Source organism: Myotis daubentonii, chromosome 4 (assembly GCF_963259705.1).
Source record: "Myotis daubentonii chromosome 4, mMyoDau2.1, whole genome shotgun sequence".
Taxonomy (NCBI): Eukaryota; Metazoa; Chordata; class Mammalia; order Chiroptera; family Vespertilionidae; genus Myotis; species Myotis daubentonii.
In genome coordinates, this window is record NC_081843.1 from 79,020,199 (window position 1) to 79,164,377 (window position 144,179).

Here is a 144,179-nt window from a genome sequence, read left to right on the forward strand (position 1 = left end):
TCTAATTATGTTCAATGACCACTACACATTTATTTCGTAATCAGGAAATAAATATGACTTAAGTCAAAGCCAAGATCATCAAGGACAGTGCTGTGTATGTAAATGCAGTTGCTTAACTACATCTTGAACAGGCTGCCTCGTCAGTGCAGGCTCCTTCTGCAGCCCAGACAACGATCCACCCACAGGGAGGCTCACGCCAAGCCCACCCTCTCCTCTGGGTCTCGTCCCCCCAACTCTGCCTCCTTTTCATCCCCCCACAACCCCCCAGTTAATGAGCTGCACGCCAGGCTGGTGATAACTGATCTCCCAGTGAAGATTCTGACTCACCAGATTAAAATGAAATGAAATGCGTTTTAATATGTAATCTAGCATGATGAGTAAATTGATATTTTCCCCTTGTGAGTGGCATTACCTGTCATTCTAAAAATTAATCTCATTTAAGAGACGCTTAAAATATGGAGCAATAGCACAGTTCTTCAGCCCAAGCCGTTAATGGGTAATTTTTATGTGTGAGTGATGATTCTCAATACTATCAATGCTAGTTTCCTTTCAAGCTATTAGTTACTCTCTCTCTTTTTTTTTCTCAGCTTCTACAGTGGAAACAAATGCTATTGGCCTAGTTAAACTTCATATAAACAACAAAAAGTTCTTTAGGTTCAGTAAACGATCAAGGTCAGGATAACATGGTTGAGGGATCTCCCTCAGGTGTGGCAGGTGCATATAAACAAAGTGACTCCCACTCCCTTCAGGCAGCACCTCCATCTTCCGGTAATTCCCCAAAATGCCCAACACAAAGGGAGAGAGGAGCGGCACCTGCTGTGTGTTGTCTAGGCCTCTTAGAAAACATGGAGTTGTTCCTCCGGCCACATAGATACCAGTCTGTGGTAGACGTCAAGGGAGTGGGCGCTGTTCAAACAGGAATGCCCCACAAGTATGACCATGGCAGAGCTGGAGGAGTCCACAATGTCACCCAGCATGCAGTGGGCATTGTTGTAAACAAACAAGTTAAGGGCAACATTCTTGCCAGGAGAATGAATGTACGTAGTGAACGTATTACACATTCTAAGAGCTGAGATCGCTTTCTGAAACGTGTGAGGGAAAATGATCAGAAAAAGAAGGAAGCCAAAGAGAAAGGTACCTGGGCTCAACTGAAGCGCTCGCTAGCTTGCTCCACCCAGAGGAGCTCACTTTGGGAGAACCAATGGGAAGGAGCCTGAGCTGCTGGAACCCATTCCCTGTGAACTCATGGCATCATACCTGTAAAAAAGATGAAAGACCTCTGTACTGTTTTTTGTTTTTAAGTGACTCCTATTCGCTTTGGAAGAAAAATGAGTTGGTGTGGCAATCGCTGTAGCACTGCTAGCGGCACTAGTTTCAACTTCATGTTAAAAATCCACATGTTCCCTGAAAGATAATTAGACAAAGAATTGTGGCATGAGGTGAGAGACGGAGCGGGGAGACCCATTCGTCACAGATTTTATTATGTGTTTCAAACCTTCTTTGTATGTCTTTCAGGCGCTACAGAAATATGCAGCTGAGCTCAGCGTCTGAATGTCGGTGGCCTTAATAGTCCTCTGCAGTTTGTTCTGTGCCTTGGAGAGATCTGTAGACTCTCTGTAGAGGAACACTTTGTTCAGCCTCAGGCCTTGTCCCGTGTTTGCACTTGCACCTGACACTGGATTGCCCCATCCAAGGCCTGGGAGCCTATGACATAAGGAAGGCAAAGCTTTTGCTAGACCTAGCATACCAGTAACTCAGCTGTCCTGTGCTTAGAAATGGAAGAGATGCACGTCGTGGGAGTAGCCCTGTGGTTTACGGGACTCCACCAGACTTCACCAGCACTTATTGATTCTGTGTAAGATAAACACCAAATTTGGATGGTTTGCCTTCTTTTCTGCAGAGAGTTTGACCTCTGAGCCACTATAGGTAACTCAGACCTCTACTTTCTCATTTTGGGAATGGTGTGTGCTCCCACTTCCCCTGCTATAACACAAACCAACTGTACCGTATCGGCCTGTCAGCAGCCCAGGGACCATGTCTGTCTTGTGTGTTGTTGTCACCCAGAGCCCAGTGCGGAGTCTGGCACATGAAAATGCTCAACAAATATTTGTTGAATAAACGGATGGGGGAATTAATAACAGATGAATGCTGTCACATCCCTCTGCAAGTCCCAACGGATGTTCTCTCCGACCTTCCCTCCAGATCGCCAGCAGCCCTGAGTGCACACAGGACTCGCTGAGGAGGAGGCTGCATGCCGACTGCCCACGAGCTCCTCAGCGCTATGGGCTTGGCCCTGCATTTGCAAAAAGCCCTGATCTTGTCATTCCTGCCCAGGCCTCGGGAACTTGGCGCTGCAGTTCCTGATGAATCTAAACCACAAGCCAGGACTTCATAATCGTGTAAGCAATATGCTAACAGACTAATGACTCAAAACGTCCTGGGCGTGTCCCCCAGCACTGTCATCTAAGCCCTTAGGATTGTTCCTTTTCATTTCCACAGGTGGCTGCGTGAAGAAGGGGCGGTCCCTTGGCTGGCATGAGGTAGAGCCACCCAAGAAGCTTCAGATCCTTCTCCTGGTTATTTGTCCCTGGCCACTGCTGGACTCGATGTGTTCCTGGATTTTCATTGCACCCTGGACAGTGGGGTCTCTCCTCTGGTGTTCACTTTGCAGAGTGGTCAGAGCTGCTCTTCTCCAGGAGAAATCAGCCCTAGGCTCCAGGTGTGCAGAACAGAAGAAAGCCAAGTTCTACCACTGGGCCTACTAGCAACTACAGAGCCAACCAGTACACCCCCAACCGAACAGCGAGAGCGGAGCATCCGCCGAGGCCTCCCTGGCAGCAGCATTTCCAGACAACCCAAAACCAAGCCCTTGAGGAAACCTCATATTGCAGATGCCCCGGGTGAGACACCTGCAGAATTTCAAGTATTCCTGCACAGAGGTTGATTCCTTCCACTGATGCCACCATTGCTATCATGAAACCATAAATATATAAAAGTCCAACTGCTTTTATACTGGACTTTTATATTCAGCAGTTCACTTAGCCAACTTGATAGACTTGCCAAGTCTCATAACCTGTGCCTTCATTCTGGGCACACCCCATGCTCTCCCTGTAAGTCAGCCTTTCAGTTAGTTGACCCATAGCTTATATTCTCCTATATTGCTTTTTTAAGGAGATGCTTCTGCTATATTTACCTGTATAAGATACTCTCAGCCGACCTGGGCTATCCTTACTGACCTACCATAAAAATAAAGTCACACTCCAGGTCCTTCCTTCTGACCCTATCTGATAAAGCGTTTGCTGCTGCACCTGGAGGGACCTGGAGAGTGTTATGCTGAGTGAAATAAACCAGTCAGAGAAAGACAAGTATCACACTCATATGTGGAATCTAAAAAACAAAATACACTGATAAACAAAATAGATCCAGAGACACAGAAGCATAGAACAGACTGATGAATCTCAGAGGGAAGGTGTGGGAGGGTGGGCTGTTGGAAAGTAATCAACCAAAGAACTTGTGTGCATATATGCATAACACATGGACCCAGACCAGCCGTGGGCAAACTACGGCCTGCGGGCCGGATCCGGCCTGTTTGAAATGAATAAAACTAAAAAAAAAAAAAAAAAAGACCATACCCTTTTATGTAATGATGTTTACTTTGAATTTATATTAGTTCACACAAACACTCCATCCATGCTTTTGTTCCGGCCCTCCAGTCCAGAACCCATTGTGGCCCACGAGTCAAAAAATTTGCCCAACCCTGACCCAGACAATAGGGTGGTGAAGGCCTGGGGCTGTGGATGGGGAGTGGGGGGTTAGAAGGGGACAATGGGGGCGGGGGGAAATAGGGGACATATGTAATACTTTCAACAATAAAGTTTTTTAAAAAGATTAAAAAAAAGATTTTGCTGCTGCAAATGAAGTGAGGCACATTGGCCAATGTTCTGAGTGCCTTGTGTATGTCAACAGCTGAGGACGGGGACTGTCTGGAGCGTTTAGAAAAGGAGCCATTACTCCAGCACTGCCTACTTATCTCAGCTTATAGAAATAAATATTTACCCAATAATATGGCAGGTTTATGAGCCGCATTTAATGCTGTAATGAAAAAGTCTATCATCGTGTGAGAAAGAGAGAAAGGAGAAGAGTTAAGGTTGCCATGGGAGCCTTTGGCACCCCTGCACCTTTATGATTATGAACAATAATTGGATGTGATGCTTTATGGTCGTGAAGCACCTCGTGGGCTCCTGATAATTGTAAAGTGTTTGGCAATTAACTCAGCCTCCTTGAGACGCAGGTTGGTGCAATTAACCCCATGAGGATAATGGGAGTCACATGGGAAGAGCCACTGGGCTTTGCGATGGCAGTCCTTGCCTCCAACCATCTCGTCACAAATCTCTGCCACAGACCTCCTTCTTGTCCCCAGGCACTCTGCTCAGAGGGCTGGGCTGGGTCGTGAGGGGCCTGCACTGCGGAGAGGTGGGTGGGACCCAAGCCCAGGCATCAGCCCTCCGTGTTTCATTTCATCTGACGTGGACATGCAGCCCTGCACAGCTGTGACAGAGGGACGCAGAAAGCCACCTGGGGAAGGGATAGTTGGGGATATGCTGCTCAGCTGAAAGCAGCCAGACCTTCATGAAATCAATACTTGTGTCCTCTATTCCCAAGCACCTGGGATCTGGGGTTGGCCCTTAGTATGCCAGCTACTCTTAAGCACTTACAGAAAACTGGGGAGTCTTAATGCAAAGTGCTATTGACTATACAGATATGATAATAGACATATATGTTATCATATTATGTTATTATGAATTAATTTAAATTATATATTTAAGTAAATTATTATATTATATTACAAAAACATATATTATATATAAATGTGTATACATTATACAAAACTAGAGGCCTGATGCACGAAATTTGTGCAAGAGTAGGTCTTCCTAAACAGATCCAGAGACAGAGAAGCATCGATCAGACTGTCAAACCTCAGAGGGAAGGTAGGGGAGGGTGGGGGTAAGGGGGAGAGATCAACCAAAGGACTTATATGCAAGCATATATGCCTAACCAATGGAAACAGACAAAAGGGGGGTGAGGGTATGAGTGTGGGGGAGTAGGGGGTAATGTGGGGATAAGGACACATATGTAATAACTTAATCAATAAAATATATATATATATTTTTTAAAAGAGTAGGTCTTCCTTTCCCTGGCTGCCGGCACTGGCTTCCCTCTGGCCCCGGGACCCGGGCTTCCTTCACAGCCCTGGCTTCGTCCAGAAGGTCGTCTGGAAGGATGTCTGGTCTAATTAGCTTTTATTATTATAGATATGTATATATTTGCAAGTAAATTCCTGAAACAAGTGGGTCATATACTTTGGCTCTGTCATAAACTAGATTCCATTTTCTCCAAAGAAAACAAAGTACAACTCATGAAAATTTCAGCCAACATCCATTTTGTTTCAAAGTAAATTTCCATGGACTCATTAAAACATTTTATTTTTTTGGTTGAAGGCTATTGTATTCTGCTGCTGACAGATTCTGATGAGGGAATGTGTTGGATACTGCCATTGACAAACCTCATTTCTCATACCCCTGTCCAATACCCACACAGCTCTGATAGGGTTTGGGAATGGATTACAGCATCAACTCAAGGTATGCAGGTGAGAGGTCCCTATGGTTGGCATGGAGGACCATCTTTGTTAGTGCTGTGCTGAACAAGAAGACACATGAGTCTCACTCATACCTGCCCAGCAGGAACAATACCTGATCCCATTAGTGGGTACAGCTGCGCTGCCAGCTGAGTCAGGGATGGAGGGGACACGTTAGATAAGCCATATCTTTTGCTTGACTCCAGGGAAGAATCCGCAGCATGAAGACGCTAGTGTATTTTGAAAGAATATTCTGTACCATAAAAGCTGATTTGCTGTGATTAGTTCCGTTACATTTGTGAGACTGTCAGTCTACATTTCTTTGGGAGGCACATTAGAGTCCATTTAGGTGAGTGGTTCTCAACCTTCTGGCCCTTTAAATACAGTTCCTCATGTTGTGACTCAACCATAAAATTATTTTCGTTGCTACTTCATAACTGTAATGTTGCTACTGTTATGAATCATAATGTAAATATCTGATAGGCAGGATGGTCTTGGGCGACCCTTGTGAAAGGGTCGTTCAACCGCTAAAGGGGTCGCGACCCACAGGTTGAGAACCACTAATTTAGGTGATTTTCCTCTGGGCACCGAAGGACTCTCCAAAACTTCTAACAACCACAGGAAGCCCCACCAAAATGCAACCATGAGTAATAGTTCCTAGGGGCTTCACAGGAAGGTCAGGAGAGAAGGAGACCCGATGACTAAACACAGAGATGTAAGACAGGAAAAGCAAGATGCTAATAGAGGTTTCCCCTTCTCTCTGTCATGAAATTCTGAGTACTATGCAACACAGACCCTCTCTGGCCAACTATAAACCATTAGTGAAGTCTATGTTTCTCACTAATGCCTGGTGGAGTGAGTTTTCTTTTCAGGAGCTATAAGAAAATGTTCAATCCTGCTTGGGGGTGGCATGAGGGGAAAGGAGGGAACAGCCACACACGTACTCATTTGATTCCTACAGTCCTAATGATGGTCGGAGGGATTGATCTGGGGAAAGGATGGAAGTTTGGAGCACTGACCCCACATTCCTTTACACCCACTTAGCCGTCTGCCCTCTGTCCACATCCTGCAGCGCCCCCCACCCCCTCTCTACCTCTCCTACTCCAAGGGAAGCCCACCACGTGGTCACGCTCAGGGCAGGGCCCTGGGCTGGGGGGCAACACCAGTGAGCCCAGGCTGCCATGGATCCAGGTGAGGGTGGTCCCATCTGGCCTGCTCTCACACACTTCCGAGAGAGCCAGCTAGGCCTGTGCTCTCCGCTTCTGCACAAACTCGTTAGGCCTGTGCTCAGGTGGGAGCAGGAAGTAGGAGAGCTGGTCCAAGTGCGAGCAGCAGTCCTTCAGGCCTTCTGGAGCTGGGACAGACGACAGGATGCTCTGAAACTCCCTCTCGGGGTGTGTAGAGCCAGGTGTTCAAGGAGGCGGCACCTCCTGCATATGCTTAACACGTCTTTGCAAGACTCCAGACCTTCACATCCACCTGCGGTGCTGATCGAAAGAGCTTTTTTGAGAGCTTAGAAAGAAAAAGCCAGGCGTTCACGCATGCAGTCTTCCTAATTAACACTGCAGGCCCAGAGAGAGACAGCACATCCGATTTTTTTTTTGAAGCAGCTGTTCTCCCAACAACAGTCCTTTCTCAGGGAAGCGGCAAGCTAATGCTCTCTGATTCTGTGAATTCAAAGAGGCCTCTGACTGCTTCAAATGGAGGGCAGGCTGGTGTCTGGGGCAAAGTAATCGTCCCCAACACCAGCCTCATGGGCAGCTGGAATCACAGAACCTGGAATTCAGATGGGCCGTGCTTAACACAAAACCTGTAAGGATTGCTTTCTGCGCTAGGCCCTGTGCTAAATTCATTGCCTACGTTCTCTCAGTTCATCCTCCCGACAACTGGTATTAGCCCCCCCCCCCCCCCGCCCCCATGCCAATGAGGGAATGTCACTCCCCGAGGTCACCCAGCGAGGAGGCGATGAGACAAAGTTCAAAGGTAGGTTTGTCTGAACAAAGCCCACCCATCACGCATTCCACAGTGTGCTAGGCTCCCACCTCCTCCTAGCTGCCCCTTCTCTGGATGGTGGTTTGGAGCACTGACCCCACATTCCTTTACACCCACTTCGCCGTCTGCCCTCTGTCCACATCCTGCAGGTTTGGTGGACTACTTCCAGTGCCTGGCCTATCTGGGACTGGATTCAAGCTTGGTAATTCTAAAAATGGCACTTTTTTAATGGGCTCTCCCTCATGAAGCCACCCCTAAGCCCAGGTCCCTCCTCAGTGCTCACAGCACACCCACGACTGACCTAGCGTGGCTCACATTGCCTTTGCTTGCAACTCCTTACCAATCTGTCTTTCCTGAGACACTGTGAGCAACTGGTGGGGGAGGGGAGCACCAAGCACAGTGTCTGATTCATAGCAGATGCCTGCAGAACGAGTGAAGGACGTAAAACATTTCCTGAATACATTATACAGCAGAATAACAATGGGTAAGCTTTATTCAACGGAGAGAGCACCGGATGTGGATTCAGAAATCCTGCCCTCAAGTCTAGCTCCCTCACTTACTAGCCGTTTGCCTTTGAACGCATCATTTAGCCTTCCTGGGTTTCTGTTGCCTTTTTTCACAGGTGGAAGCTGGTGGACTTGAGCTCCTCAAGGTCATATCCAACACTGACATCCTAGGAGTTCAGGCGGAGCAGAGTCCATGCAGCTCCTTCATGGAGCTACCTGCTCGAGTAAGATGCTCCACGCCCAGCAGGAAGAAATGACCTTCCTCAGACCAGACTTCACGGACCTACTTGCTGGGCTGGGCAGCCCACAGCTCCGCTCTCCCTCATCTCTCCTGGTCCCTTTGCGACTTCCCTACCCAGGGACCTACTTGTCTACCAAATCCCTTTGGCTTGATCCTCACACAAGGGTCTTCCCAATTAATTCATCCTCCTCCCTAAGTGCTCACTCGTCTCCTCCTATAGACCTGGCCCTCCAGGTAATACCACTCCCGTGTGCCCTCCCGCTGTGGGCAGGGCCCACTTGGGAGCTTCAACACCTCTAATTAGAATCTCAGTCTCCATTTAAAAATACTTCTCTAGACTTGGAGCTGATAACCTTTATGAAGGGCTCATTTTCAATTTGCCATGTGAGGTGTTATTAATGAATTTGAGCAAACAGATTGGAGGACATGCTGCAATATAGATATTACCAATTAACACCATTCTAGCATGCACACTATTAATTGGGCACTTCCGATTCTTGAATGCTCCCCCTCCACCATGTGGCTGAGAAGTCCCTGCCCAGTCCCTGCCCAGTGCACACAGGCAGGCAGCTGGAAGGGCAGCTATGAAGTGCTTCAGACACAAAAACACCCTTTCCACTTACTTCCATTGCAGGTGAGCCTCCCTGGCCAGAGCATTTTGCAGTGAAATGAAGGCAGAAATGTAGCAACTGAGTCAGCAATAATGTGGGACTTCTAATTTCCAAACCTGATATACTTGGGAGGAAATTGTTTAAATTTGTTTTTATAAAGTCACCCTGAGGCTTATTTGCAAAGGCCTTTATATTGCAAGAATAAGAGTAAGCCATAGGAACTGAGGATGCATAACCTGGAGAAAAAGCGCCGAGGTGGGATGTCAGGCCCGCGCATAGGTGAGGTGTGGTGAAAGCACCAGGATTCGGTGCCCCCTGGAGGGCAGAGCAGTGGAAGGTGGAAGATTTCAGCTCCATGCGAGGGAGCATTCGGGAATGATTCCAGCTTCCTGCCCTGGTAAGTGTTGAAATGGAGTCTGAATGGCCACCTGGCAGGATTGTCACATGGGCTTCAATCACATGACAGCTCGAATCAGGTGAACTTCAAGCTCTGACCCTGACCCTGACATCTAACCAGATTTGCTCAGCCTCTTAATTGTGAGAAGGCAGTGTTGAGCTAACAGGCGGCTGGGGCATGTGAGTCCTTCTTGGGCCTAGAAGTCTTTGTTTTTAAAATTCTTTCCACCTCTTTACTGTCCGTGGCAGATGTCCTGGTTCCGACCCTCTTCTCCCGTGCTGTCTTCCCTCATGGAGGCTGTAAGAGGCAAGCCCTTGCTTCCCCAGCCACCCTTACAGCTGGAAGTGACCCTGTGACCCCGATTTGACCAGGAACATAAATGAAGTCTCAGGGGAGGGAGAAAGCTCGTGAGGCCTGTGAGACCAGGTGCCATCAGGAAACGGAGGGCATACCCACATCACGCAGGTTGGAGGAGGATACCGAGCAGGGCAGGGGTAGGAGACCACAGGGTAGTAACGGCAGAGCTGTTCCCATCCCCAGACCAAAGGGCTGAGGGGAAGGGGCAGTGCCAGACCCAGGGGAAGGAGTTGTGTGGAGAGGTTGCCTGGAGAGCAGCTGCAGCCTTTGGTTGGGAAGCATAACCAGCCCCAGGCAACTCCATGACCTCGACAATAAGGAAGAGGACCTGCCAATCCTCTCCCTGGTCAGGTGGGATCAGTGACTGATAGAGCTCCATGGGGACTGGAAGGCAGAGGACCTGGCCCTGCTGATAGGAGAATCTCACGATGCACAGTCAATTGTTGTGTCTTTTTTTTTTTTAATTAAATCTTTATTATTCAGAGTATTACATTTGTTCCTCTTTTTCCCCCCCATAACTCCCCTCCTCCCAGTTCCCGCCCCACCCTCCGCCCTCACTCCCCACCCACTGTTCTCATCCATAGGTGCACGATTTTTGTCCAGTCTCTTCCCGAATCTCCCACACCCCTTTCCCCTCCAAGAATAGTCAGTCCATTCCCTTCCTATGTCCCTGATTCTATTATAATCACCAGTTCATTCTGCTCATCAGATTATTTATTCACTTGATTCTTAGATTCACTTGTTGATAGATGCATATTTTTTGTTCATAATTTGTATCTTTACCTTTTTCTTCCTCTTCCTCTTCTTAAAGGATACCTTTCAGCATTTCATATAATCCTGGTTTGGTGGTGATGAACTCCTTTAGCTTTTCCTTATCTGTGAAGCTCTTTATCTGACCTTCAATTCTGAATGATAGCTTTGCTGGATAAAGTAATCTTGGTTGTAGGTTCTTGGTATTCATCACTTTGAATATTTCTTGCCATTCCCTTCTGGCCTGCAAAGTTTCTGTTGAGAAATCAGCTGACAGTCGTATGGGTATTCCCTTGTAGGTAACTGGGTTTCTTTCTCTTGCTGCTTTTAAGATTCTCTCTTTGTCTTTTGCTCTTGGCATTTTAATTATGATGTGTCTTGGTGTGGTCCTCTTTGGATTCCTTTTGTTTGGGGTTCTCCGCGCTTCTTGGACCTGTAAGTCCATTTCTTTCACCAGGTAGGGGAAGTTTTCTGTCATTATTTCTTCAAATAGGTTTTCAATATCTTGCTCTCTCTCATCTTCTGGCACCCCTATAATTCTGATGTTGGTACGCTTGAAGCTGTCCCAGAGGCTCCTTACACTATCCTCACATTTTTGGATTCTTTTTTCATTTTGCTTTTCCGGTTGGGTGTTTTTTGCTTCCTCGCATTTCAAATCATTGACTTGATTCTTGTGCTCCTCTGGTCTGCTGTCGGGAGTCTGTATAATATTCATTATTTCAGTCCGTGTATGCTTAATTTCTAGTTGGTCCCCCAATATAACATCGAGGGTCTCATTAGTTTTCTTGTAGATCTCATTAAGTTTATCGGCGGCTTCTAAACAGTTCTTGAGAGACCTTAAAAGTGTGGTTCTGAACTCTATATCTTCCATTGACAATTTTGTCCTGTTTCTTTGTCTCCGCATTTTGTTATGCTTCCTTGGTGCACCCCCTAGTGGTCTTTGTTCGCAGTCTTATAGTTAAACCTTGATTGTTGTAGCTAATACCAGGGAGGGTTTGACCTCCAGGCCAAGTGGCTATGAGAATCAGCTGTGTCAGCAGTGAGAGAACTTCTGTCCTCTAGAGAGGTGCTAAACTAGCCTTTGCCTGAGGCTATCCGGCAAATGCCTCTGTGCAGGGCTTGGGTAGGGCAGGTCGCACAGGATCAACAGGGTGGGCCGGAGAGAGCAGTTATGGTGGCTCTCAGTCCTGTCCCCAGGGGCTCTGCTTCTCTGAGTCCCAGCACCTGCTGCAAAGCTCAGAGAGAAAGCTGCACTCGCTCTGACCGAAGCCAGACAGTCCCGCCTCTCCCGTTTGAGTCTGGGTCCCTAAAGACTCGCCTGTATCTGGAGCTCAGAGTCTGCGACTCCCTCCCGATTGAAAACAACAACCGCGCCCTCCGCCGCCAGCCCGCTCCGCGCCCTCCGGACCTCAGAATTTGACTTCAGCACTGCGCCTCCTCTGAGTGTCCGTATGCGTTTCTCTTTCCTCCTAGTTGTAGGACTTCCACTCAACCAGCGTTCCTGTGGTTCTGGGTGATGTCCCTTCTGTCTTTTAGTTTTACTTTTGAAGTAGTTGTTCAAAGCAGCAAACTCCGGCGTTAACCTATGCCGCCATCTTGGTTCTTGTTGTGTCTTTTACTCACAGAACGTGCACTTGTGTCCTTGATACCTTTCCACCAATCACTGGACAACTGCACAGTGTGCAGAAGACAGGCCTGGCCTCCACTGGCTTAAAATCCAGGGACATAAACCAGCTGCATGCAGGGAGGAGTCAGAGGGCATTCAGACATTAACCCTCATGGAAACAGCCACAAGTGCTATAGAAACTAAAGGTAAGTATTGGTCAGCAGGTGCAGGCAGACCAGAGTCAAAATTTCAGGCCCCCTGCATATTAACTGAGTGACCTTGGACAGTCACTTAATCTCATGGAGCCTCACTTTTTTCATCTGTAAAATGGGAATAATAGTACCCTTCTGGACTGTTTTAAGAGTTACAGATAATATATAGTGATAATATTCCTAGAGTACTTATTATATGCCAGGTACTGTTACATAAATTAACTCTATGAGGTAGATACTATTATCATTCCCAATATACTAATATAAAGCAGGAAGCTGAGTCACTAAAATGTTTGTAACTTGCTCAAAGTCACCAGAATTTGTACCCAGATGGACCGGCTAGAAGCAGTCTTACCCATGACCTCACACTGGCTGGCGCAGGAGGTGCTTGGTAATCTGCCACTGTTCTGCGAGGACCCCACCTCCACTAGGACCACTATCGCCACATCACTGGGGTGGGCTAGACTCTTTGGTAAAGTTTCCATCAAGAGTAGCATCGGGCCTAAAGGTCAGAGTACGTTTTGTTTAGGAATCACGATAGCTTGCTCTTCTTTGCATGAAGAGGGAGAGAACAAGCCAGATGAGGAGCAGCAGGAGCACAGGTGGGAGCAGCCCTGGTCCCATGAGCAACAGAGCAGACCGGCCTGCTCTCAGCATCGCATGGTGGGGAGCAACCGAATATGACCCACATCAGTGGGGCTGGGCCAGGCCTCGGAAGCTCCTGAAAGGCTTGCAGAGAGTGTGGGCTCGGTGATGGCCATGGGAGGCCAGGCCAGTGCTCGGACCGAGCAATGTGACATGCTGGAATTGAAGCCGTGTTTTAGAAAGTCAGCTAAACATCGGAGAGACCAGCCTTGACAGGAAGGCCGGCAAGGACACTGTTGGTAACAATGTCTGAAGTGATGAGACCATGAAGTTGGAGAAGGGCAGATGTGAGTGTCATTGTGAGGGTCCAACTTGGTGAAGCACTCAGGGGAGTGACGGAAAGGGAATAAGGGAGGAAACAGTAAAAGACGCCCCCTGTTTTGCGAGGTATAACCCTTCAAAGAACTCTGGGAGCATCCTCAACTGTCACTCCCTGGTGTGGTCTCACTAAGGCTTGGCCCACCCGATGCAGGAAGCATTTATGAGCAGCACAATACGCTAGCCCTGCACGTGGTGGGCACCTGGGCATGTGCACTGCGTGGAGGACCCTCTCCTCCTCCTGGAGAGCAGACTAAGGAGCGTCCTGTGCCTATGACTCGGAAGCCCTCCCAAGAGATGGGTTGCGTCTCTGGTGACAGAGGAAACACACTCTCTGAACAGCTTTTGTTAACAATCCTTTTGTTTAGAAATCACGATAGCTTGCTCTTTTGATATGACCTCCACGCCCACACATTTTTTAAAGGAAAGATGAGGGAAAGCTTGTCCATTCGCATCCAAGTAAGATACAAGGTGACAGAGAGTTGATGTCATTGCTGCTCTTCATTTCTGCTCTTGGTGGGACAAGAAATGGGCCAGAACATTGCCTACCCTCAGAACCTGACTGCAGGGTCAGTTGTTGCAAACTCAAAGCTCATCTGCAGATCATTTGTTGCAAACCCCTTAACAGTCTGTCCCTGTCACCAAGCATGACACCAGTGGGGGTTTTGAGACTATTGGGAGGGGAATGATCCTACCTTTAGGCAGAGGGCTCAAGCAATGTGGACAATGCCTGGCATTAAAAAAAAGGGGGAATGAAGATCAAGTGAGAACTTTGTTCAGACCCAGCTTCTTGGTATCTTCTAGTCTCATTTTCTCTGTGCTCACTTCCCCCTCCGGCAGGACTTCCCTCCTGGGGATGAGAGAAGCTGGAGAAGCTCCTGCCAACCTGGCCAAAGATGACAGGGAACGTCCTCCAGTGGGGAGACCCTGCCGGGCCCAGCAGAAACCCCCACCCAGCAGTCTGTTCCCTCTCAACAGCCCGGCCCTGCTCCCAGGCAAGGAGAAATTAGATTAGTCTGACAAGATTTGTGCTGTCAGAAAGCAAGCTTTATTTTTACCCTCGAGCCTGTGATCTCCTAAGTGTCTGTAAATCGGGGAATTATTTTTACCCAGATGTAGAAGTTAAGTTATTCCACTTTGCCTTCCTGCCCGCACTTCCCACGTGGCTTTGGCTCTGGTGACTGGAGCTGGCTGACCTCCAGAGAGTCTGAGCTGAGCTGGGATCTTGCCTGTGCCACTTCCAATGTTAATCTGGGTGAGATGGGTTTTGCTTGTTTGTTTGTTTGTTCTTTGTTTTTAACCCTCTCTGCGTCTAGGTCTCCTTTTCTGTAAAACTCACATGGTTGGACTACATGGCCTCTATGCTGTGAAAGATAAGGACAAAGGTGTCAAAAACTACATCTATCTGAATGCAATCTGTTTTGTCCTCTCTCCTGCCCATTTATAAAAAGGGTGACATCTCATTTCTGCAGATCTGAGAACATGTGCCAACATCTTGGAATTTTATTATCCTTACCAAATGGAGGAAGTGAGTAATAGAGGAAAAAACCAAATACATTGAAGAGTACAAGAAATGAAATGGTCTGATTTGCAGAGCCTGAAAGATCCAGGCTTTAGCTTCCAAGGCCGCGCTTTGCACCCCCACCTGGCACTCTCATTTACACCTGGCCAGTATGCCTCTTGGCCATCAGCCTCTGTGGGAAGCACCATCAGCACCATCTGAAGCCCCTCCCCCAGGCTCTGCCTCTCCAGTGACTTGGCATCTTCGGGGCATGAGATGGTCTTCCTGGGCCTTCTGGGGGAAACAACGCAGGACAAGATTTCTGCCCTTCCGACCAGCACACATGGAGCAATAGCATGACCAAGGGGCGTCATCAGGCACTGGCTTTGAGGGACAGTCACCAGCGGCCCAGAGGCTGGCAGTCAGGAGAGCTGGGATAGATGTGACACAGGGAGCACCAGCCAAGGCCCCAGGGCCAAGAAAGAAAGAGCACGTTACCTCCAGCAACCAAGCCCGTGGCCCCGTAGCTCATCCAGCCTCTCTTCCCTTAAGACTCATTGAGACCTACTATGGCCCAGAGAGCAGGATAAGGAGATGAATAGAGCAGGACTCTGCCTCCCAGACACTCCTTCTGGTGAAAAGCTTGCAATTTACTGCATGACTAAAGTTCAAGTCCTTCACTTGAGGGAAAGGACCCCTCACTCAACACCTTAACTACTCTTTTTAAAAAGTATGTATTTTATTGATTTTTTACAGAGAGGAAGGGAGAGGGATAGAGAGTTGAAACATTGATGAGAGAGAAACATCAATCAGCTGCCTCCTGCACACCCCCGCCTGGGGATGTGCCCGCAACCAAGGCACATGCCCTTGACTGGAATTGAACCTGGGACCCTTTGGTCCGCAGGCCGACGCTCTATCCACTGAGCCAAACCGGTCAGGGCCTTAACTACTCTTTTTAAAAATTAATTGTATTGACATATAATTTACATACCATAAACTCCACCCATTTTAAGCATATAATTCAATGATTTTTAGTAAGCTTACAGAAATGTGTAGCCATCACTACAATCCATTTTTAGAACATTTCCATACTCAACAAAATCCCTTGTGCCCATTTATAGTCAATCCCTGTTTCCATCCCCAGCCAATCATTTGTCCCCATATTTGCATTTTCTGGACATTTCATATAAATGGAATCATATGCCCTAGCTGGTTTGGCTCAATGGATAGAGCGTCAGCATGCAGACTAAAGGGTCCCAGGTTCAATTCCGGCTAAGGGCACATGCCTGGGTTGCAGGCTCAATCCCCAGAAGGGGGCATGTAAGGCAGCCAATCAATGATTTTCTCTCATCATTGATGTTTCTATCTCTCTCTCCCTCTCCCGTCCTCTCTAAAATCAATAAAATATATTTTTAAAAAATAAAAGGAATCATATTATGTGTAGTCTTTTGTGTCTGGCTTCTTTCATTTGGCATAATTGTGAGGTCCATTCATGTTGTAGCATATATCAGTACTTCTTTCTTTTTTATAGCTGAGTAATATTCTATTGTATGGATAAATTTTATTTATCTATTCAACAATTGATAGACATTTGGATTTTTTCCCACTTTTTAGCTGCCATGAATGATGCTGCTTTGAGCATTTCTATATTAAGTCTTTGTATGGACATATGTTTTTATTTCTCTTGGGTAGAAATCTAGGAGTACAATTGCTGGGCTGTATGGTAAAGTTATGTATAATTTTAAAGAAATTGTCAGACCGTGGCTGATCATTTGTATATCTTCTTTGGTGTAATGTCTATCCAGGTCCTTTGCTCATTTTTTTTTTTAAATTAGGCCACTTATCTTATTATTAGTGAGTTGCAGAAATTCTTTGTATATTCTCAATACAAATCCTTTATTTTGGCTTTAATCTATTAATTTTAACAAAGTTTTTCATTTTTTAAATATTTTCTTTTTTTCCCTTCAGAACAACACAAAATTATTATCTTGCAGTTCTGGAGGTCAGAAGTCCAGAATCACTCTCACTGGGCTAAAACTGAGGTGTCAGCAGAGCTGTTCTCCTTCTGGAAGGTCTAGAGGGGGGATCCCTCCTGAACTTTTCCAGCTTCTAGAAGCCACCGGCATTCCTTGGCTCATGGCTCCGTCCAGCAATTGCATCACTCTGACCTCCCCTCCATCTTCACATCTCCTTCTGTCTCTGACCTTCCTACTTCCCTCTTATAAGAATCCTTGTGACTATATTAGGTCCACCAGGATAATTCAGGATAATCTTCCCACCTCAAGGTCCTTAATGTAATCACTTCTGCAAAGTCCTGATAGACACAGGTTCTGGAGTTCCAGGTGTGAATATCTTTAGACAGGAGTTTACTCCATGGGGTTCCCAGCATAAGAGCTTTCTTTTCACTTTCTTAATGATTATCTTTTGAAGCACAAAAGTTTTAAATTCTGATAAAACCCAATTTATAAATATTTTTCTTTTTGATGTATTCATCCATTTGGGCTGCTGTAACAAAATTTCACAGATTGGTAGCTTATAAATAACAGAAATATATTTCTCACAGTTCTGGAGGCTGAGAAATCCAAGATCAAGGTGCCAGCATTGTCACGCTCTAGTGAGGGCTCTCTTCCTGTTCAAGCTGGCACCTTTGCGATGTGTCCTGGGAAGGGCGAGGGAGCTCAGTGGGGTCTCTTTTATAACAGCACTAATCCCCTTCATGAGGGCTTCACCCTCATGACCTCATCACCTCCCAAAGGGCCCACCCACTAATAGTACACCAACTTTGAAGATCAGGCTTCTCAGCATATGAACTTTAGGGGGACACAAACATTGAGATCATAGCCATAAATCATGCTTTTGGTGTCATAGGCATGCCTAACTCAAAGTCTCAAAGATTTTCTCCTGACGTTTCTTCTAAGATTTTTATAGTTTTAGCTCTTACATTTAGGTCTATGTCCCATTTTGAGATCATTTTTGTATACTGTGAGAAATAATGGTCTAACTTCATCTTTTTACATATGGCTATCATAGCATCATTTGTTGAAAAGACTACTCTTCATTGAATTCTCTTGAACTTTTGTTGAAATCAATTGTCTGTAAGGTTTTCTTTCTGGACTCTGAATTCTGTTCCATTGATCTACATGCCTATCCTTATATCAGTGCTACACTGTCTAGATAATTTCATTTTATAGTGTTTTGAAATTGGAAAGTGAAAATCTTCCAATTTTGTTCTTTTTTTTTCTTTGACAAATTATTTTGATTATTCTAGGTTTTTGCTTTTCCATACAAAGTCTAGGAATAGACTATAACTTTCTGCCAAAAAGGGGGGTGGTGCTGGAATTTTTAGGGAAATTATAGATTAATTTAGGAAGAACTGTCATCTTAACACTATTGAGTCTTCCAAACCATGAACGTGAAATGTCTCTCCACTTATTTTGCTCTTCAATCTCCCTCAGCAGTGTTTGTAGTTTTCAGTGTACCATCTTGCACTCCTTTTGTTAAATTTATATATATTCTATTCTTTTTAATAATATAGTGAGTGGAATTTTCTTTACTTTTCAGTTGATCATGTATAGAAATACAATTGATTTTTTTATCCAGTATTAGTAAGCCCTGCTCTTGGGGTGGGCTCCTGCACAGCTGATCCTCCAAGGTGATAAGAAGAAGGATGAGGAGAATAAGGATAATAAATATGAATAATAAAATGACAATAAATACATATCTATCAACAATTGCACCTGAAAACAATAACCCTAGCCAGTTTGGCTCAGTGAATAGAGTGTCAGCCCAAGGACTGAAGGGTGCCTGGTTCAATTCTGGTCAAGGGCATGTACTTCGGTTGCAGGCATCATCCTTATAGGTGAGATGCCCGGCCCTGGTCATGTGGGAGGCAATGAGTCGATGTGTCACTCTCATGGTGATGTTTCTCTCTCTCTCTCTCCCCCTCCCTTCCACTCTCTCTAAAAAAAAATCAATGGAAAAATATCCTCAGGTGAAGATTGACAACAACAACAACAAAAAGAATTTTAAAAACAAAGTAAATGAACAAACAGAACAGATACAGACTCATACAGAGGCATTTTGGTGGTTTCCAGATGGGAGGGGGGCTGGAGGGATGGGTGAAAAAGGTGAAGGGATTTAGAAGTACAAAATAGTAGTTATAGTCAATCATGGGGATGTAAAGTAAAGCACAGGGAATATAGCCAATACTATTCTAATGACCATTTACGGTGTCAGATAGGTTCAAGATTTATTGGGGTGACCACTTAGTAAGTTATACAATGTCTAATCACTGGAGTGTACGCCTGAAACTAATATAATCCTGCATGTCCACTATAACTGAAAAATAAAAATGATTTAGAAAACCGCACAAGAACTCCAGCTGCTCGGTAGTCTGGAACATTCAGGGTAGGAGTGAGCAGCACGGAACATCTCAAAAGACACTGACCTCACCGGGGTATTAGCAGCCCATGGTCATTAGCCTCCCCCCAAAAGAATTACATTAGATTCAATCACTACAATTCAAGAAAAATAAAGTCATGTGTGTGTCTCTCCGCCTAAATGGTAATATTTCTAAAGTTTAGCATTTGCTAGAGAATTGTTCTCATCCAGAAGGTTCACTCAGAGATGCTCTCTAAGGTACTGCTGTCTTCTCTTTGCCCTGATCCAGCATCACCCTGGTTGCCACCAGGGCCATCAGGCATCTCCCAGTGGTTCCTGGGGCCCCCTGCGTCTTGGAACCTTCCCGAGTTAATTTGCCCTGGAAAAGCACTGCCGTCATGGAGGAGTTGGCTAAGCCCCAGTGGAGGTGCTGCCTGTCTGTGTTCTCAGGACAATAGCCTGTGAGCCGGGCCCAGGGAGAAAATTATGCAAAGGAAATGAGTACTGTGGAATGGCCTCCTAACTGAGGGGAGACAAGGAAGCCAGGCTGGAGCCACTGAAGTGAGTTAAGTGCTCAAACACAGCATTTCCCCAGCCTCTGGGGCAGGCTCTCTCTGCCTGCCGGCCTAGAATCAGCTGGGATGGAGCAGATGGGCAGGGCCCGAGGGACAAGGAGGCCCAGGGTGTGCAAGAAGGAAATGCAAGCTGGTCCTCTGCAGAGCTCCTAAGAGACTGCCCAGGAAGCATCACCTGGGGTGGGGATGGAGAGGAGGCCAGCTGTTCCACATGGTCCAGGGCACTTCAGCTGTGCACCTCAGAGGGGCAAGTGGTAGTCAAAGGAATCCCTCCTGTTTCTATGTGTGACGTTCAGGGCATGAATAAGGTGCTGCTCTCTATCCCTGTGGACTGTAGTCCTCAGGGAGGGGAGAGAGAGAGAGAGAGAGAGAGAGAGAGAGAGCGAGAGAGAGAGAGAGAGAGAGAGAACACGAACGGGATTAACAAAGATGCCATGTCATCGCTGTTCCTCCACGCAGGACTCTGACCTCCTGCTGGCCCCGAGGTCCTGGGAAGATGCTCAGGCCTCCTCCCACCTCCTAGGCAAGCCTGACCCCTGTCTCCCCAGGCTCATTCATACTCTAAATTCCACTTCTGCCTCCAGAAAATTTGCCCTCCCCAAACACATGGCCTGTCCTCCAGGATCAGGAGCGGGCAGGAGGGGGTGCTGGTGGCCAGGAGAGAAATCAAGGACATCATTACCAGACACAGAGATCGTCTAGGTTCCCACCAGAAGGCCATAGAGAAAACAGAAGTTAAAAACAGCGAGGCCTGCAAAAATAAGAAACCGAGCTGACAGGTAGACAGGCTTCCTTAGTTGTGATGTTATAACCCCGGCCCTGGGTTTGGGGACCATAGAAGAACTGAATGGGGAAAGCACAGAATATTTGTTCTCACATGTTTGGGAATGACTGGTTAATGGGGACCTGAGGCAGGGCAACCAGGCCTGCTGGGGGCAGGGCAGGTGAAGACTGGCCTTGGGCATCTGCAGGAGAGCTAAAAATGGGGAGCTGGAACAGAAGCACAGCTTGTCCCTGCCAGGCACCAATCAGTTCTCCAAGCAGCAGCTGTTTCAGTGACAATGTGGGAACCTTTCCAGCTTCCAGCGTTGTAAAGGACCAAGTTGATCTACAGGAGTAGGATCACCCTGGGGTGGCAAAATCTTTTTATATTAATAACTTTAAACATTATCCTTCAAATCAACATCTGGGGCTCTTACCATTAAATAAAAGTAAAATAGTCACGAAGCCTGTGATTCCCCACAACTCGCTGATGTAACCAGTGAGCATGCACTGGGCTCCTATAATGTTCTGGACACCGGAAAAGGTGTAAAAACACCTCGGCAAGAGCTCTGCTCTCTCAGTCCTTATGGCTAGTAGGGAATATAAGCTGTGAACACAAACAACCATAAAATAACACAGAGCGCAGTACCCAGAAGAAGATTTCTTCTAGGATCGATCTGAACAAAATGCTATGAGCATATATGGGTAGTACCCCTGTCCTCTGAGACATCCTAATAGCCACAGGCATGCCCAGTGCCCAGATCTTGGTTTCTAAAGAACTTACTCCACTGAAAGGACCCAAGGTTGTTTAGAAAAATGGCTGATTCTAGGGTGGGGTGGGGGGGCAAAGGAGGTAGAATGGGGGGAGGCCAGAAGGCACAGGAGGCAACCTAAAAAAGCTCTCAATAGCCAAAGCTAGAACAACTTTTGAGCCACAAAATAAATAATGATAACATTGGATTATAACCGAAGAACAAAATAAATATCCATGAGTCCATTCCGATATAAAAGGATGAATAAACGAATGAATGAATGAATGAATGAGAAAGAAGGGACAAATCTTTCTTTTTTAATTTTATTTTTCAATTACAATTGACATTCAGTATTATTTTATATTAGTTTCCATTGTATAGCATAGTGGTTACATAATTACATAATTTATGAAGTGATCCCCTTCATAATTCAAATACCCACCTGGCACCATACATAGTTATTACAATATTGTTGACTGTATTCCCTATGCTGTACTTTACATCCCCGTGACTATTTTGTGACTTCTTAATCCCTTCACCTTTTTCACTCACCCCCCTTACCCCCTTCTATCTGTCAACCATGTTCTCTGTATCTATGAGTCTGTTTCTGTTTTATTTGATCATTTATTTTGTTCTTTATATACCATATATAAGGGAAATTATATGGTATTTGTCTGTTCTTGTCTGACTTAGGAACAAATCTTTCTTATAGAAGAGTCCCAATGAATACATGCCAAAGGAATGAGCAAAATAGAAGAGCCACCATTAGAACATCACAGTAATAATGCTGCAGGGAGGGTCCATTGATAAATGCTAAAATTAGTTGGTGAAATTTTAAGGGGACACTTGGACTCAAGGTATTGCTTCCAATTTACTAATTATCATGGTGTTTTTAACATATAATCACAAGTTCTTTGATACCCTGCCCTCCAGACAGTGATGTTTGATTCCCCTCCCCTTGGATATGAGCTGGAAATAGAGACTCACTTCTAACAAATTATTTGTGGAAAGAGAAATATAGTAACATTACAGTGGAGAAATCAGGCAACTATCACTTTAACAAAGTGGTCAAGGTTAGCATCACAATGATAAATCATATGCCCACTAATATCAAGGGATGAGAAGAGTACTTCTCCTCTGTAATGTTTCTGAAAATCCATAATCTCAGCCTGTTAAGGAGAATACACCAAATAAACCCAAATTGAGGGGCATTCAATAAAACATCTGACCACTACACTTTCAAAGAGGCAAGGTCATGATGCAGGTCAAAGCAAGACAGGAACTGTCATGGTTGGAGGGAGGCTAAGACGACATAACAAGTAAATGTAATGTTGTCCCTTTGGATTAGATCCTGAAACAGAAATAAAAGACATTAATGGGAAAACTAGGGAAATTTGAATAAAGTCCCTACTTTAGTTAATAGTATTATATCAATGTTAATTTCTTAGTTTTAATTAATGTACCATGGTTATGTAAGATGTTAGCATACTAGTAGATGGAAGCTAGGTAAGGGTATACATTTCTATTTATGAGCTGATACAAACCCTCAGATCATGACCAAGTGTGCATATGTGGAGCATACCCCAAGAAGCAAAAACTTTGGGAACTAAACCATATAAATCACTGCTCAAGTCCCAGGCTACCCACTGAGTGGCATATGCAAGGGGCAGCCCCCAAAAGCGTAGCAAAGGCTTTAAAAACTGTCTGGGCACTGAAAGCACCATTCTCAGGGGAGACAGCACTTGCAGTCTAAATCCAATGGGTTTCATTGCCTGCTAAACCAAAAAACTCCTCCATCTCAAGAGAATTAACAGGACCCACAGTCTCACAGCTTAATATACAAACTGGCCTGGATATCATCCAAAGTTACCCAATATATCAAGAACCAGCTGACCAATTCTCAAAGATAAGGGATCATGAACAGATGCCAACCTCAAGATAACCAAGATGTTGGAATTATCAGATAAAGACCTCAAAGTGTCTATTATAATCATTTTTTATGAACTAAAAGTGCACACTTTGAAATGAATGAGAAGTTCTCTTCAGAGAAAGAGAAACCATGACAAGAGAACCAGGTAAAATTGTAGAATGAGAAAGATATTATCCACAATAAAAAATTCACTAGAGAGACTCAAATAGTTGAATTTTCAAAAAAGTACAGATGACAAAAAAAAAGTACAACTTGAGGACAAATAATCTGATCCAAAGAACAGACAGAAAATAGGTTGAAAAAGTGAACAGAGCCTCAGGACCTGAGGAACAATAGAAAAAGGTCTAATGTGCATGCGATTGGAGTCACTGGGAAGAGGAGAAAGATGTTGGTATAGAAAAAAAATAATTTTTGAAGGAATAATTACAGAAAATTTTCCAAATTCAATGAAAGACAAATTTATGGATTCAAGAAGTTCAGGGAACACCAAACAGAATGAATCCAAATGAATCCCATCATCATTAAACTGAAAACAAAAGGCAATGAAGAAATCTTGAAAGCAGACAGAGAAAAATGACACATTTCAAGTAAGAGAATAACAATTTGATTGGCTAACGATTTCGCCTGGTTAGAAATGCTCCTGGGAGTGTGGAACATGGGTCAAGGCAGCCAGGGAATGTCTGAGAGAGTTCTGCTCTGGGTTCAAATTCCAGAGCCAGCACTCATTAGATATGTCATCTTGGGCAAGGAGCAACCATGGAGGCCAGAAAGAAAAGAACTGTCAACTCGGAATTCTATATCCCATGAAAATATCCCTCAGGAATGAAGGTGAAATAAAGACACTCTCAGATGAAGGAAAACCAAGAGATTTCATTGCCAATAGACCTGCTCTAAAATAAATGTTAACGGAAGTTTTTCAGATACAAGGAACATGATCCCAGGGGGAAAATTAGAACTTCAGAAATGAAGGAAGAGCAACAGAAATGATAAACACCCAGGTAAATATAATAAAACTACTTTTCTCCTCTTAAGTTTAAAAACATGTATGACTATTGAAAGTCAAAATTATAACATTGTTGGAGGGTAGGGGGCTCTAATGTATATAATAGATGTAATATATATGATACATACATATCAAAGTAAAAGGGACAATGAACATATATGAGTATAAGGTTTCTACATTCTATTCGAAGTTGTCAAATATTACATTTAAGTATAAAGTAAAAATGTAGGTATGTACATTATAATCCCTACAGCAACTACCAGAAATAAAATAAGGAGCTATAGAAGAGCCATGTGCAGGGCCCGGCCCAGACACTCCCCCTAGAGGCAATGTTGAGTGGTTGTATCCTATGACTCACCCAAACCTTCCCTCTGGGGATCAATCACAGGCCCTCCCACTGTCACATTTTCTAATCCCCCCCTTAGCTATGGGGACAGAAGTGGCTCAAAGCTCAACCATATCCCAATGTCATAAGGCAGGAAGGGTGTGAGAAAATTTAGGCCATTTCGGTCCCATTCTCTGATCTTGCAGATGGGGAAACTAAGGCAGAGAAAGTTACTATTTGCTCAGGACCCCACAGCATAGCACTGTTATAACCAGGCCTGGAAAACTCTCTCCACACCACTCACAGTTGTGAGGATCCATACCCAGGTCCTCTGCCCTACCTGGGAGCAAGTCTTTGTGTCTGGCTGTCCTCCAAGTCTGGTAATAACTGGCACGTACATATACTTCTGTTGTGCCAGGCACTATTCTAGTTCCGTCCGTCTGTCTGTCTATCATATATCTACCCATCCTTCTATCTGACTACCTATCTTTCTTTATACCTATCTATCTTCAATTTATCTGTCTTTCTTCCTTCTCTCTACCTTCTCTCTAACTTCTATCTTCTGTCTATTACCTATCACCTACCTTCTATCACTTATCTATCTAGCCATCTACACTAAATCCTCACATTGCCTCAATTAAAGTAGGCACTATTATTCCTCCTGGTTTATAGATGGAGAAACTAAACCATCGAGAGGTTAGGAAACTTGCCCAAGATGACACATCTAATGAGTGTTGGCTCTGGGATTTGCACCCAGAGCAGAACTCTCTGAGACATTCCATGGCCCAGAGCAAAATGTACCCTGGCTGCCTTGACCCATATTCCACATTCCCTGGAGCATTTCTATCCAGGTGAAATTGGGTTAAAAAAGCATACGAAGGGCAGTTTTAAAGGGGAAAATGAGTAGGTAGGAGCTGACAAGAGGCCCCAGCGGCCTCAAAGGCCTAAGGAGAGAGGAGCAGGGCACCGTTGCTAGGCAACCTAGCTGAGGCCTCCCAGACAAGAATTTTCTGCTAGGCTCCTCTATTCTGATGACACCAGCTTCTTCCCTTCCAGCTTGCTACCCCCGAGTCACTGCCATCCCCGGCCGTGTGGTGAAGGCAGCTTGGCCCTGCTACAGCACCCCTGGGGGAGCCAGACAAGAGCCTTCAGCCATTCTGGAGTCCAGCCCCGCTCCCTGGGAAAAGCCAGTCTCCTGGGCCCCCGGGGAAGGACACTCCAGCCAAGAAGGGGGTTTAGCTGAGCATCAGCAAACCATTTTACAGCTCAAGTTCAGTCTGACCAGGGGGCAGTGAGTGGCAGCTGGCTGGTGGGATGAAGGAGGCGCTCAGAGTGCCTTCTCTGCCAACAAGCCCACGGGTTCAGTCTCCCACCAATGGCCTCCCTCGGCCCCGCCCTTCTCCCCATGACAAAATGGAGGGGCCACTTCCCCCCACCACTCTGCCCCATTCAGCTCACAAATCATTTAGCAGCACCACTTTCAGTAAACAGCCTCAATGGATGTCTCATCTCGTGTGGGCCTGATTCTTAACTTTTGTAACTTGCGTGTGTGATGGCTAGTAACATGCTAGAAATCCTGTCATTAGGAAACACACCAGCTTTTTGCACAGGAAGAGCTATCGGGGGGGGGGGGGGGCAGGAAAACAGCTCCCACATTAAGCACATCTTGGTGATAATACACAGGACAGCCCATAACAAAGAACCATCCAGCCCCAAATATCGACAATGCTGAAGTCTCACTTTGCAGACATACAGGTTTTAGCCTGAGTCTTCTTCCTAACCAGCCCTGCAAAGGCACCGAGAAGCCCACAGCTGCTTTCTGTTGAAGGTTAAAGGCATCTTTCAGCTACACTCTATCATTTTCTCCCAGGCCCGTGGTCGGCAAACTGCGGCTCACGAGCCACATGCGGCTCTTTGGCCCCTTGAGTGTGGCTCTTCCTAAGGCTCAGGAGTCTCCTAATTAAGTTAATAACAGTGTACCTACCTATATAGCTTAAGTTTAAAAAATGTGGCTCTCAAAAGAAATTTCAATCGTTGTACTGTTGATATTTGGCTCTGTTGACTAATGAGTTTGCCGACCACTGTCCCAGGCCATTTCCAAAAGTGGGGCTCCAATGCCATGGGATATTAGGGGGTATTAAGTCCACTTCCCACTGATTTCTTTTAACTCATCCTAGAGTGGAACCCAGAGCTCTCCTGCTGGTCTGCCAAGGAAGGGGAGACATGCAGATGGAGGAGGCAGAGGGCCTCCTGGACTGTAAATGTTTCCCTGCCACCTGATGCAGGAGGAGCTGTGTTTCTAACATATGGTCAAATTTCCAGAAACCAGCAAGTAACTGCCATTCCCCTAACCTGGGACCCCAAGAGAACTGGGGTCATTCTCCCCAGTCTATTGGTGGAGTTCCCTGGGGAAGGGAACAGAGAGCTTATCATTCTTATTTCATGCTTCTGGTAAAACACAAAAAGGGCTCGCCTGTCTTGGTGAATGGGTTCTCATTTTAAATTTCACAATAAGCCAGTAAAGCACGTATTAGCATTATTCCATTTTACAGATGAGAAGACTGAGGCTTAGAGAGAAATTCAGTCATTTATCAGCTTGAAATTGGCAGAGCTAGATTTGAATCCAGATCCGCTTGGACCAAATGTCACAGCTCACCACCACACACTACATCCCTCTTAGAACTGATGTACAGATGTAGTTTAAGATACATTAATGTGATACAATGGGAAGAGGATAGGACTTAGGAATAGGAGCCAAGATTTTAGCTCTAGCTCTGCTACTCCTAATCAGAGGTGCCACTTATTTTATGAAATGTCCTATGTGAAGCATTTTACATGCATTATCTCACATATTCCTTAAATTATGCTACAAAGGAGTGATAATATAATGACCATTTAACAAGGGAGAGATTCAAGGTGCCAAGAGGTAAAGTAACTTGTCCAGGTTGCCCAGATGTTAAAGAACTGAACTGGGCCCTAACTGGTTTGGCTCAGTGGATAGAGCGTCGGCCTGCGGACTCATGGGTCCCAGGTTCGATTCCGGTCAAGGGCATGTACCTGGGTTGCGGGCACATCTCCAGTAGGGGGTGTGCAGGAGGCAGCTGATCCATGTTTCTAACTCTCTATCTCTTTCCCTTTCTCTCTGTAAAAAATCAATAAAATATATTTTTTAAAAGAAAGAACTGAACTGGAATTTAAAACTAGCTTTGTCTTATTCCAAGGTTCTTAATCATATCAACCCCAGGCCAGAGTCCCTGGAAAAGCCCCTTCACTCGCTGAGCCTCAAACTCCTCACCTGTAAGAGGTGAAGGATGTGATTCCTAAGGCCCTTTCGGCTCCAGCAACTCCACTGGGTGGCTCAGGGCACTGGGCAGCAAGGGCTTCAGTGTTAAGTCCTCCTAAAGCCTGGTTTCTCTGCGTCAGCACCGTCGATATGTGGGACTGGACAGTTCTCTGTCAAGGGCTGCCCTGTACCTTAGAGCAGCAACCCTGGCCTCTCCCCATTAGACGCCAGTCACATCCTTTCCTCGAGCTGTGACAATAAAAATGTCCCCAGATATTGCCAAACATCCCCTGGGGAGCAATATCGCTTCACCCCTGCTCCTTTCCTGCATTGAGAACCCCTGCACTAAGGTAATACTACATTGGCCCAATTATACATCTTTACAGAGGTCCCGGTGGTCAGCATTTCCTTGCTCAGAAGTCCCTGTCCTTACTGGTAACATCACCAGATGGGAGGGTCAAGGAGAGATCTGATGGTATAAAAACCAGCCTTTTTTATTTTATTGGGCTAGTCCTTTGCCTTAGACACTCATCAATTCAGAAATTGGTGGCGCTGGGAAGCTAGCACGTGAGAATGTCAGACCAAAACACAGAAGACAGCCCTTTTCCCTCCTCCCTCCTCCCATCCTCTTTCCCTCTCTTCTGCTACCCCTGCCTCTGTGTCTGTCTCCTATCCCCCCCCCACCTCCACCCTCACCCCTTCATCTCTTTCTTATCAGACATTGGCAGAGCAGGGGCAATGCTGTCGCCAGGAAATTGTTTGCATTCTTGAGCACATTGCTTCCCAGCAGGCCTTCCCTGTGGAGAGCCAGTTACCAGTTCGCCAACACCAGGCAGCCCCACACCAAGGGTGCAAGCTAAAAATGGACTGTGCGAGGTAGGCATGGCCTTCAATAGGTACTTGAGCCTGTGTAGGGGCCCGACTCCTTTATACACACTCCTTATCCCACCCCCTCAGGCTCTGGTCACAGAGCACTCCTGCTGTGAATGCAGACCACCACGGGGGACACACCTGGAGCAATTCGCAGGGTAGCTCAGGACCTCTTCCCTCCAAGCACAGAGCACTGATGGGAGTGGGGAGGCCTCTGCCCTCTGCTTCTGGAGTCGTCCTGGGACATGACCGTAGGTCAGTGGTGTTGTGTTTAGAGCCTGGGCGTTTCCCCTTGGGCCCCACGTCTGCCCTTGTGAACATGAGACTAATTCTCCTTCTGCATGAGAGCCCATCAAACATCTGCTGCATTACCATGCCTCCCCACTCTTCGCTCCCAGAGGTTAAACACTGCAGTTCCTCAGAATATCAATCCTGCGATACGATTTACAAACACAGCACTAGCCTGGATGTGTTTCCTTGCCAGTGTCCCCATCAAAAGACATATATTCAGAATTAAATCCACACATTATTCATGTTTTACCATTCCTCCATTGCAACTGATGCCAGCAGCCTCTATAATAAATACCCTAGACGTCGTATATTTTTGCAAGCCTCAGCTCATTCTATGACATCACTGTCCTCACACAATTATTTCAGGTTTGTGTCGTGTTTGGGACATTTGGGATTTCTCTCCATGTCCTTAACCAGTGGGATTACTACTTCTCTTAACACTGAGTCTGTATTTTTACTAACACAGCTGATGATAACATTAGCCTCCTGGTAGCCATGTCACATTAACGATCCACAGTAACCTTGTAGTCAACAAAAGCTTTAGGTGACTTTCATGTTAACTCCCATTAATGTGGCAGTGGTCATCAGGGCCAGGTATTGTGCAGTTGATTTTTTATAACCTAAAGACTTAACATTTGTCTCTACTCAGTGTTACCTACTAACCTCTCTATGTTTTTGAATCTCAGTTTTACCTTCCAACATATTTGTTCTCATCCAAGGTCTACATAATCAGTGTATTTGAAAAATCCATCTTTCTGTGTCTTCATCCAAGGTGTTAATAAATATATTGACAAAGATGATAGTGGTTTTTGAATTGTCTACTGGAGAGATCTGCCCATACATAAAAGAGTAATCTTGGGCATAGCTGTCTGCTCAGCTCTGACTTTATCTAACCATAGTACCTGTGAGCATTGGTTTAAATGTTTGATATAGGATAACCTGAGGAACTGTGCTAAGAGCTGTTATATTGGAGCATGGAGTGCGGTCCAGAGAATTACGATGGTGAGAACTGAGCTGAGAAAGGTGGCTGAGACCTCAGGATGTGGACTGGATAGGGAGTGGCAGTTCTGTTTAAGAAGGCAAAGTCAGAACAGGGAACTGCAGTTAGAGAGACACAGACCTGAACACCCAGTACAAACCAAGGAAATGGGGCAGGCCTCAGTCCCTGGATCTGAAGCCAGATGGAGCCTTGTCACCATGGCAACTTGTTATATGGGATTCACAAGAAATGATGTGAGTTTGGATGGTGGAAAAGAGGGATGCGAAACAAGAGAAGCCACCCAGTTGAGTCCAGAGGCTGATCTAAATGATCAGGTTTCTAAACAGGCCTCTTTCAAAGGGTGGGGCCCTTTTTTCTTAAATGGCTTACTGGGCAGATGCTCAGGATGCAGAACCTGGTGCTGCAGACCTCTTTGTCTATAGCAGTGGTTCCCAATGTGGGGAAATTTGATTTTTAAAGGGGGGGGAGCAATTTGAGAATGAGTTATTAACAGTGAACTTTTTGCATTTCTTATGGTTCTAGGAGCCTCATATACAGTATCCTATATAATAAAAGGCTAATATGCAAATAGGCCAAACGGTGGAATGACCGGTCGCTATGACATGCACTGACCACCAGGAGGCAGATGCTCAATGCAGAAGCTGCCCCCTGGTGGTCAGTGCACTCCCACAGGGGAAATGCTGCTCAGCTAGAAGCCAGGCTCATGGATGGCAAGTGCAGCAGTGGTGGTGTGAGCCTCTCCCACCTTCGCGGCAGCACTAAGGATGTCCAACTGCTGGCTTAGGCCCACTCCCCGCAGGCACAGCCAGGCTGAGGGACACCCCCCCCCAAGTGCACGAATTTTGTGCACCGGGCCTCTAGTATAAATACATATTGTGACATATTTATGCATTTCAGTTCCCTATTACGTTTTGAAACTTTATTTGCTATCTTTTCATATCACTTCATATTATTATTTTTTAACGCTTTCTTAGTGATTTCTTCCTCAGAACTTCAATGTCCTTTCATTCTTTTATTTTTTTCTTTCATGGATGCCATGTTCTTCGGAAGCTTGTTTCAACCAAGTTAATGGCCTTTTAGGCTTCCTCCACATGAATAGGAGTTCACTTGTTGAATAACAAGAGTTATATGTCACAGGGGGTATCAGGATTTTAGAGATGCTTAGGTGGGGAATGACCAAAAAAGGTTGGGAACCACTGGTCTATAGTTTCCCTCAATGTATCTACAGAGCAACATTATAAAAACAAAAGACAAAGCAGAGACTTTGACACAGTGTTTTTCGGGAGGGTCTGTGCTGGCCTGTGGTCATCACCACTCTCTTTTCTAAGTTCGGCCAACTTATCTATTTGTGCATCTCTTTTAGGATTTTGTAGGGGATTAACATCTGTGGTTTCTAGAAACTTTTAAAAACTTAAAAACAGGCATTTGCTTGCTTCCAGTTATTTGACACCTCTTTCTCCACAGGCTAATCAATGACAGGTTTACAACACCAATGACAATTTCTGGTGCTCTGTGATAGAACTCATCTGGTCTTAGAAGTAACACTCACTTTGTGCCAATTCAGTCTTCTTTCTCATTCCCTCTATCTTTGGATGTTATTTTCTCTAAGCCATGTTTATGCTGCGAATTTTCAGTTCGGAGAAACTTCTCCCTGATGGACTAGGGGAGAAAAACAGGAAATGAGCAGTGATGCTTGCCCTGTCGTCTCTCCGTGTTACAGCACCTGCTCCTGGCCTTTAGTTCTTCATTGTTTTTGATCCCTGTGTGGCTTCTTGAAAGCCCTTGTTTTTGCCCTGAGCATTTTCCATGGGCCTCAGCTTGTTCTGTGACCTCACTCTTCTGGCATGATTCCTTCAGGTTTGGGTCTTTGTGTGTGCGTTTGACTATAGGTCCACTTATTTTTTCAACAGAATAATATTATATCACTAACATTTTATTTAGCAGCCTCTTCCATCCCTCCTGAGGCATCTTCCCTCTCAGAGCCTCTGAGATCTTACCTCTGTTTTTCTGGCTTTAGTCCTGATCCTACGTCAGCCCAGACCATACCCTGGCGGTGCAGGTCTAGAGGTGCAGAGAACCAGAGAGCATGGCTTATAAAATAAACCCCAGCCAAAACTGGTTGTGAGACTTAAAATCAATAACAAGCAAACAAACAAAAAACAAAAACGAAAATAAGAGCAATAAGGAAAATTAAGGCACTTACAAACTCAAGTTTTCCTGATCACCTGAATGTTTGTGGAAAATACAGATTTTTGGCCTCATCCCAGACCTCCTGAGTCTCTGAGGGGGAAGCCAAGGCATTCATTTTTGGACAATTTCATCAGATATTTCTTACGTATACCAAAGTTTGACAATCACTTCACTAGAGACCAGAGAAAGGAGAACTGAGTGAGCTTTGATAACTGGGATCAACTGGAAAACCAAAGCCCACACATTTCTTTGTACTACTACATCACAGTGAGTTGAACCCTCCTAATTTCAAAGGTTCTTTTAGCGTGGATCAGAAAGAAGTTGAACATTAGAAGAAATAAGACCCTAACTTTAGTATTAAGGGAGAAAGTTTTAGGACTCAATTATAGAACTAGAATTTCATGCTGATATTAGAATAGTCATTCTTGCATTGTCTTCTTAAATCATCCCCATGAGGTAAAACAAGAACTCGACATGCACACACTATGATAAATATTGGGTATTGAACAGTGGAACACAGGAGTCTTTGAGCCCGGTAGCTCTGCTTTGGAGTGCTGTGTCTTACACTTAATAGCCAGTGACCTCCTCCAAGTTGCTTAAGTATATATGCAAAGTGGGGATAAGAATACTAACCTTGATTTTTGAAAAAGAAAACAAACAATGAGTAAGCAATCCTATATAACAAAAGGCTAATATGCAAATTGACCAAATGGCGGAATGACCGGTCGCTATGATGCGCACTGACCACCAAGGGACAGACACTCAATGCAAGAGCTGCCCCCTGGTGGTCAGTGCACTCCCACAGGGGGAGCACTGCTCAGCCAGAAGCTGGGCTCATGCTGGTGCGTGCAGAGGCGATGGAGGGAACAGGCCTAAGCCATCAGTCAGACATCCCCCAAGGGCTCCCAGACTGCAAAAGGGCACAGGCTGGGCTGAAGGACACCCCCCCCCCCGCCCTGAGTGCATGAATTTTGTGCACCACACCTCTAGTCTATATATAAAGCACTTACTGCATATTAGTTGTTCAACCTACATTCCTTTCTAATCGAAGGAGGATGTATGCCCACACTAACCTTTTTTTCAGTCCATGGAGAGTTCTTGAGGAAAACTTCCCACCCAATTTAATGTAAATCAAAACTGAAAAAAGCCAAAAGTTCCAGGACAAGAAAGACTAAATCTGCTGTAAGTTGAGTTCTAATTAAGGTTTGACTTCAATTAATTATTTATTACCTGTTTACAGTTATTATTGATATGGTCATAATTTCAAAGTGCATTTTCCCAAAAAAGATCTGAAAATTAGAAACTTCTTTGTTTTGCAGCATATCATGAGAAAATGCTTTTGGAATATTAAGGCTATGAAATTTTGGAATTGTCCTTCGTACAAATTCCTTTCTGCCGGGAGCCGGTCCATCCTTGCTGTTTCAAGGGACCTGGCATATATGGCATACGGTTCTTAATATGTTTGCTCACCTTCTTGGCGCTGTGTTTTAACCAAGGTCACCTCTCTGAGAAAGGTTGAATCCCCAAGTAGGGATTTTCCCCTGAAGTTAGGGAGGGAATAAAACCCCTCAACTAAGTGCCAGGCGGGTAATTAATCACTTTAACTATGAACAATCATGCTTAAGCTACATAATCTTTACTCCCTGGAATGGAGATAAGAAATGCCCTAACCTTTGTAATAGAGATTGATAGGATTGAATCAACTGGTATAAATACAGATGTAACAAGACAGCAAGTCACAGGGCTTGGAAGACAGGACCAAGAGAGACAGAGCCTAGGCACAGAACCTACACAGAACGTTCTCTAGAGACAGAAGAACTTCGCTGGCGAGAGCATGCCGGAGGATCCTGGACAGGGACTGGCCTCGGAGCCTGGAGGCGGAGCCTGGCGAGAGAGCATGGCAGGGGATCCTGGACTGAACCTGACTGCAGAGATTGGCAGGAGAGCCTGACTAGAACCTGGTGACTGAACCTGACTGGAGAACCTGGACAGAACCTCTCTGGAGATCCTAAGCAGAACCTCTCTGGAGATCGAGACCAGAACTTGGCTGGAGATCCTGGCTAGGCTGCTGATCAACTGAACGCTGTCTCCGTGTCATTCCTTCTTCGCCGACTCCGTCTACGCCTTTGGGAACCCCTGGACCTGCTGGGGTTGGACCCCGGCACCTTTCTTTTGAGTAACATTTTAATCTTTGTAACTACAGTGTGGGCTATCCTGGGAAATTATTTCTTTGATTATGGTGTTTGTTTTTTAAACTAACAATGCTGACCCATTGGTACTTAAGGCTTTATTTATCCATTTACACATCTATTTATGAGCTACATAGCTCCTAATTTGACTTGATGAGTCACTGCCCCCAATTCCAATAACCCCTCCTGACAGATTGCCAAAATTTTTCTCAGATCCCTTATGGGGAGGCCTTCCTACCTTTAGGCTTTGAATTGGTGGTCACATCTTGTATTTACATAATGACTCCTTAGATCATAAGCCATTAGAAAGGGATCCAAAAATGTAACACTGTCAAGCCCTTCTATGTGATAAACAAGGCCAGGACTGTACCTTTTTCAGCCTCTGTCTCTGGTGGGATGGCTACTGAGATGACACATAGTTACGGAAGGTGCTGTCAGTCAGCCACTTTTATTAGCAGGTAAAGGAAGCAACCAGGCACACTGGAGAAAAGCAGACCTGTCTCTAAGCATTAATTAGTAAGATTCAGTACTTAAAGCAAGTACATGGAGAAAGGAAGGAAAGAAGAGACAGCAGAGGGAGGGAGGGAGGGAGGGAAGGAGGTTCTGGCACAGAGGGGCCTGGGGACAATAGCAACAGGGGACCCCAGAGAAGGATGCAGGTTGGATTGCTGCTGGAGCAGACTCTCTCCTCAGCCTCGTTCGTTAAGGTGACTGAGGTTCTGTGGCATGCAGGAACTGGAGATTTATGTGAACATCCACTGTATGTCCTTTAAAGTTCTTGCAACTAACTGTGTGTGCCAAATTGTATCTAGTTTCCATGACTGATTTCAGTCATTTTCAAATGTCTTTCTTCATTTTCATGAACACTTTTGAGTATGTTCAAATAGAGATACACGGCGAAGTGACTCCTACTTGTTACTGTTAAGGCTCTAATGTCAGGAATAGTAAAATCCATGCCCTAACCGGTTTGGCTCAGTGGATAGAGCATTGGCCTGCGGACTCAAGGGTCCCAGGTTCGATTCTGGTCAAGGGCATGTACCTGGGTTGCAGGCACATCCCCCGTGGGGAGTGTGCAGGAGGCAGCTGATAGATGTTTCTCTCTCATCGATGTTTCTAACTCTCTATCCCTCTCCCCTCCTCTCTGTAAAAAAAATCAATAAAAATATCTTTAAAAAAAAAAAAGAATAGTAAAATCCAGGCAATCTAAGCGTTCCCACACCCACCCTCAAAACTGTATTTTAAGGAGGCCTAATTCTCAAGATTCCTGGGTCATCCAAAATAAAAAAGCAGAAGTGCTCTATAAAACCAATAGGAGCTCCCCGATATTGATTTTGGTTAATTTGGTCCCTCAAGAACCTTTCTATCATAACACTTTTGTTTCATTCAAGAATTTTAAATAGGAAATGGGAAGCAAGAAAGGGGTATTAGTTAAGGAAGGAAGTGATCAAGATGGCACTAGGTATTCAGAAATAGCTGCTGTCACAAATAATACAGAAAGGTTCAAACACCATGGGAGTTTATTTACCTCAGTTCAAGGTAGTTGCTCCTTCTCAGTTGGAGGTTGACTTGCCTCCATCACCCAAGTGTCACTCAAGAACTCAGGCTAACGGGGCTCTGCCACCTTTATCATATAGTTTCCAAGGTCACTATAATCATCTCCATCCTAAGGGAAACAGCATGGAGGGATGTTTATGGGAGATTTCTATGGGCCAGGCCTATGAATTCGGTTCACATTAAATTGGCTAGAACTTAGTCACAAGGCATTACCCTACTACAAGGGGTACTGGGAAATATAGTCTTAATTATATGCCCAGGAATGTGAGAGACAGATTAATCAATAGTTAGCAGTCTATAACACAGAATATTTTATATCTATATTCCCCCAACCCTCCCAAAATGCAATACTAATGCTTCATGTCCCAGACCATTACAGAAAGTCAAAGATGGTTATATTTGCTATGATAAGAGTAAGGTTAAGAGCTACCATTTACTGAACACTTAAACACACACCTTATCTGATTTAATCCTCACGTCAACCCTGATGTTGCAGACAAGGAGACTGAGGCCGAGAGAGGAAGAGTCATCGTGCAAGGTCACAAACAATGACAGAGCTGGGGCTGGAGCCCAGGCTGTCTGACTGATGGCCACGCTCCTAACCACTTCATGGCATAACCGTCACCACATCCCAAGAGGACCAAAATATACATTGTAATCTTCTGCAGAGTAAAGACACAGGTTCTGCTTTTAACACCAGAAAAAAGAAGGAATGATCTTCAGATTTTGAATATCCTCACGTGAATAAACTTGAAATAGAAAATCAGGGAAGCCTTGGCCAAATTTAGAAAGCCCCGGGGCTCCTTGGACTCTGCCACTCAAACCTCACTGGAGCCTTTCTGGTTTATTTTTAGTTCTTACCAGGCACCATTTCCTGGATTGGAGAAGCAGGTTTAAACATCCTTACGAGGCTTTTGGACATAAGTGAGATTTTTAAACAGAGTGTGAAAGAAACATAGCTAAACCATGGGACAAGACTGTCTAAAATAAATGAGAGAACAGCACTTAGCGGTCAGAGGACATACCTGTCAAAGCCAGGTGGGCTTTGCTGTGGCTGGCCCTCCTGCAAGGTGAGGTCCTCCAGGAACCTTCCTTATTCCTGCAACTGCTGACCTCGGCCTGAGACTGAAGGGCCCTGTGACTTACGTTGCGTCTTTTATTAACACTGTCTGAAACCTTAACAAGAACAATTCAGGTTCCATGCGATTAAGTTTGTTTTATTAACTTTCTCTCTTTTTGGTTTGTGCTTTTTTTTATCACCTATAAGAAATTGTTGCCTAACCCAACTACATTTGTCCATCTTTTCATCTAGGGTTTTTATAATGTTAGATCTGAGTTTGCTGTATAGTCTTTCGAGTTAACTTTTTTATATGGTAAAGTTATGGGTCAAGATTCTTTTTGTTTTACAGTGGGTATACAATTTTTCCGGCATCATTTGTTAAAAAAGAACTGTACTGTATTGCCTTTGCAGTCCTGTTAAAAATTATATAATATATAATATATATAATTTGTGAAGATATGTGTATGCACATTTAGACTCTCTATTTGGTTCTACTGATCTATTCCATTACCACACATATCATCCTCATCCTCTCCCTCTCTCTCTCCCTCATACTCTCCCTCTCCCAGTCCACAGGCTGACACTCTATCCACTGAGCCAAACCAACTAGGGCTACACCAGTATAGATTTTTATTTATTTATTTATTTTTTAAATATATTTTATTGATTTTTTACAGAGAGAAAGGGAGAGAGATAGAGAGTTAGAAACATCGATGAGAGAGAAACATCGATCAGCTGCCTCCTGCACACCTCCTACCGGGGATGTGCCCGCAACCCAGGTACATGCCCTTGACCGGAATCGAACCTGGGACCTCTCAGTCCGCAGGCCGACGCTCTATCCACTGAGCCAAACCGGTTTCGGCCAGTATAGATTTTTAAATCTTACCTTATGCATCTATTTATGTTGTATGTTTAATGGATGACTAAAGGTAGCACAATACCTACTTGCTCTCAAGTTTAAAAAATACGTAACAATCATCATTTGAATTTAAATCCACACAATTAAACCCTCAATACTGTATTTTAGCGTTCATTAGTAATCATTAGATAGTAAGACTTTCATATGTAGATAACCTAGATCACTTTGGGAATAAAGCCTTTTTTTTTTTTTTTTTTCACCACTTATCAAATGCTACCTCCTGCTGTGGGTTAGCATAAAGTAGACATGCCATGTTTCCCCAACTAGATTAATAAATTACTATAGACAGGTGCCTCTATTTGTAATATTACCACAAACTTAGTAGCTTAAACAACACAGTTTCTGTGGGTCAGGAATTCAGGTGGGACTCTGCTTCAAGATCTCTCATGAGACTGTAATAATGTATCAATCAGAGCTGAGCTCTCATCTGAGAGCTTGGGGAAGGATCCACTACTAAACTCTTAGGTGCTTTTTTTCTCCTAAAGCACTAGGCACATGTACTAGTAATAGGTACTTGTTAAAAACAAATAGGGATTTGTGACTTCCGTATGTCGAAAAACATGGCTAGGTAGCTAAGAATGAGGGAAGCTAATATCCTGGGATTGACTACCTCTTTGGGGGAACAGATAGGGGCAGAGATACTAATTTTCCAATTTGGATGTACTGTAACCAGTTTGTGAAAATTCATCTGGATCGATCGCAGCTCTGGGCTAAAATGTGTAAATAACAATGACAATGCCCCCTATTCTTTGCACACTTAACATGTGCCAGACACTGTGATGAGCAGAGGCGTAGAGAGGTTCAGTACCTTGTCCAAGGGTCATGAAGCTAGTAAATGGCAGAGCTGGGAAATCTTATTCTACTAATGCCAAAGGGCACATTCCCTTCCACCATGCTTTCCTGCCTCTGATAGATGGCACTTTGGGTAGAGCCTAGAGCAGTTTAGCTCTGTGGGGAGGGAGGTATACTGCTGCCTTAATTGCAAGGTTCTTTTGTGCAAGGGAAGGGTTAAGAAGGGATAAAAACTCTCACAGCAAAGTATTGTTAAAATTGCTTTCCTGCCCAGCTGGGTGTGGCTCAGCGGTTGAGCGTCAACCTAGGAACCAACAGGTCACCGGTTCGATCCCCAGTCAGGGCATATGCCCAGGTTGCGGGCTTGATCCCCAGTGGGGGGCGTGCAGGAGGCAGCCGATCCATGATTCTCTCTCATCATGGATGTTTCTATCTCTCTCTCCCCCTCTTCCTTCCTTCCTCTCTGAAATCAGTAAAAATATAAAAATTAAAAATAAATAAATAATTGCTTTCCTTTTACATAGGCCCATTTGGGGGTGTGCAGGAGGCATCCAGACATTTCCTTTTTTTAAAAAAAAAAATGTTTTTATTGATTTCAGAGAGGAAGGAAGAAGGAGAGAGAGAAACATCAATGATGAGAGAGAATCATTGATTGGCTGCCTCCTGCATGCCCCTACTGGGGATCAACCCCACAACCTGGACATGTGCCCTGACCGGGAATTGAACCTTGATGTCTTGGTTCATAGGTTGATGCTCAACCACCATTGAGCCACACCAGCCGGGCTGCCAGATATTTTGAGCAAATAAACATCGTTTCAACCTAGAGTTGCCTTTTCTTTTTTTAACCAGTTGCCATTGACTGTAACTAAACTGCAAGAATGGTTGAGGTAGAATTTTGATAATGAATATTGATCAGATGAAAATGTGAGTTTAATAACCCATAGTTAGTGAGTCATAAACAAGATCATACTTATCCATGAATGGAAAATAATGGGAGAAGTGCAGAAACCTCGACTTGAGAAAGAAATCCTCACCTTCAGCTGACTGCCTCTTACACTTTCACTTCCAGCCTCCCTTGCTAGGGATCAGAGTTCAGAGGAAGGGGAGATGTCCTCTGGCTGAGAATCAGGAGCGGCTTTAGGACAGCATTTGAATTGGGCCTTGAAGGCTGAGGAGGACTGCACTGGAGAGAGTTTGGCAAGAGCATGCTCTGAATGTCGGAGGGAAGGTGGGGTGAGGGTGGGGAGGGGGGGAGAAGATTAACCAGGGAACTTATATGCATATATGCATAGCCAATGGACACAGACAATAGTGTGGAGAAGACCTGGAAAGGGTAGGTGCGGAGAGAAGGGAATCAATGGGGAAAAAGAGGGAGGGACATCTGTAATAATATCAACAATAAACATAATTTTTTTTAAAAAGAGCATGCTGGGAGGAGTCAACATCACTGACACCTACATGGCAGGAAGAAATTGCAGGATATGTTTGGAAAAGCAAGTGTTCTAGTTTGGCTAAAACATGTTTCATGGAGTAAAGAGTTAGGTCAGTGGTTCTCAACCTTCTGGCCCTTTAAATACAGTTCCTCATGTTGTGACCCAACCATAAAATTATTTTCATTGCTACTTCATAACTGTAATGTTGCTACTGTTATGAATCGTCATGTAAATATCTGATATGCAGGATGGTCTTAGGCGACCCCTGTGAAAGGGTCGTTTGACCGCCAAAGGGGTCGCGACCCACAGGTTGGGTCATGTTTTTGTATCCATTCAAATACCCTATGCCTTTTGATTGGAGCATTTTTTAGGATTGGATAGGAATGACTTGGAAGGATATATGCATGTATTTAAAATTTGCTGCTAATAACTAAGAATATGTCAAGGTCATTGTTAGAAATACAATATTGCTAGTTCCCAATATCTTTACATACCCAGGCAAACCAGAGCTCATGTCACAACTGTACATAATAGGGGTTAAGGACAAATGTAATGGTAAGCTCCTGATAAGAGGCAGCTCCTTTTTTAAAAAAACAAAATGTTAGATCTTCATTGCACATAATTACTAAACTAATGTATAAATTTTATGCCTGAAAAATTTGGAAGAAATATTATCACCCAGTTATTTGCAAACTAGTGAATTATACCATTGTCATACAGCAACTATTAGAGTCAACCATTTTCAATTATTACAAAGCCATTCTTTTCTAGAGTTATGATATTAGGGAAAATAACTTTTATAACAATTGATAGTTGGGGTGCTGCTGGGGCTAAGATTCATAGATAAACAGTCTGGTAGTTGTGATCATGTCACTTTTATTTTAGGACTCTTTGATTTCTTGTAATAGGAATTTACTTAAACTTGTTTAGTCCAAAGAGGAATTTATAGGTTCATGTAATCAGACAGAGAAAAGGCAAAAGTAGGGTTGTCTCTAGAGTAGATGGAACCAGGAAATCAAACACCATCAATGTTCTCGCTATTTTCTCTCTGGGTGTTCACTTCATTATTTTGGTTTAGTTTCTCCATGAGGACAGAAACTGTGTAGCCTGCAGATCTCAGTACACATTTACACAGCTTATTGAGCAGAAAGAAAATGCATTAACCTATAGCTCAAATTTGAAAAATTCAAGGGAAGGTACTCCGTAGGCTCAGTCTGAATCACGTGTCAATCCCAGATCCAATCACTGTGGAGACCATGAGAGGTCCCGAATGAGTCAAGTGCTCTTCTTATTCCGTTATAAAAGTCAAGAAGACAGGGTCAAGTAAGAGAATGGCTGCTTCCAGACAAATCACATGACTGCATTTTTGCTTTACGTGTAGGTGTGAGGGGAAGGTAGGGGAAAGAAAAAGGATTCCCCAGAGGAAGCGGTGAGTTATTAAGGGTATTTTCAAGGAGAAGTTCACTGGGAACCAAAAATCCACCTACTTAGGTCCAGCAAAAAGATTAATAAAATCAACATATATATAATCCAACTCAGAACCTTTCTTTCCAAGCTGTTCATCCACCCTATTTCTGTTAAGAGAACCCCATATTCTTGAAATCTAAGGGCTGACTTTTTCACAAGAAGGACATAATGTCACCTCCCTCTCCCTTTCCACATGATTTCCCTCCCCTACTGGCAGGTCTAAGCAGTCTTCTCCCTCTCACCCCACCGAGAGTGTTTCATAAAGTCTTAGTAGATTAGCATTTCAGAAGGGAAGCTCATTCTTACAGGTGAGAGAAGATCCCAGGTCCTTCTAATTCAACCAGTCACACTGGAGTTGCAACAGGTGGGTCATTCCAAAAAGAAAACGGGAAAAGAACAAGAGAAAGAACCATTCTTTTAAGGTTTTGTTTCTCCAATTGCTACCCATTCCCACTGAACCCTCTACCATCCATCTACCCTGTTGTTTGTCTTTGACCGTCAGTGAGAGACTCCATCTAGAAGGAGTACCTTAGGGGAGGGGGCATTGCACTGTTTATTTCTATTAGTTACACTGTGCTTTGAACACATGACAGTCCCTGTAGAGTGGGTGCAGTCCATGGTGAAGTCCAGGGGCAGGGAAAACTTCAGAGAAAAGCACAGCAAAATACTAGTGTTCTGGAAGAACTGCAATAATAAATTAGAGATTAGGATGAGATAATAAGTAGTCAATATACCCATCTCTCTCCCAATATTCTCTCCTGATGTTCTCACCATCTTTTAATGTAAATAAACATGTACACGTGGTTATGCTAGGGTGAGGTGAGAGTAGGATACAGGTGTGACAACTCATCCGAGAGGTTTTTGAGCCTGAATCTGAGATACAACTGTTAAATTGGCTTTGCAGAGAAGAGATCTAAGAGGATGAGGTCAGAGGAATGGGATGGAAAACATACACATGGTGCAACCTGCTCTCTGGAAAAGGACTATTAAGCCAAGACTTTCTTCAAGACCGAGGCTGACCAGCGATGCCTTTTAGTGCACAGGGAGTTATCCTGTTATTCTTTCAGAGTCTGAGAAGGCTTATCAGCAGCTAGGCACACATAACCCTATTCCCTGTCTCTTATCCCCAGTTTTCTCAGGGGGATATTTCAGAATATTAGAGACATGGAAAAAAATGACATATACTCCTTTTCTCTCTCCTCGTGTAGGGATTTCACAATTTAACTACAGGGGCCCTCTGGAATTCTTTCTCTCTCAGTGATCAACAAGAGGCAAATGTGAGTTCTTTGACCTCAACAAGTGGTCTTAGTTGAATCTACCAGAAAAAAAAAAGGTGATTGAAACCCTCTGCTTTAGGCCCTAAAGAAAAAGAGAGGAGAAGAGTGCAGATTGGTTTGGGAGGAAGAGGGCGAGCCAGAGGAGCCTTTGGGACCAGGAGGAGGAAAAGGCGAGTGAGAGAGAGAGAGAGAGCAGGCTTTTGGGGCAGGAGCGGGCTTTACCTTTTATTTTAAGAGAATTTAATTTAACTTTCAAACGACAAAAAAGTACGTTTCCCAGGAAATAATTTAGCTTTTGAACAGAAATTTTCAGCTGTAAGTCTAAGAAAGAGCCTTTTGTAATCAGACAGAAAATTAATTTTATCCCCCAAGCATTTTGGGCAAGGAGCTGATGCTTCATTATTTATGGGCATTATGTGGTTATATTTTATTACGTATGATAAAAAATATGAGATTAGACTGCCTTGAACACATAAGGTGGTTCACATCTGGAAGCGCAGTCCACAGGGTAGATTGTAGATGGTGGGAACCAGTAGATGAGGCCGACACTCAGAAATGTATAGCTAGGTCTCAGTAGAGAATGTGTCTTCCTATGAAGCATGAGGAACCTGGGGCATGTGCAATTTACATTTTTTTAAATGCTAAGGAAAATCAAATAATAAAAGCATAGATAAATATAATTTGAAAAGCAGCGTAGTAATATCTTCATTAATTTGTATCAAGAGAGTGTTTCAACAAAGATGTTCGTTCTATCCTTAAATGCCTGACAACGCCTCTCTGTTGTCCTCATACGTGAAACATCATCTAGGGAATGTAGGATTCTTTACCTCTAAGTTGAACATGTGGCTTGATGGCTTGCTGGCATAAATGTCATAAAGGAGAAAGAAGTAGGAAACAACAAATACTTTGAAAACAGACTTTTCCTGTGTCAACACTACTGATTTAGATGTAAGAAATTTAGAATCTAGGTGATTTTCAATGAATGCCTTGACTTTAAAAAAAATAGTTTTGTCATTTGTTGGATGAAATAATTGAGCTAAATGATTGCTCTGGCATACTTTAATGTCAAACTTTATCTATTATGAACATGTTTTAAATTACTCCAGAATGCATTGCACATAGTAGGTTTTAAGTAAATGTTTAATGAGTAACCTATGGATGTTTATCAGAAATTCCTCCTTAAAAAGACCTGCATTTTGCCATGCCCACTTGAATGTGTGGTAGATTTTGATCCTTTGAAATTTTAAAGAACATCAAACTGTAATATAAGAAATGCCTACTGATGTTTAAATATAGAACAATGTATTTCAATGTATGAGAAGACTTTTGGAAAATTCTTGTCAATATTCAGAACTTTAGATTTTAGTAAGGGGGGGGGGGGAGGAGAGGCTGAGGGGGAGGAGAGGCTGAGGGGGAGGAGAGGTTGGATTCCGGTCAAGGGCACATGCCTTTGGCTAAGCATATGCCTAAGTGGAGTTTGAGCCATGGAGCTACGGGGTCCACGCTGAGGAATGATGAGGTAAGAAACCCTCTAATTCTAAGCACTTAGCCTCGATTTGGGCAATGCAAAGTGTGATAACTTACCTCCCACAATCCTCTTCTAACTGTATTATGGAAATGATGGCAACTGCTTCAAAGTCCCTGGTGAGCCCTGTGGCTTTAGTGCCATTTATTGTCAATTCACCTCAGTCAACCAGCTGTCTCACGGACTTACCTTTTGTACCAAGCCTTTTATGAAACGGGCATTTGTGTCAATAAACTTTAAGCCCATCTTGCTGAGATAATTATCTGGGTCACTCAAATTTCAGCTACCTTAAATAATTACAGCCTTTTAGCCTCAAATATAAAGTGATTAAAGAAGAAGGAACCTGGGGTCTCCATGCCAAAGTCAATTAGATGGAAATGCTGGCCGGTCTGGGCTCAGGCCTCTGATTTGAATGCACAAGCCTCTGGGCTATGTCAGGGCCTCGCAGAGAGTAAGTCACTCATAAAATAACACATTTGTTTGGCTGAAGCATGATCTAATTTGCAAACACAACCATTTCATCATATCAGCTGGTAAGGGGAAAAGCTATCTCAGGAACACATCATAAAGACTGCTTTGTGGTGCAATGGCCCTCAGCATCAGCGACCGCAACCGGACAGTAAGTCCACCCTCCCTAGGGACAGAGATTATAGCAAAAGTCGCGGTACAGATTTCAAAGCTATGCACATGCAGAAGCTCCAGGCAAACGTTATAGTCTCACTAGATTTTTTCCCCCATGCCTTCAACGGATTGACTTTTGGTCCTTTCATATATTTGTCTCTATATTCTTAAGGTAACAAAACTCACTAATTACAAAAGACTCATGTTCTCATCTTGGTCAAAAGCTTGAAATGTTCAGGGGAAAAAAATATCTTTGGAAACCAGGAAATCGTGACACTTAAACCCCTTTCCTCCCATGGACTAGAACACAGTGATGGTGAACCTTTTGAGCTCGGCGTGTCAGCATTTTGAAAAACCCTAGCTTAACTCTGGTGCCGTGTCACATATAGAAATTTTTTGATATTTGCAACCATAGTAAAACAAAGATTTATATTTTTGATATTTATTTTACATATTTAAATGCCATTTAACAAAGAAAAATCAACCAAAAAAATGAGTTCACGTGTCACCTCTGACACGCGTGTCATAGGTTCGCCGTCACTGGAAAGACAAAGCCTTTTATTAAGCATCCCCACCCCCACGTCCATCTCCACCTGTCAGCGTTTAAAACTGGAGACTAATGGTAGGCAGGCTTCTCCTGCGGGTTGTAATTGCCTTTCCAACAGAGAAGCCATCTCCAAAGCAACCAAGATATAAGCTATGAATTCAAGCTGCGACTCTCTATGTAAATTGCTTGCAATGAAATTGCAATTTCCCGAAAGAAAGCTGCACTGGTTTGGTCTATTAAATGCACTCCTATCGCAGATGCAGGGATGTCTGCCAGTGATAGGAAACTGTCCATACTTCATACATTGTACACAGAGATAAGACCCAAATGCACTTTTTAACCTGATCTTAAATTTAAAAAGGCCTGTCATTATTGATCATGTGATTCGATAATTCTGATTCATTATTTAAAGCAGCCCCACTGTCCACAGCTGCCAACATTAGTCCCCAAATGAAATAATGGTGTTTTATACACCCTCATCTCACATTAGCGCTTTTTTTTTTTTTCCACATTAGCTTTGCCATGTTTTTGTGCGATAGATTTTTGGTCTTTGGCACGCCTTGACTATTCACTATTAAATGTTCCTGTTTTGTCTTATTTTGTTTCTTTAATATTTTTTGCCATAAACTCCTCTACCTCCAAAACAGGAGCCAGTGTCAGATAATGTTCTATTGTACTAAGCAACATTATTATTGTTCAATTAACAAACAATTTACCTGCACAACCCTGCCGAGGGTATGAGATATATGAACACAAGGGGGCACAAAATTTGTTGAGCACTTAGCACAGAATTCCCTGAGCTACTCACACTTCATTTGGCCCACATCTGCCTCCATCAGACCCTCCTCTGTTGGGTTCACCTTACTTCCCCCACCCTACACACTCGATACCTGAAGGCTCCCTCAAACTCTTTATGAAAATCAAAGAATAGAGGGGAAAAAAAACATAAGAAACCCACTCTGGGGCAGAGCACCCTCTAGTATTCATTTGCCCCATCTTTCATTACAGTTCAACCCCTGATTTTCAGCTGGGCACCTGGCTGCCTGGAATATAGTTAGGGATGACATATGACTATTTCCAGCCAACGGCATATAAATAGAATGTATTTTGAAAATGTTTGGAAAATTGCATTAAGATGTATCTGGCCTAGGCCCTTTGCCCCCTTTCTTCTTTGTCCTTTTCTGCATCCTGCTGTTGGATGGATATGACTAGAATTCTAGCCACCACTGTGGTCCAAGAAGTCGAGGGCCATACTCTAAGGCCGTGGTTCTCAACCTTGGCTGCACATTAGAATCACCTGGGAATCTTTAAAATCCTGATTTCTGGGCCTCATCCTCCGGAAATTCTGTTTCTTTGTTACTAACGTTGTGGCCCCACCCCATAACAAAGAAACAGAATTTCTGGAGGATGAGGCCCAGAAATCAGGATTTTATAAAGATTCCCAGGTGATTCTAATGTGCAGCCAAGGTTGAGAACCACTGCTCTCAGGAGTGGCAGAGAACTTGATGGAACAGAGCCACCAAACTACCCCTGAACTCTCTGTCTCCAGATCTGAATGTGAGAGAGAAACACAGGTAAGCCACAATTCCTTGGGGTGCCTGTTACTTGCAATGGGATTTGATGCTAACTATAGGCGCTCTGAATTTCATTAGCACCAGGATTTGATTTTTGTTGGTATCTGCATTCAGATCATGAATTTTTTAAGCACCTGGTAAGATCCCATGCTTGACAAATGTTTGACAAACTAATTGAAAGAGCAACCCCACTAGTAAAGAAAAATCTCACTTATTCATTCATTTAATGCCAGGAATATCAGAATTTTAACACACGAGAACAAACAAAAAAAGCATGTCTCATTCTTGGCAAGTGACTTGCTATGGAATATAGAATCAAGGTTCGGAAGTTTGCTCACCGACTGTTAGATTTCATTTTCTGGGACTCACTTTGCTCATCTGTGAAATGGGCCCCTTATCTCAGCAGGCTGGGAAGGGGGGAGGCAGCAGGGCAAGAGGAAAGCCCAGTGTGCCTCTAGCCCTGCAGCCCCTGCTTCATCCAAGCCGTTCTGCATTCAGAATCCCACATAAGATTTTGTGCTATAAAAGAGTTTCACTAAGGAAATGAGAATTTTAAAATTCACTGGGCCAGATAATCTGTACGATCCCTTCCAGTTGTAATATTTTATGATTAGAAAGACTCCCACAGGCCAGCATGGGGAAGACAGTCTCACTGCTATGTGCTGAGTCACACTGGGAGTGGCATTGCCTGGATGTGTGGTCAAGAGCAAAGCCTGGGTCACAGAAGGCAGAGTCCGGATGCGGAGGTGTCAGGCACAGCTGGAAGGCAACAGTTCAGAGTTATTTTTTCTGTTTGGTGCCAGTTTTACGTTAAACACAAGGACTAGGACTACCTGTTAGAGAATGGGCATTTGCTTAATAAATGCAGAGTAAAGGCTATGTACTAATGAATAGTTAGACATGCTACGACTGAACAGAGTAGATGCTGCCCAGAGGCATCTCATCTCATTTACTCAGAGACATTTGAGATATTTAATAGAAGAAATGAGTGGCAAGGTGTGCGTGGTGTAGACCCCCCACACGCAATGCTTGCTGGGGGTGAGCCTGGCTGGAGGTGTTCACGCTCCAGGGCAGGGACCTGGGAACAGTTCCGCCAGCTCCACCCCAGACATGAAATGGACACAGGCCCGGGAGCCAGGAGGCCCTGTTCTGGTCTCAGCTCCACTCCTGCATGCAGCCATTCTCTCTCCCCGTGTCTCAGTCCCTTCTGTGAGTGAGCAGGTCTGTCTAGGAAGGTCATCGTTAGAACATTTTAGCTCTGAGACGCCAGGGTTTAATGTGGAAATGTGTGAAGGGCCGGGGAAGGGAGTGCAGTGCCGCCTCCCCACCTGTGGCATGTCTCTGGACAGAGGAAACTGCCCACTGAGACACTTACGGACTCTTTGCCCCTCGGCTTACATCACATATGTGGAGGTGGGGCCTCTCTGGTCGGCAACTTCGGGGGGGGGGGGGGGGAATGCAGGGGCAAGTTCAACTCCAGCCTTCCTGCTTGGCACTGGGGGCAAGTGGTTGGCCTCCTCTGCTGCTCCAGGAACAGCCCCCCGTCTGTAGGGGGCGCCTGCCTGCACTCAGCAAAGCTGAGGACAAGGGAGGTGTCCAGCCCCAACAGCCCTCTTGACTACACTGCTAACAACACATCCTCGAACCTGGTCTAGGTGTGACTTCATAGCCTGAGGGGTGAGGTAGGCATCAGCCTTCAGCCCACATGTCAGCATCAAAGGGGGTCCCTACATATTGTTCAGTGTTTTATAAAACAACTTGTGAGGGAGGTATTATTATCCCATTTTATGGGTTAAAAACCTGAAACTCAGAGTTTCATTAACTCGTCCAAAGTCTCCCAGTTGGGTGATATTGTCTACCTCGTAGGATTCATGTCAGGATTGTCTGAGCTGTTTGTGCACGTGGTGTTTGAGGTTGTGTCTTCCAGGCCCTGCTGTGTGACATGCAGGGGGACCACAAGATGCCGCCTGTCTGGGGAGCAGCGCCCCATCTGCAGCCTGACAGATGAAGGGGGAGACCTGTCTTCAAAGTCCCATCTCCAAGGACCCTTCTTTTACTCCGCACTTACCCCCTGCTCCGCAGCAGCTAGCGGAGCAGAGGTGAGCCGGGGGCCATTGGTTCCCAAGGAAACCACTCGCTCAGCGGCTGCCTGATGCCCTGAGCAGAGGAGGCAGACAGTAATGAAGAGGTTCTGGGGTGTGTGTGTGGCGGGGGGAGGAGGCTTACAGTTGGCCATGTTTCTCAGGAGGCCAGCACACCTGGGGGCCACTCCTGAGGGTGGCCTCAGCCCTCCTGCCAGAAGAGAAAAACTTCCAGCCAGCAAAGCTGTCAGGGGCAGTTAGAATGAACCACCTTCAAACTGCAGCAGCCCCTCACTGAAATGTACCCCCTCCAGGGGTGTCTTCGCCTGTCTAGATCCACAGTTCTCAACCCTGGGGGCCGTAGAGAACCCTCTGGGAGGCTTTAAAGAACAGTGATGCCGGGGCTCATTCCTCTCCCCGGGGGCTCGGGAAGTCTGGAGGTGGCTGCAATGGCCAGGGCTGGGAACCTGTTTCAGACAAAGCTCAGCCCTCACCACCACCAGGCCCACGTCTCACGGTGATGCAGTTTAGCAAGCACCTCAGCCATCATTATGTGTACTTGGGCGGCTGCCTTATCTGCTAATGTGACCTCCATGACAGCAGGGAGTGTGAGGGGCCCTCCTCTCCAGCACCTAACACAGTTCCTCACATTCAGCAGCAATTCCAATAACATCTGGTGACTAACATCAAACAGTAATAACTTAAAATTAAAAAACAACAATGTAGGGAGCAGGTCTAGGGTCAAGCCTCAGAATGACCTGTGGCAGGGCCACAAACAAGTCCCAGCCTGGAGGGCAGAGCTCTCCCAGCTTAATTAAGCCTGACCCTGTAGCTCTCCCTAATTCCTTCCTAAGTAGCTAATGGGCTGTGGGAGGTGCAGCAAGTGCTGCCAAAACAAGAACATTTGTATACATGTTAATCGACCCTTGTTTTAACGAGACTATAAAATAAAGCATCGGCTTGCAGGCTGGATCTTTGTGTGTCCTCATCCAGGCATGGGAGATCCGCTAAGTCCCAGCTGTGTTCTCTATGTCTGTCTTCTTTAATCCCTCACCGCCCCTCCTCAGGTTCACCCTTGGCCGTGCTGGCGCAGCACACAACAACACCTCAAGATATTTACATTGAAAAACATCTCATTACAGAGTATGTTTACATATGAGTGTCTCAATGGTCTCTTGGTTGAAAAACACACAAACAGTTCATATAGTTCTTATGTTAAACCCTGTGAAGTAGATACTATCACCTAGATAGGAGACCTTAGGCAAGTTAATTAAATTCTGAGCCTCAGTTTCAGATGGGAATAGTGCATCCCTCACAAGGTTGTTGAGAGGATTACTGCCTGGCCATAGTGAGGATTCAAGAATGCTATTATTGCCCTAACCGGTTTGGCTCAGTGGATAGAGTGTCCGCCTGTGGACTGGAGGGTCCCGGGTTCGATTCCAGTCAAGGGCATGTGCCTTGGTTGCGGGCACATCCCCAGTGGGGGTCGGGGGGGTCGGGTAGGGGGCAGCTGATCGATGTTTCTCTCTCATCGATGTTTCTAACTCTCTATCCCTGTCCCTTCCTCTCTGTAAAAAAATCAATAAAATATATATATTTTTTTAAAAAAAGAATGCTATTACTGTTGGTAAGGTTATCATTCTCCTCATGTTAAATAGGGTAAACTGAGGCTCAGACAGATAATGTGACTTGCCCAAGATCCCACAGGGTTAGGCCTCAGATCAAGGCCTGCTGACTCCCAATCTTGTATTAGTTTATATACTACATTGAGAACATTTCCCCAGAAGGGAAAGCAGGCAATATCAACCTAGTTTTCCAGATGGGAACATTCATGACCAAGAGAGATGACTTGCCTAGAATCCATACCACAGATGGACCAGCGCCATGCGTGGCGAGAACACGGGGTCAGGAACCAGGGGCCCCTCCCTCCTCTCACATGGACCAGCCTGGTCCTTCAGGCCACATTCGCTCCCCATGCCTGGGTTTCTGCCCGTAGACTGGGGGACAAATGACCATTAGGCCTTCCATAGACCCGACAGTCCAGAACTGCACGTGAGCTGTGTCCAGGGCCCTCTCAGCACTGTGTGTGTGTGTGTGTGTGTGTGTGTGTGTGTGTGTGTGTCTGCTCCCAGCCTCCTGTCTCCCTCACATCCATGCTGAGCCCCGGCACCAGACACAGTTAATCAGCCTGCCTTCCCCAGAATGCCTGGCTCTCCAAGGAGCCCCGGAAAAGGGAAGGTGCCCCTGGGGCTCCTCCCCCTCCTGGCTGCCAGGGCTCATGATGCACATCCTGAGCTCAGGAGCTCGGGGGAGCCCGTTCCAGGAGATGATGACCTCAGGTTCTCCCCTGGAGCTTTCTGCAAGGCGGTAAATAGACGCTGAGGAGTCTGGCTTCTCCGGGAAGTGCCGCCGTGTCTCTCTCACTGGTTTTGCCAGTCACGAGCACCATTTTTCCAGGAAAAGAGGCTTTGACGTCCCTTTAAGCCTTGAAACAATAGGAAAGGAGGCAGAGAGCCTATTAAAAGCCCGTCAGAAAAACAGAAAACACCCTGAAACTACATCAAAATATTTTTATTAATTATTTCTGAGTGATTGTTTTTGTGTGTGTCATCCTATATTTTTAAACTGGTAAGTAGGCATTGTTTTTTTAAAGGAAAAAAGTGTATAATTTCTCTGTTTATCCAGGCAGGAGTTCGTGAAGGGGGGAACTGCTTCGGCGTCTTGCTCTCATCTGTGCTGCTGCCATGAGAATCTGCCTTTCCAGCATCACCTAGCAGTCTCCATCCCCATCCTGTGTCCGACGCTCTGACTATAGTAAAATAGATTGAAGTTTTGGTACCATGCAAATGCTCCACCCCAGGATATGCCTTTGTACTTGCTGGTTCCACTAGGTGGAAAGCCTTTCCTGACCCCCTTTATCCTTGAAGACTCAGTACAGGTGTAATCGTCTCTAGGAAGGTTTCCTCAGCCATCACTCCTGGAACAGGGATGGTCCTCTGCCCACCCATCCCCCCATACATTCCTTCTCACAGTGCCTGGCACACTGCTCTGTAATACCACATGCACTGTCTTCCCTTTTAGACATTAAGGCCCTTAAGGGCATGGACTGTCTTTTTCATCTTTGTACGTGCAGTCCCTTATCCTGCCATGAAACTTGGTATACAGAAGATGTTCAGTGGAAGGATGAGTGGACAGCTGGGTGGATAAAAATGATCGACACTCAGATGGAACTGGAGTTAAAGAAGTTATCTACTCACAACCATCTCTCAACTCCCCAGCCCCTAGGAATGGAAAGTAACCGTGAAAAAAAATGGTTCCAAAGTCCTGTGCTAAGCAAAAATTTTCAAAGTTTCCTGGGAAAAGCATATGGCACAGACAGAGAAAATAAACAGAATTTAATAATGTTTTAAACAGGGTATGTCTAGGTTGTCATGAAAAGAAATTCAGAAAATGTTGACTTTTATGTAAAGTCATGCCCATATATACATTTTTTAAAATATTCATTTGAGAACATGATTGGAGGGGGAGAAAGAGAGAGAGAGAGAGAGAGAGAGAGAGAGAGAGAGAGAGAGAGAAAGAAAGAGAGAGAGAGAGAAGACATTGAGTAGTTGCCTTCCGTAGGCTCCATGACTGGGAATCAAACCCACAACCCAGGTATGTGCCCTGACCAGAAATTGAACTGGCAACCTTTCACTGCACAGGATGACACTCAACCAACTGAGTCACACTGTCCAGGCTATCCATATGTACATTTTGTAGGAATGCAGGCGGCAGAGCCCTCATCCGACAAATAATCTAAATGTTTCATTGGGCACAACACACACCACTCTGCACCAAGCCTCAGGGGTCCTTGACAAAGAGGAATCTCCTAAAAATATCCTAGCACCCACTTTTACAAGAAAAACAAACCCACCATTAATTAATACATTGAGAAAAGAAAGATATTTCAAAATCAAAACTGAGATTTTGAAGTCAAGGCCTGAAAATTGATGAAACCAGCTGCTACCATAACGATATAGATAAGGATATCGAGTCCTCACTGGGTGTGGGACACTATGCTTCCCTCCCCCAGAGCTCAACACTGCACAGGACAGCCACCGCCACGCCTCCTCTTTCATCCGATTTTCACGGCAACCCTGGGAGGAAGGCAGGGCAGGGCCGGTATTTTTGTCGTGAGTAAACAGATAAGGAAAATGAATGGAAGGAAAGAAGAAGACTATGAGCCTGGAGAGAGCTGATGCCAAATCCCCTTCCTTAGCTCTAGTTTGGGGCCATTTGAATGGAAATCTGCCAGGGGACAACCACAAGAGAATACCTGATGGAAGCAGAAGCTACCCTGTCTGACCCAGATGCTCCCTCTCCCCAGTGTAAACGTGAGAGCTGCCTTCCTTCTCCCTTCTTTCTTTTCCTGCCCTTGTATTCCCTCTCTTTCTCACTCATGACACTCCAGTCACTCTGGAAAACTTTGCTTCTGATTACACATCAAAACGAATCTTTATCTCAAACTCTCTGCATCTGCTGTTCCCTATGCCTGGAACACCTTCCATGAGGAAGGCTTTCCAACCCTTCAGGGGTTCGAATATTCGCTCCCTAGAGATACACACTTGCTAATAAATAGCCAGACACCTCCCACCCCAACTCTCTTCCATCTCATTACCCTACTTTGTTTCTTCTTAGGCTTCCTGAAATTTTCATGTGAGCCCTACTCTCTTGGGTATTGTCTGCAACTGGGTGTATTCTCTTAGAGAGAATTTTGTGTTCTGGAAGTACTCGCCTCTGTATGTCCTAGAAAATGATGCTGATCTCTCTAATATGAGTCCTGACCATGCTGTCTTCCTTCTCTAGCCTTAAATAAGTAAATTCTGTTAGATTGATCAAGAATTGTCAGGCTGTGGTCTTTGCAGAAATGCAGTCCTATTGTTGACATGGTCAGCACAGTAGATGTGCAGTTTGACAGTGCTGAGAATTGTCCCTCAAATTCTGTTTTCTTCTTCCTTCATTAAAAAAAAAAAAAAATGTTTAACAGGATACCTGTCATTCAGTATAAAGACTACATTTCCCAGACTCCCTTGCTTCTAGGTGTGATGCTGTGACTAGGTATTGACCCATGGAATGTGAATTAAGTGACGAGTGTTTCACTTTCACATTAATGTTTCTCTCTTCCTCTCTCCCTCTCCCTCTTTCTGTCCTAGGTGATCCTTAAGGCAGTCTGACCTTCAACATCCTTAGAAGGAAGGAGAGTGTTCTCACTTCCTCTTTCCCCTGCCCACTTGCCTGAGTGTAACCTAGGGGAGGTAGTGAGCCATCTTCCACGCTGTTGATAACCACCTCTACTGATGGCAGATCATCACTTTATCCCTGGAACGGGGAACAGTCAGTGCCTGGTAGATAACATTAGACAATTAGTAACAATAAGTAAGTTATTGTAAAAATTTGCTACATGAATGAATAAGTGAAAGGAATCGCTTGCTTCCGATGGCTGAGTTTCTTTCTGGCCGGGCTTTTACACTCCCTTTCTGGCCCTCTTGTTTAGCTTGTCTGCCCCCGTTATAACAGACTTCTCAGTACAGAGGTACCCCCATCTCTTCCGACATACTCACCCTGCACTGATGTGGAGGAGGGAGCTTCCTGGCTCAGAGGTCTGAACTTTGCCCTAGTTCTTTGTTAACCCAAATACGTTTGGAAAGACCTTTTGACACAAGATCACACTTCAAAGGAAGTTGCCTAGTTATCAGCATCTGGTCCCTCCCTGGGTTACCCCCCATGGTGCCCAGTTTCTTCCCTTTCATGAGGAAATATCAAAACATGAAAAACAGGGGCTTAGCTACCATGCAATCTGTTGGGTTTTCTCTCACCTCCCAGGGGTCTTGGGGTGATTTGAGGGCTGTATTGGCGTGACCTGAGGTTGTGAGTCTGAAAACATGTCGGCTTTGATTTAGAACAATGTCATCCAGTAGATAATGCCGACCACAAACGCAAGCCATATGTATAATTTAATATTTTAGAATAGCCACATTACATTTGAAAAGTAAAAAGAAACTGTTGAAATTAATTTTAATTCTATATTTAAGGTAATATATTCAAAATTGTATCACTTCCATGTGTAATTAGCATAAACATTAACAAAATATTTTACATTTTTTGTACTAAATTTTTGTATTTTACTCTTACAGCTCATCTCAATGTAGTCTAACCACATTTCAAGTGCTTAACTGCCACATGTAGCTGGTGACCACCATATTGGATGGCATAAGCCTAGAGGAAAATTAGAATTAGACGACTGAATTAGACTGTGTCTGGGTTATGTCCTAGGTGTTCCCTAAGGCAATCTGACCTTCAATTTCCTCAAAATGGGGCCACTTATACACGTTTTACAATGTCTTGGGGCGGAATTGCAGAGTTCATATAAATAAAAGTGCTGATCAAGTGTAAGACAGTGTGTTTTCTTGTAAATAAAATAAAATAAAATAAAAGCAGGTTCTACTACTCCTCTCTATTAATATCAGAGTCATTCAGCAAAATAAGGCAGAAGAAGGACTCCCCATCTTAGTCAAATGGCTGAATCCTAGCACTCCCTCTACTATGGCCACAGTCCATCTCAGACTGAGGAGGAGTTCGGTGGGGACACTGTTAGTCAGGGGTCTCCAGAGAAACAGAACCAGTAGGATATACACAGAGAGATTTATTACCAGCTGAGGGCCTGAATAGGACAACAGGTAGACAAAGGACACATTTGCTCTCTGCCTGAGCAGAGACATCTATCTTCCCCTGCCCTTGGATATGGGTGGCCCCGGTTCTCAGGCCTTGGACTCAAACTGGGACTTATACCATCGGCTCGGACATCCACTCAAATCATCCTGGTTCCACCCACCACAGCACAGCAGTTCTCCTCAAATCCACCCTTACACATGGAAGACAAGACACTGTCCTAGAAGTAGAGGGATTTAGGAGGCTTTTTAAGACTCTGTTTCCAGCCCTGGCCGGTGTGGCTCAGTTGGGTTGGAGCATTGATCTATATACCTAAAGGTCACAGGTTTGATTCCCAGTCAGAGCATATACCCAGGTTGTAGATTCTCTGTGGGAGGCAACCGATCAATGTTTCACTTTCACATTGGTGTTTCTCTCCCTGGCAAGTCCTCCAGTGAGGACTAAGAACAACAACATTGTTCCCAGATGTCTCCCCAGTGGGCCTGAAACCCACCGTAATGATTCCTTCTAAAGGGGTTTCAGTGACTGTCCTCTCCCCACCCCAGCTCAATCTTTAAAAGGAAATACTTCACACACACACACACACACACACACACACACACACACACACACACACACAGCTGCTGAATGCAGTGTCCCCGCAGCACCTGGTCTGAACCAAGACCACCAGCCAGCCTGCCTCTTGGGCCCAAACCTTTCAAAAATGCTGGGCAGACCAAAACCCCCCTCCTCCTCCCACGGACAGAAACCGTTCAGAGGCAGGCAGCAAATTCCTGCCTGAGGATACATATCTCTGGGCTGATTAAATAAACCCAGCTTAATTAAATTAAAGTGAGATCAGAACCCGTCTGAACTCTGCTGGCAGCCCAGCAGAGTCCCTCATGAATCTTTCATTGTCATAAATGAATGATTATTTGCCTGCTTTGGGGTTTGCCCTGCAGGAAGAGGGGCCTCTGGGTAGAAAGGGCTCCCTCGCTCAGAGGAAAACAGGGCATTTTTATTTAGAGAACCAGGGAGGTGTGAAGCCTTTTTATTCTTTTGTTTGAAGGGTGAGGGTAAGCATCATGCCTGTTACTTGGCACAGAATGGGGGTGTGAGGCTGCTTTCCTAAAGAGCTCTGGACTATTCGACCAGATGTGTGGTGGAGAGAGACACAAAGAGAAGAACAGAGAGAGACAGAGACAGGGCACTGGTAAAGCTGCAGACTCACTGCCGATGAGGCTATTATGACTCTGCTTGGCAAAGTCAGAGGGACGGGCTTTGAATGGTGTTGGTTGCTGCCAGGAATGAGCAGGGAGGGGGAAAAGCACCTGTTCCAGAAATTTTTCTCAGAGGAGGAGCCGGAAGAGATAAAGAAAAGCAACTAAAACCTCACAGGACAGATTGCATTCCTCCATCAGCAGGGCAGAGCCCATCGCCGCCTTCAGAGGCGGGGCTAGGGGCACAGAGAAAGAGCTCTCAGTACAGCTGAGGACCAGTGAGTCCAGGGGCCCCCCAAAGCCTGGTTTACTGTTGTTGCTGTATGGGTCATCTGTGCTGGGGAGGGCACGACACCAACACCTTAGGGGAACCTTTCACATGCTTGGCCCTGTGCCTGCACCGGCCTTGGCCCCATCTAAAAATTAGACAGGGAGTGGCACTATGCAAACCAGCCTGGTTTCCTATCAGCCAACTTGGGGGTGCCCCTCATCTCTTCCTCTCTCTCCAGGGACTTGCCTCTTTGGTCCTATGGTCTCTTCTAGAAGGCTGGGAAAGGAAGGACAAAGAGGAGAAATGCACATTTTGCAAGTTCCAGTGAAAGGCCTTTGGGGAAGAAAGCTGAAACTAATGGGCAAGCTGTGGCTTTCATTCATCTATGCTACTGTCGCTTCCATTAGCCCGGAAATGTGAGAGGGGGCTGTGCAATCTATCATTGTCCTTTGTGTGTGCCAGTGACACTGCTGACGGTGTTATTTCCTGGCTCCAAACTTACCCTCATCAGCAGGGCTTTTGCTCCAAGTTCTCATAGAACTGGTGGCTTACATCACCTCATACACTCTTTCAGCCCCACCACTGGCTCCCCACTTAGCTCGTCTCCCATCTCCCCCTGCTCCCAGCTCTGAGTCAGCAACAACTGAGGAGACAGTGCTGCTCCTATAACCCTACTCACCTGCTCCCACCTCCAAGCCCACATCAGACGCTTATCCTAGACTGGACTCCCTCTCCCTTGGCATTCTGACCGATAGCAGAGGTGTCTTCTTATTTCGACCAAGTGCTCTCTACCCAGGGACACCTTCCAGATGACTTACTTCTCCAGCTCCATTCCTCCAGCCTCTCCAGGGACCCCAGAGGTGTAGGTCAAATGAGAGAGGACACGACAAGCCATGGGCATCCCACCACACTAGGGTCCACTGTCATGTGTCATGGCTGACTCTAAACTTGGAGCACATTAAAGACCCATTCACAACCCAAAGGACTCACGACTTCTGGTTCAAAGTGACAAACTCAGCCCATGGGTTTCTTTATCTCCTCTCTCAACAAAGAATCCAAGAGAGATCCACCAGGAGACTTAAGATTTCAAAAGCTTTCTGTAACATGAAAGCAGATGGAGGAAGTGATAAGTAGGAGCTGAACAGAAAAGGACCAAGAAGATAAAGACAATGGAAGGCAGGATGAGAAATGAGATAGAAACAGAGTCGCTAATTGAAAGTCTGAAGATAGAATGGCACCCCTGACATTTCCATCCAACAAAACTGCTTGCAAGACATCTGGCAACTGGATATATTTCCAAGCCCAGGAGAAAAAGTTAAAACTAAAGCTGAAATCTTGTCTCTACAAAAAATGAGAATGAATCTTCTGGTAAGAACCCATGCACCAGGTGTGGGATCACGTCATGCTGCAGCAAACCCTCTCGTTCTGACATTCTGAGGCCCTCTGAGGAACCAGTGGCTGCCTTCTCGCTCACAAGAGCTGAGCCCAGCACAGTCAGCGAGACTCACCCACCAACACAGGTTTCTGGGGAGCTCTGCTAGTGTTTCATTGTTAAACAGCCACAATCACCAGACTGTGAAATGGAAAGCTTAAAATGTGAAATAGGAAGACCAAGATGATTAAAAGATTAAACGACCTTGGAGGAAAAATAAAGAACAGAAGAAAATTAAAGTGAAAAAACTCTAATTAGAATTTGCAGAGAAAAATAAAAAGATGCTGCATTCGCCCTGGCCGGGTGGTTCAGTAAGTTGGAACATCATCCCTTATACCAAAACGGTTGTGGGTTTGATTCCCAGGACACATACCTAGGTTGTGGGTTTAATCTCCAGTCGGGGCACATACCGGAAACAACCAATAGAAGTTTTTCACATTGATGCTTCTCTCTCTCGCTCTCTCTCTCTCTCTCTCTCTCTTCCTGTCTCTCTCAAAAAATCAATTAAAAAACATATCCTTGGGTAAGGATTTTAAAAATAAAGATGCTGCACTCATAATACATACATATAGAAAAGAAACCATCACAGAAAAAGAACATAAGAATATGACTGCTAAAATTTTTATTAATTTAATTAAAGTTGAAATATTAAGTTCCTGAAAATTTCCCAGAATATAGATCATTCAGACAACGAGGGAAGAAAGGGAAAAGAGAAGAATTTGGGGTGAGTAATGAAATTTGGGTAAGTAATGCAGTCTTTATTTCTGCAATTGGTCACAAGGCCATGTGAACCTTACTCTTCCTTGGCTAGGAATGGTAGTAGACATATTGTAGGTAAGAAAAATAAATTGAAATGTAAGAATCTATTCCAATGAAGACAAATCAATCACTGCCCTCCATCTGAGAGAAAGCGGTGCCTGGCTGCGCCTCCCTGAGCACCACAGTGGAGTCCCGGGGTTGTACCGTCAAACTGCAGCCTGAGTAGCAGCAGTCAGTAGATCTACCTTTGTCAAGGACAGTGCTCTGTTCCTCTGATTATTAAGAATCCCTCCCGGCTGCAAGGAGTCTTTTATGAGAGGCCTCAAGGAAAACAAACATTCTCACACACTGTTCATTCAGAGAAGCCAATGTGTCTAACTCTTCACCAAGCCTCCCTCTTTCCCATCCTCCAGTGTTGCTGCTCTTGGATCTCCAGCCCTGGGCTAAACCACGATGGACCACCATGAGGCCGTGCACATTCTGTCCTTAGGTCACTCTCTTTCCGTGCAAATGGACGATGATGTGGACTATTCAGAGCTTTGCCCACTAGGAGGAGTTCTCCTCCTCGATGCCCTATGGGGCGGGGCGCCTCTGAGCGATGCCACTGCTCCAGCCTCCTTCTGCCTGATGCCAGCGCATTGAGCTCTGCCTGATCAGCCTCGGTTTTCTATACTCGCTGAACATCTCTCCTTCCCTCCTGTAGCCACAATCACCCAGAGAATGGCTTCTACCATCTTTTCAGTTTTGAGCATTAGGGGCAAGATTTCCCTGTATAGATACAAATATTTTTGTAGAGGCTCAGGGGACAACCTTGGAGTTCCTCTGGTCCAGCCATGCCCTGGCCATTCTTTCCTTCGGGCTTAGTGTACTCCCAGCCCTCAGTTAAGTGTTATTCACATAGTGGGCACTAATGAGGTTGCTGATTGGCTGTGACCCAAAAGAGTGCATATTTAAGACCCCAAATGTTTGAGGTCCCAGAGGCCCCAGATGTTTATTATATTATTTAAAAATAAATACATTCTGCCTGGCCAGCTTGGCTCAGTGGTTGAGCATCGACCTATGAGCCAGGAAGTCATGGTTTCATGCCCAGTCAGGGCACGTGCCCCGTTTGCAGGCTCGATCCCCAGTGGGGGACATGCAGGAGGCAGCCGGTCAGTGATTCTTTCTCATCATTGATGTTCCTATCTCTCTCTCCCTCTCCCTTCCTCTCTGAAATCAATAAATAAAAAATAAATAAATAAATAAATATATTCTGGCGGGTTGGGTTTCCAGGAAGCAGATTCTGAGATGGGTATTGGTGGGCAGAAGGTTTATTTCGGAAAACTCTTAGAACCAACCCTTTTGGAAGTGAAGAGAAAAGTGCAAGTTGGGTCAAAGGAGCACATGGACTGTGATACCAGATCAATGAAGGCTTCAGCGACTCCATTGGAAGCTTAAGTGACTTTTCATAGTTGTCCTCAGTGGGAGCAGAGGGTGCTCAGACGTCAAAAATTGCATTTCATTGGCAATACTTGACCTAGACTTAGAGTTTATAAAGCTTACAGTTGAATAAATAGACTCAAATACCCAAGTTATTCCAAACTTACTTAAAAGTCTTCCAATAACTAAATTGCATATTAGCTTTCAAATTTAAGTTCGGTGAGAGTGTATAAAATTAAAAATTCAGTTCCCCAGTTGCACAATTTGGGCACGCAATAGCCACATGCAACAAGTGGCCGCCATACTGGACAGTACTGGCTGGTACTATCAAAAAGTCACTTGTGTGTACTCCTTGTGCTGAAAAGGGTATGGCTTTGGTTCCTACACACCTCAATTTCCTCATCTTCAATGTGGGCCCAATAATGTAGAGCACAGATACAGATTTTTACCATCTCGCCAATAGCCACTTTACAAAACCAAATGTATACAGGTGCCTACGTCTGCTATAAAGCTCTTAGAGTGTCTGTGGCTCAGAAGTGGAAAGGAGAAGAAACTGAAGAGTGGGGCCAGCCTTCGGGAGCTGACCACCACAGATTCCAAGCAGTGACACAGGCTTGTCCATAGGGTTTGCCCTGACCAAAGATTCCAACCCCAACTCCAAAAGGTCAGGATGTCCCATGTTGCTTTTTTATGGTGCCCACAGTTCTAGCAATAAAAGATTCATCTGCTTCTATTTTAACAATTCAAACAACTCTAAATATACAAGATTGTTAGTCATGCATATCTTAGAGATAGTTCAATCAGATGGCTTTCCTCTTTATATGTATACTAGGGGCCCGCTGCACGAAATTCGTGCACTGGGTGTGTGTGTGGGGGGGGGAGTGTCCCTCAGCCCAGCCTGACCCCTCTCACATACTGGGAGCCCTCAGGCGTTGACCCCCATCACCCTCTAATCACAGGATCGGCCCCTTGCCCAGGCCTGACGCCTCTGACAGAGGCGTCAGGCCTGGGCAGGGGACCCTCATTTCCCCCCATCACTGGTTCTGCCCCCAGCCCAGGCCTGATGCCTCTGGCAGAGGTGTCAGGCCTGGGCAGGGGACCCCCAGACCCCTCCGATTGCTGGCTCTGCCCCTTGCCCAGGCCTGATGCCTCGGCCAGAGGCGTAGACCCCCACCACCCTCCGATCGCCTGATCAGTCCCTTGCCCAGGCCTGACGCCTCCGCCAGAGGTGTCAGGCTTGGACAGGGGACCCCCATCTCCCCCCGATCACTGGCTCTGGCCCCCGCCCAGGCCTGAGGCCTCTGGCCCAGGAATCATGCCTGGGCAGGGGACCCCCATCTCCCTCTGATCGCTTGCTCCACCCCCCGCCCAAGCCTGATGCCTCTGACCCAGGCTTCAGGCCTGGGCAAGGGGACCATCATATCCCCCCAATCCCTGGCTCTGCCCCCCACCCAGGCCTGATGCCTCGGCCAGAGGAGTTGATCCTCATCACCCTCCAATCACCAATCACCGGATCAGCCCCTTGACCAGGCCTGAGGCCTCTGGCAGAGGTGTCAGGCCTGGGCAGGGGACCCCCAGACCCCTCCGATTGCTGGCTCTGCCCCTTGCCCAGGCCTGATGCCTCGGCCAGAGGCGTAGACCCCCATCACCCTCCGATCGCCTGATCAGTCCCTTGCCCAGGCCTGACGCCTCCGCCAGAGGTGTCAGGCTTGGACAGGGGACCCCCATCTCCCCCCGATCACTGGCTCTGGCCCCCGCCCAGGCCTGAGGCCTCTGGCCCAGGAATCATGCCTGGGCAGGGGACCCCCATCTCCCTCTGATCGCTTGCTCCACCCCCCGCCCAAGCCTGATGCCTCTGACCCAGGCTTCAGGCCTGGGCAAGGGGACCATCATATCCCCCCAATCCCTGGCTCTGCCCCCCACCCAGGCCTGATGCCTCAGCCAGAGGAGTTGATCCTCATCACCCTCCAATCACCAATCACCGGATCAGCCCCTTGACCAGGCCTGAGGCCTCTGGCAGAGGTGTCAGGCCTGGGCAGGGGACCCCCAGCTCCCCGTGGTTGTAGGCTCCGCCCCTGCCCAGGCCTAACGCCTCTGGCTGAGGCGTCTGGCCCGGGCAGCGGGGACCCGCAGCTGCAGCGGCCCCGCGATCGTGGGCTCCGCTTTAGGCCCAGGCAAGGGACCCCTAGCTCCTGGGACTGCCAGCTTCAACCGTGCCCAGCTCCCATCGCTGGCTCCACCCCTACTTCCTGCTATCACTGGCCAGGGCGGCAAAGGCGCCTGATTCTCTGATCATGGCTGGGGGGCAGGGCAAAGGCGGCCCCAGGGCCGCCTTTGCCCTGCCCCCCAGCTCTTAGCTCCCCCCTGGGTTTCCGATCACTGTCAGTGGCAGGGGGCTTCTTCCTGCTTTCCCTTTCGCCTCCCTGCATTGTGCCTTCATATGCAAATTAGCCCCCATCTTGTTGGCAGTTAACTTCCAATCTTAGTTGGCAGTTAATTTGCATATAGCCCTGATTAGCCAATGAAAAGGGTATCGTCGTACGCCAATTACCATTTTTCTCTTTTATTAGATAGGATATTTTTATTGATTTCAGAAAGGAAGGGAGAGGGAGAGAGAGATAGAAACATCAATGATGAGAGAGAATCATTGACCAACTGCCTCCTCATACCTCCTACTGGGGATTGAGCCCACAACCTGTGCACGTGCCCTGACCGGGAATAGAACTGTGACCTCTGGTTCATAGGTCAATGCTCAACCACTGAGCCACACCAGCTGGGCAGATGGATTTCCTCTTAATACCTACATGAGATCAACAGTGAATTCAAGACCTTTTGAGAAAAGGAAAATGGTAATTGCAGGGCACAAATCCTTTCCTGGGGGTGAGCAACCTGGGAGCCAGAAATACCGGAGACGCTGCCAAAGAAATAACAGTGAACACAGTCCTGTGGTAGAAAAGAACAAATGGGACCACTTCCTCTTTCGCCTCCTTGCTGCTTTTCTTCTCCTCCTCTCCTTCTTCCTCTCCATTCCCTATCCTCTTCCTCCTCCATCTTCTCCTTCACCCCTTCCCTTTCTCATTCCTTCTGGTCTTTGACTTTTCCTGTCCCTACTTATGCTACTCACCTCCACTGAGGGCTTCCTGCTCCCAGCGGCCAGCATCAGGCTAGTATTTGCAGCAGCACAAAGCTCAGCTACATACTGAGTTACATTTCCTTTTTGGACTGTTCTGAGACACTACTACTGCGTATAATATTATTTTTGTAAGGAAATGAGTTCCTAGTTCCAAGCAACTATTTACTTAGCTAGCAATTGCTTGTATATAGACTCTGGTATGCAGGGCCCTGCCCAAAGTAAAGCTCAATAAATATTAGTTTATTAGAAATAAATAAAGATGTTGACATTCTTGGATATAAGTATATTTCATCACAAAGAAACAAACCAAACACATTCTGGTATGTTTAGTGCCCAGATTGAGACCAGATTCTGATTAAAACATTCATCCATCAACTCAGAAGCCACCTTTTGTTAAAACAGCAAAAATCTTCCCAGTAGCTGGAGGCCATATGTTAAATACACTCGAAGAAATATTTTCATCAGTACATGTCAGCTCTGACATCTAAACCTGTCAAAATAATGAGTTCTAAAACTTAATCCAAATTTAGTTCCATATTTATAGATGGAAGGTTATTTTTCTGTTTCTGGCACATGTAAATAAGCAAATGTCAGATTCAAATTTGACCAAATTTCCTGATTAAATTTTCAAATTAGTGAAGAAATGTCTCTGTGTAATTTGTATAAAGTACCGGTTTAGTGTTTTATTTTTCTTTTGTCTGAATATATATGTAATGAAGATCATTCTTCTGCTTTCGGGGAGAGTGCTTTGGTGTGTTTTTATTATCATTCTTGGTTACATAAACAAAAACATTATGACAACATTAAAAGAAAGAAATGTACTCACAATTTCACCACCTCTGCAAATCAAAATGTTTGTGTGTCTTTAACTTTGTAACTGAACCTTCCATCTGGACATAGGCACACATGCTGATTAACAATGTAATTATGCACACAAGTCCTCCTCAAATACTAACGTGTGTTACCATCCTTTTAGCTTTGTAGCTGAGAAAATAAGTAAGCCAGTTAGTGTGGAGGCAGAGCACTAATCTCCACAAATTCCCTGCCTCCCACCCACCCAGGCACACGGGGGCCACAGCAAGAGCTTTCTCTAGCTGCCTGCCAACTGTTTCCAGATGGCGGAGGCAGATACCGAACCGAGGAGAGTCACTCAAGCTTCGGAGCAGGGCCTCCTGGCCATCAGCAGCGTAACTACTTTGGAAATTTAAGTGTGACACAAAGAACTGTCATGAACGGGGAAGCACCAAAGTGGACTCTGCCAATCAAAGCGATGGAAGCTCCGGCCGAAGCCAGTGGGGCCCTACTCTCAGGACGGACTTGCAGAGCTTGCCTGCACTCATTACTGTTCTGTCCCTTGAGCCAATTAGTAAGAAGTGGCTTCCTCTATCGGGGTGATGCTAACAAAGGGGTGCCCTACACAATCTTACACACAGACACTAGGTGCTTAACAAATGTTGGCATGTTGATCAAATATAGAAAAGTACACAGTTAATAAGCTCGATAAATTTCTCCAATAAAAAGACATCCCAGTTGCCACAATTCAGACAGAAAAATAGCACATTATGAGCAAGCCAGAAGTTTCTTTTTTTGTTGTTTATTTTTATTTATATTTATACTTAAAAAAATAATTTAGCCGTAACCGGTTTGGCTCAGTGGATAGAGCGTCGGCCTGCGGACTGAAAGGTCCCAGGTTCGATTCCGGTCAAGGGCATGTACCTGGGTTGCAGGCACATACCCAGTGGGGGGTGTGCAGGAGGCAGCTGATCGATGTTTCTCTCTCATCGATGTTTCTAACAATCTCTCTCCCTTCCTCTCTGTAAAAAATCAATAAAATATATTTAAAAAAATAATTTAAAGGAATTGGCTTACCACACAATTGTGGGGATCGGCAAGGGTAAAATCTGTAGGTCAGGCTGTCAGTCTGCAAAATCAGGTAGGATGTGATGCTATGGTCTTGAGGCAGAATACCATTTCTGCTTTTAACTTTTACATAGTCTTCTTTATGCATTCCTTAGGTTTAACTTGCTATTTTTTCCTACTTATTAAGATAGATTAAATTTTTTAAAAATATATAAATTGAGATGATTGATTTCTCAGCCTCTCTTTTTTCCAAATATATATTTAATGCCATAAATGGCTCCTGAAGCATATTTTAACCACATTATATGTTTTAATATGTCATATTTTCATTATTATTTAGGTAAAAATATTTCCTTATTTTCATTGCTAATTTCTTCTTTTAACCATGGGTTATTTAGAAGTATATAGCTTAATCTCCAATCCAGATATTTAGGGAGTCTCTAGTTATCTTTTTATTTTTTTGTTTCTAGCTCAGTTTCATTATGGTAAGAGAACATACTTGAGATTACGTCAGTCCCTTGAGGTTTACTGAGATTTGATTTATTATTCAGCATATCATCAATTTTGGTAAATGTTTCATGCACACTTGAAAAGAATGTGCACGGTAGAGTTATTGGGTACTGGGTTCCATACATGTCAGTTGGGTCAGTTTATCGATCATACTGCTTACTAATTTTTTGTGTGTAGTTCTTCTATCAGTGACTGAGAAAGATGTGCTAAAAACACCCACTATAATTGTGGATTTTTCCAGTTCTTTTTTTGTTTTTATCAATTTTTACTGGCACTCTAGCCAATAAAATGCAAATAAGACAAGAATTTAAGGCATAAAAACTGAGAGGCAGAGATATTATTGTTTATTTGAAAAACCCCAGGAACTCAATTTTTCAAAGACTACAAAAGCAGTAAGAAAGATCAGTAATATTGTGGAGCACAAAACTATAAGATAGTCAATAGTTAGAAGCTAAAAGATTATAATATGGAAATATTCTATTTATATTAATAAGAACTACAACAAAAAGATAATTTTCTTATGAATAAATTCAACAATAAAAGTGCAAGTATATATTAAAATAATCTTTAAAACATTTCAGAAGGACACATTAGAACACATAAATAGCCAAGACCGGTTTGGCTCAGTGGATAGAGCGTCGGCTTGCGGACTGAAGGGTCCCAGGTTCGATTCTGGTCAAGGGCATGTACCTGGGTTGCGGGCACATCCCCAGTAGGAGATGTGCAGGAGGCAGCTGATCAATGTTTCTCTCTCACTGATGTTTCTAACTCTCTATCTCTCTCCCTTCCTCTCTGTAAAAAATCAATAAAATATATTTTTTAAAAAAAGAACACATAAATAAGAAAGCATACCATATTTTTTAACAAGCTGTCTCAATGTGATTATACATTTATATCAAGAGTTTACTGATCTTTCTAATTTAATTTTTAAATTGAGCATAATCTCAATAAAGCTGAAAATGGGGAGGGGTAGCTAAACAAAGAATTCTAAAGTTCATATTAGAAAATAAGCAAAAAAGATTTACAAAGGAAACTCTGATAAGGAAATCAAAATAGGTAGATTGGCAGATATAAAGATATTCTCCAAAGTTCAGTTATTAAAGCAACATAGTACTGGCACATGAATATATGAACCAGTAGAATAGAAAATCAAGTCCAGAAAAATACACAAATACCAAATCAATGGTGAAAACTGAACTATGAATAATGGTGGGGCAGCTAGGTAGCTATCTGGAAATAATAATGTTGGATTCATATATCACTCTGTGTTCCATGATATATTCCAAATGCATCAAATCTTTAAATATAAAATATAAAGATAGTAAATGAATAAATGAGATAATTTTTCATAACCACAGTGTAGAGGGCTTTTAAACTATGACCCCAAATCCAGAAACCATGCAAAAAATATCAATAAATTCAACAATATAAAAAAAAAATTTTAAGGCTTTGCCTGACAAAAATAAACCCCACCACTCAAAAAAAATGACAAACTGGGAAACATACTTATAACTCATTATAGACCTAGAAAAATCCTCCTACTAATACAAAACTGTTGAGATTGATAAGAAAAATGGTCAATAACCCATTAGAAAAATGGAAAATATCATAAACAGTCAATTCAAAGAATATGCAAATTATTCTTAAATCTATTTCTAAATGCTCAATTTCACACATAGAAAGAAACATGCAAATTAAAATTCCCCAAGATATAATTTTTCACCATAAAATTGGCAAAAATCCAAAATTTGATCACACGTTCTGTTGCCAAGGATATGGGAAACAGGCACTGTTGCACATTGCTGGTGGGAGTATACATTTTACAACCCAGATGGAGGAAATTTAGCAATAGCTACCAAAATTCCAAATGTATGTGCTCTTAGACTCAGCAACTCCACCCTGGGGAGGTTACCCTACAGATAGATGTGCATACCTACAAAATGGCCAAGATCAAGTTTATTTATTGCAGCACTGCAGTCAGCAGTGAAAGATTGGAGAGAACCTGGATATGTATCAGTGGGGATTAGTTAAATAAATAATTTGTATTATTATTTATATTCATTTTTGAAATCTCTGGAAGGGTGAATAAAGACTAAAAGCGGTGAGGCCTGAGAACTGGGCACATGACTGACCAATGTGGGAAGGAGATTTTTCACTGAAAGCTTTTCATAATTTTTGATGTTTTTACTATAGGGGTGTGTTATTGTTCAATTTTTAAAAATAATTTAAAGCAAAGAATTATCCTAACCATACTGTCAGATACATTTAATTCTATACAGAGCTTAGTCTCTCTGTGTCATTACTAGGTACATCAGTTAGGATGTTTTTAACTGTAAGTGCTAGGAGGCTTAAACAATGAGACAATTTTTTATCTCAAATAACATAATATCCAAAGTCGGACTGTCCCTGGGCTAGTACTCTTTCTGCAATTCCAGGCATCACATAGAGACCTGACCGTGAGAAGCCAAAATGGACAGTGGCATGGCTTCCTGTGTGTTGCCTGGAAGTCCCCAGTCGACTTCCCTGCAGGTCCAATGGACCAGTGATGTATAATATGCCCACACCCAAGCTTCAGGAGACACTGGGACATAATAGTACTGCCCTCCCCTGAGCACTTCCTATGCACCAGGTACTATCATGAGCACTTTTCCTGCATTCATTAATTTACTCTTCAAAGCCACATGTTAGAAAGGTAGCATTATTATACCTATTTTACAGATGAAAAATCTTAGGCACAGAGAAGTCAAAGAAGGTCACAATAAGTGGTGGAGTTGAGATTCACACTTTGGCAATCTGGCTCCAAAGTCACTTTTCCTTGAGAATGAATAATTCTTGCTATTGAAGAGGTTGCTTCCACCAGCAGGAAAGAAGGGAGAAGAATGGCTATTAAACAGACAGGGAGCAGTGCTTCTCCCTAGAAACAAATTGCTCAAATTGCAGCCCTTGACTGGCACACACCAAGCCGTCAGTGATAGACACTGGCCATTTTGTGAACACCTCCCACGCTCTCTCTGGACCCGTGTCTCCAATTAATAGGCAGGAGGAACCCCTGGGCAATGATTGGGGTTGCTCTGGAAGCAATAGTAGCAGCAGCTCCACCTACAGAAATCTCCAAACCAATAGTGCCCATGCCTACAAGGGACCTTGGAATGACCAGCTTTCTCCCAAGAGCAGGATGGCAACAGGGGGCTGGGGACACCCATGGGAGACTCTGGGTGCTCTGGGTGCTCACACACACACACACACACACACTCACACACACACACACACAGCTCACCCGCAGCCCAGTGCTTCTTTCTACCAGGCAGAGTGCCAGACTGCCCATCAGCACTTCACTGGCATCAGCAAAGATGTGTCCCGGGAACCAAAGGGAGTTTTTGGTTGTGAGAAAAGCAGCCTTGCCTGAACGCCACAGACATTTCCCAGCCAGCCTGCTCTGCTGTTGATAAGATCATCACAGGACACTTTCCTACTGCAGCGCCTTTACGCTCTCTGGGCCTCACTTGCCACTTGAGAACCCCCTGCCGCTAAATGCATCGTCTAAAACATTCAAGCTCCCATCCGCCAGGACTTTACAGTAGCTAACGCTGCCCTCATGTGCTAAAAATACCAATTTTTCCCTGTCATTAATCCAGCAGTTTTTCAGATATTTGTCTTTTCATAGTCAGAAATGCAGTGAGTCACTTTCCTCACCTCCCAGGCACATGGCCCAGGGAAGGGGGTGGATGTATTCTTAGCGGAGAGCACTTTGCTCTGCCTTATGTAAACCCCTGGAGCTGGATGTCTCCAGACACAGATAAAGAGGAACCTGGGGTGAGTGGAGGAGGCCAGAGAATGAAGCCGCTGAACAACCAGCCCTCTTTTCACAGAACCAGCTGCTGCCTGCTGATCTGAAACACCGCCCTGGCCTGGGGGACATCTGCCTCCCCTCAGAGCGGAATAAGCAGAGGAGGAATTCCTCGCCAGGTTTCTCCCCCAGAGGTGCCAGAACAGCTCACACAGCGGCAGTGTCTTCTCATCAGCCTGAGAGAGAAAGGTCCTGACTGTGCCAAGGAGGCACAATGGAATCTGGCCGCCAGGGCACCCAGGATTTGTAGAATTTGTAAGAATTGTAAGAATAAGGTGGGGTGTGTCTTGCTGGCCATCATGACCAACTATCCTCAGAGTGTAGAGAGCCCACAGTCATATTAATATATGCCCTGAGCCATAATGTTATGGGTTTAAGTTCTCTAGAGCTAAGAAGCCACAGTCACTTATTTCTTCAAGGCTGTGCAGCCTGGTTGAACCACCGCCTTTGCGTGGTAAGTGCACAAAAGCCAAGATCTGAGAGACATGTCCACGTTCTGGAAAGCCTCTGTCAGGCTTTATAGTAGTTGCTTTCAGAATTCTTCGGCTCTGGTGTGGCTACTGAGCTTGATCAAGTCATGTCACCTCTCTGGGCCTCTGTGGCCTCAAATTGAGGGAGGAGGCAGGTCCTGGTCTCCATGAGCCTGTCCAGTTCAGAAGTCCTGAGCTTCGGAAGAGGACTTTGCTTCCCTTTGCAGGATGGAAGTGCCTTCCGTTCACCCCTGCGTCTGCTTCAGGTTCCTTCACTTTCTCTGTTCAGCCCTGGCCCATCTAGTAGAAATGTTAGGCAGAGCTCCCTAACAAAGGTTGCAATAGTTTCTTACTCTTGGGCAGCCAAGAGAATCGATGAAGTATTTATAGTGTGTGGTAGGCCAAATAATGCCCCCTCCCAAGATGTCCACTCCCTAATCCCTGGAACCTGTGAATATGTTATATTGGTTACAAAAGGGACTTTGAAGGTGAAATTAAGATAGATTATCCTGGATTATCCAGGTTGGCCCACTCTAATCATGTGAACCCTTAAACGCAGAAAACTTACTCTGGCTAGAGGTTGGCGAGATGCTGTAAAAAGGAACAGTTGGAGATTTAAAGCATGAGAGGGGGCCACATAGAAAGCATGAGATGGAAAATGGGCAGCCTTTAAGAGCACAAAACCAGCCCCTCACTGACAGCCACCAAGGAAACAGGGACCTCAGTCCAACAGCCACAAGGAACCGAATTAAGCCAACAACCTGAATGAGCTTGGAAACAGATTTATTCCCAGAGCTTCCAGAAAGGAACACAGCCCTGGCAATACCTGCAAGAATCTAAGCAGAGACTCACTAAGTCATTCTGTACCCGGATGTCTGACCTAGAGAACTGAGACAATAAATGGGTGTTGTTCTAAACCACTACATTTGTGGTAATTTGTTGTAGCAGCAATAGAGAACTAATACATAGGATGTGTCTGACAATTACATTACTTTAACACAACAAGCTTGTCCCTCCAGAAAACCTCCTTCCACATCTGGAAGAAAGATGGCAAAGCCTGGCCCAGGCCACTGGGCTCTGTCTTGCTTCCAGGAACTGACATACTTTAAAGGCGTGAAAGAAGGGGTAAAGAATGCATGAACGGAGAGAGGGAGCGAGGGAAGAAAGGAAGAAAAGAGCTGGCTCTGATACTGTTATTACTATAACTCCCACAGGCATCGAAGTCCCAACAATGCCCTCTTCATAATTAAGAAATGTGAAGTTGGCTGCCGTGATCATATGGAAGAGGAGGGGCCAGGAGTGACCTGGGGATGCTCTGGAATCCAGTAACTTAAATATCTGCGGGAACATCTTGTGAGCAGCCCTTTGGCTGTGAAAATGCAAACGACCCAAGCTGGCTGCAGTGTGTCACCTGGGAGGCCCAGCGGACACAGGAGTCAGGGCAGAGCTCCATTCCCAACTCTCCCTCCCGTAGAGCCGAAGAGCTGGGTGGCAGCACACTCAGACTAAGTTGCACCCCAGAGCCTGCCCAGGGTTGCTCAGTCAGGGAGTCAGGGCACCCTCACCCTCTGCAGTCCTGGGGCTGCCCACCTCCCCTCTGAAAAGAAGTGTGAGGATGTGAGGTTGGTCTTTTCTCTTGCTTTCTCCTCTTCTCTCACCTCCCTTTCAAGTTCCAAAGTGAAAACTGAAGATTAATCTTGCCATCTCCAGCTTTCCTTTTTCCAATATCTTCTCAAATTTATGTAGTGAGATTATACCATTAATTCCTATTACTCATAATAAGGAAAAGGAGAAAAGACAAATTTAAGAAGTCATTCAAAGATCATATGTGTGTATATATACATAGGCCATGTATATGCATATAGACCATGTATATATACATATACACCTTGTACATACACATAGACCTCGTATATACACAAAGACCTTATATGTACATATAGATCTTATATATACATATAGACCTCATACATACACATAGACCTTGTATATACACATAGACCTTGTATATACACATAGACCTTGTATGTCCACATAGACCTTGTATGTACATATAGACCTTGTATGTACACATAGACCTTGTATGTCCACATAGACCTTGTATATACATATAGACCTTGTATGTACACCTAGACCTTGTATGTCCACATAGACCTTGTATGTACACCTAGACCTTGTATGTCCATATAGACCTTGTATGTACACATAGACCTTGTATGTATACACAGACCTTGTATGTATACATAGACCTTGTATGTACACATATACCATATCATTCTCTAGCTCTGTAAAGTCACCCCACACCTACACAGACCATGCACCTCCACTTATACTTACCCTGCAACTCTGTTTCCCCTCCTAGCAAACTCCTGTTGCCTGTCAGGCTATAGGATCGGACAGCTGGGGAAGCAGAGCAGGGTGACCACAGATAATCTGATTTAGGGATTTTGAGATCATTAACAGCCTTTAGGCCCTGACAAAGCCCAAGAGTTCTTCCCATCTGATAAAGTAACTATAATGACTGAACTCATTCTCCAAACAGCCTAAGCACCCAGCAGGGACCTGTGCTCTATGTTAAAGGCCACAAGGATTGGGAATAACAGTCTATGACCTAAGTCATTGTTTCCTGAACTTTCTGGGAGGATCTGTTCATGAACTTCTCATTGAGGAAACAGAAATGTGGTAAGGAGTGGGAAGCAGAAAGAGGTCCGCTCCCCTGGATGTTCCTCAGTGCAGATAAATACCACCTCATCCACTTGTCCTTCCAAATACTCCATCATCTCATATACATGTGTGTGTACACACACACACACACACACACACAGTCCAGCCTACTGCTTTATTCCCCAAATCCAATCTCAGCACCCCCAACCTACCTGAGAATGCTACATAAAATGCAATCTGAAGGATGCCCCTTATCATGCGAGTTCACTTGGAAAAGGAAGAAGTTACCAACCTCAGAAATGCCAGTACCACTGTAAGCAGAGCTATGAGCCAGAGAAGAAATTGGGAGACCAAAGTTGGTCCTGCGAGCCAGTTCCATCTTCGGGAAAGAAACCCCAAGATCCAAAGAGCCCTCCCCAACCCCACAGAGCTGCTGCCACCCAGCCCCACTGAACCCTGGGGCACAGGCTTCCCCTGAGATTTTATTCATGAGACTCGAAGGAAGAATCTGTCCCAGCATTTGGAAGAACATGTCCCCTGATTCGATCATTGTTCTTTCTCCAATGCCATCTGTTAATGGCTATTATTTCACTGAAACACAAGCTGTGGTGGTATTCATTTCTCTTTTTCTCCTGCTTACAAACCTCATGATATATTGAACAATTCTTTAAAAAAAGACTTTTCATAGTTGAGTCTCTGCCCTGTGAAAAGAAGCCATTATCAAGCATCAAGGGCTGTTCCAGCACTTTACAGGATTTAATTCATTTAACCTTCACAACGGACTCTGCGGTGGGTTCCATTTTCATTGCCATCTGACAGTTGAGGATGCTAGGGCAAAGGAAGTTAAGTGAATTAATTGCCTGCAGTCATGGGGTTAGGACGTAGGTAGCAAATCCAAATTCAAATCCAGACAGCATGGCTCCAGCATCCACACCCTTAAGTCTTAACAATTGTGCTTTCAAGATTCCCAAATATTGTATCAAAGGAACCGCCCAGTCCCTAGGAAGACAATAGTGGAGAAATAATGCAGACCAACAGCACATTGTTAGAGAAATGTGTCCTTTGCAACCATACTCCCCCACATTCATTCATATATTCTCTCTCTCTCTCTCTCTCTCTCTCTCTCTCTCTCTCTCTCTCTCTCTCACACACACACACACACACACACACACACACACACACACACACACCACACACCTGCTATGGATCCACTACCACCATGCAATGAGATTTAACCTTGACTCGAGAGTTTATGTGGCTACATGGACACAGACATACTCTTCTCTTTACCTTAACACCTTATGCTCTTGGGGGATGGTTCACTTTATGTGTCAACTTTATGTGCCATAGTGTCCAGATATTTGGTCAAACATTCTTCTTCTTCTTATTATTATTTAAAAAAACCAATACACTTTCCGTGGGGATGACAAATATCAGTATTAGAAAATCCAATTATACAAAAAATACTACATCTAGTTGGGGGTAGATATATTTATTTTTTGGTAACATACATTAAATGGCACTAATTACACAGTTTCTATAAGGTAACTAACATGAAACCACAGAACTGTTAACTTTGCCACCGCTGGGTGAATCTGGCCTCTCTGGCTGAGCATTTTGAAAAAACTGGATGCCCGCTCCAGAGGCCCGACAATGAAATCTGCTCTGACGTAGGAGCTCACCAGAGTACCTTGCAGCTGGACAGATGACCGGCAAGGCATGTCAGTTATGAAGTAGTTACAGGCTAACTCACAAAAGTTACCATTTCTCTTTCTAGAAAGAAGCCAGAAGTTAAGGAATTCCTTGAATTAGCGCCTGGCTTGCAGAGCAGCTCTCGTGGCCGTTTCGAAAACCTCCCTCCATCTCTGGACTTTGCTGAACACTCCATGTCCCCAAAAGCGCCAATCCTGTTTGCCATATCTCTGCCTTCTTCCGCTTTTACTGGCTCTTGCTTCATCTTGGCTAGCTCCTGCCTGTGTGCTCATCATTTCAAAGATCCTTCTTGTTCCCAACCAGGGTGACGGACACATTGGGACAGAAACGCTTGACTTCCGGAGTCCATTTTTCTGGGATGTTTTCTAAACTATCACGGCTGTCAATGGAGAAACGCATCGGGATAACATCCATGTCCGGGTAGGAGAGGGGCCTCGAGCGATCATCGTCCTCCTGCCCAGCTGTGTCCCACAAAGCGAACTCGACCTGCTTTCCGTCCACTTCAGTGTCTGCCACGTAGTTCTCCAACACCGTCGGTACGTACACCTCTGGGAACTGGTCCTTGCTAAAAACGATGCGCAAGCCAGTCTTGCCACAGGCTCCGTCACCAACAATCACCAACTTCTTCCGGGCCCAGCCATTGCTTACAAATGTGCTGCAAGGCCCAGCGCAGCCTGTGGCAGAAGTTCTACAAAGTGCCTTGAACTTCTCCGATGAAAGGCACTCGGGAGACGCTCCGACTCGGCTTCTCTGCGCCGACTAAGCTGGTCCACGAGTCCCAAACTCGGCGACTAGGGCAGGCAGTAAGGAGGCGGTGGACTAAGGAGAGAACCCACAGAGGACAGCGGCGGGCGGGGAGCCTGAGCAAGCGAGGGCGGCTGTGGAGGGCGGGGAGGGGCAAAACATTATTCTTGTTGTATTTATGACAGAGGCATAGACAGCCCCAAGAGGCCACACCTCCTTTCAAGCCAGAACTTGCTTCAAATGGAGAAAGAAGGCAATGGCCTTCTAAGGAACACAAACCACCACGCACTCTGTAACATACTTTCTTTCCTGAGTCACTTCCTTGTATTAACTGACCATTTACTCCAAAAATGATGGCATATTAGGGGGGAAAAGGCCAATCAGTCATAGTTCTTTTTCTTTTCAGACCCTCCTTACTCGCCCATAAGCCAAAGGTAGAGAGTGCTGGTAGAATCTGCACATATCAAGAAGTGAATGGTTAAGTTCATTTTGGGTAGCGTTCCCATTGTTCTACTAAGAATATGATCTGTATGCATGTGTGAGCTCTGAAATATGATTTGTGTGGTTTTGGTGACTCTATATGGGACTTTAAATGCTCTTATATTTGCATTTAAAACTAAACTTGCACCATATAAAGATGAACTGTAAATTCATGCTAACAATTTAAAATGTTAATCTTTCTTCACTTAGAATGACATTAAATAGCAAGTTTTAAAAAAACGCGCTATGACAAGACAAGAGAGAGATTGTGGAAGAAAGGGAAAGTACACAAGGCCACAGATATACTAGTAAGATCTCACTAAATTGTTGGGCTGACTAAGTGAGGACATGGTAACAGGTCCCGGACATGGGGAAGGTGTCTGTTAACCGCCTTCCCCACTACCCCCCCCCCCATTCTGCCCAGCAAGATTACAGCCGGACATCCTAATGGGAATTTGGGGACTTGTTTACATTGCTGCCCTTCCTAGGGGTATTTGTATTTTAAGCAAAAGACACCCAGTCAGTTGGAAGATAATCTGGGACTCAGAGATCTGTCTAGATCCTTGGATCATGGGAGAAAGCCATATTCAACTCTTCCTACTCAAAAAGGCAAACCAAGGCCCGGCCAGCGTGGCTCAGTGGTTGAGTGTCGACCTGTAAACCAGGAGGTCACAGTTCAATTCCCGGTCAGGGCACATGCCTGGGCTGCAGGCTCGATCCCCAGTGTGGGGCATGCAGGAGGCAGCTGATCATTGGTTCTCTCTCATCATTGATGTTTCTATCTCTATCTCTCCCAATAAAAGTTTTTTGTGTTTTTTTTTTTTAAAAAAAAAGGGCAAACCAATTCAGCATTGCCACCCTCTTTGAGCTTTTCCTCCAGGTTTTGCTGGGGAAGGAATTCCTTGCTCTTGTGTCCTGGGGAACAACAGCAGACTAGCGCTGGTTTCCGGGCTAACTAATGCCTCTTAATAAGCTTCTCGCTGGGTGAGGCCCGTGTCTACATCTGCTTCGAGGGCTGTCTCCGCAAGCCCGCTTGGGGAATGTCATTTAAAATCTGTCCATCTCCAAAGACAGCATCTCGTCACATGACAGCCGAGCCTGGGGAAGCAGATGCTACCGACAGGAGTGTCCTTTCTAATGACATGCAGAGCAGCAGGACGAGCCTGCCGAGGAGAGGCCATGGGAGAGAGCAGTGACGGCCAGGAGAGCACAGGCTTGGAGACCGAGATGCGCTGAGAAACATCCTCCCACGGGCGCCTAAGAGGAGCTGCAGACAACAATTTCATTGTATTGACTCAGACCTTGTTTCCCAGTGGTTTATTCTATAATTTGTTCAAACTTTTATTATAAAAGGAAGGAATTCTGCATTCAGGAGGCACAGTCGATCCTGGCTAATCTGATCTATAAGGGGCAATTTAAACAGACAGTCGGGTTGCCATGGTAACGTTCCTGTTTTATTTATGGAAACAAGGTCAAGGTATGGGATCTGAGAGGCAGCGCATCTCACTGCTGTGATTTTCAAGCTGTGCTCTGAGGAGCGGGGGTTTGGGGAAAGACTCGGAAGCTGTGAGGTAGGGTGGGGCTCTGGCTCCCACTCCATCATACCGAAGGCAGCCTCACTTTGATCTCTTTCATATTTTAGGATTACACAGCTTTGAAAAATCAAGGAAGAAAAGCAAAGCCAAGAACTGTCACAAAGAGCTCTGGATCAGGAATTAGAAGATTTGGTCTTGGTCCCTTCCTCCCCCAGAAGGGCAGGATGTGGTGCCCACGGCATTCCCGGCCCTAATAGCCATCCCTGTTGCCCTCGTGATTTTGATCCATCAACCCCCTACGATGCCACTTTCCCCGGGTTTTGTCACAGAGGTGTCCGTGTCTCTGTTCCTCACCTTCCCCTTCCTCCTGTGCATTCCCCACTCCCAAAGGTGGCGGGTGGGCAGGCTTTCCCCACCAGCCTGGCAGAGACCTCCCTCCTGCAGCCGCCTTCATCTCCACCTTCTCCTGGGGCCACAACAGCAGAGAGAATGCAAAGAAAGAAACACCATGAGGGAGAATCTAAGCCATTATCCCTGCTGCACGGACCTGAGTGGAGTGTGTGTCAAATCCGAGTCTGGGTGCAGCGGCTTGTGGATGATGACGGCAGCTTCTCCCTGGCTCAGCTGCTGAGCTTCTTCTCCTCACCCCCCCCTCCTGCCCTCCTCTTCCTCTTCCTCTGCTTGGTATCAAGGACATCCTGATTCCTATGGACAAACCGTCGAAAGGAAGCACATTTTATAACAGCTCATCCTGTAGTTTCAGGATTCTCTTTCGTCAACAGAAATGGCAGGAAAAGGTTTAACCCAGGGTCTGTGCAGAAACCAGTGACTCTGACCTTGGCAAGGTATTGAACTGTGCACATGTCCTCCACTGGAGAAGGACAAGGGTGGGGCTGGGGCAGAAACCAGGCCTAGAGGCAGACCTGGGAGCCAAGCCCGTGGCTCGGAAGAGCCAAGAACAGAGGTTAAGAATGATGCACAGGCCTCTGCATCAGAGTAAGGGACCCTGATTTGTGGTGTTTGCCCATTTCTGTGGTGCATGTATTTGTACTGTGGTCAATTCCAAGGTACCAATGTGAAATTGCCGAATGTGGAGTTGGGAAGAGATGTGTACCAGTAATAACATCATGACACAGTACTTCTACCATGCAGACACAGTGCATGGAAATAACTTCAAGAACACAGGTAATAGTAAAATAATTAGGAAGTAATGTTTTGTATGTTAATTATCTCTGTTTTAATAAATGTTATTTAATTGCAAGCTCATATAATTTAATTTCTAATAGTAGCTAAACAGAGTGATAGTTAAACATCTGGCCACAAGATTCCTGGATATTTAACAACTGTCTCTGATGAGCCCCTCCAGCACATCACTGCCCCCACCCTACCCCTGCTGCCCACTTACGTTGCAAGTGACATTTGTGATGAAAATATAATAATGATAATAATACAAAGCTACAGATTTTTTCCACATAGTACATTAATTTCTGATCCACTATGTATTGTCCTGAGTTTGGCCTGTTTTTTGGCCTGAGTATCGCAGTTAAGTCTATTTTAATATTCACCTAGACCTGGGCAATCGACCTTTGTCCTAGACCAAGGGTGGGGAACCTTTCTTCTGCCAAGGGCCATTTGGATATTTATAACATCATTCACAGGCCAGACAAAATTATCAACTTAAAAATTAGCCTGCTATATTTGGTCAAACATTTAATTAACTCACCCCTAACGCTTTGGCAGGGCCAAATGATTTCTCGGGCTTTATATGGCTTGAGGGCTGGACATTCCCCATCCCTGCCCTAGACTCTCCCCTTTGGAAGGCCCTGGTCTGGCCTTCACCTGGAGGAGGAGTTTATGGAGCTAAGGGGATGTGCCCACAAAGACCTCATGCCTCCCCTTCCAGCCCATACCCTGAGGTGTGCAGAATTCCCTGCCCCAGTCTCTGGGCCCACTGCCATAACTCTACCGGCCCTTTCCTGGATCTGTCCTTCTATGGACAAACTTCCCTGCTACTCGTGTGCATACCCATAGGCTTGGTGACCCATGGGAGGCTCTTTGTGGCCAGAGCATTTGCACGTTCAGACTCGGATATCCTCGACTATGTTTGCAATGCCCCTCATGGTGCTAGATCAGCCGTGGGCAAACTACGGCCCGTGGGCCAGATCCGCCCGTTTGAAATGAATAAAACTAAAAAAAAAAAAGACCGTACCCTTTTATGTAATGATGTTTACTTTGAATTTATATTAGTTCACACAAACACTCCATCCATGCTTTTGTTCTGGCCCTCCGGTCCAGTTTAAGAACCCATTGTGGCCCTCGAGTCAAAAAGTTTGCCCACCCCTGTGCTAGATGGAACTAGGGAGGATGCAAGAAGGGAGTCCCCATTTGCACTCTTGCTCTGGATCCCCACAGGCAAGCATGGGCTTCTTGCATAAGCCCCAGTTCCATAGAACCCATATTTCTTACTTCAAGCACCTCTCATGACTACCAGGCCAGCCCCGCAAATATCAGAGTAGGAGACTCAACCAAAAGCTGAACTTGATCATTTCTTTGGTATGAGAAATGTCTTATCTCAACCTTAGCAGCGCTAACATGGTTGCCCCTGAAGAACAGATGATGACAAGTCTTACTGATGCTATGACAAGCTGCCTTAACCAGGCCTACAACTCTCACGAGCCTGAAAACGCTGCCCTGAAGGCCCCAGGTTCTCTAGCAGGGTGACAAATCTAAAAACGTATTCACTTGGAACAGCATTTGCTGAGTTCCGATTATGGGCAAGGTGCTTTTGTCACTCCCTATGCCTAACCATGTGAGAAAGACATTAGGCTCTGCATCACAAATGTATCGTCTAATAGAATTGAGGAGGTAGGGACTGATAAAACTTGTACATTAAAAACTTTAATAGAAGGCAAAATATTTTCAGTATGATAATAGGTTAAAAGTGCAGGAGAAATTGTAAAAAACTAGAAGAACCAAGATGTCCTCTATAGGATGAATGGATAAGCAAACTGTACTATGTCCTTAAAATGAAATATTATTCAGCAATTAAAAAATGAGCTATCAAGTCAACAAAACAAAAAAACATGGAAGAACCTTGAATGCATACTGCTAAGTGCCAGAAGGCAATCTGAAAAGGCTTCATACTACATGATTCCAACTCTATTACATTCTGGATAAGGCAAACCTATAGACAATAAAAAAATCAGTGGTTGCCTTGGCCGGTTTGGCTCTGTGGATAGAGCATCGGCCTGTGGACTGAAGGGTCCCGGGTTCGATTCCGGTCAGGGGCATGTACCTTGGTTACGGGCACATCCCCAGTAGGAAGTGTGCAGGAGGCAGCTGATCGGTGTTTCTGTCTCATCAATGTTTCTAGCTCTCTATCCCTCTCCCTTCCTCTCTGTAAAAAATCAATAAAATATATATTTTTAAAAAATCAGTGGTTGCCAGCGATTCTGTGAGAGGGGAATAAATAGGTGGAACACAGGAAATTTTTAAGGTTGTGAAACTGTTCTGTACAATACTGTAATTGTAGAAAAATGACATTGTGCATTTGCCAAAATCCATAGAACTGTACATCACAAAGAGTGAACCTTAATGTAAACTATCAACTTTCTTTAGTAATAATGTATTACTTTCTTAATTGCAACAACTGTACCACAGTAATGCAAGATGTGAATAATGTGAGAAACAGATAATAACAAGTATTGGTGAAGAGGTAGAGAAATCGGAGCACTGTGCACTGCTGTTGGGAATGTAAAATGGTGCTGCCATGATGGAAAACAGTATGGAGGTTCCTCAAAAAGTTAAACATAGAATCGCCATATGATCCAGCAATCTTAATTTGGGGTATTTGCCTAAAAGAATTGAAAACTTGAAGAAACATTTGTACACCCATATTTATTGCAGCATTGTTCACAAGCGCCAAAAGGTGAAAACAACCCAAATGTCCATTGATATATGAATGGATAAGCAAATTGTGATATCTATATATAATGGAATACTAGTGGTCCAGTGCATGGATTCGTGCACATTAAAAGGAAGTTAATTAGAAGAAATATTTTAATATCTCTATTCGCCCTTTCTCTATAATAGAAGTGTCAGAGATGAAAGAAAATTAGTAAAATATATATGAAAATAATATATAAATTGATTAATAAATTAATAACAACATGATATAACAACAGAGGCATGATATAGAAACAAAAACATGATATAAAAACAACATTGATAAAAACAATGACTGATAAATGGATTAAACTTATTCTAATATCTCCCTTTATACCACATTAAGAGTAAAAACACTTTCAGAGTCCTTGACTAATTTCTCTTGTGATGAAATATTTACAACTTTAACTTTAATGTCACACGCTCTTCAAACTCGAGAGAAAGCAACATATAACCCATGTCCGAAAACAGGTTCAGGTAGGAATATTCCTACACTGTCTAGAGTTTGTCCTTGTGATTTATTAATAGTCATCGCAAATGCTGGCATCACAGGAAACTGTCTTCAAATTAATTTAAATGGGAGGCCAATGTCAGATGGGGACAAATATCATGCATGCACGAGTCAACAGTTATTTTTAAACTGCCAGTGCACGTCACATGTACCAGTCGGTCAGACGGATGAATGGTCGGTCATTTAGCCTTTTATAAATATAGATTATCTAGCCCTAAAAACTAAAGACATTCTGATATATGCTACAACATGGATGAACCTTGAGGACATTATGCTAAGTGAAATAAACCAGACACTAAAGATCAAATATTGTTTGATTCCACTTATATGAGTTGCCTAGAATAGGCAAATTTTTAAGTGCATGAGAGTACACTTAAAACTAATACAGTGCTATATGTCAATTATGTCTCCCTTTTTTTTTTTTTAAGTGCATGAGAGGTCAGAACAAGGAGAGATCTCATCCAATCAGCAAGAACGCTTTTATGGAGAGAAACCAAGATGGTGGCATAGGTAATCACCTATACTTGCTGCCTCTCACAACCACATCAAAATTATAACTAAACGGCAGAACAACTACCACCCAGAACCGTGGGAAAGCTGGCTGAGTGGAAATTCTACAACCAGAGAGGTGAAGAAAGCTCATTGAGACCGGTAAGAGGTGTGGTGGCACGGAAAGTGCTGGCACCTGGATGTGCTGTTCTTTAAACTGGGAGGGAGATACAAGCTCCCACTTGCTATGAATTCCAGTTATGGACGAGACTCTGGGGAACCCAGACACATACAGGGAGAAACTGGACTGACTGGCATTGGGACAGGAACGTGAGGGCGGCTTACTCTTAGAGGTGCCTGCAGTAATCATTGTTCCTGCATGGGCGTGCGGGATGTGGAGAACCAGGGACTTCTCCAGTTCAGGGAAGCCACTGCTGTTTGCTCCGCCCTGGTGATTCCCAGAGACCTTGCCCCACCCAATTTACAACCCCACCCAAGCTGTGCCCATAGGCTTTTGCATATGAATGGCCTGTCCTTTCACCTAAAACAAACTGCAGCTGGGTCAGAGAGCCCCAGAGATTCCAAAAGAAGGTCCACTACCTGGCAGCAGCAGTGGCCCTGCTTCATAGCTGGGCCTTGTCTGGGCACTTCCAAACCCCATACAAAGAGGAGGAATCTGCAGATGTCTCTGTAGCTCCTGCTGGGCGGCCCCAGACAGTGGCTGACCTTGCACCTCCTTGGAGATGATAACGGATTACAACTCTTCATATCCATAAGAGACACACTCAAGGAGCAGACTCAGTGAGTACCAAAGCCCTACTGAAGCAAGTCCTGCCCCATAAGGGTGTCTCCTGTGCAACAGATCTTCCAGTAGAGACACAGCTGGTCACCACAGCCAATTGGCCTGGAGGTCAATTCCTCCCAGTGATACCAACAGCAATCAAGGGTTAACTACAACAAGACTGTGCAAACAGCCCACAGAGGGGTACACCAAAAGCATCCACCTCAGGTGACTGGGGAGGCTAAGCCACTGGGCCCTATAGGACACCAACCACACAAGGCCACTCGATCAACTCAAGGAGACTTAGCAGCTACCCAGTACATAGAAACAAACACAGGGAAGCAGCCAAAATGCGGAGACAAAGAAACAAGTCACAAATGAAAGAAATGGATGAAAGCAAAATACTGGATATAGAGTTCAAAACCATGGTTATAAGGTTACTCAAGAAGCTTCTAGAAACCTCTGAAAAATTTAGTGAGACCCTCAAGGATATGAAAAAGGACCAACCAGAAATTAAGCATACACTGACTGAAATAAAGAATAATATACAGATATCCAACAGCAGACAAGAGAATCCCAAGAATCAAGTCAAAGATTTGAAATACAAAGAAGCAAAAAACACCCAACCAGAAAAGCAAAAGAAAAAAGAATCCAAAAATATGAAGATAGTGTGCCGGAAGCCGGTCCATCCTTGCTGCCTGACACAGTCGCTGCAGGAAAGAAACATCTGCACAGCATATGTTTCAAGGGACCTGGCGTATATAGCATACTGTTCTTAATATGTTTGCTCCCCTTAGCGCTGTGTGTTTTAACCAAGGTCACCTCTCTGAGAAAGGTTGTTTCCCCAGGTAGGAATTTTTCCCTGAAGTCAGGGAGGGGATGCCTCTCCTAGAAAGGTTGTTTCCCCAGGTAGGAATTTTTCCCTGAAGTCAGGGAGGGGATGAAACTCCTTAACTAAGTGCCAGGCGGGTAGTTAATCACTACAAACAATCATGCTTAAGCTACATAATCTTTACTCCCTGGAATGGAGATAAGAAACACCCTAACCTTTGTAATAGAAATTGACAGGATTAAAATCAACTGGTATAAATACGGATGTAACAAGACAATAAACAGCAGAGCCTCTCTGGAGATCAAGACCAGAACTTGGCTGGAGATCCTGGCTAGAGATCCTGGCTAGGCTGCTGATCAACTGAACACTGTCTCGGTGTCATTCCTTCTTCGCCGACTCCGTCCACACCTTTGGGGAACCCCTGGACCCGCTGGGGCAGGACCCCGGCAATAGTGTAAGGAGCCTCTGGGACAACTTCAAGTGTACCAACATCCGAATTATGGGGGTGCCAGAAGAAGAGAGCAAAATATTGAAAACATATTTGAAGAAATATTGACAGAAAACTTCCCCTACCTGGTGAAAGAAATAGCCTTACAAGTCCAGGAAATGCAGAGAACCCCAAACAAGAGGAATCTAAAGAGGACTACGCCAAGACACATCATAATTAAAATGCCAAGGGCAAAAGACAAAGAGAGAATCTTAAAATCAGCAAGAGAAAAACAGTTAGTTACCTACAAGGGAGTACCCATACGACTGTCAACTGATTTCTCAACAGAAACTATGCAGGCCAGAAGGGAGTGGCAAGAAATATATAAAGTGATGAATACCAAGAACCTGCAACCAAGATTACGTTACCCAGCAAAGCTATCATTCAGAATTGAAGGTCAGATAAAGAGCTTCACAAACAAGAAAAAGCTAAAGGAGTTCATCACCATCAAACCAGGATTATATGAAATGCTGAAGGGTATTCTCTAAGAAGCGGAAGAAAAAGGTAAAGATAAAAATTGTAAATAACAAAGTGACAACAAATACATATCTGTCAACAAGTGAATCTAAAAATTAAGTGAATAAAAAATCTGAAGATCAGAATAAACTGGTGAATATATAGAATCAGGGGCACAGAAAGGGAGTAGACCGACAATTCTCAGGGGGGAAAGGGGTGTGGGGGGTGCAGGAAGAGACTGGACAAAAATCTTACACATATGGACAAGGACAATGGGGGTGGGGTAAGGGCATGGAGTGGGGTGGGAACTGGGTGAAGGGGAGCTATGGGGGGAAAAAAGAGGAACAACTGTAGTAATCTGAATAAAGATTTATTCAAAAAAAAGAAAGAAAGAAAAAGAAATAAAGAAAGAAGGAAGGAAAGAAAGAAAGCAAGCAAGCAAGCAAACAAGCCTTTATGTGTTTGGGGGGGCGGGGCAGCCGGGCAGGGGTAGTTTTCAAGACAAGCCTTAGAAGATGCTAGGATTTCAACAAAGGAAGAGATGGGAGAGGAAAGCCATTACAAAAAGGTAACATACGGGCAAATGTACAGCAACAATAAAGGATAGATGACTGGGGTTGGATGACTGCATTTGACTGCAGCCTATAGGAATGTAGGCAAACAATGGAAAATTATTTTTAAAAGTAAGTACACTCATTTATCAAACAATAATTATTAAAAACTTGCTACATGCCAGGTGCAGTTATAGTTGGTGAGGATGGAACAATAAAATTCCTTGTCTGCATGGAGTTCATACTCTAGTGGACTATATATAAAGGGGTCTTGAATGTCAGTCAGTGGAGAGTCAGAGAAAAACAAATACATAGTCTTTTCTGTGCATTTTCCATGGTCATCTAAGTGCACCAGGATTAGAGATTGTTTATTTTACTGTAATGTAACCTCATGAAGTGTACTGGCCCCTAAAGACTGTGACTTTTTCCAGAGAAATCTCACCCTCCTCTCTCTTTTAAGCATAGTATCAAAGTCCAAAATCATTATACAAGTGATTTTTCAACTGTCAGTGAGGGGCAAGGTGTTTCCTCACTCCTCCGTCATCTGTGGGGGTTTCAGATAGATTGGATTAAAGCCACATGTGCATGCCTTTACAGATTCTGACACATCTCTCTAGGAAGGCATGACCTCCCCCCCATCCCCACCGCGCCCCCCCCCCCGCCCCCCCCCCCACACACACACACACACTCACTCTCTCTTAATCAGGATTTGGTCAGAAAAATGGAACCACTCAAGGTATTCAATGAAGAGATTTAATTCAGGGAACTGAAGGCTTACAAAGTTGTTGGCAAGGCTGAGGAAGCAAAGGTCAGGGAAAGACGTCATTCACTTACAAGAAGTCTGGAATTAAAGGAGTTTCAGAAAACCATCACTGATGATCTCAGCATCCTATAAGACCGGAAGGGATGATTTGCAGGACACTCAGAAGTTATTGCAGAACCCCACATCGGCCATTTACCAAGGTCTGTATGTTCGCCTGTATATTACAATAGGAGCAATAATAGTTTCATGGCACAAGTGCCTCTAATTGGCAGAAAATAAATCAGAACACCAATACTTGGGGATCCTGAAGAATATAGTTCTCAGGTTTCCAGTCCCTACAATACAGGGAAAAACAGAGGTGGAACTAGGGTTGAATGCTGATTTCCAAAAGATACCTCCTAGAGTTGAATTGTATCTCTCCTCCCCTCCCCACCTGCCCAGAAAAAAAAAAAAGAAAAAAAAAAAGATATGTTCAAGTCCTAACCCCTGGAACCTGTGAATGTTATTTTATTTGGAAATGGTTTTTTTTGCAGATGTAATCAAGCTAAAATGAGGTCAGACTGAATTTGGGTGGGTTGTAATCCTATGATTGGTGTCCTTAGAGAAAAGAAGGATATTGAGACACAGAGATAGGAAAAAGTGAAGATGGACATGCCAAGGAATGTCAAAGACTGAGGGCAACCACCAGAAGAGACAAGGAAGGATCTTCCCCCAGAGCCTTTGAGGGAACATAACCCTGTTGACATCTTGGCTATAGAATTCTGGCCTCCAGAACCGTGAATCAACAAATTTCTGCTATTTAAACTACCAGTTTGTGGAAATTGGTTACAGCAGTCCTAGAAAACTAATATATACCCCCCACTCCACACACACACACACACACACACACACACACACATTATTCACAGCCCAGTGCCCTAGTGAGCTGCCATGACAGATAGGAGAGTGCTTGGAAGATGAACACCACTGTTTTTTCCTGGGGGCCCCATAACTTAGACGATAAGGATCACTGAAGGAATCAGGAATACAATAACCCTCCTCCAAAGCCATGGCCCAAACTGGGCAGGAGTACCTACAGGGTGATCTTGGTTTCGCCAGACATGGAGAGTTGGTTACTTTCTTACCCTTGACAGTTGCTGAGGGAGCTGTATAAATCTCGGGCACAAGTTGGCACACAAAGTATTTTTCATTGATCTACTTGGTGTACAGCTATGCTGATTTTAAAGCAGCCAGCAAATCCATTTCTAAAATAGAAAGGACAGCTTCTAAAAGTATATCTAGTTACCGAGTTCATGATGTTCTTGGACCAAAGTGGCTTTAGGAGGGAAAGAAGAGCCTACCTCTTTTTTTCCATCTTTCCCTCAAGCCATCGACCCACTCCTCAGACAACTCCTCCCCAAGACATTTCAGTGCATTATTTGTTTCAAGGCTTATCCTTTTATTAGGCAAGTCTTTCAGAATTAAACAGAAAAATCTTAGGAGTGGGTGGGTTGGCAGAAGAAACAGAGAAGGCCTGTTTGAATGTGCCATGTGGGTGGAGGTAAGAAATAAAGATGATGCCACAGACCTACAAAGCCTGTAACTTGTTAAAACCCTAGTCCTTAGGAAATCCATTTTCCTGGACTGGTATCAAAGAGACTATTTTCTCTGCATTTCTCTGGGCACTATTTCTCCAATAGAATAATTCTCAGAAATTGCGAAGTACAGATAAGTAGCAACTATAATCCTGGTCTTGGGAAGCCTGGATTGAGCACCCACTTTCATTAGGCTATCAGGAAAGGTGACTACGAAATAGAATTGGCCTGGCTGGCGTGGCCCAGTGATTGAGCATCAACCTATGAACCAGGAGGTCACAGTTCAATTCCCAGTCAGGGCACATGCCCAGGTTGCGGGCTCAATCCTCAGTGTGGGGCGTGCAGGAGGTAGTCGATCAATGATTCTCATCATTGATGTTTCTCTCTCTCTCCCTCTCCCTTCCTCTCTAAATCAATAAAAATATTTTTGAAAAAAATAGGAATAGAATTGAACTCAGATATTTGGCCTACTATGAAAGCAGACTGACCTAGAGGCAGAAGACTGCAGCCATTAACCCCTGGGGTGCCTTTCCAGTGGACTGTGATGTGTGTTGGCTATTACTAGGGTTTTTTCTTTGTCTTTAGCAACAGAGAAGCTTGCACATTGGCTAGGACCACCTCCTAAGCCACATGGTTGGGCATGTTCGGAGGTGTTCCATGGCAGACAATCTTCCTACCTTTCCCAGTTACATGCAACTTCGGGTTAAAAGACTGCTAGAGGTGGGGCTTTCAGTTGCAGAATTTTCCTACTGAAACCTGGCAAGGCCAAGCACACGTTTATTCTTGCTGTTCTGACCTCTCTGAAGGGCTGGCAGGAAAAGGCAGCCCAGCAACGAGCTCTGTGGCACTGACTTGCTCTGCCCTAAACCGCACTCTCAGACACTGTGGCTCCAGGGCTCACCTGCGGATGACATTTATCCAGGTTACGTTTTGAGTCTCCTCTTTGACATCAGCCTGAGGAAACGCACGGGCAAAAACCAGGCAGTGACGGCACATATTCAGGTTTTACCCAGAGGTGATTTCTTTTCCCTCATCAGAATTCATTACCATCAAGATGGTAGGTTTTCTCATTAACATCCATGACAGTGACCAGCCCTCCTCATTTATCGACTTATTGCTCATCTAAAAATGTCAAGTGATCTAATATGATTAGGTAGCTGTATGCAAGTGTCCCCTATCTCAGTCTCCTTCTGGGCAATCTAGGAGACAACTGGCTTTGCCTTTGCATAAAACTGAATAATCATTAGAGTCTTCACAGGACTATGAAGTCATAAGGCTCAATGGAAACTCAGGATGTTAGTCAATTTATTCTCCTTGTCTCTACACAGAAATGAAAGCCATTTAGGATAGTAGTCATCGCTAATCCATAACCACAAGAATGGATAATATTTTAAAAGATAGATAGATAGATAGATAGATAGCGCCTTATACTTAAGTACTTTACACGTGTTATAACTATTTTATGAGGTATTTATTGTTGTTGTTGTTGTTGTTGTTGTTACCAGTTCATATAAGTGTAAATCAAGGTTGAGACAGATTAAATAACACCCAAATCAGTGGCAGAGGTGAGATTTACACATAGGGATCTCCTAACCCAGAGGGTCCTGTGTCTAAAAGAATCTTCTTCTTACTATTATGGTTGTTCTTTTCACATAAATCAATCAGGGAGGGGGAAAAACCTTTTTCTTCTATCTCACTTAGGTTCAGTGCCTGGGGCCCTGCAAGTTAGACAACAGACAGATTTGCAGGAGAAAAGGTTTATTATTACGTATGTATATGGAAGACATTATAGAAAAGTGAAGACTCCCAAAAAGCACAGGCCTGAGACCTTATATACCTTTAAAAAAAAAAAAAAAAAGACTGATAAATTGTGGAGACAGGACCAAATGAGGGAAAATGGGGTTGGGGCTATGCGTGGCAAATTCTGTGAGAGTGAGTAGGAAATAATGGGGGAAATAGAGGTGGTTTTAGCAAGATTTGCCTGCAGACCCATCTCAGAGCTGACTTTTTGTCTTCGTTATGGCCACAAAGCTCCCACAGGGGCAGGGTCTTCACTTCTCAGAAGCTTCTGCCTTTACTCAGATAAGAAAGATCTGAGGTTTCTTTCTGCATCTGTTGATTCTCATTTGCCTCCAGCTCAACATAATCATGCCAAAGTGGCATTTTGGGGGCAGCATATTCCAATCCCCTTCAGATCCATGCCATCTTTCTCTCAGTACAATTTAGGAAGTATTTTGATTATCAAAACGAGATATAAATTCTTTTCCTCATTTTTTTTGTAATCAACTGTTTGCTGCAGACTCTCTTTTTCATGTGTCCTTGGCGCTTCCCAACCCCTCCTGTGAGGAAGTTCTTCCTGAAGTGTAATTGTAATGCCTCCATTGCAAGGCAAGCCCACTCTCCCTTATTCTGTCTCCAGAGAAAGCAGAACAATGCTTTCTATTTTTTTTTTTTAAATATATTTTATTGATTTTTCACAGAGAGGAAGGGAGAGAGATAGAGAGAGTTAGAAACATCGATGAGAGAGAAACATCGATCAGCTGCCTCCTGCACATCCCCCACCGGGGATGTGCCCGCAACCCAGGCACACGCCCTTGACCGGAATCGAACCCGGGACCTCTCAGTCCGCAGGCCGACGCTCTATCCACTGAGCCAAACCGGTTTCGGCTGCTTTCTATTTTTTTTTAGAGTGGTTGAAGATCCCCACCTCTCTCTCTCTCTCTCTCTCTCTCTCTCTCTTTTCTTCTACAGAGAGGAAGATGACTTTTCCATCAGTAATTTGGAAGAGAATTGCCTGCTCTTTGGCAGATAATCTCCAGCTTCTTTATATATTCAGATTGTTTCACTTGCATTGTTAACTGTCGCAGTCAAATGGAAGACTTAGTGTGACATTTATACCATCCCCCTGCTTAATCCTCTTCCGAGATTGATAAAGCACCCATGACACTCTTGACTTGGGAATAAACAGTTTCTAGTCCTCATGATCTGCGACTCATGGCCCACTGAAAAATTTACCATAACATCCAAGGTTTGAGTAATGAAGACTTAAAGGAACCTGGAAGACTCTGAAAAAGTCTTCCAGGAATCAGCAGAATTAACTTTATCAGAAGCAGCCACAAATCTGCCTGTGAGGGCAGATGCATTATTTCAAAACAGGATGAATTCTTGAACTTCTTTATTTAAATTTAAAGACATTTAAAGGGGGAGAAAGCATAGCCTTTATTGACTCTGGTTTTTAAAAATCATTTAGATTGTATAATTATCTATTGTTATAGAGGTGCCTGGAGGGCTAGCTAAATAAATGTTTACAATTGCTAACAGCTCTGGACCATTTGCAGTTGCTGTATACTAAGTTCCATCACCAGTGCCAATTCTCCTTCATGGAAAGTTTCACAGACCAAGAACACGTTCATTTCTAACACCCAAATGTAAGCCAATGTGGTGTTTTTCTGATGTCTGGGCACTAAAATGAACCCTTTGAAACACATGGAAGCAGAAACACAACTATTCTCTACAGGCAAGAGACCAGTGCTGTAGGCCAATTTTTAGCTTTAGAGAACCAGATGAACTAAATTGTGTTGACTATGACCATTGTGTATTATGGTATTTGTATTCCAACTGAGGGAACATCAGCATAATTATTGTTGGAGAATTACTAATGTAGCCCAAGTTGTAAGCCAAGGAGTTCGCTTTTGCTTTTTGGAAGTTCCTCCAGTAATTCTGATGATCAACCGTGTTTGAGAATCATTGGTCAATGCTATTCTAGACAGTCCCTAAACAGAACTGAGAGCTGGCCCAAGGGAAGCAATGTTGTCTCAAGGAGTAGTGAAGAACTGAAAAAGGAGGGAGGGAGGGAGCTGGGCAGGAGGAACAAAGAGGGTGCTGAAAGGGAAGGGCAGAAGCCAACTTTGGCCCAGTTGTCAACGCAATTCAGGAACTGCTCAGCCTAGGAGCAGGCTCTCTGATTGGGGGATGAGTCTTGCCGACACCATTCACAGCCTGGAGTGCCGTGCAGGTCAGGGAAGGGACAGAGGGAAAGCGTGCACCACGGAGTCAGACAGCCTGCTGTGATTCTAGGCTCTGCCACTTACAAGCTATGGGACCTTGGAAAAGTTTACTTAACCTATCAAGGTCTCAGTTTCCTCTTTTCTAAAGTGAGGATAATATAGGAGCCACCTCATCGGGGTGCTGAAAGAATTTAAAAAACTTTAAGTGCTCAACACAGTGATTGGCTTCTAATACTCAGATGCTACTGTTGTCTCTTCCCATTGTGACCAAGGTGCCCAGCTGCTGATATTAAGGGTTGATATATTTGTACATAAACTACATCTAAAGACTAACTGACTTGTGTTAATGGTCAAATCTGTGGCCAGGGTCTCCTGAACACCTCATACTGACTCCCTGGGCCATTTACCCAACAATATGTGAAGCAGGTGAATCACAATAAAGGTAAAAAGGTTGAAAATCACAATGACTGCCGGGAGCCGGTCCATCCTTGCTGTTTCAAAGGACCTGTCATATATGGCATACTGTTCTTAAAATGTTTGCTCACCTTCTTGGCACTATGTGTTTTAACCAAGGTCTCCTCTCTGAGAAAGGTTGTTTCCCCAGGTAGGGATTTTCCCCTGAAGTTAGGGAGGGAATAAAACCCCTTAACTAAGTGCCAGGCGGGTAGTTAACCACTTTAACTATGAACAATCATGCTTAAGCTACATAATCTTTACTCCCTGGAATGGAGATAAGAAACGCCCTAACCTTTGTAATAGAGATTGATAGGATTGAATCAACTGGTATAAATACAGATGTAACAAGACAGAAAGAGACAGAACTTAGAAGACAGAACCAAGAGAGACAGAACCTAGGCACAGAACCTACACAGAACGTTCTCTAGAGACAGAAGAACTTCGCTGGAGAGAACATGGCAAAAGATCCTGGACAGAAACTGGCCTCAGAACCTAGAGACAGAACCTAGCGAGAGAACATGGCAAAAGATCCTGGACTGAACCTGACTACAGAAATTGGCAAGAGAACCTGACTAGAACCTGGTGACTGAACCTGGCTGGAGAACCTGGACAGAACCTGGCTGGAGAACCTAGCGAGGGAACATGGCTACAGAACCTGGCTGGAGAACCTAGAGAACCTAGCAAGAGAACATGGACACAGAACCTGGCTGGAGATCCTAACCAGAACTTCGCTGGAGATCCAGACCAGAACTTCGCTGGAGATCCAGACCAGAACTTGGCTGGAGATCCTGGCTAGAGATCCTGGCTAGGCTGCTGATCAACTGAACGCTATCTCAGTGTCCTTCCTTCTTCGCCGACTCCGTCCACACCTTTGGGGACCCCTGGACCTGCTGGGGTTGGACCCCAGCAAATGACCCAGAGGAACTTAGCACAATTTCTCAGTAAACTCTTCGAAAAGTATATATCAGAGTCCTAACCAGTTTGGCTCAGTGGATAGAGCGTCAGCCTGCGGACTCAAGGATTCCAGGTTCGATTCCAGTCAAGGGCATGTACCTTGGTTGCAGGCACAACCCCAGTAGGGAGTGTGCAGGACGCAGCTGATCGGTGTTTCTCTCTCATTGATGTTTCTAACTCTCTATCCCTCTCCCTTCCTCTCTGTAAAAAATCAATAAAATATATTTTTTAAAAAAAGAAAAGTATATATCAGAGTGAAGGAGGCAGGCAATAAGAATGGATGGGGGTCTGAAGCTGTTTATAATTAACAGACCACTGTTGTCATGACCTAAGTCAGATCACTGAACATTGCACTTCTTGGAGCTGCATCTCCCTCACCCATAACACAGACATCATAATGGAGTGAGGGCAGACAGCAAAACTGAGAAATGTGCAGTCATTATCACAGTTTCCACGCAGCATTAGTTTACCCACAAGCCATTCAGAGATTCCTGAGACATGAATTTAGTTACCAATAATTAGGCTGCATATCTCCAGCACTTAGTAACTAACTTCAAACCAGAAAAGCTTTGCTTTACTTATTTCTGCCTTTCAGGTGTTTTGTTCTTTAGAAATGGAAGGAAGAAGGGAGAAAGGGAGGGGGGATGGGAGATGAAATATTTACTGACAGCCAATAGGCTATCCCTGACAAAACTGTAGTAACCACGGAAGCAGTAAGACAATGCCCAGATTCCATTTCTGCCTCATTCCTCCAGGGTCTCAGGCCCAGGGGGAGGAGTTTAGGCCTTGGGCCAACCTAAGCTACAAGCAAGGCTCACTCTGGACTATTTATAGTGCTGGGCTGTTGGGCAGATCTCTTTAGATATTTCCAGCTCTTTCTAATTCAAAACAGCTCTTCACAGCCCTGAGCCATAACAGTGTGTGTTTAAATGCTTTTACATTTCCTGGGTCTTGCAGGATACATAGATTGAAACAATATTAGTTATCCCAGATTATTCCACCGAGTAAAATAAATTAGTCAGTAGTAGCCATGCATTTGTTCTCCTTTGTACTGTAGAAGAATTTGGCTTCTGTAGTCACTGATTTAGTCTTTTCTATCCTTGTAAAGATAAAACCCAACTGTAACAATGGCTTCAGCTGTACTTCTTTTCAGCATGTTCTAAGATTCCTCTTCCTCCTTAATAAGAATTCTGAGACGACAGTGTCCTCTCTCCAATTTAGATGGCTTTATGAATTATGGATACACCATCCACTATGAGGCCCACCAATCACTGATATTGAACAGTTCTGATGAAATGCTGCAGCCAGTTTAAATTATTTTCCAGGGACTTGGACTATTGATGAAACAGCTCCCACTGCCAAAGCCAGCCCTGGTAAGAAGTGTGCCTTTATTTGGTGGGAAAATGAGTTTGGTATAGTAGCCTTGGATTATCACCAAAAATGAAGAAGAAAATGGAGATGGATTACAAATGGGGTTGAGAATAGGAGGCCCTAGCTGGTTTGGTTCAGTGAATAGAGCATCGGCCTGCAGACTGAAGGGTCTCAGGTTTGATTCCAGTCAAGAGCACATGCCTGGGTTGTGGGCTCGATCCCCAGTAGGGGGCGTGCAAGAGGCAGCTGATCAATGATTCTTCTCATCATTGATGTTTCTATCTCTCTCTCCCTCTCCCTTCCTCTCTAAAATCAATAAAATATATATATTTTTAAAAAGAATAGGAGGCTCTTATTTCTTGGGGTTTATCTTGCACTGGGATGAATTTGTGGGGCAGGAGGGGGGAAATGGCACTTGTCCTCAATTCTTTCCTTCTGGCTACAGAAGATAAAAATTTGTGTTAATATCAGCTTTGGTGGGTAACTTGTTATCCATTTGACACCATTGTCCAGCTGCTTTTAAAGTCTTGTAGTTTCCTTTCTATAAGTGCTTTGATTTTTACAAGAGTTCTGCCCTGTAATTATTTAATATTTTGGAAGGCTATTGTGAGACAATAAATTTCTGTTGTTTTAGCCACCCAACCTGTGGCGTTTGGTTATAGAAGCCCTAACAAATGAAGTCAGCGGACCTGGAGCAAGAGAGAGTTCTGTAGCAGGTCTAGTTATGGTGCAAGCAACCCTGGTGCTCAGACGGTCCTATGGTGCTAGGCTCTGTAGAATTTTGACAAGCGTCAATAGGAGAACCACAATAAAGACCTGTAGAGGTGTTGAGCAAGCCCATGCCAGCAAAGGGGGCTTTGCTACTCAGAAAGCAGGTCTGGGCCCTTGGAGGGACTGAGCACCTCAGCATGGTACATCAAGCAACCATGCAACTAGCACTGCCTCTTATGGGTGGGGTATTATCACAGCCACCAGGTCGTAAAGGTTGCACAGAAGGAATCTATCATAACCTGGGACTTAGACGTCTCAGAGATAAAGATCTGGGTTCCTCCACCAGCCAAGTCACCCAAACCCACAGACATGCTGGCCAATGAGGAGAGGGTTCTCCAAAAGGTAGAAGAGAAGGGAGATACTGATGAACATCTAGGAACAAACTGCAGCAGCAAACAGTGAGACCTTGGCTCCCCAATCTTCCTATTGTAGGTCTTTGTCTTTGTGACGTTGACGAGTCAGTGATAGGGTAGAGCAGCCTGCCATGGGGCACAAGGAATGTGAGTGGTAAAAATCTGGGCTGCAGTACATGCAATCAGTGGCCTGTTCAGACCCCCTCATCCTTAACACTTCAGAGCACAACAACCTTCTACCTGTTAGCACCTAGATTTATTTGTCTGGGAGTTTCTCTGGCCTACAGAGCAACTTTACTGTGCACAGCAGGCCAGGTATGCCAGGGAAATTATACCAGGCCCCCAGGAGCAGCCTTTAACTAATAACTGATAGGAACTGGTGTATAAATATCCCAGCTCCCTCATCTCTTAGGTGGGATGACTCTGAGGCCCAAGTTTCAGAACTCAGAGTTGCCTGGGGAGATTAAGCTCCAGTCACCTGCAGTGCTAACTTGCTTGACAAGAACCTTTATTTTACTGCCCTCTCTCCCCTGTGTTTATTTACTCCCTTACCACACTTTCCTATGATCAATTCCAAAGGAAATAATTTGTTTTATTATTTCAATGTCTGCTTCTGCAGAAACCCGAACTAACACAACACACCTATCAAAGTACAGACCATCGGCAATCTCTAATCACCAATATTCCTAGCTCCTTTCCATTGCTGTCTGGGATTGCTCTCTCTTGTGTGTGCAGAAGAAATGAGGTAGTGGGCTGGGGAAGTGATGGGAAAAGATTGCTTTGGCCACTTAATGGATTCACATTTTCAAGGTAAGGCAACCACTCTATTTCTGGTGGATAGTAGCCCTGGGTCTCGAAGGCAGCCAAGAATGGAAAACGTATCGTCTCCCTACACTTTTCAGTTGTCACTCTTGGGTGATCTAAAACCTGGATGTGCCATAAGGCATTCCTTAAATCTGCTCCATTTGCCATTTATGTAGAGGAGGTATTCCTCCATGATTCCAGCATTTGTTGTCCATCGGCATTCCTTTTAGTCATCACCGTAAATTTCCACATTTTCCATGTCTTCATTTTCTGTGCTGTCATAGGTATTTTAATGAAAATTGAATGACACTGCCTGGTGGAGGCTGCTGGCCATATGATATTTTGAACATCTGCAATATTCTGTCTGCAGTGAAGTGATAAAGTAGACGATAGAATCACTAAATTGCAAGGAGTCCATCTTCCTAGAATAAGGCCTTCTTTCCCTATAGAACCACAGTAGAGATGTAATAATAAGGGGAACTAGGTAGAGAACTGGAAATTCAAGTCCTCTTTAGCATGGTTCCTCAAAAGGTTCCTAAAGAAATTATTCATGAGGGGGGGGGGGGGATCAGTTTACACCTTAAAGAGTCCTTAAGTCATAATTATTTCTCCAGAGACCTAAACTGGTCATTCAATAATGCTTGGAATATATTGAGAAGAATTAAAAAAACTATTTCATTTTGAAGTCAGCATTCTATTATTTCATTCTGCAGGTGACATTTTAATGGCCAAGCAACCACAGTTCTGTGATAAATTCTGCAAGTGTAAGGGTTGTTTCCCTTTTGGGCTAGGTCATGATTTGAGTGATTTTTCATTGGTTATGGTCCATTATTATCTGGTTGATGCTTCTTGTAATAATAACCCTGCCTTGTTCTCCATCTTGTCAATTTTATCTTTCTTGACCAGCTGCCATTCACACTCTGACCCGGTGACAGTAGTGTGACTGCTCTGACCTTTGCAACTATTAAATCCAAAGGGGCTAATAAGCTACCGATCCACACGAGTCTAATTAGCTATTTCCAACAGCTAAAGCAAAGAGGGAGTTCTAAGTGATCTTTCCATCTTAAAAAGTGAGAGAAAGTTGACATGAGCTAGAAAGGAAAAATCAAAATGAAAGCACCTTGGAAAATCCAAGAAGCTTCTCAGCCAGACTGAACTCCCATTTTAGCACTTCCAAAGCTTTCCAGTGTGACTCTGAACTCTTCCTATGGGGCAGAGGGTATTGGTTTAAAGATTCACATGCATATTCAGTGTGACGCACCCAAAAGGTGCCAGGAGTTGAAGAATCATGAGACCATATAAATGAGCTGGGCTAGCAAATAAGATGCATTACACATTTTAGTATAAAACATTTGGGTCACCAGATATCCAATTTTCCTGAAACCTCCATTTAATATTGTCTGGGAATGCGCTTAGAAATCATGTCATAGTAGGAACTGGTATATAAATATTCCAGCTCCCTCACCTCTTAGGTGGGATGACCCTGAGGCCCAAGTTTATTTGCAGTGTTTATTTAATTGCATTAAGACTACCTGGAGAGTTCATCTCAAGACTCAGATGGTCTGGAATGAAATCTCTATTTAAAAGAATATGGACCAAGAATGTTGGAACTTGAATTCTGCTTCTTAACGTTCCAACAAAAAAGGGTTGAAACAGAACTGTGATAAAACCCACAGTTTCACCATAATTCAGTATCTTCGCCAGTAGGGAACATACGTACCAACAGAGCATCTGAGATATCAGGATGAGATAGATTACTCGAGCTCAAAAGCCCTATGGCTGTTGGAGATTTTATCATATTTTTCAACTGGCCCTTTTAATGTAAAAATTATTCAAACTACTCTCAATGTAAAAATTATCCTTGGGGCTAAAAAATGCAAACTTACTCACTGAGCACCTAAATTGCCTAGAACTGTTCTAGCTTTTATAGGAAAGTCAGAAGGAGACTTCTTCAAGGAAAGGAGAGATTACATCATCCCCAGGAAACCAGAAAAGGGCAATGACATTCTAAATAAGTCCTGACCGTATGAAGAAGATCCATGTCGATTACAATGCCTAAAGAAGGCTTCATGCAGGGAGGTGGGAACTGGGATTGGATTGGGAAAAGAAAGAAGAACAGGAGCAAATTCTCAGTATCTGGAATGAACGTGCAATTCAGAAATCAAAGCTGTATGCATCAGATTACACCAGCTGACTGGATTTACACATGGGCCTCGGTCTCACATAACTTTGAAAGTGAAGAATTCATAGGAGATGGGAGTTGTACCAAAATTGCAACCTTTGTCCGGCTGGCGTGGCTCAGTAGTTGAGCATCGACCTATGAACCAGGAGGTCAGTTGATTCCTGGTCAGGGCACATGCCTGGGCTGCAGGCTCGATCCCTAGTGTGGGGCCTGAAGGAGGTAGCCAATCAATGATTCTCTCTCATCACTGATGTTTCTATCTCTCTCTCCCTTTTCCTTCCTCTCTGAAATCAATACAAAAACTTTTTTTTTTTAATTGCAACCTTGGGGGGGGGGGGCAACAAGTAAATGTTTGGAATGAATATTGAGTTGGGCTAGCCCTGAGTCCCACCCCTGAGTCTGCCACTTCCTGTGTGGCACATGCATCTTACACGTAGCCTCCTGCGGCCTGGCCTCTCTTCCCCCTGGTCCTCCAAGGTGGAGCCAACCCTGCTTGCCTCAAGGATTGCCTGAGTCCTGAATAAATGAGAGGCACCTACAAGGAAGCAACCCAGTGAAAGAAGTTTGAGAATTTACAAAAACTAAAGGAGTAGTGAGAGTAACCAGTGATCAGAGGGGAGCGCACCCTTAGGCAGTGCAGCTGCTGCAGCTGACAGAGCCTGAGGCAGCCCGAGGGCTGGGACCGGGAGAGAAAGGCAGGTCCCTACTGCGTGGGATCAGCTCCCTGAGAACCAGGGCTCAGCCTCAGATATGAGCAGGAGGGTACTAAAGCTACACTTTGTCCACACCTGAAGAAGGGGCCTCTTGACAACCTCGCCATCAAACTGAGAGGAGAAAGGATGTGTTTGACAGCCAGCGGTTAAAAGTGACTTCAGGAGTTGCTGCCAGCCTCCAGCTGTCCACAGAGGGAACTTTTCTCCTTCCCTTACGCATAGGATTTTCACATATCATTTCCATCAATGGCAAATCACACTTAATCCCCTCCCCTACTCCACTCCTTTTTGGGAATACAGATCCAAAGGGATTTAAGTATCTAGGACAAAAGAGATTATACACATATCTTAAAAAAAAAAAAAAAAAAAAAAAAAAAGATTGATCTCCCAATGTAAACCTCAAAGAAGGTCTTTCTGGCAAGAAGTGCTCAGATATTTTTTTTAATCTTAAACCCATAACATTTCAAATGTGATTTTTCAGAAATAAATCTGAAGGAGAAAGTCACAGGCAGGAACACGGTGACATCTGCCACATTTAGAGGTTGTAATCACTATACCGTTGTCTGTTGTCTGCGTCTGTGAGGTGTGTTTTTGCTTAACCCCTTCACCTTTGTCATTCGGCCCCTCCACAACCCCTCCCCTCTGACAGCTGTCAGTCTATAATCTGTATCTAGGAGTCTGTTTCTATTTTGTTTGTTAGTTTATTTTGTTCATTAGATTCCCGACCAAGGCTTATTTCTCACCCACACAAAGTCCTCTGGGTATCTGTCAGCTCTCCAGGGCAGTTCCTTTCCAAGGAGCAACTTGGGGTTCTAGGCCAATGGAAGCCCCACTATTGTATAGCTAGCACAGTCACTATGGTGGAGAAAGAAAGCTGGACAATCATAAAGAAATTTTCCACTAGCTCAACCAGGAAGTGACATGTCACATTTCATTGGCCAGAACAAGGCCCCTCCAAACTTCAAGGGGGTTGGCAAGTATAACTTCCTGTGTGCCCAGAAGGAGGCACATGAAAACAGATTTGATGACCACATAGCTTTTTCTCTGCCACAGCTGCCACACAGTAAAAACTACCAGATGGAAAGCAGCATTTCTGGTTATCAGACCTCAAATTGAGTTTTGAATAGAACAGCTCTTAAATGTGTGGTTACAGAGCTGGAACTCACTCTCCTCCCCTCTGGGGAGCTGGCAGATGAACTGCCTACACAAAGATCACTAGACAAATAAAAATGCAGCATCTAGTTATCAAGCTCTAACACCCCGGCACAACAGTTGGTCAGAGCTGGACAAAGAACACATGTAGGCCAGAGGCTGACATGGGCTTCCTCCCTCCTGATCCTTCCTCTCGATCTAAATCTTGGGACAAAGAGAGAGTGACTGAACCCCAACGGCAGCATGGGCCATGGCAGCAGGCCTGACTCACCCCGCTGGAGGAAGTCCCAACAGAAGAACTAGGAGGATGGCCAGGCACTACAGGAGGGGGTGTGGCAAATCCATGTGGGCAGGAACGGAGCAGGGGGGCAGGAATCTAGAGTCAGAACCATGCCTTTAAGGCACAGTGATGCTGCCTACAAATAAATATGGCCAGTTGAATGTCCCAGAATGGACCATAAACTGTCCCAGCAGCAAGGAAGAATCATATAAGAAAAGCATGGAAGTTGGCCCCAAAATTATTCTCTCCATCGAGAGAGAGAGAGAGAGAGAGAGAGAGAGAGAGAGAGAGATTGAGAAGAGAAAGAGATTGAGAAGGGTTCTCCTCCTAACAAAAAGTGGTTGATGTGTTTCATGCCAATTTGCAATTCCCTTGTTATGACAGATTCCCTCCCCTAGCTGGACTCAGCAGGCCACAGACACAGGCATCTCACTGCTCGGCTCTCCTTTGTCATCACTGCAGCAGCCTCGGCAGGGAAGGCTGACCATTTGGAGACTCTGTACTGGCTCCACCAACAATCCAAGAACTCTCCGTTTGGGTGTCCAAAGAAAACAGACGAGACTGGTTCTCAGGTCTTTCCATCTCTGTGCCTTCGGCAACTAGCCTGTGGGGTATTTATTAGATAATCAATAAAGCATGATCAGAGTGAGTGAAGGATCAGGGAAGAGCACTATTTCTCTCTCAGCATCAGAGACTGCAGCAAAAGAAAGGCTGTGTCCTCTGGAGGCACACACGATATTTTCCCCGTGGAAGAATTGCCTTCTGTGCAGCTGGCAATTGGGCCAATAGTATAAGTCACCTGGGAATGGCATCTCCTTGGGACCCTCCAGGCCTGCCTCTCATCCAGCCTGTGTGACCTGGGTATTCATGGGGAATAGTGGCAAGAGTAGAATCCTAACCCTAAACTCCACCCCACCCCCAGTCCCATGCCCTCCTCTTCCATGAAGCCTTCTCTAACTATTCTAGGGCTTAGTGAACTTTGAATTCCTACTAATTTTCATCTGCTCTGTCCATTTAGTTCTAATTATATTTTACTATTACCTTGTTGTTTTAACTCATGGGTTATTTTTTTTTATGTTCCCATATTTCTCTCTCCAACTATAGTTAATACTTCTTGGTATCTTCCACCATGCATAATTTTGGCAGGAATTTAATACATATCGGTTGAATGATAATGATAATAATTATAATTCAAACTTTAGTGAGTAGTTCTTGCATAAAAGGCACAAGAAAAAGTACATTTATTATATTACTTAATTCTTAAAACAAGGTACAGCAGGTCTTCAAACAATGTCGTTTAGTTCAATGTCATTTTGTTATAACGTTGATGCGAGGCTGTAGGAACTAACTCTTTCTTGTTTATATCAGTTTATGGTAAAATTGGTTTCGTTGTACGTTGTTTTACTTAAAGTTGCAGAACCTATGCGCAATGTTAAGTGAGGATTTACTACTATCCCCATTTTACAGATGAGAAAACTGAGAGTTGGAAAGGTAACTTGTCTAAATTCATACAGCCAGTCAGGATGGAGCTAAGATTTGAACCTACATTTGTCTGACTAGAGTTTGCACTCCTAGCCACTCTGCAAATGGGTGAATGGAAGGACAGATTCCCTATTCAAGATAGTCTTACATGGTTTTCTCTAAGTAAAAGGCAAAAATCAGTTCTTCCAGTTCCATAAGTCATAGGGAGATGGCCACAAATTTGTATAAGGGGCCCATTTTGAGTGACAAATATTGAGATAGCCTCTGGGTTTAATTTAACATAAACCCAATTCAGTACCTGGCCACTCAAAAATTAGCCTGAGCCACAGCAACCCACCAAAGGAAAGCTTCTCACTCCTAGCAGTCACAGAAAATCATTTTCAAAGTCCCAAAGCTTTATAATCAAGTGAGCCATTAGCTGATAGAAACTGAAAAGCAAAATGTTGTTAGAAATAAATAAGCAAAAACATATACTTTTTACTATTACCCTGGGTTAATTAATGCTTCTGAGTTCAAAATAGCCACGGTTTGCCCTAGCCGGTTTGGCTCAGTGAATAGGGCATCTGCTTGCCGACCAAAGGGTCCCAGGTTTGATTCCGGTCAAGGGCATGTACCTCGGTTGCAGGCTCCTCCCTAGCCTGGGCTGTGGTTATGGGGCAACCAATTGATGTGTTACTCTCACATCAATATTTCTGTCTTTCTCTCTCTCTCCCACTCTTTAAAGTCAATGGAAAAATATCCTTAGGTGAGTATTAAAAAAAAATAGCCACGATTTCATCTCCCTTCACATCTGTGTTTAACTTGTTTCCTGCCCTTTGATTCCCTTGGCCAACAGCTCCCAGAGTTCATAGGTTGGGAGACGGAGATGCCAGAGACTGAAGTAGCTGTTGGTCACATCTCTGCTACAGGGGTGAGCACACACTCATGGGGAGGGATCTGTGCCTCCGGTGGCAGGGAGGGCCGCTCAGAGCTGCATTTCAGAAGGCTAATACAATCCAGAGGGGCAATAACCGTTTCCCGCTGAGGGAGCTGGCTGCGCTGCCTGGTCACTGCCCCAGCAGAAGCAGGATGAAACTGACGTCACCCATGGCCACCTCCATGGGCCTCGTTGGCCCCTGTCACAAACAGTAAAGCAAGGCTCTGATGACTGAATTCCGTGCCTTTTCCACTCTGAAGCCTCCTTCCTTGTGAAATGCAGGCCTGTTTCTACACTAAAATGAACATTTGCCTTATGGCTCATTTTCACCACTTCCTCACCTGGTCCAGCTTCACCAAGTCCTCAGCATTGTGTCATCATCTGCAGTTTATAGGAGGAGAGCTGCAAGCTGCCTCCCTGAGTCAGGCTGGCCTCTGACCTGTCTTCCAGATGAATTCCTGGCAACATCAAATGAGCCCAGTACCCAGAATACGTATGACTGGCACCATCTATTCAGATAAATCTCAGCCTAAAAATAACGCTGATTCTTTTTAAACAAGGTAATAGGGGTGAATTGTTTCCTGAACAGTTATCTTTTAAAGAGCAAAATCTTCATCTGTGTGTGAAGTATAATGGACTTAGCCAGGGCAGGCCTGGTGACTCATCCGGCCCATATGGGAGGCCAGCCGATGAAGCTTGCCATTCCACTGAGTTCTGATATGCGGAAAAATTCAATTGTGATTCCATCACAAAGCAAAACGTAATTAGACAACTTTCATTATCTACTTGCATGCCTAAAGCGGAGGCAAGTGCCAAGTTATTAATTTTTTTTTCCTTTGGATGTAGCTTTTGGCAGGGTTTATGCCATTACAGCACCTTTCATTTTAGAACTCAAAAGGGCTGCTCCATTTTTCATTAATGATGGGACAGTTGCTATTTATCATGATAGGGAGCCAGTATCCGAACCTTCATTTTTCAAATAAAAAGCTGAAAACACAATCAAGTTCAATAGCAGAGCCAAAGTCATATGCAAAGACTTGCCGTCTGGAAATACTAATCTCTCTGTTTCTCAATTCCTTTATGTCTGGAATGTGCCTTGCACCCTCCCTCTCCACCTTCTACCCCAAGCACTTTTGCCTGGTTAGCTCCTGTTTATTCTTCAGATCTCAGTTTAAACATTTCTTTCCGATTATATGCCTTCATACAACTGTGTTCCTATTTTTTCATAGCACTTACCATAACTTGAAACAGTATATTCGTTTTTCTGCTTATCTGACGAACATTTCTCTCCCCCACTAACTTTAAGCTATAAGCTTTTGCAGGGCTGGGACTGGTTCTGTACTTGACCATCACTGCATCCCAAATATCCAGCCTAGCACCAGATACAATCGGCTCACGGGGTATGTACTGCGTGGATGGATGGAGGCACAGACAGATGGATTTGCTCTCTGAGTAGCATACAATTTTGCACAGCAGAACTACATATTTGAATGCTATTCTGGTCCCAATCAAAAGTTATGCGCCGTTTCCTAACCTTGATGTAAAAATGAAAATAATGATTTCCCAAAAACAAAAGCCAAGGTCACCTGCCTCAAACAACACCTGCTAACGGCAGGCCACTGTGTCACTGCTGCCACGGAAGAGCCCCGTGTTAAAGGGAAAAGATCGCTCTTTCTCCAAACATGAACACATGGTGTTTACACATACAGACTAACACTGTACTACAAAAATCAACTGACCAGATTTTCAGTCCTTCAGAGATATCTACAACCATAATCCCGCGCTGCCCCAAGATGTGACTTCTCAAATAAGTGAGCATCTCCAAGACTGCACTGTGCACCAAGAATATTAAGTGTGTCCTTACTTGCAGTGTTTAATTACTTCAGTATCCAGATCTCTAACGGAAAGACAGGTCAGCCAAGTAAACAAGGTCTCTGCAGGAAATCTCGATGAAGAATTTGGAAAGAGGCAGCAATGTGAAAGCATATATTGAGCTTTGCCTTCCCATGTTGATACAGACTTTCCTATGCCAAACACTGATCAGGCTCAGTCCCTGACAATATTGGGAGGTAAGTGAAATTTGCGATAGATCCTCTCCCACCTCTTTCCAGCAACCCTCCCCCTCACCTCACCTCTTCATGTTCTCTGCATACTCTGTTCCTTTCCCAGCTCGGTGCTGACCCCACACCCCATGGTTCAGACCCTTGCCCACCTTGTTCACCCTCCGCCTGACCCACCCCCCTGGTCACTAAGGCCCGCCCTCTCCATCATGGCCATGCACTTGGTCGCTTCTATGCCACTCAACTTGTTCCTACGAAACCACGCCTTGGCCAAATGTCAATAGTGGGCAGCAGGCTATGTGGTCCCCATGACTGTGTTTTCATTAAGAACAGTATCACCTCCCAAAAGTGATTTTTCTAATGGTGAGACATAAGGCATCCGTTTTGAGACAATAGATTAAGCTGAGATCGAATTTTCCTATCCATAAGACAACTTCACCAAATACGAAGAAAATCTCTCTGGTGTAGCAAAGGACCCGAGAGGCTGGAATTAAATCACTGATTTACTCCTAAAATGGGCAAGAGTCTCTCTGCAGCTGTAAGATTCCCTGAGAAGACCTACCAATGAAAAACAAAGAACCTGCCTGTATCCTCAGCCACTTCTTCCTTTCCGCCTGACATTAGTAGTTATCAGTTCAAACTATTTAACTGCAAAGTTGAGACTTTTCATGCCTATCGCATTAATACACCTCTCAGCTGGAAGGGTATAACACAACAAAATAAACGAAGTCTGTAAGTCACTACGCAATGAGAGCTGGCAATCAGCATGATGCCCTGGGAAAAACAGAAGTCACGGCTGATATTTTGCCTGATGGTTCTTTACCTGCTCCTGACATCTTTGAAGGTGAAGTCCATTTCAGGCAACGGAGAACAGAGTTCAGGCAAGGGCAGGTGAACTCTTCCTGTCAGAGTCTGCCAATGGTGCAAGACACGCAGTCCTAACTGCCCCAGTGGAGAGGTGTCCAGAGAGCACATCACTCACTCCCCCTCTCTGGCTGCTCCCTGGCCAGACTCTCATCTGCAGCAACCTCTTAGCCAAAGCCCTGCCACCAAGCTGAGGCCTCTCCGATCAATCCTCCTCACCCAGAACAGACATGATCTGTCCAAATACAGCAAAGGGCCCAGCACAGTAGAGGCTCTGAGTAATGTCTACTTGTTGGTTAAGTGAATAAATAAAAATGGATAAAATCTTGCACCAAAGCCTTAGAGCAGTGGTTCTCATCCTGTGGGTCGCGACCCCTTTGGGAGTCAAATGACCCTTTCACAGGGGTCGCCAAAGACCATTGGAAAACACGTATATAATTACATATTGTTTTTGTGATTAATCACTATGCTTTAATTATGTTCAATTCATAACAATGAAAATACATCCTGCATATCAGATATTTACATTATGATTCATAACAGTAGCAAAATTACAATTATGAAGTAGCAACGAAAATAATTTTATGGTTGGGGGTCACCACAACATGAGGAACTGTATTAAAGGGTCGCGGCATTAGGAAGGTTGAGGACCACTGCCTTAGAGGGTTTTTTAATATATATATTTTTATTTCATTTTTTTTTATTTCAGAAAGGAAGTGAGAGGCAGAGAGAGATAGAAACATCAACGATGAGGGATAATTATTGATTGGCTGCCTCCTGCACACTCCCTACTGGGGATCGAACCCACAACCCAGGCATGTGCCCTGACCAGGAATCAAATCCTGACCTCCTGGTTCATAGGTTGACGCTCAACCATTTGGCCACACCAGCCAGGCAAAATAGTCTTTTTATTACTTTTTTTTAATCCTCACCAAAGGAGTAAGGATATTTTTTCCATTGACTTCTAGAGGACATGGAAAGATTTGGGGAGGGAGGGAAGGGGAGAGAGAGAGAAAGAGAGAGAGAGAGAGAGAGAGAGAGAGAGAGAGAGAGAGAGAGAGAGAGAGAGGAGCATCAATGTGAGACACATTGATTGGTTACTGTTGGGGACTCAGAGCTTTCTTAATCTGTGCAGCAAGTTAGTTTTATTTTTCACATCTCTTTTGAACAGGTAGGAGAAAGGTTTGGTATTTTGAACTAGATATTCCTAACAATTGCATTATGTTTTAAATCATGAAAACAGTATGCAAAATAGATTTCTCTCTGGATAGGATAGGTTCAGAGAAGCTATTTGGAATGGAGCAGTGTTAGGCAAGGGTTCTGAGATGGAGTGAAGACTTCTTTTGTGTATACTACATGAGCATCTTAAAAAACTTAAATAGGCGATGTATTCTTATGGTTCAAATGGTGTGTTTTTTTTAATAATTAAAAGGTCTACAGTGAAAAGTCTTCTAATCACCCCTGTATTCTAGCCACCTGTTTTCTACCATCCAGGTAACTACTATTATTATTTCCTTATGAATTCCTCGAGTTTCTTCATGCATATGCCAAAATATACATATTATCCCCCACCACCTCTCTTTTAAGCAAAAAGTAGCATACAGTACACACTGGACTGCAGATTCCTTTCCATAGTTGCATAGTATTTTGTTGTATGTATATACAATGACTAACCAGTCTTCTATTGATGAATATTTGTGTTGTTATAAATCTTTTGTTATCACAAGCACTGCTACAGTGAGTAAGCTTGTATAAACTTCATTTTGCATCTGTGCAAGTATATCCGCAGGATAAATTCCAAGTATAATTGCTGTGTCCTTTTTCTGTTTGTTTTTAGTGGGTCAAGAAAACTGCATCAAAACAACCACATCAATTTTGATACAAAATGGAAAAACCAACTGAATGGCCTTGATCAGTGATGGAAGAAAGGTTGGTCAACTTTCAGCTTCTTCCAATCCCTCTCTTACATGTTGTGGACCTTTATTGTTTCTCCTTGGCCCCTCAGAATCAAAACCCTTTAAAAAAGCCTGGATACCAAACTTGAAATAGAGCATCTCCTGTTTACATCTCCCAGAAACAGAGATGGCCTTAGGCAAAGATCTACACTGAACCACAGCAGATACTTGATGGTTCCTTTGGATAGCCAGAGTCTTGGCAGGAGCAAGAGAGGAGAAGTGGTGGAAAAGAAGATGGTTGGAGGAAAACTATACGAGCAAACACTAGAGCCTTAGGCCCAGCGCATGAGACTTTTTGTGCCCATTGCCCACCAACAGGCATTGGTGTGGAAGCGTTCTTTAACAACCAGTTCTGTGTATGCTATAAAAATTGAGGCAAGCATATAACAAATCTTTATTAAATGGATAGACAAATGTTATTGGATAAAAAAGACTCAGTGTTATAGACAGTAACTCAGCTCAGCCTCACTTCTGAACTCCAGATCCATATATACAACGGCCTACTCAACGTCTTTATTTAAATGTCTCCAACTTAACATGCCCAAAGCTGAACTATTGTATCATCCTCAGAATCTGCTCCGCTTACAGTCTTCTCCATCACAGCTGAAGACAAATCCAATTGCTCAAGCCAAAACTCTCAGATTCACCGTTTGACTCCTTTTTCTTATATATCCCACAACTAGTCTGTCAGAAATCATGTTGGCTCTAACTTCACGATGATCCAAATCCTAGTACTCCTCACCTTTTCTACGGCTGCCAACCTGGTTCAAGCCACTGTCTTCTCTTACCTGAATTACCATATGAGCCTCCTACCTGGTCTCCCTTCTCTTAGCCTGTGCCCCCGACAATGATATATTGTTTACAAAGCTGCTAGAGAAACCCTCTGAAGTATAAAGTCAGGTTACCTTACATCTAATCAAAGCCTTCTGGTCTCCTGCCCCCACCCCCCATTTCACTCATTACCTGGTCCCCATCACCTCACTGATCTCACCTTTTTCTTCTCTCTCTACCCACTCTCTCCCAGGCACAGGGGACTTTTGCTCTGGCCAATGCCTCTGCCTGGAACATCCCACCCATCAATGTCTCAAAGGCTCACTCTCTCACCTGCTCTGAATCTCTGCACAATTGTCATCTTTTCAAAGAGATCTATCCTGACCACCTTTTTAAATGAGAAATCTGCCCCTTCCTCTGCCTCACTCCCTTTCCTTCTGTCCCTGTTCTGTTTTTTATATTTTCCATAGCACTTATCATCTTCTAACACATTAGCTGTCTACTTAGTTGTTACGTTCACTACCTGCCCCTCTTGCTGGAGTGTAACAACTAAAGGGCAGCCATTTTTTTCTGTTTTGCTCACTGTTGTATCCCACATGCCTGAAACATCTCTGGGACACAGTAGTACTAAAAAATACCTGTAGAATAAATGAATCTCTTTTGGGGGGTAACTTTTATATATGGACCATTTCAATAATTAAAATACTTGGGCAGATGTATGATTAGGTATTTTTCTCACCAATGAACTCTTTTCAATGACTGATTAATCCAACAGGGGTTCTCTCCTTGAACTTGAATAGATTTAAATCCATAAATCTCCTAACTTGACGTTACTACCCTTAAAGATTATCTGCAGCTCCAGGCCTACAAGCTATTTTGATCAAAAGCTGTCTAGCTGATTTTTTTAATCCATTAGTGACTTCTCTCCAGCACTAGCCACAAATATTCTCTTCACTCTGCTAAAACTATTGGACCAATGAAAGGGACAGCTTTAACTGGCCTTTCCAATGCTCCTGAGTAAGGTACTTGTGTGACCCCCACAAAATACTTCGTGTGCCTTACTTCGTGACAAAGACAGAAAAATAGTTACCTACATACCAGGAGGCCTTTCCTCTATCAGCAGGTTCCCTGCCTCCTGGCTTTCACCTCTTTGGCAGACAGCACCTGTGCTATTAGCTGATTTCTAGGTAGTAGGATTTAGGCATTTAGCTCTTCTCCCTGTTCTCATCTCCAATAGTCCCAGCAGATTCTCAGTTCACCAGCACCGCTGCTTGGGAGTCATCCTGTTTTCAGTAACAGACAAAGCTCTCCAGAATAAATACCTACAGCCAGAAACCTTCATACACATGGCTCAGGTGGAAGAACTTCCCCACGCCCATAATCTCCATCGGCCACCCCAAACAAGCATGTAATCTAAGCCATAGACACTATGCTTGCAACTGAACAGCAGGGTGGTGTAGGGGTCTGCACAGATTTTGGAGTAAGAAGACCCGAGTCCTTTCATCACCATTTGTCTGTGACCTTGGTCAAGTTACGGTGTCTCAAATGGAAATCGGAACAGTGGGGTTAATAACAGGATATCTGCCAGAGGATTGTTTTGAGGAATAAATAACTCATATCCATCAGAATATACGTTTCCAATAAATGCCAGTTTAAATTATTATGCACGCTCCCCAGGTGCCCCACTTTGAACCAGATCAGTACCCCTAAGCCCTTTTCACATTGAAAATTTGGGAGAACCGCCGATTTAGACAGCATTTGCCAAGCATTCTCTGGTTTTCCATGATCGCTAGTTTGCCAGCTCTTAAAAGGAGATGTTAGTTTGCCCACACTGCCAATTGCCTGCCCAGAGACACCCTCCACCCAATACCTGAACACAGTAGGCTCTCAGTAGAGAACCAAAGAGCCAAAAGACCACAGGCCATGCTGCCCTGAAGGCATACCATTCTCTAATCTGTACGCAATGGCCAAGTGAGCATTTTCCGATGGAGTCTTGTGCTGAGTAGAAATCAGCCATCCTAGAGTCTAAATGGCCATGACCCTTCAATCACACATTTCCCAAACCCCTAATATTATTGTTCTTCACTGTGGCTGCTGGATAAGACTCACCAATCAAAGTGTACGCATGCAATTAAGACACAGGCACTTCCCATTTTTCATGTTAGTCGGAGATATTAATGACAAGCAACTCCTTCAAAAGTCAGAGTTTCCAGAACTCTGTGCCCAAATCTCAGGCCAAGAGCTGGGAATTGATGAAAACCCCTATGTAATCTTAACCCCACACAAGCTACTCAGATTTCTAACATTTAACCCAAGTAATCTCATTTGAGTAGAAGGAAAATTTTATTTATGGCAGAATTCTATTTTGTTCCAAATTGGTTAAAGGAGAATTTGTGTATTTGCCATGTAGTCTGGGCCAGCAGAGGCCTCCTTGCCCCCCAAGAATGCATCTCAAGAAGAGAAAATGGATTGTGAGGCTGATGTTTTGAGTTTTCTGCCCAATCCAAGTGACAGGGAGGGGCCTTGTGGGCACAAAGAAGCAATCCTACTCAGACATGTCACACTGCAGGTTTCCAATTAAAAACCTCTATGGAGACGCAGCCAGGCAGGGACGATGTCATGTGTTGTGAGGAGTTTTAGAGGCACCTGTGTTACTGGTGGGTGGGTTTCTTCCACTGGCTTGGGCACTCCCTGTGAAGTGAGGGAGGGCATGCCTGCCAATAACTCTGGGACTCAAAGAAAGTGTTGGGGGAATGAAGAACACCAGTGCGACACTCAGATGATTATCCTGCTGCTAATTCCATGATGGGCCTCTGTCGTCTGCCTCTGTGGAGTGCGGGATCTGAGCTAGAGGACCTGCGGGGTCTGTAAGTCCAGCCACAGCATGAAGATGGCTCCCTTCACAAAGGCTCTTTGTTGTGGAATCCTTGCTGCTCGCCCTCCAGACTCCATGCAAGCACAATCTTTAAAAATTAGCATTTTATTGACTTTGACATGTGCTGTCATTGACGCTTCTGTTTTATGTGTTTTAATTAAATGTTATTATTTGCCACTGTGTCCTGAGGCCATACGCTGAGAATGGGTGAGATTACATAAATCAAGACCTGACGGTCTGTGTTGGGAGTCCATTGACTCATCTCGTGATGTCACTGTAATTATTTCCCTTCAATCAATAGAGAAGTTTTGATGGTCTCATTACAGCTGAGAGAAGGCTTCTGTATAGTTCTCTACCACCTTGTTGAAAATGCATAAAGCCCTTCTCTCAACCCACCCTCCTCTGGTGTAAAAATGAGCCTTGTTTTGTTTTCGATGTTGTTGCTATTATTAGATGCCACCATCTTTCTCTGCGGCATGCAGTCCTGCCTGGGACTGTGGTTTTGGACTGTTCCTCTCTCTGCCCCCACTTTGGTCCCCTCGCCTTTGTTCCCTACACACTGCACTGCAGGCTCTGGACCACCACCAATGTGAAACTTCCAGAAGCTTATGTTGTCATTTTTATGAGCCTCCCTACACCCCACATGTCTGCCTTGCAGAAAGTTCATGCTCCATGCATGCTGGTTGAATTGAGTTGTGGGGAGAGAGTGAGGAATTTGCATTTCTCCCTTCCAGAGTCAGCTACCTGGAACCCCTGAGCCTCCGGGTGTCCAGTTATTCTCCCAGCCCATCCCCACTCCCCCACTTCAAGCCTGGAGTCAGATTTTCTGGCTTCAATCCCTGCTCTCCTATTCACTAGTTGAGTGACTTCAGACAAAATGTTGAGCCTAAGTTTCAGTTTTCTGGCCTGAGGAATGGGATCATAAAGTACACATCCCGGAAGATGACTGAGGTTTAAATGAGGCAATGAGTGTCCGTGCTCAGCACAGGGCTGGGAGACAGGAAGCAAGCACCTGAGGCAGTTTCATGCTGCAGTGGTTATTCTCACTAATCTCGGCAGGAGACAGCCCTGACGTGTAAGCAGTGCCTGGTAGAAGGCGCTGGAATCTCTGCCATTAGGTCTATTGGTTTCTGGCCTTTCAGCAGTAGATCAGTGAAAAGGGTCTGAAAAGGAGAAACTGCATGATCCAAAACATCTACTTTCACAAATAACATGGTCTCTACTATTTTTCTTATGCGACATATTGGGAAGTTCTAACCTTATTCATTTACAATCCCTCTCCAGGCTTGATTCTGTTTTATGTTCGCGTTTGTATCAGGTTAACATCAGAAGCAGTGTGACCCTCTGCTGGAGAATGGTTAACTGGAAATGCAGGACACCATGACAAGAAACTACGCTCTTAGCCCGATGAAAAGCTAGCAGCCTTTAACTTGAGGAATGCAAGGACAGGATTTCTGTTCAGATTTCCTGAGAAATAGAGTTTCATCAGATGGACCTGGAGATTATTACAGTAAGTGAAATAAGCCAGTCAGAGGAAGACAAGTACATATGATCTCACTTATATGTGGGGTCTAATGAATAAAATAAACAAAATAGAAACAAAAGCATGGATACATGGAACAGGCTGACAGCTGTCAGAGACGAAGAGGCTGGGGGGGCTGGATGAAAGAAGGTGAAGGGATTAAACAAACAAAAGAAACCCCATACATATATATGTTACATATATGTAATATATGTGTGTGTGTGTTTGTGTGAGATATATATATATATCACATAGACACAGACAACCTCAAGTGAGGTGATACCCAGAGGGAAAAGGGGCTGGGGGTAGGTGGAGGTGGGCAAAGGAGGAATAAATAGGGACAGAAAGAGACTGTGCTTGGGGTGATGAGTGCACAATGCAGTGTGACGATTATGTTTTGTTGAGTTGTACACTTGAAACCTGTACGGTTTTGTGAACCAATGTCACCCCAACAAATTCAATTAAAAAAAAAAAAAAGGCAACTACTCTAAGCATTTTCTTTTCTTTGGTGCTTCAAGGATCCATAAAGAACCAAGCCCTGGCGCCATCTGCTGGCAGTTTCCAAAACAGATGCTTGACACAATGGACACCTCCCCCTCCTTGACAGATATTAAGTTCAGGGGGAAAACTGGTAATTTCATAGTAACTTCTGTGTTTTCAACCGCCTGTTAAATATGTGAATCGAGAAGAACAGATGGTAAAAGCCTCAGCCACTTACAGTCCCCACCAAGGGCGGTCCCTGCTACACCACCACTTCCTTTGTTTCTGTAAGAGCTTGTCACCCCACGGAGCTACCTAGAGACCAGAGGCGGCATCTGGACTGCCCGTGGGCCAGCGCTTACCCCGCTCCTGTCCGTGCACCCCGCCTCTCGAGAGGAGAGTCCTCCGCCCAGATTCACATCCTCGAACACTTCCACAGACTGGAGACACTTTACAGAGAAAGCAGGCATGGAATCTGCCTGCACAGGACTGGGCTCCCATCTCCTACAGAACCCTGAGTCTACGTTCACCTCGGGACCCAGAATCTCACATCGGATCCACGTGGGTCTGCTCTCCATAGGAACAGAAACATCTGCTTTCACTTTCCAAGGCTTTACTGAAAGCGGATGGCTTCCTGGAAGTTTATATCTAGCTCCGCACTCACCTCAGTGCCAGGCAACTCGGCATCAGCAGGCACAGAGCCCGAAATGGCTGGGACATGTAAAGCTGCAGGGTTGCTGGCCGAGGAGTGAAGCTGTGCCCCAGAGAATTCCCGTCCTTTCCTCTGGGGAGATAAGCAGGGTGGTTTTGAAGACAGGAAAGTGACGGCTGGGCCGGTTCCCCCCTTCTCTACTCCAGGATATACATTTACTTATTGAAAATGCAGTGAGCCCTTTCCGCTTGCCAGATCATTAGATAAGCACTTTGCTTCATTAAGCTCCTCACTTCATCTTAACAACAACCCATGCAATTGGTACCATTTTTGTTTCCACTTAAAAGATATGAAAACAGGCTTAGAGAGAGCTCAAATAACTCGCTCGAGATCTGAGAGCAAGTGAGAGGCAGGATTCAAACTCATACATTCTGATTCCTCTTAGCCAGTGCCCTACAGAGCCCCGGGACTTGGGGTTTTCACAGGCACTGCTGAAAACACAGTCACTGCTCCTGTTTGCAGGACGAAGGAAATGGGATAGTTCCCCATACATAGAGAGGTGCTCCCCAAAGCCCTGTGAATGCGTGTAATGGGGAGAGGAGAAGGTGTGTTTGCATCGGGCGCCACCTAATCTCACTTCTTGAACAGCACACACACGCAATATAAATCCTCCCCCTTAGTCACCACACCCTCAATGCAGTCACTGAACCGTAGCCCTCATCCCCAGCCAGCTGTCTAGGACCCTCACAGTAATTTTCTCACACCATCCATGCCTGACGATTGGTTTCTTATGGTTATCTGCAAAAGCACAAATACAAATGCTATTAACTGGTAATAAAACTAGCCAGCCATTTCTAAAACCCAGCGCTGGCAACTGCTCTGTGGTCTTTGGGGACCCTTGGTTTGCCAGATATGTGCTAAAGCAAATATTTCTTTCTGATATTAAAATGCCGAGGGGGGCAACCTTGTCTCCTGCTCTTTCAAAAATGTATAGAATATTGGGTCAGGAGTAGGGAGGTGGTCTTTTAAGAATCAAAGAAAGCTTTTGGGCTTTCTGATTTCAGAAACCACCCACCAGCCTCAATATATAGAATGCATATTTTTTCCAGATAACATTGATTTTTTTAAAGTAGGAATTTGTGCCCTAACCGGTTTGGCTCGGTGGATAGAGCATTGGCCTGCAGACTGAAGGGTCCCAGGTTCGATTCCGGTCAAGGGCATGTACCTTGGTGGAGGGCACATCCCCAGTGGCGGGGGGAGGGTGCAGGAGGCATCTGATCAATGCTTCTCTCTCATGGATGTTTCTAATTCTCTATCCCTCTCCCTTCCTCTCTGTAAAAAAAAAAAAATCAATAAAAATATATTTAAAGTAGGAATTTGAGAAGCAATCATTAACTATCTGTTGGATTCTGACACTGTGCTACACACTGTGGATACCAAAGAAAGATCTCCGTTCTTTCAAGGTGCTCATAAACTAGTTACGGAGGCATGACCCACACGTGAAGGAGCTCAGGAGTTAGACGGGCAGGACACGATCAGGTGTGAGAAGGAGAGGTACAGACAGTAGGCCCCCTTCTCTACTCCAGGATGGCAATGTTCCACGGGGAGCAGTCAGAGGGGAAGCCCAGCAATTCTGCCCGCTCCTGGCCCCCGGCCAATGCGCCTCAGTTATCAGGTCTGTAAAACGGCAGAGCTCAGCCATTCATACAACACATTGCTTTGAGCGCCAACAATAAGCCAGGCATTATTGGCGGCTCTGGTGATACAGTGTTGAACAAGATCATGATGCCACCTCAATGGATTTTACGGTCTGGTGAGGGGGAGGGGGGGTGTTTTATATTATTCAAGGAACAAGCATGACCCTCGAAGACGATATAACACATTTACCCTGTGCTTTGCCACACACCCGAAACCCGGGGCTGGACAAACTCAACTTGGAAAGTATGAAATTGATAACTGAGCTTCACCCAATTAAAACACTCTTGTCTCTAGAAGGACCCTGAGTAGTTGCTAATATTTGGGATTTCAAGGATCATAACTCACTATTGGGGATAATGTATGAGGAAGGGGGCTCCTAACACAGATTTAGGTGTTTTCTTAAATAAAATCCCTAGTGCCAGGCCAAATTCCACAATTACGTATCTTATGAAAGCACAGGCCATTTCCAATGGGAATTGCATTATTAATAGAAGCTGGAAATACTCTGCATCTTTTTAAAAATATATATATATATTATGGATTTTTTTACAGAGAGGAAGGGAGAGGAACAGAGAGTCAGAAACATCGATGAGAGAGAAACATCGATCAGTTGCCTCCTGCACACCCCCTACTGGGGATGTGTCCGCAACCAAGGTACATGCCCTTGACCGGAATCGAACCTGGGACCTTTCAGTCCACAGGCCGACGCTCTATCTACTGAGTCAAACCAGTTGGGGCTACTCTGCATCTTAACCATCTCAGAACATCCTCAGGAACTATGTGAAGAGCATGTGCAATATGGCAGCTCCATAGCCATTACACAAGTCTGAGCACACTCCTTCAATGCCACATATGCTTAGGAAGTGAGGCTGTTGCAATAAGTAAGGACACATTCACAAAGAAACGGACACTTCTTCTGTTACCTAAACGGTAGTGTACAGCATCTCCGAGGGGCTGTGTTTCTCATAATGTATTTGTTTACTATTTGACAATATCTTAGCTTATACTGTAGTGGGTTTGAGATAAAATGATTACTTATATATACACAGTTGCCCACACAGATGGGAGAATGTGTATTTGGGAAAGAAAAAGAAACCAGAAAGAAAAAAACCATCCATTGTGCATGCATCAAGACTACTATGATTGCACAATGCTATAGTAATAATATTTTGAGGGACTTACTCTAAATCACTGTCCTTCCTTCCAAATCAGAATCCACATAATGACGGCTTGCTGGCTACGGAAGGGCAGAGGATGCCATATTGAACGCTGCCCAGGCTTGGGGCTGGGCAGGCTGCTACTGCCACACAGTGAGGGATGTCAGAATAGCAACCGCAGGAAGCTCCCCTACTCCCGGCCAAGGAGAAAACAAAACATTTACGTTCACGCAATTCCTATTTCCAATTCTCTCACATCTTCAGCAATCATAATAAATAACAAACACAGGATTCTCGATGTAATTCCAGCTGTGGAGTGCAGCATGAAATGTATTAAAGGTAAAGTAAATATGTATACAAACATATTTCATTTTTGTCACTTAATCTTATTCCCTAAATATCTGGCTAACGTTGTATTTATAAGATAGATTAGTTATTTTACATTTTAATTTTAGGCCTGATATATGGTTTTGTACCAAATTGAAAAATCAATATCCCAAATTCTAAAGTGTTTTTGCTTTAGAGTACAAAAAATCTCAATACGTGATGACAGTTTTTCCTTTTACATATATATATATATTGATTTCAGAGAGGAAGGGAGAGGGAGAGAGAGATAGAAACATCAATGAGAAGAGAGAATCATTGATTAGCTGCCTCCTGCATGCCCGCAACTCAGGCATATGTCCTGACCAGGAATCGAATTGCCACCAGTATAAATTTCCGTATTAGTATCAAAACATACAGCATCATTACATATTGTTCATAGATTCATAAAATCTAAATACATGGACTGGATTCACAACCAAACCCATTACAGCATTGCCTCTGGGTGGGGAGGGAATATCTGGGCCTTCACCTTTATGTGTAATATTTTATTCCACTTTAAAGAGAAAGAGAAAGAAGAAGTTATGAAGCAAGTATGACCAAATGTGAATTTTTTTTACCTGGTATGGTGGTTATGCAAGTGTTTTTCATATTATGCTTTCCTTATTTCACTGAAAAGCAAAGGAGATCAATCCAGTTCCTCACAAGATCCTTAATGTGCACGTTAGGGCCAGGGGCAAACAAACAGGGGGTCCCAAGTGTCCTCCTTCCTCCCCAGGGTGCTCAGCCTTCCCTCTAAGTAAATTGAGATCTGACATGCATCGAGAACACTGGTGTGAAGGTGCGTTCCATCATTATTCTGCTGGAGCGCCTCCATGCCTCCGCCAGCCCTTATATTGAAACATTCAGTGTCAGAACTGAAGGGAACATAACCATCAGCTTTTTTGGTCTAGAAGAGCCCTGCTGGTATCCTGAAACTTCTAAGTTAACAACGGAAAAAATGCCAATAATAAATTTTCAGAGATAAAATAAAGAAATAATGAAGGGCAAATGTTTTCATATACTACACACACACACACACACACCTATATTCATACATAATCCTCCTATGTAAATAAAATAATTGGAGGAAAAAAACTTGCCGCTTTATCTTCCTTAGGCATATAACCATTGCCTAAAATTCATTAACTTCCTAAACTCCCACTCTGTCCTCAGTGTCTGGTTATAGAAAAAAACAACACAGTAGGAAAACGCCATTGGAAACCTTATGAGCAGTAAGATAATGGAGAAAGATGGGAGCACAATCTATTTTTATTTTTATTTGAATTATCCCTGTGCGTTTTAGCAAAAAGGAAAATTCTTAATTTGTGCCCTTATTCTAACTCAATAGAGATGCAACACAAGCAGTTTTAGAGACTCTTACCACTCCCAAACACAGCAGACTTGTTAGGAATGGAAACTTGGCAGACACTAATAGAGGAAATTTTAATTTAATTCAAACCATGAATTGCAAGAAATGTGCCCAAGCATTAGAAGCTCCTTGGAGGGAATATTTCTATGAAAATAAAAAGGAAATGTGATTTGGGAGAAATGTATTTTAGGTTATTATTTCTCTGTGCAAGGAAGTTAAAGCTTGTCCCCAAATAAATTTTGTAGTCTAGACTGCAATCTAGGGAGAAATGAGGCTATAATCTACGCATTCCTCTTGCTTTCACAATCGAACCACTCACAGTTGTGATGAGAATTATCCCAAATTATAAGGCATAAAAACTGGCATTGCCTCACATGTTATTAGTCTATTTGCAGATGGCACCACAATTTACAACCCGATCCTATTACAAGAAAGGCTGAGTCCACAAATTCTCTGTGAGCCAGAATGGAGCACTCAGAAAGCACAGCAGTGCCACGTTCTAGTTAGGATTTATAAAATGTACATTGAAACCGTTCCTGAAAGTTATAGACAATAACTCTATCTTCTTCGGGCCATTGCAAATCCTCTGGACCAAAAGTGGATATGTAAACCAATAAATATCTTCGTTGCTCTAAACAATTATACATAATTACTTCATAGAGTGGGAATCTAAAAGGACTCAGCATGTTTAACAACTAGCAAAACAGCCAGCAAAACTTTAGTTAATTAAGATTCCTCTAACACAAAACAAAAAAAAATATTTGACTATGCAGCTGCCAAATCCAAAAATAAGCAATCTTACTAACAATAGCGAAGAGGCGATTGGCAGATGTTAGGAGATTCATCCCAAACAAAGAAAGACTGAGGATTCCAAATCTCGGGTCTTTTTTTCTGAACTCTTACACTTACGCACTGCCCTAAGAATACAGGATTCATGTGAAAGCCAAAATAACCAGTGAATTCATTATATTTATGCTTATGTTGGGACAGATGGAAATCCAAATCACTCCACACACCTGTCATCTTTGATTCAACAAACAGCTACCATAATGCTCTTCATAATGCTCTGGGGTAAGAAGTGCATCTGGATAAATCTCCTTCAGAGGACTTCCCAGCTGTACTCTTCCGTTTTGTCAGATTTGTCTTTGTGTTTATTTTATCACTATTAAATAGTACCTGCTCATCACAAGAAACTTGAAAAATACGGAGAAATTGAGTAAGGGAGGGGGGAAGCCAGCCATAGTCTCACTAGGTAGGAGTCATTATTAAAATCTTAATTATTTCCTTACAATATTTTGCTGAGAATTTTTATATAATTTCAATTATGAAATATATCCAAGATTGTACAAGTTGACTTTATACAGTAAAACACATCATAAAAAAACTAGACCTAACTGAACACTTTACCCAACAATAGTATATATATACCCTTCTCAATTGCACATGGAACATTCTCCAGAATAGACAATATGTTAAAGCCATAAAATGAGCCTCAATAATTTTACAAAATTGAAAATAGAAAGAATATGTTTTCCAACCACAATGGAATTAAATTAGAAGTCAATTACAGAAGAAAATTGGGGGAATTCATAAGTGTGGAAATTAAACAACACTCTTAAATAACCAATAAGTCAAAGAAGAATTACCACAAAGAAAATCAGAAAATACTTTAAGATGAGTGAATATATAAACACAGCATACGAAAGCTTCTGGATGGAGCTAAAGCACTGATTAGAAGGAAAGAGTGAAGACAACCCACAGAATGGGAGAAAAATATTTGCAAATCATGTATCTCTCCTAAGGCATTTCTATCTAGAATATACAAAGAACTCTTACAACCCAACAATAAAAAGACAAATAACTCAATTTTTTTAATGAGCAAGGATTTGTAAAGACACTTATTCAAAAACATATATACTTAGTATCATAAGCCATTAAGGAAATGTAAATCAAAACCATTTCATACACACCAGGATGGCTAAAATAAAAAATAGAAGATAACAAGTGGTGGCAAGGGTATGGAAAATTAGAATCCTTATGCATTCCTTGTGGTGCTGTAAAATGGTACAGCTGCTTTGAAAACCAGTTAGGCAGTCTCCAAAAGTGTTAGGCATAGAGTTACCAATGACTCAGAAATTCTATCCTAGGGATATACCAAAAAGAATTTAAAACTATGACACAAAAACTTGTCCACAAATGTTCATAATAACATTATTCAAAATAAACAAAAAGTGGAAACAACTCAAATGTCAATCATTTAATGAATGGAAAAACAAAAACAGTATGTCCATATAATACAATGGAATATCTATATATATAAAAGCCAAGTGACTAGAAGGACCGGAACAGACCGGTCGCTATGACCTGCACTGCGGCAGCCAACCAGCCTGATCAGGGCCCCGATCAGCAACCCCCAACCTCCCGCAGCCCCTCCCCTTGGCTGGCCCTGCCTCCAGTCATCCCCCCTGCCGGGGTCCAACCCCAGCAGGTCCAGGGGTCCCCAAAGGCGTAGACGGAGTCGGCGAAGAAGGAATGACACGGAGACAGTGTTCAGTTGATCAGCAGCCTAGCCAGGATCTCCAGCCAAGTTCTGGTCTGGATCTCCAGAGAGGTTCTGCTTAGGATCTCCAGCCAGGTTCTGTCCAGGTTCTCCAGCCAGGTTCAGTCACCAGGTTCAAGTCAGGTTCTCTTGCCATGTTCTATAGTCAGGTTCAGTCCAGGATCTTTTGCCATGTTCTGTCTCTAGGCTCTGTCCCTAGGTTCCGTCTCCAGTTTCCGTCCAGGATCCCTTGCCATGCTCTCTCCAGCGAAGTTCTTCTGTCTGTAGGTTCTGTGTAGGTTCTGTCTTCTTGGCTCTTTTCTAAGTTCTGTGTCCTAAGTTCTGTCTCCTGCTGTCTTGTTGCATCTGTATTTATACCAGTTGATTCAATCCTATCAATCTCTATTACAAAGGTTAGGGCATTTCTTATCTCCATTCCAGGGAGTAAAGATTATGTAGCTTAAGCATGATTGTTCATAGTTAAAGTGATTAATTACCCGCCTGGCACTTAGTTGAGGGGTTTTATTCCCTCCCTAACTTCAGGGGAAAATCCCTACCTGGGGATTCAACCTTTCTCGGAGAGGTGACCTTGGTTAAAACACAGCGCCAAGAAGGTGAGCAAACATATTAAGAACCGTATGCCATATATGCCAGGTCCCTTGAAACAGCAAGGATGGACCGGCTCCTGGCACCCCCCATTGGGGGTGGGGCCAGCCAACCCCCCACAGCCCTTCCCACCCCGCAGCTGGCCCAGCCTGATCAGGCCTGATTGGAGGCAGGGCCAGTGGCCAACCTCCCACGTCCCCTTCCCCCCTGCTGGCCCGGCCCCAATCAGCCCCCATTGGGCGGGCCTGCCGGACCCCACCCATGCATGAATTTGTGCACCAGGCCTCTAGTTAGTCTATAAAAGGAATTGAATACTGAAACATGTTGCAATATGATTAACATTATTGTAACTGAAAGAAGCCATACACAAAAGGTCACATGTTATATGATCATTTATATGCAGTCCCAGAATAGGCAAATTCATAAAGACAGAAGTAGATTAGTGGTTGCCAGGGGCTGAGGGAAGGGGAGAATGGAGAATGACTGCTAATGGATATGGGTTGGGTTTTTTTGGATGAAAATGGTCTGTAACTGGATAGTGGTGATGGTTGTGCAATTCCAAATATAGTAAAAACCACCGAATTGCAGACTTTTCAAGGGTGAATTTTATGGTATGTGAATTATCAAGTTGAAGACATTTAATATGTAGTAATTTTTAAGCACAGTTAACACTGGCACAATCATAAATCATAGGCAGAAAAAATATACAAAGGGATTTGATATCAGGTATTCTTTATGTATATATCATTTAGGATGAATGATCTTTATCATTTACCTTATTGGATTTTTCTTTCAAACTAAAACAGCAATACATATTTTTATTGCCTTTTAGCAAAAAAAATTCCTAAAGGTATCAAAGAAAAAACCAACAAATTCTCCTTTCCCATGACCCTCACTTAATGAGAGCACCTCTTCCTGAGATGACAATGTTAACAGCTAATGTCCAAATTCTCCTGTGTTCATAGCAACACACGCAAGTGAAAATACTAACACACGCAAAAGGTTTTTCTTTTGACTTTACAAAAAGGGGATCATTCTACATACATTTCTCGACAGCTTGCTTTGTTGTGGCCTTTCCCATAGGTCAAGACATATACATCTAACCCCTTCTTTTTAATAGCTACAGAATATTCCAGAAATAGGGTCGTACTACAGGTTATTTGACCACTCTCTGTAGGTAGTATCCAAGTTGTTTCCTCTTGTCCCCCATTCAATGTATACCATTGTATGTATACTTATAAACCAATTCTTTTATTTCTAGAAGATAAAATTGTCCTATCCAAGGTTTAAAGATGAATAAAATCATTGCATTGCTTGGCAATAAAAACGGTTTTTATGTGGCATCAAACATCCTGCTTGGTGGAAATGGGAAAATGCATTTATTTCTCAGCTCAGACTCACAGCCCTGTGAGCAGGTTAGGCTTTGTGTGCAAATACACAAACAACATACCAATTACAAGTGCTCACCAACCAGGCGTCAGATTCTGTCCGTCTGAGGGGCAAAGGAAGTGTCCCAGCAGACACACATCCTGACACAGGAAAAGCCGCTGAGGAAGGAAGCAGACCAGGGAAATGCTGCTGGGCCAAGCTTCACCTTTAGCCTGCAAAATGCCCCAACAATAAGAAATTCAGGGGCGTCCCAGGTTTAGGGTGCAGGGCTGGTTGTGGGCTAGACTTCGGTTAGGACCACAAGTCCTTTCCTACCATGGGTTCCCTTATTTAGCTCTCCAACTGCTTCTTCTCTTGTTGGCTGGCGCACTTTTTAAAGAAGGGCACATGGGTGGTACGATCCCAAGGTCTTAGGTGTCTAAGAATAGCTTTCTATGGCGTCATACACAAAAGTCAGCTCGACTTACTTTAAATGCTTGGGTCACAGCCTCTTTCTTCCTCCAAATCCGGTAGATACTGCAGTTTTATAAGCCTGCTAGCTCATAGTGATTCTGAAGACAACCCAATTTTGGTTTCTTTGCTGGTGACAAGTGTGTGCATACATATAGAATGTAAATACAGTAAACTGTAAATGCACTATCGTTAAAATGGCTAACAGCCAAACTGCCTGATCGAATGTAGTCCCAGCTGATCTGAAGTGATAAGACAAGGAAGGAACTCTACATGAACGATGCCTACAGCAATATAACTGTGGCATCCGTCACTGTGAGTCTTGAAGGCCCCAAACAGTCAGGTCACAGCACATTAGCCTGAGGTGATAATTTAGAGACTTTATTCTTCTCTTGCTATATGTGAACCAATGCCATCAGAAGTTATCTTCCCCACTGTTGCAGGCTGCCTCATACCCTTTATTTTTTGGCGGCTGCTATTCCTTTGTCAGAGCGCCACCCTCTGGTGGGAACATGATAGTTATGCCCGTGTATGTTGTGTGTAGGCTGTAAGACCTTTGATACAAGAGGGAATGTAACTGCCTTCCTCCTCACTCTGGCCAGTTCCCCCAGTCCCCAAAAATCTACCTTTCTCTTGGGGTTTCTTGCCTATTGGAGAAAAAGTAGAATTTATGGAAAATATATAGAAGAACTCAAAATTGAAAAGAAAGACCAACAGGCTTGAAAAGACTGCTTCACGATTCCAATTGTGCATGGTTCCTCCCACCACTCTTCTCCTTCTCTTCTGTTCCTCTACCATTCCACCCCCTCACATCTGTCAACCACTGATTTTGTTTTGTTTTTTAATGGTCAATTATATCCAAAATTCGTTTGATTTTTGATTGTTCATATATATTTAAGGATGGAAGACTAGGTAACCACCAGACTTTTTTCCTAATGTTCTGTATGTGGGTCTCTTTCCATTTCCCAGTAGGTCTGTTCCCCACCAATAGGAAATCCTAGGTGTGTCAGTGGAGCTTGACGACTAGTCGACTTGACTCCAGCTGGGACACTAGACCTGGACATCTCCAAATGCCATATTGGCATTTAGGTTGTGAACACTTCGATTATTATAGTAATAAAGCCATGATGATATACAATGCCTCATCATGTCAGACCAGCTGTGCTTCTCGGTTTCCCATAAAATGTGCAACAAAAATAAAAACTATCCTGTATAATAAAAGCCCAGGGATGTAACGGCGTAACGACTGGAACAACCGCTCAACCAGTCACTGTGAGGTGCATTGACTACCTCTCTGTCCTCCCCCTTCCCCCGGCCCGCAGGCTCTGTTGGCCGGATGGCAAATGGGGAACCGGGGTGGGTGGGGTGGGACTGGTGACTGGCGAGGGGAACCGAGTGGGTGGCGGAGGCGGGGTGGGACTAGGGACTAGCGAGCAGGCGAAAGATGGCCCTGATCACAGGCTAGGCCTAGGGACCCTACCCGTGCATGATTTTGTGCACTGGGCCTCTAATATTGGTAATAATTCAGAAAGACCATCTGCCGAAACCGGTTTGGCTCAGTGGATAGAGCATCGGCCTGCGGACTGAAAGGTACCAGGTTCGATTCCGGTCAAGGGCATGTACCTGGGTTGCGGGCACATCCCCAGTAGGAGATGTGCAGGAGGCAGCTGATCGATGTTTCTCTCTCATCGATGTTTCTAACTGTCTATCTCTCTCCCTTCCTCTCTGTAAAAAATCAATAAAATATATTTTTTTTAAAAAAAGACCATCCTCAAAAGTCCAGTGCACCATCAGTAGGAATGGATTAAGAAATAACATGCTGGGCTCCAGCAGACCGACAGGCTCTCACAGAAAGCAGAGAGAGGCTCTGGCTTGTTCTCACAGTCAGACATAGGCAGACTCATTGACCATGAAATAAATGGACATTGTATTGCTGCATACAAACTGTCTTTTAAACTGGTGGGTGCCACGTCCTCCCCCCACCACTCCCTTCAGCCATTTACACTGTTACAGCTGTTGATCAATTGTATCCACTATCAAGATATAAATAAGGTAGCACTTGTACCTGAGCTAAGCTGAGCCAGGTGACCAGCAGCACCTGTCCTATGACGGAAACACATCATATGGCCCATAGGCACTCAGATGGTCCTCAAACACCTTCCCATGTGTTCAGTCAGGGATGAAGAAGATGGAAAATAGCAGCAGAGATCCAATTGTTGTGAGCATGATTCACTCTTTAAGACTCTTTAATGAAGTGATTGTCTTAGTTCAGTGAGCCACAACAAATTAGCATAGACTGGGTGGCTTATAAACAACAGAAATTTATTTCTTGCTCTTCTGGAGGCTGGAAGTCCAAGACCAGGATGCCAGCCCTCCTCCTGGTTGCAGACTGCCAACTTCCAGTTACTGCCTCACATGACAGAAGAGGCGAGAGAGCTCTCTGTGGTCTCTCATAAGGTCCGTAACCCCATTCGTGGGGGCTCTGTCCTCATGACCTAATCACCTCCCAAGGCCCCACCTCCTAACGCCATCGCATGAAGATTAGAGTTTCGACATACGAATTTTAAGGGGACACATTCAGTCCATTGCAGCAATCCTGCATTACACACAAAAGAAATTCCAATACCAGAACTACAGAACGGAAAGAGATTTCTACCAACAAAAGTCACCAGCTGAAATATGTGTACGAAAAACTAAAAAACCACTAAAGCCACTTAGCTTAGGTGGATTCTATTTCTCAGAACAGAGTTGCCTCCAGAAAAGATGAGCCTCCAGACAACTTGCAGTTTCCTCTTTGTGCTGCAGAGGGCAGTAGAGGACCAGTCTCTGAGTGCCTGCCACGGTATTCTAAGAACAGGGCTACTCAAGCCACACCAGTTTCTTTTTTTTTTTTTTTTTTTTTTTTTTTATTCCTTCAATTTATTTATTTATTTATTTTTTTAATAAAATCTTTATTGTTCAGATTATTACATTTGTTCCTCTTTTTTTTTCCCCCATAACTCCCCTCCTCCCAGTTCCCGCCCCACCCTCCGCCCTCACTCCCCACCCACTGTCCTCATCCATAGGTGCACGATTTTTGTCCAGTCTCTTCCCACATCTCCCACACCCCTTTCCCCCCCAAGAATAGTCAGTCCATTCCCTTTCTATGTCCCTGATTCTATTATAATCAACAGTTCATTCTGTTCATCAGATTATTTATTCACTTGATTCTTAGATTCACTTGTTGATAGATGCATATTTGTTGTTCATAATTTGTATCTTTACCTTTTTCTTCCTCTTCCTCTTCTTAAAGGATACCTTTCAGCATTTCATATAATCCTGGTTTGGTGGTGATGAACTCCTTTAGCTTTTCCTTATCTGTGAAGCTCTTTATCTGACCTTCAATTCTGAATGATAGCTTTGCTGGATAAAGTAATCTTGGTTGTAGGTTCTTGGTATTCATCACTTTGAATATTTCTTGCCACTCCCTTCTGGCCTGCAAAGTTTCTGTTGAGAAATCAGCTGACAGTCGTATGGGTATTCCCTTGTAGGTAACTGAGTTTCTTTCTCTTGCTGTTTTTAAGATTCTCTCTTTGTCTTTTGCTCTTGGCATTTTAATTATGATGTGTCTTGGTGTGGTCCTCTTTGGATTCCTTTTGTTTGGGGTTCTCCGCGCTTCTTGGACCTGTAAGTCCATTTCTTTCACCAGGTGGGGGAAGTTTTCTGTCATTATTTCTTCAAATAGGTTTTCAATATCTTGGTCTCTCTCATCTTCTGGCACCCCTATAATTCTGATGTTGGTATGCTTGAAGCTGTCCCAGAGGCTCCTTACACTATCCTCGCATTTTTGGATTCTTTTTTCATTTTGCTTTTCCGGTTGGATGTTTTTTGCTTCCTCGCATTTCAAATCATTGACTTGATTCTTGCGCTCCTCTGGTCTGCTGTCGGGCGTCTGTATAATATTCGTTATTTCAGTCCGTGTATGCTTAATTTCTCGTTGGTTCCCCAATATAAGATCGAGGGTCTTATTAGTTTTCGTGTAGATCTCATTAAGTTTATCGGCAGCTTCTAAACAGTTCTTGAGAGACCTTAAAAGTGTGGTTCTGAACTCTATATCTTCCTTTGACAATTTTGTCCTGTTTCTTTGTCTCCGCATTTTGTTATGCTTCCTTGGTGCACCCCCTAGTGGTCTTTGTTCGCAGTCTTATAGTTAAATCTTGATTGTTGTAGCTAATTCCAGGGAGGGTTTGACCTCCAGGCCAAGTGGCTATGAGAATCAGCTGTGTCAGCAGTGAGAGAACTTCTGTCCTCTAGGGAGGTGCTAATCTAGCCTTTGCCTGAGGCTATCCGGCAAATGCCTCTGTGCAGGGCTTGGGCGGGGCGGGTCGCACAGGATCAACAGGGTGGGCCAGAGAGAGCAGTTATGGTGGCTCTCAGTCCTGTCCCCAGGGGCTCTGCCTCTCTGAGTCCCAGCACCCGCTGCAAAGCTGGGAGAGAAAGCTGCACTCGCTCTGACCGAAGCCAGACAGTCCCGCTTCTCCCGTTTGAGTCTGGGTCCCTAAAGACTCGCCCGGATCTGGTGCTCAGAGTCTGCGACTCCCTCCCGATTGAAAACGCCAACCGCGCCCTCCGCCGCCAGCCCGCTCCGCGCACTCCGCACCTCAGAATTTGACTTCAGCACTGTGCCTCCTCTGAGTGTCCGTGTGCGTTTCTCTTTCCTCCTAGTTGTAGGACTTCCACTCAGCCAGCGTTCCTGTGGTTCTGGGTGATGTCCCTTCCGTTTTTTGGTTTCACTTTTGAAGTAGTTGTTCAAAGCAGCAAACTCCGGCGTTAACCTATGCCGCCATCTTGGTTCTCCAAGCCACACCAGTTTCAAAGCGACAACTCTTTCTTCCGCAGCTGGTTCAAAACTCCTGTGGCCTCAAAGACTGTCCCTGTTCCCCTCTTCTTCCTGTATGAGTCAGTCTTTAAAGAGCAAGAGCTGGTGAAATGAAAATAACCAAGCCTCGCCAAGCTCTGAAGTTCCAGAAGTGGTGACTATGAAGGTTCTTGGGAGTGGGGGTTATGAGGACAAACCCGAAAGGAAGTTTTCCTGCTTCCTGCCTGGGGCACAGTCCTCTTCACACCTGAGTGATACCTTTGTTCCTTTCTACACATACCAGATTTCAACCTAGTCTCTTTTCCTGGAATATCTCCAACGTGGTTCAGAGCATGCCGCCCCAAATTCGCCACTCTGGTACAAGGATTATTTTGAGCTGAGGGCAATTGAGAAGAAGCAGATGCAAGAAAAGTTAGCTGCCCTCCCTCTCTCTACCAGGAAGGGCAAGACAATTCTTAATCACCAAAGACGACTCTAGACTCATCAACCCAGAGCTGAACCAGAGAAATTTACATAGCAAACCTCCCTAAAACAACCCATATCTCCCATCAGTTTCCCCTCTATATTTACCTTCCCACAATTTACCCCCCATAGAAGCTCAAGGTCCCTTTCCTTTGTCTCATCACTTCTCTACAAAGTTCAGATGCTATAACAGCCCAAATTCTAACCACCCCTTTGAGTTACCCTTCACTGAATTCTCTCCAGGGCATACCCAGACATATCAACAAACTTCAGATTGATTTTCTTATGTTGATATGTCTTCTGTCAGTCTCATTTATAGAGCCTCAGCCAATGAACCTAAGATGGGTGGAAGAAAAATTTTTTCTTTCCTACATTCCCTTCCCATCCTTCATGCCCTTCGTGCTAAATAGAGTTTATCATTATTGTTGCCTCTCTAACTTTCCAGCCAAAAACTGCAGGCAGCCCTGCACCCAAGGCAGGCACATGGCTCCTGAACAGCCCTGGGTGCTGAGTGTGGAGGGTGCTGGGGCAGCCTGGGTGGTCTATATGGGCTGTCTGGACATGTGGAATCCGGAGTGGAGTCTACAGAACTGCTGATTTCTCAGTGTTGGATTTTTAAAAATCCATATCTTTCATGTTATTTCCTTTTACAAACTGTCACTTACTTTTAGTTACACACGTGGGTACAAATGCATGCCCACAGTCAATATGTTAAATGTCACATCTAGTTAACTCTTTCCCAGAACCCCAAATCCCAGTCCCTTGCCGGAAGGAACCACCATGACAGTTTGCCTTGAATTCTCCCAGCCACACTTCTATGCGTGGATAGGCATATAGTCATACGTAGCAAAATATATAGTTTCATTTTTCATAGTTGTTAATCATTGCTTTACAGAAGTGACATCAAACTACACCTACTGATCCGTGACCGTCCTTCTCTTCACTCAACAGGTTTTCAGACAGTGCCCACGCAACTTCATAGGCCTGTAGATCTGTCTCATATTCTGCACGGCCGTGTAACATTCTCTCTGTCACACTGTGACACACTCCCCTGTTGATGGATATTTAACCCTTTGTACGTCATAAGCGTCTATGGATGGTTTCCGTTTTGGACGCCTGGCAGTTAACTGGTTAGATACCTTTGCATTTTTTATTATTCTAAAAAAATGACACAGTGAATAGCTATGTATTTGTAAATATGTTGCAACAATAAAATCTAAGAAGTAAATATTTCTGTGCAAAAGACATACACATTTAAAAGTTCAATGTGGCTTTAAACTTCTCACTGGGAATGATGAGTGAGGGACCGCGGAGGTGGCGAAGGGTCCAAGGAGCCCCGCTGCCACAGGGCTAAGACAACTGAGGCTGCCATGATAGGCAGCGCCTGCTCCCTGAGGGCATCTGAAGTGGGCTACACAATGGACCTTTGAAAACTCTCAGCGGACAAAGGCTACTCAAGACGATTTCATAGAATTGAACATGGTCATGAAGCTGATCAGCAGAGCGGCTGCGAGGCACTAGCAGCAACAGACTCACCTCCCCTCTGGGATCCATTCTGGGGCCGCAACACGGCTCCTCCTCTGCATGATGAAGACAATCCGAGGAAATAGATGTGGACGCCGCCTAAGTCCTTCAGAAGCGGGAACAAGGCTTTTCTCAGTCTTCCCTTCAATGAACAGCGGATTAATGGACAACACGCAATGATTCAGTCTCACTGAGTACAAGCTGCTAAAGTCCATGCGACACTAGATCAGAGTATACAGAACCCATGTACACAGCTTGGTGCAGCCCATTCAACCAATGCCCAGTGCTTGGCTGAATCATCACGAGTGATGAAACGTGCCATTGTGAAGTGAATTCCACTGTCAAGATGATCAGCTGCACACACAATAGCATGGTAGTCAGTCCCTGGTGATGACTGGGATGTGGACATTATGAGCCAGGATGGGAAGGGCTCCTTGCCTGTAACTATATCTTCCGAATGCATACACCTCCACAACTACTGCTATGTTCCACCCGTGGAAGGATGGCAATGGGCAGGCACAGACCAGTAACTGAAGAAATTGTGGACTGGCATCCCAGTCACACAGAGGTGCACGATTTGGACAGAAGGCAAGGTTTCACGTAAACCTGATCATCAGAGATCAATGAGATGGTGGGTGTGAAAGTTTAACCATGACTGAGGGTCCACAGTTACAGTAAAGAGCATTCTGGACCTAGCCTGTTTTTCTCAGTAGATAGAGCATCAGCCTGCAGTCTGAATGTCCTGGGTTCGATTCCAGTCAAGGGCATGTACCTCGGCTGTAGGCCCGCAGCCCTGGTCAGGGGCATACAGAAGGCAACCAATCGATGTGTTTCTCTCTGTGTCTCCCTCTCCCTTCCGAGAGAGAGAGAGAGAGAGAGAAAGAGAGAGAGAGAGAGAGAGAGAATTCTGGGCAATTTCTGTCCCTTGTGTTAGCTGGTCATATGAAGAAGATGGGTGGCAGTGGTGTTAAGCAAGACCAGACCAGCCCGCCAGGAGAAAAGATCCTGGAAGAGGTCCAACTCAAAGCCCTTAGAGATTGTCAAGGTCAACTAGGAAACAAGGGTCTGTTGACAAGTCCGCAGGGCAGTCCACCCGTAGTATATACCCTTGTACATATCCATTTCCCCACATCTACACCAACATTAATTTTATGAGTCCTATTGGCGAAAAATGTCATTAAATGTATAGTTCCCTGTTTACTAGTGACAAGGAGGATCTCTTCATGTTTATTGGTCAGTTTACTGTTGTTGTTTTTATTCTGTCAATTGTCTATTAATACCTTTGGCTTATTGAAAATATATCGCCCAACCAGTGTGGCTCAGTGGTTGAGCATCGACCTATGAGCTAGGGAGTCCCAGTTCGATTCCTGGTCGGGGCACATGCCAAGATTGTGGGCTCGATCCCAAGTGGGGGGTGTGCAGGAGGCAGCCAATCAATGATTCTCAGTCATCATCCATGTTTCTATCTCTCTCTCCCTCTCCTTTCCTCTCTGAAATCAATAAAAATATATTTTTTAAAAAGAAAAATATATCTTACTATCTTTTAATTTGTATTTCCCTGATTCCTAGAGAGGTTAAGCATTCTTTAATGTGTACTGGTTATTTTTTATTTCCTATTCAGTGAATTTCCTGTTTGTATCCTTTGCCAATTTTTCTACTATGCTGTTTGTCTTGTTCTTATTAATATTGAATTCTTAAGATATACTATTGTTTAAAGGTCTCAAAGTGCAGCCAGTTTTCAGAAAGCAAACATAATTGATGCAACAATCTAAATTAAACTCTAGTCCAAGCCAGCCCTGGGGTTAGCGTATTGCCCCTTGTCTGTGTTGTACACCTACAATAAAGCACAGAAAACGGCCACATGGTAAATTAGTTATCTTCTCCAGCAAATGTCACATGCCTTTTTTCCTCTTCTAAATAAGCTGTTCAAAGAAAGGAGGAAATTGATGCTTAAAAATATCTGTTGGCTTTATCAGCAGCAATCAATAATAGTCCAAATCAATTTGGGGCTCAGACAACCACAGCATGTATTGAACATCCTCCGGGTATGCAGTAATACTGGTGCTTCCTTAAGAAGATAGCAAAGGACGTTCTACCCTCCTGGTGGTGGGAGGGATGGGTGGCAGTGGTGCTAAGCAAGACCAGACCAGCCGCCCAGAGAAAAGATCCTGGAAGAGGACCAACCCGAAGCCCTTAGAGACTGTCATAGTCAATCCAGGAAGCAAGGCAAGTCCACAGGGCAGGAACAGGACCAAAGATAGGAGACGAGCTAAGATTTAGGGCACAGATGGGCCTGGAAAGGAGCTGAGGAGGGAGTGAAGCAAGGCAAGCTCTGGAAGCGTGCTGTATTAGCCACAAGACACCTTACACAGTCCTCAGAAGGAGAGGCTCCGCGCAAGTTCTCTGCTCTCACTGTGCAACCCATGGAGGCCTGGGCCCCGCCCGAAAGATGGAGTCATTGGCCTGGGGTGCCGTCCAGGCAACAATGTTTTAAACCTGAAGCTGGGGGTGAGAACTATAAGCTTAAAGAGTCCGTCAGCTGGAGGGGAAGAAAGAGAGGTGGCCACAGTCTCATCCATGTCAACCTCGTTGCTCTGAAGCCAGCCCCTGGGGGAGAGCTTCTCTCACCCAAAGTCAGGCCTGAGGGGCAAGCAGACCCAAATGCCACCAGGGAAGTCTGATGCCTGGAAGACCTGCAGTGCCACTCATTACTCCAGGAAACATGGCAGAAGTGGCTGGTTTGAGCAGATGTGTTCCACGTGAAACAGGAAAAAAAAAAGAGGAATGTGCCAAGAGAGAAGTGATTTGAAGAAGGCAAGGCGACCGGAGAGAAAGGCACCGTGTGGGGAAGGAAGGGAGAGAAGCCCTTCAAATCTGCAATGGCGTCACTGGTTCCCACAGAGACCGCTTCAGGCAGAGGAGAGGGGCAGACGACAGGTTGCAGGAGAGGCTTTCTTTCTTCTTCTCCCCCTTGTAGGGCTCCCGTTAGCCCAGCCCCAGGCCGAGGCTTGTGGGCCGGAAGTACATTAGGAGCCCCTTCTACCCCTGCTGGTCCATCAGCAAACGGTGCTTACCTCCTCCCCACAGTGGCAGGCCTTTTCCTCACGTCCCAAGTTACTAGAAGTAACCCCAGTGAGGAGATGGGGCTGAGCTCCCTCCACCTCCTGCCTGCTCCCTTCCTTGGGACTGGTCCTTGCTTCCATACATTAGCTTAGGTGCAACCGAGAGCCAGCGCCACCTTCTGGAAGCCCCGTTTTCATGCTTCCTTAGGCATGGGGACTTGGTGGTGCCATCCCATTGGTCCTGCTGGTCCCCTTTCCAAGCCCACCACTGCCCCACGCCAGGTTAGTCTTTGCCCTGCCCCCTTTCCCTCTGCCTTGGGAGCCGCAGTCATGCCCGGGGCGGGGGCACAGCAGTCATACACATGCATTCACACTTTGCTCCAAGGTGCTGTCTTAACTGGCCTTTCTGTGGGTCTTGCTGTCTCTGCCAATATGAGTCCTTTCATCATTTTTTAATAACATGAACAGACATATCAACACATTTGTCTCAATCACAAGTCAACAGAGAAAATTCAAACACTTAACAGAGTAAATATGAGAGCTGTCCCCGGGCTGCAATAATCTTCTTGCTGGAACTCAGACAAAACAAACCTCCTCTCATCTCCCTCCCCCCTCCCCCCGTCCCCCCCCCACACACACACTTTCAGCCACATCCTCCACACCGAGGCTTGTCACTCCTGGACCCTGATGATCCCACCAATGAATAAACAATTAGGCTTGAAGCGAGTTTCTGGACCAAGCTGAGCCTGCTCTGCCTATGGCCTCATCTGTGATGAATGAGCAGGGATCTTGGAAAACACTGTGCATCATATATCATCCAGGGAACAATTTCTTGGTGTCAACTTTTTAAAAAGTGATTTCTAAGAGGGCTTAAAAGAAAAACCACCACAAGACATCACCACACTGCTTCCGTTTTATAGAATCCTTCAATATGCTCGGATGAAAGAAACAGTCCACTGTAATTAATCTAAGCCTGAGGACAGTCCCCTAAGGTCTGATGGGTATTGGGCCAAGCCTGATGGATGGATGAGAGGCAACATAGGGTATCAGCCCTGTTTGCAGCCAGCCTCAAGGATATTTAGATGAACCTTGTGTCTCTTGTCAGCTCTCTGCACAAACAGGGCAGAAATAAAATCCAAACCAGGGGCTCTGCTGATAACCTGCGTACACAGAAAGGGTATGATTGTCATGGGCCTAGCAAAGCTACTAATGTGTCTCAGGTCCTCCACTGGGATGGAGGATGGATGCAGCTTGGAGCAGAGGCAGTGTGTGCACCTATACCGATATTACTCTGTGCAGATGTGCACCTTTGCTTCCAGCCAGGCCCCTCCCCCCTCCCGTAACCACTAGATTCCAGGAGAAAAGCCAGGAACAGCCAGCCCATCAATCCAAATATCTATCTCTAAGAAATGATGTTGGATATTTTCCCTCAAAGCCTGAATGTTACTAAGCACCTCCAATGGTCAGATTCTATCTTCTTCTTCCTCCATTCCTGAGTGTAGATTTTTTATTTTCCTTCCCCATAATCCTTGGTGTGGAAAAGATACATTATTGATAATACGGCCCAGGTAGTCTGCCTTACTAAGCCATACTAAACTATACACATCAACATCTATTCTCACCATCTCAATGAGTACAGCATCAGGGTCAAAGATAAACCAATTACTTTCTGAGTTGCCAAAGGTTCATTAGTGGAAAAAACGGTCCTAGTGATGGAAGAGAACATGCCGCCCACTGCCCACAGGTAACAGCTGCCTATTGTCAGACCGGGCCGGTAGGAGGCCGAGGGAACATCGAGTCTCAGTCCTGATTATGTCTCAGGGTCACGCTGGGTCTTTGTTCTCTCTCTGCCTCACCTTCCTCCTCTGTGGAATGAGAACACTGGCTGTCTCCCACGAGGGCCAGGGGAAGGCGTCCCTAATGAGGGACTTGGCAGCAGCTGATAGCTGTCCTGTGTGGAACAGCACGTCCTTGTTAGCCCGCATCCTCCGCCTCCCCTCAGAGATCTCAGTGGCTCACAGCGGGCAGCTCAGGGAATACAGACACCCACAGAGCCTCCTGAGGCCCCCTGCAAGGTCTGGGGCCCACTCACTGTATTCTCGCTGCTCATAACAATGTAATTCCTGTGCTTCTGTTTCCTCCGATGATAAGTAATTTACTTAGGATACTTAATAAAAGCCAGACATTGTCACCTCTTCGCCGCTCACCAAACACAGCAGTGTTCATGCCATTAATGCTGATGAGATTTTGTGCGTAGTTGGGTTTTTATTCAGGGGGATTCAGAGAGTCTGATGGCCAATGGAAGTGAGTGGAATGAGTGGTCTCTAAATACTTTTGCCTGCCCAAGAGGTGGAAAAAGTTCAGCTGTATGCCAGTCTTTTTAAGAAACTTTTAAAAATGTAAGTATAGTTGATATATAATTTTATATTGGTTATATTTCAGATGTATGCTATAGTGATTCAACATTTATAGACCTTTCAATGTGATCACTCCACTAATTCTAGTAATCCCCTATCACCGAGTAAACTTATCACAGTATTATTGACCATATTCTTCTTCCCCTTTTCACCCATCCTCCACCCCCACCTTTTTGGTAACCACCCCCTTGGTCTTTGTCTCTATGAATCTATTTTTGTTGTTTGTTTGTTTTTTTGTTATGTTTAATTCCACATATAAGTGAAAACATATGGTATTTCACTTAGCATAATACCTTCTAGATCCATCCATGTTGTTGCAAATGGCAAGATTTCATTCTTTTTTATTGCTGCATAATATTCCATTGTATATATACTTCTTTATCCACCCACCTATTGATGGACACCTAGGCTGCTCCCCTATCTTGGCCATTATAATCCAGGGCCTTAGACCACTCGACCACGCTACCGCCTGCCCATTGGCCATTATAAATAATGCTGCAATGAACAGAGGAGTGAATATGACTTTTGAAATTCGTGTTTTCATTTTCTTGGGTAAATACCCAAAAGTGGAATTGCTGGGTGGTATGGTATATCTATTTTCAGTTTTTTGAGGAATCTCCAGTTTGTAGTCCCACCAACAGTGTACAAGGGTTCGCTTTTCTTCACATCTCTCCAACACATGTTATTTCTTGGCTTTTTTAGGAAACATTCTGATTGGTGTTAGGTAGTATCTCATTGTGGTTTTGATTTGCATTTCCCTGACAATTAGTGATGTTGAGCACCTTTTCATATGGCTGTTGGCCATCTGTATGTCTTCTTTGGAGAAATGTCTCTTTATATCCTTTGCCCATTTTTTTAAATCAAAACAGTATGGTTCTGGCACAAAAACAGACACATAGATCAATGGAACAGAAACGAGAACCTGGAAATAAACTCTTACCTGGTACTAGTACTTACATGGTCAACTAATTTGTGGCAAAGGAGATAAAAAATACACTGGTATTGGGGAAACTGGACAGATATATGCAAAATAATGAAACTGGACCACCCTCTTACACCACATACAAAAATAAACTCAAAATGGGTTAAAGATTTAAATGTAAGGCCTGAAACCATAAAACTCCTAGAAGAAGACATAGGAAGCAAACTATTTGACATCAGTCTGAGAAATATCTTTTTGGATATGTTCCTTTCATGGATAAAACTGAACCCGCCTTGGGTCACAAAGAAATATTTTTTGAAGTAACCCAGGGAACCTGCCTCCAGCATTTAGTAATGCACTGCATTCTGGTTACAAGAACCTCTGGCATCTCACTACCTCTTCCCTGCTCTCCTTCCCAGTTCCTTCACCTTCAGAAGCAGTGACAGCCACTCAATGCTAGAACTATGAATGGTTGATGAGCTCTTACTTCAGAATGATTATTTGAAGGAAGGGTGAGGTTATTTTCACTCTATTCATGGTCACATGGCCAGAGAACGAGGAATGGCAAGTCTTGCCCTGTGATCACATCTGCTTCTTACAGCAAGATTCTAGGAAGGTATATGCAAGGTGCAGTAGCAGAATGAGAATACAAAAACAACTTACTAATATCTTTCAAATACCTCACATTCTGAAAAGAGCTCTGTTAAAAATTGCTGGATTAGAACAGGTAGATTCTGCTTGAGAACTTAACAGGACTTACTACTTCTCCCTAAACCTGAATCCAGGGACTAACAGGCACAGATGGGCTCAAGGTCGAACCATCCAACTCCTTGGACTCAACATGAATGAGAAAGAAGTGACAGTTTACCATTTTACACAATAAGGTGAATGAGAAAGAATGAGGGGGGGTGTTGTTTCCAGGCACATTACCCCACCCACAAGGAATTATCTGGGGTCTAGTCCATCATCAGGTTAGCAAGTCATCAGCTCTTAAGAGGTGGACAGAGGTCAGCACTCTTGAGGGGGGGAGGGGGTTGGTGAAGAAAGAGCCGTGTTCCCTCCCTTACAATCAGTATTATCTCTGTTATGATCATCAAGCCTAGATAAACAACCCCATGTCGAGGCAGCCATTCTAGGGAACCACCGCTTATTTTCTGTGCTTCTCCTCTATGTTGGGCTGACCTTTAGTCTCCAGCCCCGCTCAGAAGTCAGGCTGATCCCTTTAGTGTCTACTAGTCCCTTCCCTGAGAGGCAAAACTAATACCACGTGGCCCACAACTCCCATTACAAACCACACTGTTGACTATCTAGTGGCCAAAGCCCCTGAGCAAACAAGCACACTCCTATCACACAGGATATTCCAAGAGCCTGAAGTCACCCTCCAGTAGCCTAGGGGAAAGGCCAGATTGCTCTTCAGGGAAGGTTAATGCTTCACTACACAGGATGGCTAAAGTAGTCCCATGTCAATGGTACCCCCTGGCTCCCAGCATCTTTACTCTAAGCCAGCAGAATTAAGGTCAAGCAATAAACTCACAATTAAAATTAGCCAAGCACTTCAGAAATGATGCCATTATGTGTGACAGACAAGGGAAACAAACAATAGACTTGGACTTCTAAAGGGTACAAGTGTTAGGATTGCCAGACTCAGAGCATAGCTAAATAGAAAGTATTTAAATATAATGGAATTTGAAATATGAACAAAAACCAAGACACTGCCCTGGCTGGTTTGGCTCAGTTGGTTGGAGCGTTATCCCCTATACCCATGGTCGGCAAAATGAGGCTCACGAACCACATGCAGCTCTTTGGCCCCTTGAGTTTGGCTCTTCCTAAGCCTTAGGAGTACCCTAATTAAGTTAATAACAATGTACCTACCTATATAGTTTAAGTTTAAAAAATTTGGCTCTCAAAAGAAATTTCAATCATTGTACTGTTGATATCTGGCTCTGTTGACTAATGAGTTTGCCGACCACTGCGCCTATATCTAAAGGTTGCAGGTTCAATTCCCGGTCAGGGCACATACCTAGGTTGAAGGTTTGATCCCCAGTCAGGGCACATACAGGCACTACAATTCCTAGGGAGAGGAATCCTTCTCTCTGACCAGAGGAAGAAGATGGGGTAAATTCCTGTGCCTCTCTCTATCTCCTTCTCTCCATTGCTTGATGTTTTGGCATTGGATGGAGATACAGTCAAGGGAAGTACACAGCAGTAGGAGGAAAATAAGACCCCATATATCTGGCCAGAAGACTGGGAATGGAGACCCCACTACGCTAGAAAGTGTCAGAGAGCTCATGGAAAGAGAGAGAGCACAAAAGAGAGATCCCATAGAGTTCTAATCCACATAGATTAAGGACTCAAATCTGAAAGGCCAAACTTCAAAACTATTAGAAGAACCCAGCAGGCGTGGCTCAGTGGTTGAGCATCAACCTATGAACCAAGAGGTCATGGTTTGATCCCTGGTTAGGGCACATACCCGGGTTATGGTTGCGGGCTCAACCCCCAATGTGGGGCCTGCAAGAGGCAGCTGATCAATGATTCTCTCTCATCATTGATGTTTCTCTCTCTCTCTCCCTCTCCCTTCCTCTCTGTTTTAAGATGTTTAAAAAACTAGTAGAAGAAAACAAACAATATACTATTTGAACAAAATTAATAGAACCATTTTTATTTTAAAATCAAGAGAATGAACAACACAAAATTGGGCACAGTGTTTACCTTGGGCGATAGAGAGGAGGCATAAAGGTTAAAGTAATTTCACAAGTGTTTGCTATGTTATTTATGTTTTATAGCTGCATACAAATCCTATCATTTTAATGTATTACATATATATAAAATATAATAGAGAAAATATAATATAAACATTAAAATAATACTATGTAGCACAAAATTCCAAATATGTTAAAAATACATGTATTTATAGCTATAAAGAAAAAAAGTCTGGAAGAAAAAATATCAGAATGTTGGATATGTTTTTTCTTTTTGTATAAATGTATGTTTTCTATAATAAATATATAATGCTTTATACTTAGACAAATTTGCTTCCTTTTATCTGCAACACATGTGGGATTCAACTTGCTGTACTCAATTATTCCCCAAATACTCTGTTTATTTCTGCAGCACCTCACTACAAATCTTAAAGAGGACCCATCTTTATTCTCTCTATAATGTAAGTCTCAGATGCCTTTTCACATTTTTATTAATGATAATAGTAGCAATGATAGCTGACATTTTAAAGCACCAGCTGTATGTTCTTATGTTCTAAATAGTGAATAAATCCAGTTAATCCTTACAAAAACCCAAGAGTTAGATACAATTATTTTCTCATTTTAAAAATGCAGAAAAGGAGGTCCGGCGCTTATTTGAGTAGTTAGTTTACATTGCTTGCCCCAAATCACACAACTGAGAAGGTGGTTTCCCATCACCATCAGCTGAAAGGAAAGCTACAGTTTGCATTTCAGACCTAAGTCCTGTTGTAGGGCCGATTTTCTCACAAATTACTTGGTGAGATTATTCTACATACCAATGAAAAGTGGGGAGAGGACTCATGGAAAATTTATTAGATTTCCTGATCTAATAAATTAAAACAAGCAATTGTAATTACTACCGATGACAGAACTTCCTGACCCAAATCAATATCTGTCTCAGTGAGCAGTGTTTGGCTATTCTCAGTCTAATCAAGACAAGCAGAAACCTGGATGACATCAGCGGTGGTCAGAGCCAAAAGGCCCTCCTGCAATTGAGATCACCTTTAAAGAAAAGGACCTGAAATTCATCAGCTGCGCTGTTGCCTGCTGGAGAAAGTTTCAGTGATTATTCCCCTCACTCTCCATGAGCGTATGTATTTTATCTTTCATGTTGACATAATCAGTCATCTTACTAGCAAATACAAAGGAAAATAGATGCTATTGATTTCTCTTGGCAACATCATGCTGGGATACTGAGGCCATTTTAGTCCACAGATGTTGTTTTTCAACCAAAAGTGGCCTGAGTCATCGCCAAACGGCTTATTTAATTTTATTCTTAAAAAAAATCTCCAAACTCCTTTCCTTAAAAAAAAAAAAGTTCCCCAATAAATTCAATAAAAAAGAAAACAACGTTTATTGAGCTTCATTTTAAGAAAGTAAGCACCTTATTGGTAAACCCAAGATCTCAAGTCCATATGGCAGCAAAATGACGATGTAGGAGCTAGCCTGAGAAGTCAGAGTTTGGGTGTGACCAGGTGCAGTGATCACGGAGGCTGATGGCTTGGGTCAGCTGCCAGATGGGCAGAGCCACCCAAAGTCCAGCAGCTGAGGAGAGAGGATAGTCTAGGCAGAGAAAACAACTAGGTTGTTATTATTTATGTCCCCATTTTACAGTTGAGAAAATTAAGTTCAAATGGTTAGGTAACTTGGCCAAGTTTATCTAAGGAGCAACCAGGGTACAGATTTCATATTCTCAGTCTTTTAAATGTATTATCTCTTTGTGACACTACAAATACATAGTCCCTGAACTAGCCTTTTTTTTCTGCAGCAAGAACTATTTTACCTAGAATTACAGATCAGAAGTAATAGTTCTGAAAGGCGGGACACAGAAAAAAATAATCAGGGTCAAAAGTTGACACCAAGCCTAGAAGCCCAGCCTAGTTTGAGGCAAACCTGTTGTGGTCCTAGAAATGAACACCAGTGTTGGATCCCACTAACCAGACATCGAAACTCTACCATGTGCAGTGGCCTTGCAGACAACTGTGACTGCTCTGGATATGCCTCGTCTGGCCCCAAAATGGACCCCTGCCCTCATCAAAACCAGATTACAACTATCACATTCTCTCCTAGTGCAAGAACTGGGATCTCTGCCTGAGACTTCAGCCACAGGAAAGGAGACTGCATTAACACTATGAGATCACTAAGAAACCTGCCCTCAGCCAAAAGACTTCCTCTCCTCTCCAAACTCAAACACAGCCAGCTCCATGGTGGGCACTGCCCAGCAGCATCAGCTGCAGGTGAGTTTTGAAGTGTCACTGGGAGAGCCCTTTGTATAGGACTTTTCCCCTGAGGACACACCCAGCTCAGTTTGCAGAATACACCAGTGTGTCGAAGAAAGAAAGAAATAGAAAAAAAAGTTAGTGAGACCCCTAAACTCTCCAGCACCTACCTGGTAAGGCCTAAAAGAATTCAAATTGGTCCCTATAAGGGAAGTGAACATAGAAGATAAAAGTCAAAACAGTATTACCAGATAGAGCTTTGCCCCCAAGCTTCTGGGGGGGGGGGGGGCTGAATGGGTAGACCCTATTTCAGAGGGTCTTACTTTGACTGATCTTGATGAGCCTAAGCCGCCTGAGTCAAAAGCATTTGAGTAGGTTCCTTGTTTCATTGTCTCTAGACCTATACCCTCTCTTATTCTCCGTGAGAAGAGATAAGGAAAGAGAAACCTGTGGAAAAACACACCCCTAAAAGAGGGAGTCTTTCTTTCCCCTATGGTTCCCAGTATTGGCTTAAAGTTACCTACTCAACGTCTTCCTAGGGCAGAGAAGAGGAGGCAGCCCTTCCTCTCCCCCCCCCCCCCCCCCCGCTCCCCTAGGAACTTAGGCTCCAGCCTAAGTCGCTGTAAGAAGAGTGGGGATTCCAAAGGAGACAGCTCCTGCTGGAACATTCACAGGAACACCAGCAGTAGCCTCCTGGGGAAGATGCAGGAAGGAAAGCACCCCCACACACACCTGTCTTGGATAATAAACAAGACTTCTTATTTTCTGTTTTACTCATCATGATTTATGAAAAACAATAAACTTAGAAATTAAAAACTAAAAGAAATGTAAGTACCTAGGACAGTGCTTATTATTCAAATACTAGAGGCCCGGTGCACAAAAATTTGTGCACTGGGGGGGGGGTCCCTCAGCCCAGCCTGTGCCCTCTCACAGTCTGGGACCCCTTGGGGGATGTCCACATGCTGGCTTAGGCCCACTCCCTGGGGAATCGGGCCTAAGCTGGCAGTCAGACATCCCTCTGGCAGCCTGGGAGCCCTCGAGGGATGTCCACTTGGCAGCAGGGAGCAGGCCTAAGATGCAGTTGGACATCCTTAGTGCTGCTAGGAGGAGGCGGGAGAGGCTCCCGCCACCACCGCTGTGCTGGCAGCCATCAGCCTGGCTTGTGGCTGAGCAGAGCTCCCGCTGTGGGAGCGCACTGACCACCAGAGCGCAGCTCCTGCATTGAGTGTCTGCCCCCTGGTCAACAGTGTGTGTCATAGTGACCAGTCATTCCCAGTCATTCTTCTGTTAGGATCAATTTGCATATTACCCTTTTATTACATAGGATAGAGGCCTGGTGCACGGGTGGGGGCCAGCTGGTTTGCCCTGAAGGGTGTCCCGGATCATAGTGGGGGTCCCGCTGTTGTGCCTGGCCAGCCTGGGTGAGGGGCTGATGGCTGTTTGCAGGCTGGTCAAGCCCCCCAGTGGGGACCCTCACCC

General features: G+C 44.4%; 1 pseudogene; it reads right to left on the reverse strand.

The window, feature by feature from the left end:
- Positions 1-75,251: 75,251 nt before the first annotated feature.
- Positions 75,252-75,941, reverse strand: LOC132232435 (rho-related GTP-binding protein RhoA-B-like; annotated as a pseudogene).
- Positions 75,942-144,179: the final 68,238 nt, after the last annotated feature.